We start from the raw sequence: 142,320 nt of genomic DNA on the forward strand, positions 1-142,320 counted from the left end.
CTCTAGTGGACCCCCCCATCTTGGCTTTATTTCTGGGGACATCTCTGTACCCTAGCCCGCTTCTCTCCCCTAGAACGGGAGACAGAAAGTGGGAGGCTTGTGCCCCTGACTGACAGCTATCAAACTTGACTGAGTCTTTACGTGGCTACGTTTTCTAATCCTGTGAGCCTGTTTCTCATCTCTGAAATGGGAGTAAGATGTAGCTTGTACAACTGAGGGCTGTTTTAAGGATTATGGGAGAGGATGGATGAATGAACACGTTCTTATCCTATTCCTGAGCCGTCTTATTAATTCATTCATTATATTTATTTTACTTAAATTTTTATTAATGTGTATATGAGAGGCGGAGAGAGAGAGAGAGGGAGAGAGAGAGCGCACTTGTGTCCCTAGATACATGTGTGACAGTGAGAAGACAACTGTGTGGTATCATCCACCTTTATGTGGGTTCCAGGAACCATCCTGCTAGCCCCTATTTAAATTTGGGGGGCAGGGCAGGATTTCGCTCTTTAATCCTGGATGTCCTGAAACTTGAAATTTAGACTGGCCTTGAACTCACAGAGATCCACTTGTCTCTGTCTCCTGAGGGTTGAGATGTAAAGGAGTGCACCATCATTCCTGACTTGGATTTAGTTTTGACACAGGGTCTTACCAGGTAGCCTAGTCGGCTTCAAAGTTGTGAGGCCCCTGCCTGAGACGTCTTAATCTTGATATGACATCCATAGGCTGTCCTACCCAGCTACACCCTAAATGTTTCACATATTGTGTGTACGTGCATGTAGATGTGAGTGTGCACTACTGATCGGTTGTCAGTCCCACATTTCACATAGGCCATGGAAGCACTCTATCTCAGAGCTAACCCCAATCTTTGTATCTTATATCTTTTCTTTCTTTCTTTCTTTATTTATTTATTTATTTATTGTGTATACAGTACTCTGCCTGCATGTACACCTGCAGGCCAGAAGAGGACATGAGATCACACTGTAGACCGTTGTGAGCTAGGAATTGAACTCAGGACCTCTGGAGGAGCAGTCAGTATGCTTAACCTCTGAGCCATCTCTCCAGCCCCTCTTATATCTTTTCTTAATTAGTTAATTTTATGTGGATGTGCTTGTATGGGTTTATGTGCACCGTGTGCATGCAAGATCATTCATCAAAGAAGAGGGTGCTGGGTGGCTCAGAATTGGAGTTGCCAGTGGTTGGTTGTGAGCCACCATTTGGGTACAAGGTCCTCTGTAAGTGCAACAAAGGCTTTTAACCACTGAGCCATCTTTCCAGCTCCCGTATCTTCTATTTTATCTTAAGAGCCTATGAACCTTGACTTTTCAAATAAAATAGTCAGCTAATGCATAGATTAAATAGTTTTTGTTTGATTTTTTTCAAGACAGAGTTTCTTTGTGTAGCCTTGGCTGTCTTGGACTTTGCAGATCAGGCTGGCCTTGAACTCACAGTGATGTGCCTCCTCTGCCTCCCACCCAAGTGGTTTTTGTTTTGTTTGTTTGTTTTTAAATATTTATTTATTTAAATATTTATGTATTTATAATGTGTACACTGTTCTGCCTGCATGTACGCCTGCACATCAGAAGAGGGCACCAGATCTCATTATAGATGGTTGTAAACCCTCATGTGGGTGCTGGGAATCGAACTCAGGACTTCTGGAAGAGCAGCCAATGCTCTTAACCTCTAAACCATCACTCCAGCCACTGGTTTTTGGTTTTGTTTAGTTTTCTAAAATAGAGTTTCTCTGTATAACAGCACTGACTATCCTAGAACTCTCTGTAGACCAAGCTGGCTTTGAACTCAGAGATCTGCCTTCTAAAGGGCTGAGATTAAAGACATGCAGCCACCACTACCAACCACCTGACACAAAAAGGAAGTTTTTTAAAGTAAAAATTTTAAATCTCAAAATAAATATAAAACAGACTGTCATTTAAAAAAATATGCCTTCCCAAATCTTAGACAAATTTGAGGGGTAGGGCTGGGCGTGGTGGTATACTCCTATAAGCCCAGTTCTTAGAAGAAAGATACACACCCCCACCCCCACACATGACTGGAGAGATGGCTTGGAGGTTAAGAGGTTGTTCTTCCAAAGGTCCTGAGTTCAATTCCAGAAACCACATGGTGCTTCATAACCATCTATAATGAGATCTAATGCCCTCTTCTGGCCTGGTGGCTCACATGCAAGCAGAATACTGTATAAATAATAAATAAATCTAAAAAAAAAAAAAAAAAAAAAAAAAAAAGACGGAGTCAAGAAGATCAGGAGTTCAAGGTCATTCTCAGCCACATAGCAGGTGTGAAGTCTGAAATGGCTCAGCAGTTAAAGGAGCTTGTTGCTATTACAGGGTACCATTCCCAGCACCCATGCAACCACCCCAGCTAACCCTCTGTAACTCCAGTTCCAGAACTATGGCCCAGCGGGCACTGTGAAAACACACACACACACACACACACACACACACACACACACACACACACACACACACACACAAAGTTTAACGAATGAATGTGTAATATGTTTGGGATTGCACTATCTCCTCTCTGCCTCCTTCCTGTGTGTGATGTTTGTTGATACTGCCCAGGGGCCCTGTCTAATTTTGATGTCTGTACCTTTTTCCTTACAGAATGACTGGCCTTCATGGAGTCCGTTGATGCATTCAGTATGGCTGCCAATCAAGAGTCCTCAAATCCTCCTACCTTGGGGTGGGCCCATAAATCAGGCCCAGCCATCAACACTTGCTTTCTGCTTTGCTTAGGAAGTGGACACCAGACCAAGCTAGGATGATAGGGGTCGCCTGGTGGAAGTGAGTAGATCTGGGGTTTGGGGCCTGGCAAGCTCTCCTTCCTTGAGATAACGAGCTTGACTTTCCTCCTCATCTCTCTCTCTCTCTCTCTCTCTCTCTCTCTCTCTCTCTCTCTCTCTCTCTCTCTCTCTCTCTCTCTCTCTCTCTCTCCCCTCTCTGGTGGATCAAAGGATCAAAGAAGCTCCAGCTTCCTTTCTTTGCAGCTGAGAGGAGACTCAGCTTCAGTGGGAGAAAAATAAAGCAAAGGCCAGTGAGACAGTTCCAAGGGTAAAGGTGTTTGCTGCCAAGCCTGGGTTCTATTCCCAGCACCTGCTTAGTGGAAGAAGAGAACTGAGTCCCAAGAGTTGTCTTCTGATTGCTATATGCAGGCCATGGCATGCATGCACGTGTGCACACACACACGCGCACACACTCACAAGCACACACGCATGCAACATGCACACGCGTATTCTTTCTGATTATTTGAGTCTGTCCTGGCACCATCACTGCTCATATTGGCCCTTCCTTCTCCTTTGAAGTAGGTTCCCACAATGACTCCATTCCTACTTTATATCACCTGGCTCCTGGGACATAGCAGACAAAGGGGGGTCAGGAGGTTATCGGTTACCTACCCTCTGTCATGGAGTTTTAGGCTGGAAAGGGCCTAGGGCTAATCTGTAAGGGGAAGATGGGGAGGGGAGAGGGAAAGAGAAAGAGACGGTACAGATGGATGTGTGTTGTTTTTTTTAAGATTTATTTATTTATTATTAAGCATACAGTGTTCTGTCTGCATGTACACCTGCAGGCCAGAAGAGGGCATCAGATCACGTTACAGATGGTTGTGAGCCACCATGTGGTTGCTGGGAATTGAACTCAGGATCTTTGGAAGAGCAGGCGGCACTCTTAACCACTGAGCCATCTCTCCAGCCCCTGGATGTGTGTTTTGACCAACGTACAGAGTCTGGCCTCAGGAGCCTGGAAGCTACTACATAGTGCCCGCTGGCCTCCAAGTCTCCTCTAACCTCCCACCACAGCCTCCAAGTACTAGGAGAGACGTTAGGGCTAACACGTGCTATGTAAGTACTCCATCACTGAGCTATACCCCAGCTCTCTTTCTACTTTTTACTTTGAGACAGGGTCTCACTAAATTGCTCAGGCAGGCCTCGAACTTTCCTTCTTCCATCCTCAGGTTTCTGAATAGCTGTGATTACAGGCTCATATCACCAGGCCTGGCCTATGGCCCCGATCCTTTTTTCTTTTCCTTTTTCTTTCTTTTTTTTTTTTTTTTTTTTTTTTTTTTTTGGTTTTTCAAGACAGGGTTTCTCTGTGTAGCCTTGGCTGTCCTAGACTCGCTTTGTAGACCAGGCTGGCCTCAAATTCACAGCGATCCACCTGCCTCTGCCTCCTGAGTGCTGGGATTACAGGCGTGCACCACCCTCCCTCCCCAATTTCACCATCCCAGCTTGTTCTTTTTTTCTTTCTTTCTTTCTTTTTTGTTTTTTGTTTTTTGGTTTTTCAAGACAGGGTTTCTCTGTGTAGCCTTGGTTGGTCTGGACTCTCTTAGTAGACCAGGCTGGCCTCACAGAGATCCACCTACCTCTGCCTCCCAGGTGCTGGGATTAAAGGTGTGCTCCACCACGCTCAACCCTGGCCCCCTTTTTCTAAGAGATAAAAAACTGTCTAGTTTTGAGTGGAGCCAGTTTCACTCTACCCTGTGCTGGGGATGGAGGGGAGGTAGCCAATCCCGTACTTCTCACTCACTCGGAGACTAAATACAGCCTTCCCTTCCCTGCCTTCTGCCATAGTTAGCACAGGCTCATGCACACAGTGTATACTGTGTCCCAAGAGCCCAGGACATGTATCCTGTGCTGTGTGCACACTGTGCCCGAGAGCCCACACTGTGTACACTGTGCCCAAGAGCCCACACTGTGTACACTGTGTCCGAGAGCCTACACTGGGTATATTGTGCCCCAGAGCCCATGCTGTGTATACTGTCCCTGGAGAGCCAATACTGTGTATACTGTCCTTGCAGAGCTCACGCTGTGTATATTGTCCCTGGAGAGCCCACGCTGTGTATACTGTCCCCTGAGAGCCCATGCTGTGTATACTGTCCCCTGAGAGCCCACGCTGTGTATCCTGTTCCTGGAGAGCCCACGCTGTGTATACTGTCCCTGGAGAGCCCACACTGTGTATACTGTCCCCCAAGAGCCCACGCTGTGTATTACTGTCCCTGGACAGCCCACGCTGTGTATACTGTCCCCCGAGAGCCCATGCTGTATATACTGTCCCCCGAGAGCCCACGCTGTGTATACTGTCCCTGGAGAGCCCACGCTGTGTATACTGTCCCCGGAGAGCCCATGCTGTGTATACTGTCCCTTGAGAGCCCACGCTGTGTATACTGTCCCTGGAGAGCCCACGCTGTGTATACTGTCCCCCGAGAGCCCACGCTGTGTATACTGTCCCTTGAGAGCCCACGCTGTGTATACTGTCCCTTGAGAGCCCACACTGTGTATACTGTCCCCCGAGAGCCCACGCTGTGTATACTGTCCCCCGAGAGCCCATGCTGTGTATACTGTCCCCGAGAGCCCACGCTGTGTATACTGTCCCCCGAGAGCCCACGCTGTGTATACTGTCCCCGGAGAGCCCACGCTGTGTATACTGTCCCCGGAGAGCCCATGCTGTGTATACTGTCCCTTGAGAGCCCACGCTGTGTATACTGTCCCTTGAGAGCCCACACTGTGTATACTGTCCCCTTGAGAGCCCACGCTGTGTATACTGTCCCTGGAGAGCCCACGCTGTGTATACTGTCCCCTGAAAGCACAGACATGGCCCTCAGCGGCAGCACAGAGCACAGATATCTGCATGGCCGTCAGTCACACACTGTATTTTTAATATTTTTATTACTTACCTATATGTGCAGCTTGTGCATGTGTGGGTACAGGCACACAGAGGTCAGATATGTGGGATTCCCTGGAGCTCAGTTACAGCCAGTTGTGAGCTGCCTAATATGGGTGTTGCCACCAAGGGCCTTGTCTGGGTCTGTGGTCCTACTGTGGCCAGGATCTGTGTTGACGTCCATGGCCTGTGTCACCACCGAAGGCTATTTGGAGTACGTGATCTCTCCTGCTACCTGAAGCCATGTTGATGTGCGTGGGCTATGCTGCCGCTGAGAGCCATGTTCATGTGAGTAGCCTGCTCTGCCACCTGAGGCCATGTTGATGTTCTTGGCCTGAGCTGCCGCTTGGCCCTCGGCCGCCCCTGAAAGCTATGACGGTGTCCCTGGCCCATGCGGTGGCAGAGGGCCGTGTTGATGTCTGTGGTCTGTAGTGCCACCAGAGATCATGTTGAAGTTCAAGGCACATGCTGACACTGGAGACAACATGGATGTCCGTGGTCTATGCTGTCTCCTGAATCCACACGTAAGCTCATGATCCGTGCACCCTCTGATTGTAAAGGGCAAGGAAGCTCCTTTTGCCATGGTATCGTGACTGCAGACTCACAGTTGAGAAAGAGGGCTTCTGTGACAACCCCTACTCACACCCCTTCCCTCTCCTCGTAAAAGTAACAGCCTAGACAGGAAACCATCAAAGAGAACTCTTGGAAATAGTAATAAGGATGCTTAGATGCAGCTCACTACAGACAATGGCTTCTTGCAGGGGGAAGGGAAGGACTCAGTTTTCTTTTCTTTTTTCTTTTCTTTCTTTCTTTTTTTTTTTTTTTTTTTTTTTTTTTCCAGAGCTGAGAACCGAACCCAGGGCCTTGCGCTTGCTAGGCAAGTGCTCTACCACTGAGCTAAATCCCCAACTCCAGGACTCAGTTTTCTTTGGGAGGACTAGCCACAGGGAGCTTGACCATGAGTGTATGGGGCAGTACAAATTGGACTTGTCTTTTTGTGAGGGTGGGGGAGGTTACAGGGGTAGGAGGATAGACTTGGGAAGGCTAGGAGGTGAATTGCTTAGGGTTCGTGGTGTGAAATTCCTAAATAATCAATAAAAATATTATAAGGAAAAAAAGAATTGAAAGAATTAAGTGTTTAGAATTATTTCTGGCTCATAGTAAGTACTGACTGAAGAATGATTTTATGATATACTGATGCTGGATGACCCCCCCCCCGCCCGTGTGTGTGTGTGTGTGTGTGTGTGTGTGTGTGTGTGTGTGTGTGCGTGTGTATGTGTTCAGGGCCCTCTCTGCCACACACACTTGGAGGTCCCTACGAGCAGAAACACATCTTGCTCATTTAAAAAGTAAAATAAAAAGTGGGTGTGTGAGCGTCTGCGTCTGTGTATGTGCAGTGTGCAAGCAGTACCCACAGAGGCCAGCAGAGGGCATCAGATTCCCTTGAGTTGGAGCCACTGGTGGTGGTACGCTGCCAGACAGGTACCCAGAAGAGAACCTGGGTTCTCTGCAGAAGCAGCCAGTACTCTTAACCCCTGAGCCATTTCTCCAGTCCCCACATCTTGCTTACTTTTGAAGATTGAAGTTTCAAAGTGCCAAGCATAAGAGATAAAAATGACAGAACGACCAATGCTCATGAGGCAGAAGTCTGTGAGTTTGAGCTCAGCCTTGTCCACATAGCACGTTCTCAGCCAGCTAGTATCACATAGTGAAACCCTGTCTTCTTTTTTTTCTTCTTTTTCCCCCTGCAAGATGGGATTTCTCTGTGTACCCTGGCTGTCCTGGAGCTCTCTACCTGTAGACTTGGCTGACCTTAAACTCAGTGGTCTGCCTGCCTCTACATCCAAAGTGCTAGGATTAAAGCTGTGCACCACCGTGCCTGGTGTGAAACCCTGTCCTTAAAAAAGAGAGAAAAATAATTAAAAGGACACAAATAAAGGAATAAAAGGTGTCCAGAATGCAAGTCCTGTCCTAGGGTCTTTCCCTCCTCATCCCTCACAAGTAGACATCAATGTTCTTCGCCTCTGACCCAGGGTGAGAGACCTATTCCGGCAGAGAGGTCTTGCAAAGAAAAAACAGCAAAAGCAAAGTCAGCTGACCTGTGTGCACCCTGAGCAGCAGGCACGGGCTCTGTCCCTGCACTGCACTCACCGCAAGCTTGAGGGAAATGGGCCACTCTCATCCCACTGTGCAGAGGGTTTGGACAGACAGAGTTGGCAGGGTGGCTGGACTAAGGCCAGGACCTTGTCACCTACTTGTGGAACACACACCAGAAGCCATGATGCTCTTTCTTTTGTCCCCTCCTGACCGGACCATTTAGCACGCAGCATAGAGTCTCAGTCTGTTGGGGTCTATTTCGGAGCAGAAGGGTCCAAGTCCAGATGACTGTCACCTTCCACACTGCCATCGTTTATGACTGCACCTTCCATATGTCTCGATATTTGTACAGCCCAGCTGGAGACCAGGTGAGCGCGGGGGGAGGGGGCCAGCATCCAGGAGGGAAGGTGATTCCCGGGCACAATGGCTTATTGTGGCCCCGTGGCCCCTCCCCGGCCCCACCACACCCAGCACACAGCATCCCGTTTACCTGCCCCCCAGGAGCTGGTCTCCTCTCGGGTGCCACTCCAAACAGACCCACGCACTGGCATTGCCACACACTCTGCCCGGGAGCCCCAGGCTTGGTATCTGTGCATGCCTTTCCTGGAGGACACCCCCAGCCTTTGTTTCGGAGTCAAACTCTCTCCTGCTACTAGACTCCCAGTAGATTCTCTAGCTGTGGCTGACAAGAATAAAGGCCGCACTGGTAACAGTAACAGCCTCCAGGCCCCTGGGCCTCTAGGAAGGAGTTTTGGAAGCTTCTTAAGTGCAGGTGACACCGTGAAGGAGGTGGGCTTACGGAGAAGGCTTCCTTTCCTGTCCCCTTGCCTGAGCCTGGGATGGGAAGCATGAGAATATAGAGCCCACTGCTCTCTTGGGACCGAAAAACCCACATAAGGCACTGTCTTGGTCCAGCTGGGATGCCATTCTCTCACTCTCCCAGAGGTCAGAGGTCAGAGGTCAAAGGTCGGGGCGCCAGGAAGGCCTTTTTTTTTTTTTTTTTTTTTTTTTTTTGAGACAGGCCCTCCTCTAAGAAAGCAGATGGAGAGAGCCAGCTCCTCAGGCCTGGGCTGTGTTCATGAACAAGCTGCTTGGGGTGGGGGTGGGGGTGGTGCAGGGTGCTGCTTGTCCACACACTCTCCCTCCCTGGGGAACTATGTCAGAAGATGATAAGAAAGAGGGAGGTGGAAGAGAGAAGAAAGAAAGGGCCCTCACAGGGGAAAGCCACAGACTAACAAATTAGGGAAGAACAGAAACTCCCAAGGAGAGAGGAAGGGTTCCAGCAGGGACTGGGGCTGGGGGGGGGGGGGGGGGGGGCGGGAGGGAGGGCAGTGCCAGGGAGAAGCAGGTGCATAGCCCGGAAACTGCCCAGCTCAAGGCCCAGAGGGGGAGCCCATCTTGGCCAGGGGCACACAGCAAGTCTGTTGTCACAGAACGGTGGCTCTGGGCCAGAAGAGGTTTCTTAGGTTTTTGTTGAGCTGCAAAAAAAAAAAAAAAAAAAAAAAGGGGGGGGGCAGCCTTGTTTGTCTTCCAGAGATGTATATGACACCCATTACGCAGGTGTCAGGGGAAGGCCTATAGGCCACATTCACAGCACTGTACCTGGTGTCACTTCAAGGCAAGGTTTAATGGACTTTCTATCTTTACCTAGTCCCCCCATCTCTGCCCCTTTTTAATTATGTGAATATACATGTGGATATGCACATATGAGTGCAGGTGCCCCAGAGGCCAGAAGAGGGCGTCAGATCACTTGGAATTACAGGTGGCTGTGAGGTGCCCAAGATGAGTGCTGGGAACTGAGCTGGGGTCCTCCCTTAATAATTAAAAATAATAAATCATAAAGGCATGAGCCACCAAAAGAGCCTGGTGTCCTGAGTGTGTATGAGGGTCAGTGCAGCAATGCAGGCTACGCCCCAGTGCTCTGACAGGACTCAGAGGGAGGCTGGGGTGGGCAGCTGGAGTTGGCACACGTTCCCTGCTTTGTCTCTCAGCAGGTGCTGGAAACCAGAACCCCAGCCAGGCACTCTCAGTGCTCCACACTCCCAGCAGCAGAGGAAGGTCACACAAAAGCCTCTTCCAAAGTTGAGAGTCGGTGTAGAGGTTTAGAGTATGGACAAGAGGGCAGCAAAGACTCAGGAGGCCTGAGGGGAGGTTACTGAGAAAGGAAGAAAGTCTACACGGGAGGCCGGCCCCGACTCTGGCACCAGCCCCACTGGGCCAGGGTCCCAAGGGATTCATTGACTAATCCCCAAATGATACAGTCCCACTGCTTTATTCTCCCTCCGGCTGGCACTCTCACAAGTTCCTATTGTCTCTACACTCGGCTGCTGGCCCAGTGCAGCCACCTCATGACCTCCTGCTTCTCACTCGCGTCCAGGGAACAGAAGCTCCCACCTCCTGACGCACGACCCTCCCCTGCCCTCTCCCAGCAGCCTCAAGGGTTCAGCTGCCAGATCGGCCGGCACTGCCAGGTAGGTGGCTGGCAACGCTTGGGAGGGCGGCTGAACTGACCAGGCTGGCCTCTAGGCAAGCTGCCTCGCCCTGCTCCACTGAGCCTGCGCAGGGGAGGGGGGCGTGGCCCGCGAAGAAGTGGGTGTCAGGGTGCTGAGGGACAGGGCAGAGGCAGGGATTTCACTGACCGGAGTGGGCCGTAGTGAAGAGAATTCATAAAACGTTGTTCTTCTTTACGGTCTCACCCCGCCCCCGCCCCCGCCCCGCCTTGCGAAGGCCCTGCTGCGGGAGGGAGCTAACACAGTCGGGGGAGGGGGGCGGGGGGGAGAGGGCTGGGCTGGGCCTTCCACAAGTGACACCGAATTCCCAGTCTGGACTGGGCGGGCGCTTGAAAGCAGCTAAATTAGCAAAACAGAAGTCAGCCGTGGATTGCTTCTATGGAGGATTAAGTGTGATAAATGGAGAGTTTGTTCGCTCCCCGGTCCAGATGTTGTGTCTAAGTGAGGGGTTTTTATGGTTTTTTTTTTTTTTTTTTTCATTCTTGGCCCAGATCCCATATATATTTTGGATACTGCTGGGAGTATATAATATCACTGGAAAATGATGTGGTCTGGTAACCTTTTAAATAACATTTCCGCCCTCCTCTGTTTTCTAATAGTTTGTTTTTCTTTCCATGTTTGCCTTTTATTGGGGGAAATTTTTTTTGGAAATTAATGAGGCTCAAGTTTGGAGAGAAAGAGAGAGGTACAAGGGTGTGGGATGAGTCTAGGATGGAGGTGTGTGTGTGTGTGTGTGTGTGTGTGTGTGTGTGTGTGTGTGTGTGTTTAAGCAATCTTGGCTTGCCCCCCCCCCCCCCGCCTCCTTAAATGTTCCCTGCCCTCTGTTGGGGCTACGTGGTGGCACGCACGGGCAGGGCGCCCGGGATTCAGCTTGCCTGGGCCGCGGGGTTGTGCGCCTCCTTCCTCCGGGAAGAACCTGCCATTCCCCGGGCGCAGCCCCTGCCGGGCGCGTGAGGGGGATGGGGGCGCTCCTTCCTGAGTGAAACCTACGGAATCCGGCAGGAATTCGGGCCTCCCAGATTTAAGAAAACAAACAAAGGAAAGATTGTCAGAGAGGGGCCTCCGAGAGCCGCCCCGGCCGCCGCTCTGCCCTCGACGCTCGCCCCCTGGGCTGCCAGGGCCTTCGGCGGGGGCCGAGCGCCCGGCTCCTGGCTCCCAGCTCCCACCGGTGGTCCCCAGTGGGCTTCCCTGCCCTGGGCCTCTACTAGCCGGTCATCCCCTCAATCTCTGAACCGGTGGATTACCAGTGTCTCCCCAGCACATAAGAAAGGAGGGGCCCGATTATGGGACTGCCTGGGGGAGGTGAGCAGGAGTCATTTGGGACATCCCTCTGCCTCAGAGCAGAGTCTCAGCAGCACTGTGTCCAAGGTGAATTCCAAGCTTGTGTTTAGGGGTGAAATCTCTACACTTCAGCTTGGGGGGGGGGGCGGGGACAAGGGCTTCTCCTTCACGCAGGCAGGCTAGGCCTAGGTCACTGTGTTAGAGGGCTGACTCAGTGCTAGGCCCTGAAAAAATTCGAAAGAGTGAAAATGTGGCAAGAAGGGACCAATGAACAGAAGCGAAGGACAGCTATCAAGGTCCGCCGCTGACTGCTGCCACATTGCTGTCCACCTATCCTCGTCTCTCTGGGTCATTCAGCGGATTTCTCCGTCTCTCCAGCTTTGGGTCTCTTTTTCTCTGTTTTCTGCCTCCACATGGGAGGTTTTTTGATTCTCCCTGTCTCCGTAGCTACATCTTTTTGAGGATGTCTCTGACCCTTCCTGAGTATGTCCTTGTGTTCCTGACCTTCAAATCTCTGAGCTCAATATGTGTGTGGTTATGTGTGTGTGTGTGTGTGTGTGTGTGTGTGTGTGTCCATCCATCCCGCTGTCTGCGTCTCTCTCTCCCTCTTACTCTCCCCACCCCCTCCCCCATTTTGTTCAGTCTCCCCGCCCTAGGTAGCCCGGGGGCCGGCGTCCTGCCAAGGCTGCCCGGGGCAGGGCCTTGCTGGCGCTGACAGAGCCTCGCGCCCGCGGCCCAATTAGCGCGCAGCGCGGGCGACGCGGCATCTGGAATTGCGCTGCGCTCACGGCCAAGGCCGATTGTTTAGTCTGCGCGGCGGGGCGGGCGGCCCGCGCGGTGGCCCCACATCTGGAGCCGCGGCCAGACGGGCCTGCTGGCGGCTGGCCGGGGTGCGTGTGCATTTTTAACTCTGGGATTTGCTGACAAGTTAAGAAGTCAGAAAGTCAGTGGCGGCGGCGGGAACTGGCGAGGAACTGGGAGGGAAGGGAGCGGCTGGGGCAGCTGCCCAGCTGGGGTGACTTTTTCTTCCGGGATTGCGTCCCTCCCCTGCCTTTATCTTCTCCTTCCTCTTCATTAATTAAGTGGCTGAATTATCCCCAAATCCCCACGCTCCCTAGCTAGCTGGAACTCCCTGGAGGCCAGCATCTACCGGGGAAAGCCCTGTGCACTCTGGTCTCCCACGCTTCGGGAAACACTCAGAAAGACAGAGAGAGGGCTCCTCGGCCATCTGAGAAGTGGCTCTGCAATTGAGCAGCAAAGACCAGAGGCTAGCCCTCTTGACCCCTGACGGGACTCTTGGCACAGCTCCGGGTCCTCCTTGGGGATGGGCCAAACTGAGACATTCTCACGATGTCAGCGAGCCTTCCAATCCTTGCAGACACGCTTTGGCGTTTTCACTCACTCGTGGAGTAAATATCAGTTACACATTGTGTCAAGCCTGGGGCCCAGGGCTGTATGCTTGTCCAGCACAGTTGACATTTTAGTGAAGATAAAAGATGTACAGAAACAGACCGGAAGTCGACGAACTAAAATTTACAAATTGTTGGAACCGGCAGTACAGCACAGTCGGTGTGCTTGCCTAGCCTGCTGAAAGCTCTGGGTTCAGTTCCTGCACATGGGAGGTGGGGGGAGGGGGGGGGCAGGAGAGATCAGGAGTTCAAGGTCACCTTTCTTCAGTAAGTTCCAGGCCAATCTAGAATATTTGAGACCTTGTTTCAAAAACGAAACAAAGAAAGCGTTGAAAAACTAAAACAAAGTGGCTGTTTTCTTATTTGGTGACGGATTTTTCTGTTTGTCGCAATTGTCTGGACCTTCATAATGTCCCACTGAGGTGTTCCCATGTTCACTGAATTCAGTTTTGACTACAAAGTCGGGGGTCTTTTCTTTTTAAAAAGGGAAGGGTAAGGGGGCACGCATGTGTATGTGCGTGGGTGCATGTGTATTCGAAGGCCAGAGGGCAAAGCCACCATCTTCCTCTAGTGCCTCTTTATTTTTTTTTTTAAGCTTTATTCATAGTATGTAATGTGTGTGGGTGTTTTGCCTACACTTATGTCTGGGCACCACATTCATGCCCAGTGCCAGTGGAGGTCAGGAACTAGGGTTATAGATGGTTGTGAGCAACCATGGGCTGCTGGAACCTGAGCCAGAGTTCCTCGGCAAGAGCAGCCCTACTTTATGGTTTTTGATATTGAACCTGCCAGTCACTGTTTTGGCGACACTGGCTGACTAGCAAGTCCTTGGGGATTCGTCTCTCTCCACCCTCCCCCAAACCCCCAGCTCTGGGGGTTCTAGGTGTGTGTGTGTGTGTGTGTGTGTGTGTGTGTGTGTGCTCGTGTGCTATGCCCAGCTGTTGGGGGGGGGGATGCCTGTGCAGCAAGAACCTCACCCACAGAGCTCTCTCTCTAGTCCACAATCCTGATCTCAGCTGCAAGGACTTGAAGAATGTGACAGTTGTCTAAAATTGGGTAATTGGCATCCAGTACGTATGCAATTTCCTCTCAGTAGCAAGACAGTTATCCACCGGGCCTCAGCTGCGGTGACCACTACCAGCATTTCTGTACGGCTTTTCCTTTTTTTAACTTGTATTTATTTCTATTTGTGTGTGTGTGTGTGTGTGTGTGTGTGTGTGTGTGTGTGTGTGTGTGCCTACACAGGTATGTAAAGGTCAGAGAACAACTTTGTAGAGTGGGTTCTTTTTTTCCACCTTAATGTGGGTTCCTGGAATTGAACTCAGGTTATCAAGTTTGCCTGGCGAGAATTTTTACCCCTGGCTATACGTATCAGTCATCTCTTCAATCTTTACCATGTCACAGCATGATTCTTTCTTTTTTAAAGACTGAGTCTCATGTAGTGTAGGCTGGCCTCAAACTCTCTATGTCGCCAAGGATAGCCTTGAACTCCTGATCTTTCTGCCTCTACTTGCCAGGTTCTGGGATTACAGGTGCATACCACTATGTTGGGTCTATTCAGTGCTAGAGATGAACCCATGACTTTCTGCATGCTATGAAGGCACTGTACCAACTGAGCTACATCCCCAACCCTGTAAAACATGACTTGAAAAAAAAAAACAACTTTTATTTAATTTATGTGTATTGATGTGGGGGTGTCAGATCTTGGAGTTACAAACAGTTATGAGCTGCCATGTGGGTGCTGGGAATTGAACCTGGGTCCTTTGGAAGAGCAGGCAGTGCTCTTAACCACTGAGCCATCTCTCCAGCCCTGGATTTTTTTTTTTTTTTAAGATTTATTTATTATGTATACAGTATTCTGCCCCCATGTGTGCCTGCAGGCCAGAAGAGGGCACCAGATCTCATTACAGATGGTTGTGAGGCACCATGTGGTTGCTGGGAATTGGACTCAGGACCTTTGGAAGAACAGACAGTGCTCTTAACCTCTAAGCCATCTTTCCAGCCCCCAGCCAGTGCTCTTAACTATCTGCTGAGTCATCTCTCCAGCCCCAAGACCTGGTTCTTAACTCAGGTCATAATTTGCCATGGATGTGTCTTCTGGTGAGCCAGCTTGCTTTTCTGATTGAGTAGGCAGACACACTAGCTTACCCACACAGCAGCTCACCCCCTTTCTGGATTTCAACACTTCCCCATCCTCCTCTTTTTTTCTTTTTCTTTCTTTCTTTCTTTCTTCTCCCCCCCCCCCCCCCTTTTTTTTTTTTTTTTTCCTTGAGACGGAGTCTCACTATACAGACTTGGCTGGCCTGTAACTCACTGTGTAGACCAGGCTACTCTCAAATTCAGAGATCTGCCACATCTGCCTCCCACATGTAGGTGTCAACTACCATACTCGCTCCTCTCATTTTAGATGGGAGATTAGGTGTTCAGCAGATCTCCCTGCCTCTTTTTTTGTTTTGTTTTGTTTGTTATTGTTTTGTTTTGCTTAAGACAGGGTTTCTCTGTAGATTAGGCTGGCCTCAGACTTACAGAGATCTGCCTGCCTCTGCCTCCCAAGTGCTGGGATCAAAGGTGTGTGCCACCACACCCAGCAGATCTACATTGCTTAGGTCACAGAGTCCTTTGGATTTTGTTAGATGCTCTTGGACAGGAAGGCTACTTGGGATGAACTGTTCAGGGGTTCAAGGCCACCCTGCTAAACCATCAGGGGTGAGATGTTGTAGGCCTGGGGGTGGCACAACTGGGCAGGGAGACTGACAGGCTCTGCTGAGTCCCCCAGATCACCGCTGTTCATAAACCACATGTTGTGGGCTAACAAATGTTTGAGTCAAGAACTGAGAAAACCTGGAATCTCCCTGTGGCTCAGGTTTGGGTTTTGGGTTTGTTTGCTTGCTTGCTTGCTTGTTTTGGGGGGCATTGAGACAGGGTTTCTCTGTGTTAGGCCTGACTGTCCTGAAACTCCCTCTGTAGACCAATCTCAGAGATCCAACTGCCTCAGTCTCCCAAGAGCTGGGATTAAAGGCGTGAACCACACACACCCGGGTCTTTTGGTGTTTGGTTGCTTGTTTATTTGTGTCAGATAGTCTGACCACGTCGCCTAGGCTGGCCTGGAACTTGCTGTATAGACTAGGTTAGCATTGAACTTATAGTCCTCTGCCTTGGCCACCTGGGTACTAGGACAACAAGCAGGGGTTGCCATTCCCAGATCTTGGTGCTCAGCCTTAAATTTGCTGATCCTAGGCAATACACAAAGCTACTCTGGGCCTCATCTTTGTCAGGACTTTCCATCGTCTCTGCTTGAGTCCTCATCTTATTTGTGATGACCTGAAATAAGCGTCAAAGGTCGCTCACCACAGGTGACTGCGCTAGGCAGCAGGTTCTCCTGGTGTGTTAGGGTAAAACACCAACTTGGCAAAGAAAGGGTTTATTTAACTTATTATTTCCACATCGTAGTCCATCATTGAAGGACTCTCAAGGCACCTCGAGGCCAGAGCTGACGCAGGCAGAGCCTGTGGAGGAGTGCTGCTTACTGGCTTGCTCACCTCACCGTGCTTTTTCTTATACAACCCAGGACCACTTGCCTAGGGGTGGCACCAACCCAGTAGACGGTTTCCCTTCCACTTTAATCATTAATCAAGGCAAGACCCCACAGACCTTACTACAGGCCAATCCTATGATGGCATTTTTTCCCCCAAATGACACTAGCTTGCTTTGGTTTGACAAAAACCTACTGGCACAGCCTGGCTCAGGCCTGATCTGATTAATAAAAGCCAGTGCCATGCATATGGCCATGGTGACACAATCCAGCACTCAGGAGGCTAAGTCAGGGACATTGTCACAAGCTCCAGGCTACCCAGGTATATTATGAGAATCTTTTTTTTTTTTTTTTTTGAGACAGAGTCTCTCTGTGTAGCCTTGGCTGTCCTGGACTCGCTTTGTAGACCAGGCTGGCTTCAAACTCGCAGCAATCCACCTGCCTCTGCCTCCCAAGTGCTGGGATTACAGGTGTGTGTCACCACGCCCGGCTGAGAATCTATTTTTTGAAAAATTCTAGGTGTAGTGACACACACACACAGCACTGGGGAGGCTGAGGCTGGTGGATCTCTGTGAGTTTGAGACCATCCTGGTCTACCTACTAAGTCCCTGACCATCCATCCAGGTATACATAGTGAGACTCTCAAAAGAAACAAAAAACAAAAACAAAAACAAAAAAAACTCCTCCAAACCAAATGTACAAATGTACAAAACAAACAAACAAACAACCCCTCCCAAAAAAACACATAAATGTGGGCCAGATATGGTAATGAAGCTTGGAGGCAGGAAGATCAAAAGTTTGAAGCCAGTCCTTGCGATACAGCAAGACTTTATCTCAGAAACAAAACAAAACAAGCCAAAGAAGTATGTTCCCTAGCCCTGCTGGGGTGCCATGTGTTCCTTCATATCTCATAGCGATCACTAAAATAAAGGGTCTAGCAGGGGAGAGGTGGCAGACAACTTTAATTCCAGCAGAGGCAGGATAGCCAAGCTACACAGAGAAACCCAGTCTCAAAAACTACAACTAATGACATTATGCTTTAATTTATTGAGGGGCTGGAGAGATGGCTCAGTGCTCACTCCAGGAAGTTTACAACAGCCTGTAACCCCAGCTCCAGGGGATCCAAAGTCCTCCTCTGGGTTCCCTGGGCATCCACACACGTACACATATCCACACAGACACATAAATAATTATACATAGTTGTTGATTTATAAAGCCTGTTCCTACACATGCATACACTCACATGCACACACATGATGGTCGTGGCACACGTGAAGGTCAGAGGAAACCTGCAGGGGTCATTTTCTCCTACCATGTAGGTCCTGGGACTCAAGATGTCACACTTGGAAACAAAGATTTTTACCCCTAAGCATTCCCCTGGCCTGCTTTTCCCTTTTTTATAGAGTAGGAGTTTGTCATTGACTCAGTGGCCCAGGTCCGGGTGGTGATGCTTGGCTGAGCCCAGACCTGTCGTCTCTGGCCCAGTGCTTGTTTCCCTATGCCTGTATTGTGCTCTAAGTGGCTGCTGTAATTCAAATGGCACCCAGGGAGACCCATGAAGACCAAGTGGGGAGACTTCCTAGGGACAGCTGGGGTTCAGGGATGCTTCTGAGGGATGAACAGAAAGGATGAATAGTTCCAGGAAGGGTGAAGAACTTTGAAAAGAGCCGGAAATGGGTCTACTGGCCAGAAGTGCGTGTTTTGGGGCAAGTTGAGGCCTCGCTATCGAGACTTGAGTATCAGTTGGCTGGGGTAGGGCTGGCATCTTGTCCCCTAGTTCTGCACCCAATAGACTGTATCAGATAGAACTTACCAGAAAGGCAACAGAGGAGGCTGGGGTCTGGTGAGCAGGGCTGTGCTCAGGTGTTAGGGGTGCAGGGCCCTCACCTGGCATGTTCCCCATTTCCTAGCTAGGAACCCTGGTCTCAGTTGGTTGCCCCTGCATCCAAGCAGTAAACAGATATATAAAGCAAGTGCTCCCATGTAAAGTTCTGCACCCTAGAGGGAGGAGGGCCTGCCGGCCAGCTGCGCCCTTGTTTGGCAATGTTTGTGCTTCACAACAAACCTGATAGACAGAGATTTATCACCGTTTTCATTAGCTGAGGTTGGTGTGCTCTGCTGCAGGTTTCTAACCAGGCTCTCTCCCCTTCCCCCCACATCAACACACACTGTGGAGTTCCAGATTTATGACGGGCAGGAGGGTGGGAGGTGGGGGGGGGGAGGCGGTTCAGGGAGGGAGGGACAGCAGAGCAAGGTGTGGGCTTTGGAGCAGGGTAGGAGGAAAAGCAGGCATCTAAAGGGGGTGGGGCTAGGAAGCCACCAGAGAAAGGGATCCAGAAGTTCATTAGGCTGAGTGTGTGCACAGGGCTTTTGGGAAGTGACTGAGGGGAACACCCCCGACCTGGGGAGCACCCCCCTACTCCCCCCATTTACACACAGGCACATGCATCTCAACATTATTGATGAGTCACTGTTTTGTTTTTTTAAAGATTTATTTTCATTTTAATTATGTTGAGGTAGGAAGGAGAAATCTCCCTGTGTGAATGCCGATGCAACGGTGCTGAGAATCAAACTCATGTCCTCTGCAAGTGCAGTGTGAGCTATTACCTCACTTTTCTTCTCTACCTCTTTAGTTTTTGGAGTCAGGATCTCACTATGTAGCCCTGACTGTACTGGAACTTGCTATGTAGACAACACTGGTCTTGAACTCAGAGATATCTGCATGTGTCTGCCTCTAGAGTGCTGGCATTTATTATTATTATTATTATTATTATTATTATTATTATTATTATTATTATTATTATTATTTGTGTGTGTGCATGGTGCTAAAAATGCAGCGTAGAGTTTGGAGCATCCTCAGCAAATACCCTAATGCTGAGCTACCTCTTGGTCTTACATAGCAAAAGTGCCTTAGTAATTTTTCAATGGCTGTGAAGAGACACCATGACCAAAGCAACTCTGGTAAAAGAAAACATTTACTTGGGTGGGGCTGGTTTCCAGGATCAGAGGTTTGATCCATTGTCATGGTAGGAAGCAGACAGGCATAGCACTGGGGTGGTGGGTGGTAGCTGACAGCTTTACATCCTGATCCTTAAGTACAGAGAGAGAGAGAGAGAGAATGAAAGAATGAGAGAGAGAGAGAGAGAGAATGAGAGAGAGAGAGAGAGAGAGCCACTAGGCCTGGTGTAGGCTTTTAAAACCTTAAAGCTCATTCCCAAGACACACCTCCTCCAACAAGGACACACCTCCTATTCCTTCACAAACAGTCCACCAACTGATGAGTTTGCATTCAAATAATGAGCCAGTCTCATTCAAACCATGACAGCAGGCTAGCCTAAAACTTTCTATGTAGCCAAGGCTGGTCTTTTTGTTTGTTTGTTTGTTTTTTGTTTTTTGTTTTTCGAGACAAGGTTTCTCTGCGTAATCTTGGCTGTCCTAGACTCACTCTGGAGACCAGGCTGGTCTCGAACTCACAATGATCCGCCTGCCTCTGCCTCCCAAGTGCTGGGATTAAAGGCGTGCACCACCACTGCCCAGCTCCAGGGCTGGTCTTGAACTTCTAATTCTCTTGACTTCATCCTCAAAGTGTTAGGATGTAGGTACGCGTTGTTATGTCCAGCTGTATTTGCAATATTTTGAGCTAAAGGTCCATGATGTTGCTTGGACTGGTCTTGAACTCATAATCTTCTTGCTGCTGCCTCCAGGGGGGCTGGGATTACCAGGCATGCTAGTTGGTGGGCAACCTCTGCAATCTCAGTATGCAGGAGCCAGAAGCAGGTTTTCTCCCCCTGACCAGTGTTTGGGCACAGCAGCCTGAACTACATAATGGACCCTATCTCAAAAAACCAAAACGGGGTCCTCAAGATGACTCAGTAGGTAAAAAGCACTTGTCCTTGAAACTGGTGGGGTGGTGCCCCCATAAACTCATGCGTTTGAACGCTTGGCCCAAAGGGAGTGGCACAATTGTGGTCTTACTGGAGTAGGTGTGTCTTTGTTGGAGGAAGTATGTCACTGCGGAGGTGAGCTTTAAGGTGTTATATATGTTCAAGCTACACCCAGTGTTGCACACAGTCTCCTTCTGCTGCTTGTGAATCAAGATCTCCACACGTGCACACACAGCACACACACACAAATAATAAATAAAAATAAGTAAAAACTTTAAAAGGCCAAAATAACCCAAACTCAAGGATTGAGATTACAGGTATGTGCCACCACACTCTAATGCTAAAAATAAGAGTTGATTTTCAAGGCATTGTCACAACCTGGGCCAAAGGTCAGGCACGTTGAGAACAGAATTTGGGCAGCCTCAGGGGCTGTTCTGGTCCAACAGTGTTTAACATCCATCTTGTAGCTTTCCTTGTGTGCCAGGCACTGCTATGGGCCTTCGGTTAGTCTCTTATTTTCACCTCCAAACAACCCTGTAGCGTGGGGGCTCACACATGTTACTGCAATATTTTCAAGTCCAGAGAGGACCACAAGTCTCTGGCCTGCCTGGATGCTGCTCAGATGGAAGAGTGCTTGCTTAGCATAGGTGAAGCCCTGGGTTTAATCCCAGCATCATATAAACAAGGTGTGATAACGCAGGCCGGTAGTCTTGGCACTCAGGAGGCAAAAGCAGAAGGATGTCCGCTAGGCTGTGTAGTTTGTTGGAGGCCAGCTTGGGCTGTATAAAATCCTGTTTCAAGAGTAAAGCGAGAGACGGGCTGCAGGGGTGACTCAGAGTCTAAAAGCAACTGTTGATCTTCCAGAGGACCTGAATTGGCTTCCCCAAAACCAGACTAGACTTACAACTCCAGCTGCAGGGACTGGAGGCCTTCTTTGGGCCTCAGCACTACACACATACACACACACACACACACACACACACACACACACACCCGCACGCACTCACGCACGTGCACACACACACAGAAAGAAAAAGAAAAAATCAAAAGGAAGGAAGGGAAAAGAAGAGAAGAGAGAAAAGAAGAGGAGAGAGTTCTGCCAAGGTCCCTAGAGATGACAGAACGGACCTTGAAGAAACAGACAAGTTGAGTTACCCAGGGGCCACAGATGGTCCTGGGACAGGGTGGCACCACAGTCAAGTTCTGCCATTCCCACATAATGCTAGGAACCACCCTTTAGCTGAACTTATTTTGTTTTTTGTTTTTTGTTTTTTTTTTCACTTGCTTTATTTATTTATAATATTGGTTTTCAGGACAGGATTTCCATGTGTGGCCCTACAAGTCTTGGAATTTAGTTCTACAGACCAGGCTGGACTCAAACTCAGAGATGTTCCTGCCTCTGCCTCCAGAGTGCTGGGACTAAAGGTATGGACCACCATGCCTGGCTCTTGCTGTTCAAAAGTTTTAATTAAAAAAAAAAAAAATTATGTGCAGGGGTGACCATGATGGACACATGGTGGTCAGAGGGCAAAACTTGGGACATCTTCTCCTTCCCCCTCTACGTGGAACCTTGGAAACTCAGATGTGCAGGCATTTGCAGCAATGCCTTCACCCACCGAGCCCTCTCACTGACCCAAGATTGTTTGACCCTGAGACAGGGTCTCCTGCAGCCTGCCCTTCTCTGCCCTTCTGCCTCAGCCACTCAAGTACTGAAATGACATGCTGCCCTGTCCCTTAGCTTGGTTTACATGTCCCTTCGGGGCCCTGGAAATAAAGGCTCGGTTAATAAAGGCATTTGCATCCAAACTCCACAACCTGAATTCAATCTCACAGACCCATATAGGGAAGGCAAGAAGCACATAAATAAACAAAATGTAATTTAAAAATTCAAACATTCCTTCCAAGGGGCCATTTTATGAGCCAGCACTAATCGATGCTTTCTAGAAGCCCTTGCATGCCAGACCCTGCGACTCCCCAGCTGACTAAGAGGAAGGGCAATAGGGTTACAGGCACCATCTTGATTGACAAGACACTAGGAGCTCAAGACCAGGAGAGTCTCCAGATGCTGCGCTGGCCTCCCAAGCCCTGCTGCCTTCAAGCTCCTCCTTCTCCTGGGCTTGGAGGCAGCTACCTCCCCTGCCCCAGGATACCTTTTAAAGGCCTCTGAACAGTCAGTCCAGCCTTTCCCAGGGCATACAGAGTGCATGTGCTACCGCCAGATAGCTGCTATTTGAGTCTCCTTTCGGTCTGGTGGAAATTACCCAGCAGCCCTGAGTCTGGTGACCAAGGCTGAGAAGACAAGATCCCGGGCTTCAGAAGTTTTCCACTCACCCCTGGATGGGGCAAAAGTACAAATGGGGGTTCATGTTCCATATGTCTAAATATTTAAAAGTGATAAATCACATTAACCAACTTCAATAAAACGAGGCCTGCCTCACTAGGCTGCCGCAAATCCCTTCGAAAGAGCTGAGTGGTCTACCCAGGGCTGGACAGGGAGAAGCCACCTCAGGCCCCTCCTGTGCCCAGCCACCTGCCTTTCTATCTCACCTGAAGCCCTTTTTTTGTTTTGTGACAAGGTCTTGTGCAGCCCAGGCTGGCCTCTATTGTTTTTAAAAGTACGTGTATTATCTGTAGGCCCAGCGAGCAATCAATCAAGACACAGACACTTGTTATATTTTAAGATAGCCTTAGTTTAACCTGGGGCAGGGCAGATATCAATCCTCTAAACTGCCTCCCATAGTAGGGCCTCAGGCATGGGATCCCTGCCTCAATCCCATGCCATCTGTGTTTAATAACTTTTATCAAACTATCTCTCATTTATAATCCCATATACTTGTTAATGTTCTTCATCTGGGCCGGATTCTCCATCCACGCCGCCTGCCATGTGCTTCTCCTCCTGCTAACCCCCCATGGCAGCCTTCCTCTCTTCACTTTAGGTCTCTCTCCTTCCCTTTTCTCCTGGTGGTGGTCCTTCTTCTTCCCAGATCCCTCTCTAAGCCCCACCTATCTCCTGCCCTGTCTAGGTGGGATGGGTTTTTATTAAGCAAAAGGTAAATCACAGAGACAGTAAGCAGTAATTAGCATCAAAATACACCAGACAATCCCCCAACATCTTCCCTTTTCTGTCTAAGTAAAAGAAGGCCATTGTTTTATATACAGTAGGTACAATTATGAAAAATTATAAAAACCAATGGGTAAGACTTACACACATAACTTTTAATCAAAATGTATTTGGCAACTTTGTAGAAAACATTATCTATTTTATCTTGGTAAATCTAAAGTTTTGAACCGAAATCAACATCTATTAAAGCTCAAATCTATCAACCTAAAAGTATCTATCTAGACTTAAAAGTATCTTTTTAATTTTTAAACAACTAAGCTTAATTTTAAAATTAACTGCTCTTCAACCCCATCAGAGACTTGAGAAGGAATAAATTTAATTGCCTGAGTAAAAAAGTTGCAGGTTAGCAACTTCCAAAATGAAAAAAAATGACAGTTTACTGCCTGAACAGACACCCAAAACTCTCTATAACATTGGAGCGTCATCTTCAGCCTTCTGGCCCAGTATATCGGACAGACATATTTGCGAAGCAGGAACCATTGAGAACTTGCCTACCCTGTCTTGGCAGAGTCTGGCCATCGACTCCGCCTGCATCCAAGCTTGCCCAATTTTAGGCAGCATTCTGTCTGTGGGAGAAACGAGGACATTTTTGTTGTGCCACACTCAAAGCTATCTCCACAAGGAGCTTTTTAAATGTTCATCATCTTCTGTGTTAGGCTGGGTACTGTCAGGAGTTAACTTGTCTTATTGTTAAAGAATGTTTAAAATAACAAAAATATTTTTAAATGTCATATTCTGCCGGTCTCTGAGGTTTTTGAAGACCTTATCTATTTTAGCACAAACATCTATACAATTATCTGTTAAACCTTGTATGTGTATTCTTATACTTGACATGACTATGAAGTAATCAACAATTGATTTGTATTACTTAATTATCCTAAAAAGCCTACAATAGTAATCATGTATGAATTGAGTTGTATATGTATAATACCTCGTATTAGAGTAGAAATATAATGTGTGAAGATAATATTAAATTTGAATTCTATTTCAATGTATCAAAACTAAACTTATTTTGTGTCAATATGCCGAATTCTATATCAATGAATCAAAATTAACCCTATTTGTGAGTAACAATTAAGACCTCAAGTTGAGGGGCAGATTCAATAATCTACTTTTTGTCCTATTATTCCTACATATCTCTATACTCCCCTTTCTTTTTTTTTTTTTTTTTTATGACCCCTATTTCTATACCTTTAATGACAATATATATTTATGGCCCCAAGAAAGCAACCAAAAACCTACTCAACCCCTCTTAAGGGAAAAGGACGTCTTTTTTTTTATAAGTTTCTTTAAATTGATTTGGGGCAGAAAATACTTGTAGGGGCCCAAATTAAAAAAAAAAAAAAAAAATGGTTAAACAAGCTGGGAACAGTATTTGTGGTCCAGTCTCTAAATGTTGAGAAATCCTAGGCTAAAATTAATCTTGAGTGGGACGTTCTGAAATGCTGGACCAATTTGGATCAGGAGTCTTTTTTGAAGCTGTCCTTCTCTGATGGGGAACAGCAACCAAAGCACTTGGGGCTGGAACATGAAGGATGCAGGATGTCAGTGTCTCGGCATGCTGGCGGAATGAATCCTGTCAGGTCTGATCTAGCGTTAGTGTCCGGTTTTTTTATTTTGAAAACATATAATTTTTTACAAGCATTATACAGTCTTAAAACTATGACTGTATTAGGTGTGCAGGGTGTACATGTCTCAGCCAGTCTTAGAGCTATTCCCATGTAGTGGGATTAGCAATATAAGTTAACTGCTTGTTCTGTAGTTTGAATTTATGTAAACATAAACGTTCTTAAGTTACCAGTCTCTTTTATTTAGGTCTGTTTTATTTTGACCTCTTTTAAAGACAAAATATAATGTCACCATCAACAATGAACATACAATTATCATATTGGAATCAAATAAGATTGTATAGTTTTAAATGTCCTTTTTTAAAAAAAAATTTTTTTTTAATTTACTAAGTATACAGTGTTGTTTCCCACATGTACACCTACAGGCCAGAAGAGGGCATCAGATCTCATTATAGATGGTTGTGAGCCACCATGTGGTTGCTAGGAATTGAACTCAGGACCTCCAGAGGAGCAGTTAGTGCTCTTAACCACTGAGCCATCTCTCCAGCCCCCTAAATGTCCTTTTTTAGCCTCTGTGGCACTTGTATATAAGCTAGGTCGCAACCTATTTCCCAAGAAAAATCTTTACGTTTTAGAAACAAACCGGTTGTCGTGAGTAGAGAGAAAAAAAAAAAAGGCATTAGGTTTTAAATAAATATCAGATAGATTCTTATTTTATTTTAGGGTTTATGTATAATAATAATAATAATAATAATAATAATAATAATAATAATAATAATAATAATAATAATAATCATAATAATAATAATTTTATGTATAATAATAATAATTTTTAAAAGGTATTTGAGAGATGTCTCAGCAGTAAAGAGCACATCCTGTTCTTGCGGAATGGCTCCTAACTGCCTTTAGTTCCAGCTCCAGGGGATCTGACGCCCCCTTCTGGCCTCTAAGAGCACCTGCACTCTCATGCACAAACCCCACACAAACGCAGACACAGATACATACTTAAAAATGAAATACAATAATTTAAATTAAAATATGGTTGCTGCTGGGCACAGGCGCTCACATCTGTAACCAAAGCAATCAGAAAGCAGAGGCAGGAGGATTCCAAGCTCAAAGCCTAGCCTGGGCTACATAGAGAGACCTGGTCTCAGAAAATCAAAGGCTAGTGATTTTGCTCAGTGGTACAACAATTGCTTAGCATGTTCAAAGGTATCCTGAATTCAATCTCCAACATCGGAAAACATCGTATAAAGCTGGGCCTGTGTGTGTAGCTCAGTTGCTAGAGTGCTTGCCAAGCATGCACAAAGACCTAGATTTGATCCCCAGAACCAAATAAACTGGGTGAGGTGTGCAAACACACAGACAAAAGAGCAAAGCAAACCAAAAGTAGGCAAGTTGTTGCATGCCTGTAATCCCACAGGGGGTTGAGGCCAGCCTGGAATATAGAAGCCATATCTGAAACAAAACAAAACAACTAAACATCATAAAATAAAATAAAAACATGTTTGCGTGCCATCCCCGCCCAGTGCCTCCCACTGTGTCCTGACATCTGAAAAATCCCTCCCACCCCCACCACTAGTTAAAGAGGATTTTAGATGACAGGCTTTGCCCTCAGCCAGACACTCTGGCCTGGCTGCTTCCTCCCTTCCTTCCTTCCTTCTTTCTTTCTTTCTCTCTTCCTTCCTCTCTTTCCCCAAATTTTTTATTACTTTTGTGTACTGATTTATTTGTTTCTTTGTCCAGACATGGTTTCTCGGTGTAGCCTTTGACTATCCTGGACTTGCTTTGTAGACCAGACGGACCTCGAATTCACAGAGATCCACCTGCCTCTGCCTTCCTGAGTGCTTGGATTAAGGTGTGAGCCACCATACCCAGCTGCCTAGTTACTCTCTGACTCTGAACCTGGTTGGGGACATGTCTGGTCTAACCACCCAAAGGGTTCTGGGTTTCCGTGAGAAGGGGTCTGAGGAAAGGTTAGGGGGTGGATTTCCTGATGGGAGAGCTGGATAAAGACACTGGAATTATAGTCACTTCCATCCCCCTGAGGACAACCCAGCCCCTTTGTTGGTATCCCCAGTCAACCCATGGTGGTCACTAAGGAAGGTCTGAGGCACTGTGCAGCAATGTGTCAGGGTCACCCTCCCCCTTCCCTGCCCACACAGGGCTTGACTCTAGGTCAGTTTGAGCCTCAAGTGGCTTTTAAGCAATTAGGCTGAGGGCTGAGCACTTGCAGATCTAATTGTATCAACAGCCCTCAGAGTGTTGGAGGCTCTGGGGAGCAAAGGCCAAGCTCTCCAGCTGCCCATGACAGAAATCATCCTTAGGGTACCAGCCTGCCCACTCCCCACCCCCAACCCCCGCCCCCCACTTCTCCACCTCCCTCTCTGCTGTCCATCTGCTCGGTGCTGAGATGGAGGCCTGCTGGGGCTGAGGCAACCTTAGCCCCCAGGCTCTGGGAGCTCTGTGGCCCTCCCCTGTCTTTAAGTAACTGTCCCTACTGAAGTCAGTGCACAATCAGTTCTCACCCCCAGCAGGCCGTCCACCCGTGTTAGCCACACAGGTCTCCCCAACACCCAGGAAAGGAGACCTGCAGCCTTGGAAGCAATCTTGTGCTGACTTGAGCCTACATGCTTAAGAGCCCTGAAGGCAAGTGTTGGGGGTGGGAGGGGGGCGGGGTCAAGCTGCAACAGCTGAGCAGAAATGAAGAAAGTGGTGCTGAGGAGAGAGCGGAAGGCCAACAGAAAAAGCTGGGCTGGGTGAGATGTAGGGATTGGCCCCACGGAGCGACTCGCTCTGGGATTGAGCTTAAAGACGATTGCACCCTGCAGGCCAAGTCCACAAGTATTTGGTATTTGGGGGTCAAGAAGTGCCCAATGGCCCAGGCTGACCTTGAACTCACTACGACATTTGACGTTTAACTTCTGCCCTTCGGTTCCTATTTGCTTGTTTGCTTGTTTGGTTTTTTGGTTTTTTTGACACAGGGTTTCTCTGTGTAGCCTTGACTATCCTGGACTCGCTTTGTAGACCAGGCTGGCCTCGAACTCACAGCGATCCGCCTGCCTCTGCCTCCTTCAGCAAATCCTACTGGCATGCACCACCACAACCAGCGTGGTCCCCATTTGCAAGGAGTGCATCTCTATGCCCAGTGTATGGGGTTCTGTTCATGGAACCCAGGGCCTCATGCAGACTAGACAAACACTCTACCAACTGAGCCACATACCAATCCATTGTTTTATTGTTACTGTTTTCTCCTTTTTATTTTTATTTTTTGTGTGTGGTATGCATATATGTATCTATGCTTTTTTTTTTTTTTTTTTTTGCATGTGTGTGCATGGGGGGTGGGGACAGGGCTCAAGGTGCATGTGAGGGATCCTCCCCTCATCTCCTCTACCTCATTCACTGAAGCAAGGTCTCTCAATCAAACCCAGAGCTCATTAATACAGATAGTCTTCCTGGCCAGCTGGCTCTGGGGATCCTGTTTCAGCCTTGTGAGTGTTGCATTTCAGACCCAGGCCTAGCAGCTGGAGTGCCCAAAGAGGACCTGGCCACCAGGTTCTCCCAGCATCCCTCAGTTCCTACCTGAATTCTCAGCCCTGGGGCTGGGCTTCCTCTCCCCCAGAGGCTCTTCACTGTATAATTCCGACCTTTTGGTTGGTCTCTCTCTCTCTCTCTCTCTCTCTCTCTCTCTCTCTCTCTCTCTCTCTCTCTCTCTCCCACTCCTCTCTGTCTCCTTCTGCTGCATGCTGACTTCCTCGGCCTCCTTCCTTGGGACCAGTTAACCCACCTGAGAGCTGCCCTCAAAATCCTGCCGTTAAGCCGGGCATGGTGGTGCACGCCTATAATCCCAGCACTCGGGAGGCAGAGGCAGGTGGATTGCTGTGAGTTTGAGGCCAGCCTGGTCTACAAAGCGGGTCCAGGACAGCCAAGGCTACACAGAGAAACCTTGTCTCGGAAAAAAAAAAACTTAAAAAAAAAAAAAAATCCTGCCGTTATACTTTAACTTGGCTTGACTTGGCTCATTTTTGTCAGCAGAGAAGACCTATCAATGAGGACCCAGCACAGGAGGCGGGGAGGTTCGCCATGCCTGTGCAGTACTTTAACCACGGAGACATCTGTCTCCCCAGCCCTCGGTTTCCTTTTTTTCAGATTGGGTCTCACATAGCTGAGCCTAACCTGGAACTTGTTCTGTAACTGTGAATTCCTGTCGTCCTGTCTCCTAAGTGCTGGGTCTTCATGTGCATTCAGAGAAGATCTCTCACCGAATCAGGAGAGATTGGTATTTGGAGTGGATGTAAACATGTTTTTGTTTTGATCCCAAGTGCGGGATGGGGAACAGACTTGTGAGAGATCAGGTGATCTTTATCCACTAGAAGATGAACCACCTCGTGGGGGGGGGGGGGGGGGGGAGGCGGGGCGTGGTTTTTGCCAGCTGAAACACATCCTAGTACAGACTCTGAGAGGAGATACATATATGAGCCCAAAGCAGGAGGTGGGGCTTTTGGGGTCTTGGTGTTGTTTGGCTGTTCATCGCTCCACTTCGAGACGCTCCTAGAGAGAACCGCTCCAGAGAATGCTTTGGGGTTCCAGGCTCCAACTGCTGCTCTGGGTTCCGGATGCTGTTCCAGGTTCCAGCAGCAACTTTGGTTGAATTGCTGGTCTGCTGAAATCCTGCTGACTACGCCAGGGGAATCACTCCCAGGAACTGAGTCCAAAAAGGTCTACTTCTCCTGTTCCCGTTAACCTCTTTTCTCTCCTATGTAGGGAAGGTGGGTTGGAAGGGAGGTATGAGCATTACAGAACCCCAAACAAAGCAGGTTTGGAAAAGGTTGAAGCCTACAGGTATTGGTCTACACTGGCTGGCCACGGGCTCCAGGGATCCACCCATCAGTAACTGTACCTCCCCAGCACTGGGATTATAGCCATGTGCACCAGCTTTTTTTTTTTTTTTTTTTTAAAGATTTATTTATTTAGTATGTATACAGTGCTCTGACTGCATGTACACCTACAGGCCAGAAGAGGGCATCAGATCACATTATAGATGGTTGTGAACCAGCATGTGGTTGCTGGGAATTGAACTCAGGACCTTTGGAAGAGCAGATGGTGCTCTTAACCTCTGAGCCATCTCTCCAGCCCCATGCACCAGCTTTTATATGGGTCCTGGGGGCCCAAACTCAGGTCCTCATGCTTGTTGACCCTTTCAAGAAAAGTCTTGCTCTCAGCTCTTTGTGTATTCTTTTATTTGCTCAACAATTTCCGTGGGTGCTTCTGGGGGAGACTCCATCCTACCCCTGACTGCTGTACAGTCTCTGCAGAGACATCTTCAGACTGGTAGGTCTAAGCTCTGGGGTTTATAGGTAATGATACCCTGAATCTAGCCCCTGGTTTTAAGGCAATTAGCCCTTGCTAACTAGCCTTGAACCTATGATCTTCCTCATAGCCTCTTGAATGCTGGGGTTACAAGTGTGCCTCCACTAAGCCTGGTTAATGCAGTGTTGAGAACTGAACCGGGGACTTCACATGTACAAGGCTAGCACTCTATTAACTCAGCTATATCCCTGGCCTCACCTTCTCTAACCTACTAGCCTAGATCACTGCTTGGATTCCTGGCATCATCTGATAACTCACAGGGACCCCTCCTCTGCTAAGAATAGACAGCAAGTCCAGCAAAGAGACCCTTGTGGACTTTGCACCCCTAAGTCTGATGTCCTGGATGAGTGCCTACCCAGCTTCCTAGAGAGCTCAGCTCCACCACCAAGCTGAACAGACTGGCAGCACCTGCCTCAAAGTCTGTCCTTAGACAGCCCCCCCTCCCGCTCTCAATCTAGGCAGTGTCCCCCAACTTTTTCATGTGGATGGGGTAGAACAGAATTGGGGCTGCTAGCAGCATACCTCAATGCAAATCACACACCCAGGGTATCTTTACCCACAAAGCTCAAAGCTTGGACAGTGGCTAGCCAAACAGTCTGGAGATATCCTAGCCGGGGCAGTGAGGGGTGGGGCAGCGATAGAGTCTCCCCAGGAACACCGTAGGAAACTGCTGAACACATCGAAGAATGCACAAAGGGGCCAGATGCCAAGACTCCTCCCTGGAAAGGGTCCCTTTGGAGGACGTTACTAGTCTTGTTTACCTTGGTGTGAATCACTGTATCTTACAGCAAGAGTTGCTAAGAGGAAGGAAAAGTTTCGGAAGCCGGATGTTTCTCTGTTATAAAAAAGCAGCACAAAAGGGAAAGAGAGAGGTTGGGAGGCAGGCACTCAGACAGCTCTGCCCTAACCTGGACTACCCCACCTCCACACCTCACCTTTTTTTGCTCTCTCTCTCTCTCTCTCTCTCTCTCTCTCTCTCTCTCTCTCTCTCTCTCTCTCTCTCTCTCTTCCTTCCTGGGGGCAGCACAGGTGCTGAAAGGTGCTTTCTGGGAAGGGAAAAGTATTTGGCAGGGAGCAGGAGGACTGGGGGTGGGGAATGTCAGCCTGTACTAACCTGAGGGGTGTGGCTGCAAGCCTGTCAACATGAGGAGGGAGTGGCTTCCTGCCTGAGCTCAAGCTGCTGGCAGTGGAAATTCCTACCTGGCCCTCCGCTCCAGCCTTACCTGCCACGGCAGCAACTTCACAAACAAACAAAGCCAAGGCGGAAGTCAGTGGGACACCTGCCCCAGCCTGGGCCTCTGGCCTTGAGAGGTTTCTGACAAGCTCAGTGCCCAGGAGCCCACACCACCTAAACCCTGGCTGGCCCTTTTTCCAGTCTGTGAAAGGGCATCACAAAGCAGGCAAGCCTCTGGACCTTTCTGGATTCCAGAGTCTTCTTCAATGGACACCTGAGAAGAAGAGAGATGTCAGAAATAAATACTCTGGGGGCTGGAGAGATGGCTCAGCGGTTAAGGGTACTGACTGCTCTTCTACAGGACCTGGGTTCAATTTCCAGCAATCACATGGTGGATCACAACTGTAACTCCTGTTTTATGGGATCCAGCATTCACATACATGCAGGCAAAACACCAATGTACAGAAAATGACTTAAAAAAAAAAAGAAGAAGAAGAAGTACTGTGCCACTTCCTGTAGTTCAAACCCTGCCTCGACATCACAGTGGATCTTTTTTCTTTGTTTTGTTTTTTATTTTTGGAGACAAGGTTTCTCTGTGTAGCCTTGGCTGTCCTGGAACTCGCTCTGTAGACCAGGCTGGCCTCGAACTCACAGTGATCTGCCTGCCTATGCCCCCCAACTGCTTGGGTTAGCAGTGGACCTTGGAGAGGATATAGACAGTCCATTGCTGGCCTCTGTCTCTAGCACCTTTTCCACCCACTCCCCAAGTCTCTTGTGGCTACAGGTGACCTTGAACTTCAGATCCATTTCCCAAGTGTTGGGATTATAGGTATGCACCACTACCCCAGTGTTTTGCATTGCTGGGGTTCAAACCAGAGGCTTTGCACATGCCAAGCGAGTACTCCCCATGTTAAACCATCCCTCCTGCCCCTTCTGGGTCTCTCCTCTCACCTCAGGTGCTCATGTGACTGCCGGAAGGCTTTGAAGGTGGGTATGAAATAATGAGTGCAGATTGTCCACTTACGCCCCGCTGTTATGGAAATCCATCACATAGTCTCCTTATTTGTTTTTGTTTTATGTATATGTGTGCCCCTGAGTGGGCACATGTTCCACCCGACTACAGATGCCCACGGAGGCCAAAAGAGGGCATTGAATCCCCTGATACCGGAGTTAGAGATGGTTGTGAGCTGTTATGTGAGTGCTGGGAACTAAGCTGAGGACCCTCTGCAAGAGCTGCCAGTGCTCTTAGCCACTGAGCCATCTCTCCAGCCCTATCTGTTGTTTCTTTCCATAAACCTCAAAAGCCAGCTGTGGGAGTGCACACCTTTAATTCTACCACAGAGGCAGAAGGCAAGTGGATCTCTTTGAGCTGAAAGCCAGCCTGGTCTACACAGCAAGTTCCAGGACAACCAGAGCCATATAGAGAAATATTGTAAAAAACGAAAACAATAACAAAACATAAACCCAGATTTTATCAGAGTTTAAGAGGCCATTTTACCGTCCATGCTTTTAGCAAAGCATGTGGTACATGCCTAAATCCCTGACATTTAGGATCTGACACCTCTGGCCTCCTCCTGTACCTGCCTGTCCTCATATGCACATACTCACACACAGATACGCACACATAGACATACTTAAAAATAATTAAAAAGGCCACATGTGGTGGCACACGCGAATTTCTGTGAGTTCAGAGTCAGTCTGGTCTACAGAGGGAGTTCCAGGACAGCTAGAGCCATACAGAGAAACCCTGTCTTGGGAAGGAGAGAAAAAAAAAAAGGCATCTCAACTCCATACAGAGTTTGGGGACAGCCTAGGGTACATGAGGCCCTGTCTCCACGGAACTGATGGCACTCTGGATCATCGGGAGAGCAAGAAAAACAGTGTTGCTCCCTACAACAGTTCCCTACTAGGGAAGTGTCATTTCAAGTCTGACATCCATACCTCATCTTAAGGGAGCCCAAACCTCTGGGGTGTATCCCAGTGATCTTTCTGTGCCTCTGTTTCCCCAGCTGCAAAGCCTAGCAAATTAACAAAATCTTTTCCTCGGATTTGTTGTAGAAATTAAGGCGGTGGTTCTCAACCTTCCTAATGCTGCGACCCTTTAATACAGCTCCTTACCTTGTGCTGACCCACAACCAGAAAATTATTTTTATTGCTGCTTCATAACTGTACTTTTGCCTCTGTTACGAACAGTGATGTAAAGGTCTGTGTTTCCCAATGGTCTTAGGGCACCCAGTGAAAGCCTCTACCCCTCACCTGCCCCCCCCATTCAACCGCCCCCCAGGAGGTCGCGACCCACAGGTTGAGAAACACTAAATTAAGTGAATGTTTTGTTTTGTTTTGTTTTTTGAACAAGATCAGCAGGAATGTTGAGGGACATGTTAAAAGCCCCACCGTGAGTGCTTCCAGAATTCAGGTTGAAGGCAGAGGAGGACAAACAGCCAGGACCACGTGACTGCCCTTAGGTTTCCCCCACCCCCACCCCTACTCCTGTCTAGTGCACCTGGGAGGGGCCAGCTCTGGCCTCCGAAAGGGGATGGAAGGCCAAGAAGAGGCTCACCTGCCTTCTATACAAAGTCCAGGGGGGCCCCACCCCCACAACAGAGTGGTGGGCGCTGCCACACCCCAACCTGCCACAGCCTCTTGGAGTCTTGTGACAAGAACCAAACCTTCCCCCTTCCTCCCCCCCCTCCCCGCCGCCCCGGTCCCACCCCTGCCTTCCCCTCTCCCTCCCCTTTCCCGTTTTTATTATTTTCTTTTCCATAAAGATTTACTCTCTGCTGTGCCTCTATCAAGGCCCAGAAGATAAACATGTGGCCCCGAGGCTGAGAAACGCCAGGCCTGAAGGCCCCCCAACCCCCCACCCTGCAGCATAAACCCAGGGCTTTTAAGCAAGGAATGGTTTTCAGCAAATCTTCTGCTATCAGCAGAAACCTTTGAAAGAGTTTGTTTAAAGGCCAGGGAGATAAACAGCCAGGAGAAGCGTTTGTTTAAGAGGCATGCTCTGTGCGGCGGCGGTGGCGGCCACTCTGGGGCCAGGATTTACATCTGTGGGGAGGGGAGCCCGCTAGGAGGCCCCAGGGTGGGGGGGGGCCTCTCAGGGGCACCCTTGGACTCCTGGGTGTGGATTCCAGTCCAGGTAAGCTACCTGAGTCCTGCGGGGCGGGGGAGGGGAGGGAGAAGTGGCGAGCTGTACTTATGGGTCCTCCTGGGCAAAAGGTAGTAGAGGGAAGCTAAGAGGAGCCCTTCCCGGGATGCAGCTGTTGGGAGGGAAAGTACCCAGAAGGGCTTGCGTGTGGGATGGGGCCAGAAATCCCACGTGAAGGAGCTGAGCTATGGCTCTGTCAGTAGCATGCCTGGCACACAGGCAGGAGAACAGAGCAGAGATGCCCAGAGCCCATGTCAAAAGCTTGGCCTGGGGTGAGGTGTGGAGGCAGGAAGACCACTGAAGTTGACTGGTCACCTGGCCTCTCGCCCAGCTGACAAACTTCAGCTCCACTGACAGGCCCTGTCTCAAAAAGTGAAGGTGGGGAGTTGCGGGGGGGGGGGGGGGGCGGACACCAGCAAGATGGCTCAGGGGAAAAAGATGCTCAGCACCCAGCCTGAATATCTGAGTGTAATTGCCAGGACCACCTACATGGTGGAAGAAGAGACTCTGGGAAAGTGTCCTCTCTCATACATATGCAACCGTGCACACACAGAAAGAAACAAAGAATAATAATAAGGTGGTAAATAACAACAAAGCACACCTGATGTCGATCTCCGGCATGTACAGATCATGTTAGTATATACACGCATTAGTATATACACACAAACAGTGAAACTGAAAACACAAAACCCGTCCCCAGGAGTCCATTCTGCCATTTTCAAACTTGAGAATAGGAGTAGAGTCTTGGCCCACGCCGCAGCAAACCTTACACCCCCCAACCCTGCACACACCAGAGCGAACTCTCACACAAAATTAGATCTACTTGGTCTCTGACACCCTGGCAGGCCTGTCTCGCTGCATGCTGCTAAGTATCGACCTTTCCACTGGCCAACTGTGCTGAGAATCCGCTTTCCACCACATGGGAGACGTAGGGTTCAACATGCAACTGGCTAAGGAGACCCCAGTTGAGGGATGGTTGAGGCTCCCTGAATGATGACTTTGGTAGTTGTTTCTGTAAAGGCAGAGGGACCCAGGCATGAGGACCTCCTCCCTGGGCAGATACCCAGAGGAGTGATGTGTTCTCCGCAGAACCCTGAAACGGGTCCCACGGGCAAGAAGAACCATGGTACTTTCCACACCCTTGGTGTCCTTGCTGAAGTGGGTACAGGCTGGTGAGCCTTCAGGCAGGAAGCGGGCCATTCATATACTGTCTTCCCCCAAGAATCTTCTCCCTTCCAGGCAGTAAGGACACAAGCTCTCAAGACAGGGAGACAATTCCAATGTGATGATGCCCTGGGGGGTCTAGGTGAGGAGCATCATAGCCCTTGAGGCAAGTCCTCAGGTGGGCCTGAGAATCTTTGCTTTCCTCCCAGCTCTGCCTTTCTCTAACTAGGTGACCTGGACAACTGATTTCGAAGCTTCCTGGGTCTAGTTTTCTTCTCTACTAAGTGGGACTAATCTAACCTGGGTGGGAAAATGGAAGAGTATCTGTCGTAGGGTGTTTGTGTATGGGGTATAGTAGATGCTCAGTAAACACTGGCTTTCCCAGTTGAGTCCCCTTGCATTCCCTCTTGGAAAGATGAGCTGAAAAGTAAGTGTACTAAGTCTGTGTACTAAGTTCTGGAACTGGACAAGGGGAGGAGCAGCTAAGTTGTCTGCAGGCACTGAAGGGCCCTCTCATTGGACAAAGTCCAAAGTGACTCTGGGGGACTCACAAGGAGGGTAGGAACTCCAGAATACTGGTCTTTCTGTCACCCTCAGGAGGAAAACCCAAGGGGTTGATGCTGTTGACCAGTACAAGGGACTTTGAAGCACAGAGATCCTGCGGCTGGGCAGAGGGAAGGCACAGAGATGGGGAGGAGGGCTGCCCTGAGAGGAGTTGGGACCTACCAGATCTCTGGAGCCACTTTTACATTTAGATTTGGGGTTTTTCCCACCACTCTTAACAGGGGTTCCAAAAGTCAGCCATGTCCATCTCATGAAGAAAAGTCGTCTGTTGTTTGTCCTTAGTGTCCTGCCAGCTCACATCTGAGAGATAAGCCCATGCTAAATTTGGACCAGTAGCTTGTGAGCCTTAAGCGGGCAGCACAGGTGAGGTTTGCTGGGCCTTGAACGTGTTCTCTCTGAGGTACAAGGACAACATTCCAGCACCATGTGAAGGACAGAGGGACAGATGCGTTTGGGAGGCGTGCTATATGTATTTATAAGTAATTAATATAAACATTTTATTTATATTATACATAAAATATAGGTATTATGTTTATCACACAATTCCTAGTGTTCTAAAGCTCAACCTGGGCCTCTGCTGGGATCGTAGGATTGCAGACCACGGCCCAGACATTTATAGGGCAGCATTGTTGTCCCAGCCCCTCCCCATGTGGCAGCCAGAGTGCCTGGAGACCTCCGGGTTCTTTCTCTCTGCCCTGAGGATGCCTTGCCAAGGAGAACCCTCGTGCCTGGCAGCTGGAAGCCAGCACTTTTCTTTTCAAAGCGTCTGTATCCCCTTTGCCTCCTCCTCCTTCCTCCCTCCCCCCCACTCCCCAATCCAAAAAAAGGGAGGATGCCCCTGTGTTGAGTACACAGCCTGTAATTTTGCTGTCAAACCTCAGCCAGGAGGTCAGTGTTGTGACTGGCTATGTAAGTATCTCTCCCTTAAGGGTAATTACACTAAATTCCCCTCTGAAGGACAGCTCTCTCTGGATAGAATACAAGAAAACCCCCGCGTCCCTGTTCATGGAAATGCTCGGGTCTCTGTGGCTGCCACTGGCGCTCTGGCACTGAGATACTTTGAGGATCTCTGAATCCTCTGAGTTGAGGCTGCAGGGTGACAAGACACAAGGCCACGGGAAGTATGACCAAACAGCAAGGGAGGAGGGCTCCAGAGAGCTCTGTCTCAGGGAGCTGGGGTTCTGGGTAGTCCAGAAGGGGCTTGGCTCTATGTGGAGTGTCTGCCTTAGCTGACAATACCCTGGACCAGGAAATGGAGAAGGTTCATCTCCTGATATCCAGACAGGAAGAGGAGACCCCTCCGCGCCCGCCAACCCCTCTAACAGGTTGGCCGCCAGAGCCCTGCATTGTACCAGGCACTAGAGGATCCTGCCCCAACAATGGACCAGTGAGTATGACCAGAGATGGACTGAAGATGGACCTGGATGGGGCAGTGATGCCCTTGAGAAAGAGAACTCTTAAGCGCAACAAAGCCCTCACAGGTGAACTAAAAATCCAGCACACCTGCCCATCATCAGGGGACACCACCTTCCCCCAGTTTCCTTCCACCCAGAGGACCCAAAGATGACAGGCAGGGGAAAAAAATGTTCACAACCTTTCAGGTCTAGCATTGGAGCCTCTCCTCACTGTCCCAGGGAGACCCCAGCGAGAACTGGGGAGTCACTGCACCCACAACAAACAGTTAAAAGGAAGAAAGCGGGTCCGGCGATATCAATGCACTTTGATAACAATAAACCCTGCTTTTAATTTATGCTAATGTGTAGGGCTGTGGTGACAGTAAGAACTAAATTACAGAGTGGCTTTCGAGCCAGTAATTATCCCTCCATTTTTCGCCGCTCTGGAAGATGGACACACAATTATGCTCTCTTGCTGTATATTAATACAGATTCTTGACATCTTCAGCAGACCCGGAGCTGTCATCCAGCTTTTTGTCTCCTTTAATTGAAAATTAATGGTTACTGGGTTGCCACGGAAACAGAGGCCACGGACGCCAATGGCGCTCACGTCTCACTAAGGGACTGGCGGCATCAGGAGTCCGGAATGACCTTGAAAGTTAAAAAGAAAAAAAAAAAACTTAAAAAAAAAAAGGAAGAAAGGGGAGAGGAAGGGAGAGGAGGACAGGAGGGTGGGAGACTGTGGGTCACATTTGAGAGAGTGAAGAGGAGGGAAGAATAGGGGAAGAGAGAGAAAGAGGGGGAATGAAAAATTTTAAGAGAAAATTCCACAGGATGAGTGCTGGACAGAAAGAAATTAAATTAGGGTATTTCACCTCTCAAGTTGTTTGTTTGTTTGTTGGTTGGTTTGCTGTTTTGGCTTTTGTTCTGGCTTGCGAGGATGGTCTTTAACTTTTTTTTTTTTTTTTTTTTTTTTTTTTTTTTTGGTTTTTCGTGACAGGGTCTCTCTGTGTAGCCTTGCCTGTCCTGGACTCACTTTGTAGACCATGCTGGCCTTGAACTGACAGCAATCCACCTGCCTCTGCCTCTGGGATTAAAGACATGAGCCACCAGGCCTGGCCGGTCTTGAACTTCTGATCCTATTGCCTCCACCCAACCAGTGGGTGCTGTTATTACAGGTATGTGCCATCAAGCCTGGCCTAGGCAGTGCCGGGGCTTGAACCCAGGGCATTGAGCTTGCTAGACAAGCACTCTACCAATTAAACCCCATCCTCAGCCCAATTACCTCCTCCCTCTCCCTGGAACATCAGCCTCTGCCTTGAGGGCCATTTCTCTGGTGAGGTGAAAGACAGTGTGTGAGTGGAACCAGGCCATGAGGGAGGGGCGGTGGGGGAGGGGCTTACCCCAGGAGCCAATTGGGTGGTGCAGTTAGAAACCGGATCAGAGGGGAATACCGCTGCCTGGGGAGCTGGGAAGCCATACACAGCAGGGGCCAGGTGAAAGGGCGCCTTAAAACTTAACAAAAGAGAGAGTTATGGTTGGAGGTTTGGGGGTGGGGTGGGGTTGGAAAGCCTAGGCCTGGGAGGCAAGGCTTGGGTTACCCCAGAAGATTAGCACTGGGGCAGACTGCTCAGGGAATCTGGAATCTAGAAGTACTGAGTTTAGGATTTTTTTTTTTTTTTTTTTCTGGAAGAGGTTGTGGGCTCAGCACAGGAGCAGTGAAGAAGACCCCTGAGTGCTCTAACCGGAGAGCTGTGCTCTTATCAGCCAGGCCATCTGCTCCAGGGCACGCTGCTCACTAGTTCCTAAACACCCGCAGGGAACCCCAGGGCCAAGCTAGGCCTCAGGGGTTCTGAGGACAAACCAATGCTTACCCTTCCCAAGAAAGGCCGGAAATGGAAAGTGGGGGTAGATGAACACATAAGCAAACAATTACTGGATAAGCCACACCCCTTCAAATATCTCTCTAAAGATGTCCACTGCAGTATTGTTTACCATAGTTTTTGTTTTTTTTTTTAATGCAGAAACAGTCTATATAACCAACCACTGGAGAATGAGATGAAATGCGAATAAGCCTAATAATAAAAAGCTGCCGGGCGTAGTGTCCCAGCACTCAGGAGGCAGAGGCAGGCGGATCGCTGTGAGTTCGAGGCCAGCCTGGTCTACAAAGTGAGTCCAGGACAGCCAAGGCTACACAGAGAAACCCTGTCTCGAAAAACAAAAACAAAACAAAACAAAACAAAAAATAATAAGCCAAGAGGCAGATCTTTTAAATCTTTTTAAAGGATTTATGGCCGGGCGTGGTGGCGCACACCTTTAATCCCAGCACTCGGGAGGCAGAGGCAGGCGGATCACTGTGAGTTTGAGGCCAGCCTGGTCTACAAAGTGAGTCCAGGATGGCCAAGGCTACACAGAGAAACCCTGTCTCAAAAAAAAAAAAAAAAAAAAAAAAAAAAAAAAAAAAAGAAAGATTTATGTATTTATTTTTAGTATATGAATGCCATATCTGCATGTACACCTGCCGGCCAGAAGAGGGCATCAGATCCCATTATACATGGTTGTGAGCTACCATGTGGTTGCTGGGAATTGAACTCAGGGCCTCTGGAAGAGCAGATAGTGTTTTTAACCACCGAGCCATCTTTCCAGCTCTTGAGAATTCTTCTTTTTAAAGTATTTTTTAATGCGTGTTTGTGTCTGTATGTCTGAGTGTGTGCAGTGTGTATGTATGTGTGCAGTGTGTATGTCTGAGTGTGTGCAGTGTGTATGTCTGAGTGTGTGCGGTGTGTGTGTCTGAGTGTGTGCGGTGTGTGTGTCTGAGTGTGTGCGGTGTGTATGTCTGTGTGCGGTGTGTGTGTCTGAGTGTGTGCGGTGTGTGTGGTATCTGAGTGTGTGCGGTGTGTGTGTCTGAGTGTGTGCAGTGCAGTGTGACCATGGAGGTCAGACGAGGGTGTTTGATCTCCTGAAGCTGAGTTATAAGCAGTTGTAAACCACCCCACAGATGGGGAACCAAGCTCTCTGGGGGTACTGAGCCATCTCCCCATCTTACCTAGTTTTTGAGGCAGGGATTTACTCTGTGTAGCCCAGACTAGCCTAGTCAGAACTATACAGAGAAAGGTGATGTTAATTTTTTTTTTTTAAGACTAATTATTGTATTTCATGTATATGACTGTTTTGTGGGCAGAGGTCCAAAGAGTCACATTCCCTGGAACTGGAGTTATAAATGGTTTCAGGTCACCTTGTGGGTGCTAGAAACTAAACCCAGATCCTCAGCAAGAGCAACAGGCATGACTATCCAGAGAGCCGTCTCCCCAGTCCCTAACCTTGAACTTTTGATTCTGTTGCCTCCATCTGCTGGGAAAACAGGGGTGTGCCACCACACCCAGTTTGTTGGGTGCTTCAAACTGAACCCAGGGGCTCTGAGCATACTAGGTAAATACTACCAAACTATATAGAACCTGTATGAGACTCTTTCTCAAAGAAATTATTGCATGTGTGTATTGTGTCCAGCTTCACGTCTGCAAATGAGCACATGTGTGGAAAGATCTCTAGTAGTATATACAATGTTACATGGCTACCTCTGTGCTTTTAGATCATATATGATTCTTATCTCCTTTGGTGTGTGTGTATGTGTATCTGTGTGTTGGTTTTGGTTTTTTGAGACATGGTCTCACGTAGCCCAGACTGGCCTTGAACTTGCTCTACAGGTGAGGGTGATCTTGAACTCCTGACCCTCCTGCCTCCCTGCTCCCTCTCCTAGTGATGAGATTACTGCTGTTCTCCATCATGCCCCTGTATGTTTTCTGAAATTCTATAATATGCATAACTTTGATTATGGTATTTTTGCCATTAACTCCAGGAACCAGCACCCTAGAGATTAAATTCCCAAGCAAGGCCTCCCCACGTACTTATGCTGAGATGTGGCAGCTGGCCTATGGTTTTACCATAGAAACAGACCCCTTCCCAAATTACGAAACCCCCATCCCAACCCCTCACTCAAATCCCCTCCTCACCTCAGATGGGGGAGGAGCTGAAGACTCCAGAAGAGCTGGCTACCCAATGTCCAGGTGAGTAAATAGCCATGTGTCCTAGAGGCCATAGCCACCACTTGGTTCCTGGGCAAACCTTAAAATTAGCATGGCTAGTTTTTTGTTTCTTGTTTGTTTGTTTGTTTGATTTTTAGTTTTTTTGAGATTTTTAGTTTTTCTGTGTGTAGTTTTGGCTGTCATGGACTCGATTTGTAGACCTTGAATTCACAGAAATCCGCCTGCCTCTGCCTCTTGAGTGCTGGGATTAAAGGCGTGCGCCACCACGCCTGGCTTAGCATGGCTAGTTTAACCCACATGGCTGCACATTCACGGGGATCATCAGCCCATGAGTTAGGGGAGGGTCATATTCATTAAGATTCAGTGTTGGCTGGACCTCATTGGTCACCTAGCTGATGATAAACCTTAAGTAGTCATTAACTATGCACCACTATAATTCTTCTTTGTTGTTGTTTTTCCCGAGACTGGGTCTGTCTGTGTAGCCTTGGTTGTCCTAGACTCACTTTGTAGACCAGGCTGGCCTTGAACTCAGAGAGATCATCCTGCCTCTGCCTCCCGAGTGCTGGGGCTAACGGTGTTTATTTCCACACGCAGCCCTCTTTTTTAAAAAAAAGGAAATTGATTTTATTTAATGTGTGTCTGAATAAGAGCACAATATAATATGGCTCTTCTGCATAGACATCAGAAAGCAGCTTTCAGGAGTCGGTTCTCTCTTCTATGCTGGGATCCATTGATCGATCTTAGGTCATCAAGCTTGCTTGGCAAGTGCCTGGTCTCATCCAGCCATCTGACCAGACACACACACACACACACACACACACACACACACACACACACACACAATATATATATATATATATGCACACACACATACATATTCACATATGCAGTGTGTGTGTGTGTGCATGTATATTTTGTGTGAGACAGGGGTTCATGTAGCACAGCTGGGTCTTGAATTAGCTATGTAGCACTCCTGACTACTACTCCTGAGCGCAGGCTAAGCTGTTCCTCTTTCTGAAGGTGGCTTTTGCCTTCATCCCCCTGGAGTGTCTCACAAGGGCCCTGTTCTATCTTTATGTGTCCTGCAACCATATGGAAGACTAGAGTGACAGGGCAGAAAGCTGGTTCCTCACTGCCCACAGCCTGACTAGCTGACCCGGACATTAAACCGGGCATCTGTCCCATGACACAGAGGAGGCCGCCCCTCCTCTCAGCCTCCTCCCTGCCTGTCCTTCTCCACACGTCTCCTGTCCTTGCTTCCACCTCTCCAGTCACCCCTGCCCACTTTCCCAGAGAGCAAGTACAAGAGAACAAACGAGACAGAGGCAGCGGTGGTGGCGGCAGAGAGGGAGACAGGGGAACGGGCCTTCATTCCCCGGCTTCCCTGATCCCGACCTTAATCCCTGCTCAGTATCCTGTCAGCCGGCTGTTCGGAGCTGACATTGCTGCAGGCACCTTCTCGGCAGCCCTTCCTCAGATCTGCTTCCTCTGGGGACTTTTAAAGAGGAGCCTGAGGTTTCTCTGTTACAGCCTGCTTCACTCGCTGCCCTCCAGCAAAACCTGGTTTCCCGCGGGGCTGCGGGGAGGAGGGCTTCGGAGGAGGCGGTGCCAGTTCTGATGTTTCTGAGGAGGAGTTAGAATGGAGGGGGGGGAGGGCCCCCCAGAGGGTTCTCGAGTGAGGGTCAGGCCTGGGGCAGGGGCCCAGCCAGTACTGCCTGTCTACATAGGCCGGGCAGGGATAGGGTGCTCTGGTCTTCGGGCTCAAGAAACTTAGAGTGGTGCTTGAGAAAGAATCTGGGGTTATGTATATAGGAAATCAGAATTTAGAGTGTGGTCAGCAAGATGGCCTAATGGGTAAAGCCAAGCCCCACGACAGTTTGATGGCTGAAACTCATATGGTGGGAAGAAAGAACAGACCTCTACCGTGCCCTGTGTGGGACACAACGTGTGAGCAAGTGTATGTGGGTGCACATGTGTGTGCACACACTCACTGAATAAATGAAGCAAGAAAAGGTTGTTTTAAAGAACTTGGAAATAGCTGGGTGTGGTGGCTCATACCTTTCATCCCAACAGAGGCAAGTAGATCTCTATGAGTTCAAGGCCAGCCTGGTTTACTTAGAAAGTTCCAGACAGCCAGGGCTGCATAGTAAGACTGGTTAAAAGAAAGAAGGAAAGGAACGAGAATTAAAAAAAAAAAAAATTTCTAACCAAACCCAACCAACAACAACCTTAAGAACTTGGTGTGGTTTGGAGAAGGGGTCAGCCAATGAATGTCTGCACCAAATAAAAGAAACATTTACACCTGCCAGGTGTTGCACGCCATCTCAAGGAGGGGGCAGGCTAATTCTAAAACCCATCCCTGCCATTTGCTAGCTGTGGCCCAGTTGCTTGCCTTCCTAAGCCTCCTTTCTTTCCTCTCTAAGGTTGGAAGTGGTGATAGTAACCGCTTTCTTACAGGATGGAAGGCAGAGTAGCTGGGTTTTACTGTCACTATTCAAGTCAGTATCCTCAGGGACACAAAAATCTGCAGCTTTGGGTCTTTGAGAATGGTACTGGAGCTGGGTGTGGTGGCACATGCCTTTAATCCCAGCACTGGGGAGGCAGGGGCAAGTGGGTCGCTGTGAGTTTGAGATCAGCCTGGTCTACAAAGTGAGCCCAGACAGCCAAGCCAAGGATACACAGAGAAACCCTGTCTCAAAAAAACAAACAAATGAAAATAATGGTACCGGAGTTGGGCACATGCCTTAAATCTCAGCACTTGGGAGGCAGAGGCAGGAAGATCTCTATGAGTCTAAGGCGAGCCTGGTCAACATGTTGAGTTCCTGGAGACCCAAGACTACATAGAGATCCTGTTGAAAGAAAGAAAGAAAGAAAGAAAGAAAGAAAGAAAGAAAAAGAAATTTACTGTATCCACGATTAACGCATGTTATGCAGGATCCCAGAGAAGATGTTCTCAATCCTTTTATCAGAATCAAACTCAGTCTGCAGCCTCAACTGTACAAGGCAGCATGTCCACCAGCCCAAAACATCGTACCATCTCCTGGTCCCTAATCGGTGTTGATAAAAATCTCCTCTCCTCTTTTCCATCCTTCCAAACCAATGTTGCCCTCCCTAGTCTCCAGCTGGAATCCACTCAGGGTAATTCCTGCCTCACCAGACAGAGTACTTCAATCTTGGTCTGGGCATGGTGCAGGGGGATGCCTCAGGGCCCGCCCCCCCCCCTTGGCCACTGTTGCTTCCAGTGTTCAGGAAACCACCAATGGCTAGTCTCAGTATTCCTAGGAACCAGTCCCTGCAGGCTGACCCCTGGACACCCTACGGCCAACTTGCTGAGTCCATACCCTGAGAGGGGTCCTGGGAAGCAGCCTGTAAGAAGCTCTGCTGAATCTGCCCCGCCCACCCCCCCCCCCCACCCCCCCAACCCCCCATTGCTGTTAAAGACTGCCTTCTTGCTAGATGTCCTGGCAAATGCCTGCAATCCGGACACTTGGAAGGCTGAGGCAGAAGAATCACAAGCTCTAGGCCGGCCTGGGATACAGGACACCCTGTCTCAAAAGACAAATAGGGTGAGTAAGATGGTTCAGTGGGTCAAAGTCCTGGCTACATAAGACTGTCAACCTGAGTTCAATCCTTGGGACCTACCTGGTGAAAAGAGAGAACCAATCCCTAACACACACTAAAATAAAAGGAAACTAAAATAAAGAAAACCCAGGCCAGGCATAGTGGCACATGCCTTTAATCCCAGCACTCAGGAGGCAGTGAAAAGCAGAGCTCTGTGAATTGGGGCCAACTTGTTCTACATCGTGAGTTCAAGGACAGCCCGGGCTACAAAGAGACCTTGTCTCAAAAAGGGGTGTAGGGGGAACCCACCTCTTGGTGGCTTTTCTCCCTTGCACTGGGTCACACTGTATGCTTTCTTTCTTATCTTCCCTGCCCCCTACCACCCCACCCCGAGACAGGGTTTCTCTCTACAGCCCTCCCTGGCTGTCCTGGAATTCACTCTGTAGACCAGGCTGGCCTAGAACTCAGAGATCTGCCTGCCTCTGCCTCCTGAGTGCTGGGGGAAAAGGTGTGTGCCACCACTGCCCCCCCTCAGTGTACGTTCTTATATTGTCAAGATGTAAGGTCTTTTCTTAGCTAGAACTGTGGAAGCTGCTTGCCCTAGCCAGGAGAGGACACTTTGCAAATAACTCTGAGACCTCGGCCTGGATTCTGCCCTGAAATGGCCAAACTCTTCCCATACAGCTAGTAAAAGGTGAGAGCTTCCAGATCTAGTATCCACAGTGGACCCTATCTTGCCAAGGTCCTTTGGTACCTCTGTATTCCTGCAGTAGTTGCCTGGGATATTCCTGAGGCTCCACGCCCAACAAAAGCCTTGTCACCCTGCCCTGAGAATCCAGGCTCTCTCAGGTGGTGGCCTGTGTCCTCTGGAGGCTGGCCAGCAGGCAGCTTTCTGCTGATTTCTTCCTCCGGCTTCAGTCACTGTGCCCACCTGTGGGAAGGGCCAAGGGGGTACTTCTTGGATTTCCCACAGTTCACATTTCCAGACAGCCCAACCTGTAGTATCCCATGGAAATTCCCACCGGCCTTAGTGTGAGTGAGGAAGGCCAGTCCTGCCAAGGAGGTGCTCCTGGGGTAGGGGGGCAGTGGGAAGAGGTGGCCTTTTCAGGAGCCTTGGGCCTGCATCTGAAGTCCCGACTGCCATGGCTACTTGAACAGACAGAGCAAGCCCTTCCCCATGGTCACATCTGGGAAATCCATGCTGGGGGAACCTCAGTGAGATCCCCAATACTCAAAGTGAACCAAGGTAGGAATCTCTAGTTCTTACTCTTTAAAAAAGAGACTTATTTTTACTTTTCAATCACGGTGTACGTGCCTCTGCATATGGGCATCCGCACATGTGTGCAGGTGCCCACGGAGGTCAGTGGTGTTGGATTCCATGGGGCTAGTCACAGGCAGTCGCAAACCACTCAACATGAGTGCTAGGAACCAAACTCAGATCCTGTAGAAGCACAGCAATCATTCTTACCACCAAGCCATTTCTCTGGCCCTTTATTCTCTTGAGATTTAATTCTTCTGCTTTCTCCCACCCCCCCCATCCCCCCACCCCCACCCACCAGCCCTGTGACAGGTGCAGGCTACCTGCAAAGCTTCTTTTCCAACTGGCTCTTTTTTTTTTTTTTTTTAACAGAGTCCCAGCTTTTAGCTGTCTGGCTCTTAAAGCAAGCCCATCTGTTTGGGAGGTTTCAGAGGTGGCTAGGAGGGGCCCCAAGCAGGCAATGCTCCCTCCAAATCATTGCAGTGAGACAGGCCCCTGTTATCAGACAGTCCAAAGCCAGGGTGTGATTCCAGGGTGGGAGGTAGTGCAGTGGGGGAGTTGTCAAGGAACAAGGCATCATAAGAGGATTCTGGAAGCTAGACTTTGAAACTCCCATGGGTGTGAGACCAGAAACCCAAACCCTGGCCCTCTACCCCACCCCTCAAGCCACTGTCCGGAAAAAATAAACTATTTCCTGCGAGCAACTCCGAACCAGAGTCTGTGAGTCCGCTGTGACACATGTTACATAAATAGAAGCCACAGAGGGGAAAAGCCTGTTTTCTCTTTCAGTATTTATCACTCTCTAACCATCTCCAGCTGGGTGAGTAAACAGGCGCATTGGCCCATAATGAAGAACAGACTGCTGCTGTGGGGCTGCTGGAGGGACTAAGTGTGTGTGTGTGTGTGTGTGTGTGTGTGTGTTTAGAGAGCAATTGTGTCTGCTACTCCTGATACAAGAAGGGTGGAGGAGCGAGGAAGAATTTATGAGAGAGGAAGGCTGGTGTCTAAGCAGGTACCTGCTTCTAGAAGGCAAGGGGACATCCTCTGGTGGCCCATCTAGGGTAGGACAGAGCTGCCAGGTGCAGGTCTGGTAGGAGGAGGGAAATGCTGGAGCAGGAGGGAGGGAGGAATCAGAAGGAGAAGGCTGGGGGCTGGAGAGATGGCTCAGAGGTTAAGAGCACTGGCTGTTCTTACAAAGGTCCTGAGTTCAATTCCCAGCAACCACATGGTGGCTCACAGCCATCTATAATGAGATCTGGTGCCCTTTTCTAGCTGCAGACACACATGCAGGCAGAATATTCTATAAATAAATAAATAAGAGCTGTATGATACAACCGGGTGTGCTGGTGCAGGCCTTTAATCCCAGTAGGTGGATTGCTGTGAGTTCGAGGCCAGCCTGGTCTACAAAGTGAGTCCAGGACAGCCAAGGCTACACAGAGAAACCCTGTCTTGAAAATCCAAAATAAATAAAAAAAAAAAAAAAAAAAAAAAAAGAAGGAGAAGGCTGTGTGGGTGGGAGGGCACGTGAGATCAGAAGGCTAGTCTGAGGCTGCTAATGTCTGGGGCTCTGAGCGTGACCTCCCTCAGGGTCAGGCCTCTGAGTGTGGCCATCACTGAGTGTGTGGTGGTAGAGCGTGGGCTGAGAGGACCTGTGCGTGGCTGTTTGAGGCCACTGGTAGCATATTCCAGTATGTGTGACCTTGGATGTGGGTGTGGGTACACAGATAAGTGTTATTGTGTGAGAATATTATATGCATGTAAGGTTTATGGCGACGGGTGATGTTAGAAGCTAAATTGTACTCCTCCCATCCTACTGTGTGTGTGTGTGTGTGTGTGTGTGTGTGTGTGTGTGTGTGTGTGACTTCCCAACATACAGCACCTTGGAATATGATCTAATTTGGAAACCAGATGTTAACATAAACAATAAAGAGGAATTGCAACTGGAGTTGGGCGGCCCTGTGGTGTTCTGAGTGAGTGTTCAAAACTGTTCCTATGAAGGCACCAGCATGTGAGAGAGTGCCCTGAAACTGAAGGGGGGAATTGGAGTGGTAGTGTATCTGTACGCCAAGAAGCACCCAAGGGCCCCAGAATCTGGAAGAGAAGCCCCTCTCCCACAAGCCTTAGGAGGAGCCTTTCTTTGTTTTTGTGATAGGTCTCTTGTGGCTGGCCTTGACTCAGGTCATAGGCCTGCCTGCAAGTGCCTTACCCCACTGAAACATCCATCTTGTTGCCCAAAGTGTCTGAGCACATAGACCTGCCTCCATCCACCGCAGCCAGCCCATCTGGGAACAGCCTAAGAGTCCTACCATGCCTTTAATTCCAGCACTCAGGGAGGCAGGTGGATCTCTTTGAGTCTGAGGCCAGCCTGGTCTACAAAGCAAGTCCAGGACAGCCAGGTCTACACAGAGAAGCCCTGTCTCAGGGGAGAAGAAGAAAAAAAAAAAGAGTCCTACCTTGCTGGGATCTTTTCCCCTGAGGACTCAGATCCCTTGCCCAGCCAACTTCACAGTGAGGTATCACCATGAAGGAGCCCAGTGGCCGCAGACTTGCTTTTCTTAAAAAGAAATGCCTCGGGCTGTCGGGGTGGCTCAGCGGGTAAAGTGCTCACCTCTAACCCTGGCAACTTGAGTCTGGTTGGTGCCCAGGATCTACACGGTGAAAGGAGAGAACTAACTCCGGAAAGTTCCAGAAATGAAGTGACAGACGCTGATTGTCTCTCTCACACCATAACCACAGATGACCTAGGACCTGAGCCTCCTGCATCCACTTTCCCAAATGCTAGGATGGCAGGAATGAGCCACCAGGATGGTGTGTGTGTGTGTGTGTGTGTGTGTGTGTGTGTGTGTGTGTGTGTGTGTGTGTGTGTGTGCACGCGCGCGTACACGCGTGTGTGGTGTGGTGAGTGTGAGTATGTGGTGTGCTGTGTGTATGTGTGCTGTGTGTATGTGAATGTGGAGTGTGTGTGTGGTCTGGTGTGTATATTTATGTGTGATGTGCATGTATGTGTGTGTCTATGTGTATGTGTGCGGGCAGGAGTGCATGTGTGTGTGTTTTGAGACAGAGTCTCCTGCAGCCCAGGCTGATCACCAGCTCCCTCTGTAGCTGAGGATGACCTGGAGCTTCTGGTCTTCCTTCCTCCCCTTCTGGGGTGCTAGGATTACAGATGTGCAGAATCACACTAGGGGCTTGTGGCGCTGAGCCCAAACCTTTGGCCGCTCACACGCTCTCCATCCACAGAGCTCCATCCCCAGCCCCAGACTGGCTTTAATAACAGAGGTAGTTATTTACTATCAGATTGATAATAGGGGGGGTTTTTGTTTATTTTATATTTATTTATTTATTTATTTATTTATTGGTTTTTCTAGACAGGGTTTCTCTGTGTAGCCTTGGCCTTCCTGGACTCACTTTGTAGACCAGGCTGGCCTCGAACTCACAGCGATCCGCCTGCCTCTGCCTCCCAAGTGCTGGGATTAGAGGCGTGCGCCACCACGCCCGGCTTGTTTGTTTTAATTTTTTAAGACTTTATTTTATGTATGAGCGTTCTATCTGCATGTATGCCTGCATGACAGAAGAGGCCATCAAATCCCAATATAGATGGTGGTGAGCCATCATGTGGTGCCTGGGAATTGAACTCAAGACCTCTGGAAGAGCAGTCAGTGCTCTTATCCACTGAGCCATCTCTCCAGACCCATTAATAGGGAGTTTTAACTTTGAATCCAATTATATGTTCCCTTCCTTCCTTCCTTTTTTTTTTTTTTTTTTTTTTTTTTAATAGGCCTGGAACTCCTCAAATGTAGATCACGCTGGCCCTGAAGTCACAAAGATTCACCTGTTCTGCCTTCCTAGTGATGGTATTAAAGGTGCGTGTCACTGTGTCTAGCTGTATTTGTTACTTTTGCAATTCCCAGACTACAGCTCTGTGCAGGCACAACAAGAGGGGGCATGGAGCTAAGGTGGGAGGGGCAGGGGTAGCTCATAGTTTTCAGAGAGTTCATCACAGAAGACTAGACATGGTGGAACAGCTTAGGCGGTGGTGGCAAGTATCCCTGATATCCCGGCCAACTCGGGAGCAGAGATTATGGCAGGAGCCAGGGAGGGACCAGGCACAGCCATCCAAGGCCTGCATACCCCCAGCGACCTACTTCCTCAAGCCAGGCCCCATCTCTTCAAGGTTTCTAGAACCTTCCAAAACAGCGACACCAGCTAGGGACCAAGTATTCAGCTCATGAGCCTGTGGGGCTATTTCATATTCAAACCAAATTATCAGTTAAGAGAGATGTTGGGGCTGGCAAGATGGAAAAGCAAATAAAGGCGCTTGCCACCAAGCCTGATGACCTTAGTTAGAAGCCTGGGGCTCACATGGTAGAAAGAGAAAACAGAAGTCAGACAGTGACAGTGTGCACCTTTAATCCCAGATTTAGAAGGCAGAGGCAGGCAGATCTCTGTGAATTCAAGGCCAGACTGATTTTCTAAGTCAGCAAAGACTTCATATTTCAGAGAGAGAGAGAGAGAGAGAGAGAGAGAGAGAGAGAGAGAGAGAGAGAGAGAGTAACCTTCCCCTGAATTCTATGTCTCTCGTTGATAGAACAGTACTACAAAAGAAATGACTAATTATTATTGTAATTTTAAATCAATAATGTGTATTATGAATCCTTACAGAACATCCTTAGTTTGGCCTCTTGGGCAATAAAGCCAAAAATATTTATTCTCTATTATTGTGCAAAAAAAAAAAAAAGTGTGCTGATCTTTGCTTCTACTACTTGCTCTGTCATTGTAGCATTAAGTAGCTCAGGTGATGCATAAACAGATGGGTGTGGCCATGCCTCAATGCAACTTTGCTTACAGAAAAGATGGTGCACAGGTTTTAGCCCCTGCAGCAGAACTCTGGGAGCCCTTCGCCATTTTATTTGGTTTGGTTTTTGTTTTGTTTTGTTTTGTTTTTTTTGAGACAGGGTTTCTCTGTGTAGTCTGGGCTGTCCTGGACTGGCTTTGTAGACCAGGCTGGCTGGCCTCAAACTCACAGCGATCCACCTGCCTCTGCCTCCTGAGTGCTGGGATTAAAGGCATGCGCCACCACGCTCGGCCCTGTTGTGATAGATCAAGGAAAGCCTCCATCAGGTCCAGACGAGCCAATGTTTGCTTGGACAATTCACTGGGCCAAGCTGGGCAGGGTGAGAGCCTGAAGTCAGAAATGGACGTCAGGACCTCTGAGAACAAAGCCCACTCCAGGAAAGACAGAAGTAAGCAACAGGACGGCATGCCGGTGCTCTTTTGAGCCTCAGAGCACACAGCAGCGGCAAACCTCAACGGCTGGGGCCTGCAGTTCCAGGAGCACATCTGATCCATTTCCATTGTTACTTAAGCTCCTTTGAAGTGGCTTTTCTGATGCGTGCACTGATACACAGCTCACAAAAGAAGAATGTGTAATCCAGCCTGGGGCATTCAGGGAAGACTTCCAAGAGGAGGTGCATGAAGACGGGTTCTTAGAGTCAGCAGTGAGAGCAAATGGGAGGAAGGATATTCTGGATGGAGGGCAGGGGTGAGAGGAAGCCCGGTTACACAGCACAGGTGTCAGGTGACAGAGCTGGGGGGTGGAGAGGATGGAATGGGAGGTTTGAGAAAAGCACACCCCATACCCTGTGTGTCAGGCCAGGTTGCTGAATTTAAAATATATAAGTGAAATATGTGTGTGTGTGTGTGTGTGTGTGTGTGTGTGTGTCTGTGTGTCTGTGAGTACAGGTAGTGCGTGTGTGTGTGTGTGTGTGTGTGTGTGTGTGTGTGTACAGGTGCTCGAGTGCTATGGAGTGTGTGTGGAGTGTGTGGAGGTCAGAGGACAGCTTAAGGCTTTCAGGTGTCAGTTCTCTCTTTCCGATGTGGGCTCTAGGGGTCCAACTCAGACAGTCAGGGTTATGTGGCCAGGTCTTTTACCCACTGAAATGGGTCCCAGGCGGGGCATAACAAGTTCAGTCTGCCTCTCTGGGAATTGAATTCATGGCTTCACAAAGGCAGGATAGTAAATTTACTTTTAAAAAGCACCCCCCCCCCTCCACAACTAGATTGCATATTTTTCTTGAACATATAATTCTTTTCCTTTTTTCTTTTTTCTTTCTTTTTCTTGTTTTTATACAGGATCAAATATATAGCCCAGACTGGTCTCAAACTCACCAAGGATGACCTTGAACTTCTAATCTTCTAACCTCCACTTGACTACTAGGACTACAGGTGTGTGCCATAACCCGGAGCATCACACATATAAGGCAAGCATCCTTCCAACTGGGCTATATTTTAAACCTGCTCTGTCCTCACTGCCCTTTAAGACATGGTCATGCTGTGTAGCCCAGACTGACCTCCCACTTGTGACTCATCTTCCTCAGCCTTCATCTTGCCAGGGTTACAGGTGTGGACCACAGGTCTAGCCTGGGGCTTCTTTGACCAGTATGGATGATGGATGCAATGGAGGGAGAGAGAATCAGGCTGGAAATAGGGGTCCAGTTCAGAAGCCAAACTGTTCCGAGTCATCAGCAATGAGGGTCCCAGTGGCAAGCAGAGGATGGGTGGAGAAGGAAGAATGAGTGGTTCTGGAAATGCTTTGGAAGCCGCTTGGCAGGTCAAGTGCCTAACTGGGTGTGTAGAAGGGATAGAAGAAGCCAGTGGCTCTTAGTGGACCAATGAGAGAAGCAGGGTTTTGATGAAGGCAGTGATTCCAGAGCTGGGGATGTGCCTCCAATGGTAACACAAAGTCCAGGCCTTGCTCGCCAGCAGCACGTAAAGCTGGCTTGATGGTACATACTGTAATCCAAGCCTTCAGGAGATGGAGGTAGGAGGATCCGAGATTCAATGATGATGACTTGGGCTGGAGACATTTTGTTATTGTTTTTCAAGACAAGGTTTCTCTGTGTAGCCCTGGCTGTTCTGGACTTGCTTTGTAGACCAGGCCTCGAACTTAGAGTGATTCACCTGCCTCTGCCTCTCCAGTGCTGGATTAAAAGTGTGTGCCACCACAACTGGCCTGGGGTTGGAGACATTTTGAGTGTGACAGCCCTTGAAGCTCACAGGAATAGGTGTGTGTGGGGGGAATCTAAGGCAGAATAATACAAGAAGCCACCAACATACAGCCACTAGTTAAATCCAAGAGAGTAAGGGGATAGAGAGCTGGCTCAGTGGTTAAGAGCACTTGCTGCTCTTCTAGAGGACCAGAGTTCAGTTTCCAGCACCAATGTGACAGCTCACAATCATTTGTAACTCCAGTTCCAGGAGATCTGATGCCCTCATCTGACCTCTCTCTACAGACACCAGGTAAGCATGTGGCATGCATACATACATACATACATACATACATACATACATACATAAAAGCAACACACCATACACACACACAAAAAAATAAAAATAAAAATAAGCAAATAAACCAAGACAGCAGGACTAGCTAGATGGCACAGTGGTTAAAGGTCATGTTACGCAATGACACAAACTCAATATAGCTGAGTTCAATGCCCAGAACTCACATAAAGGTGGGAGGACAGAACCGATTCCGATTCCACAAAGTTCTCTTCTGACCCCCCACATACACTATAGCACGTATGACCCCATATGCACATATAATATTGATAAGCAATAAAAAGTAACTTTTTTTTAAAAACAAAGATTTATTTATTATATATACAGTGTTCTGCCTGCATGTACACGTGCAGGGCAGAAGAGGGCACCAGATCACATGATAGATGGTTGTGAGCCACCATGTGTTTGCTGGGAATTGAATTCAGGACCTCTGGAAGAGCAGTCAGTGCTCTTAACCGCTGAGCCATCTCTCCAGCCCCAATATAAAGTAACTTTAAACCAAACTATGAGAGTAGATTGTCCAATAAGATAGTGTGAGGACAGCTTTGAGTCCAGCTCAGAAGCCTGGAAACCCTGAGCGCACAGGAGGGGACAGTGGGAAAGGGAAGAAGCCATTGAAACACACAAGAAGGGGGAGCTAAAGAGGGCAGAGAGTGGCAGGCCCTGGTACCCCTCCCTCATCCCTCAGATTTTGATTATGAACTTGAAAGGTTGGTCTCTGTCTACACCCACTCTTTGCCAGGAGGCTTGTTGTTGGTGTTGAGTTTCCTTTTTCCTTTCTGGTCAAGGAAATATTCATGGCTCCAGCTCAAGCTAACATGGAAAGACAAGACATCTGCAAGCAGGCCTGCAGCCGTGCCTGAAAGGCTTGTGGAGAAAGAGTCAGGCTCCATCTCCCTGGCCCTCTACACAGGGACTTGGGGTACATTTCACAAGGCTCCTTGGGGATGCATTTCCCCCACATTGCTGTCCTCTCTCCCTCCTCTCCACCCCACTTCCCACCAATATTTTCTGGAACTGCCTCCTGGACCAACTGCTAGGATTCTTATGGTTCTTCTCCCTGTGGGAGGATGTAAGACACAAGATTCTATCACATCTTCCCCAGGTGTAACTTAGAAGACATCATGTCATCCTGCCTGCGGTGCCCGCCTCCACACCCATCTTTATAAAAGAGGCAGACAGACAGATGTTGGGGCCAGAGAGACAGCTCAGTGATTAAAAGCACTTGTTGCTCTTGAAGAAGACCTGGACTTGGTCCCCGACATGGTACCTCACAACTGTCTATAATTCCAGTTTCCAGAGATCCCATACCTTTTTCTGATCTCCATGGGCTCTTATATGTGGTGTACACACAGATAGACACACACACACACACACACACACACACACACACACACACACACAAAATAAATAGATGTCTTTAAAAGGAGAGACTAAGCTGGGCACGGTGGCGCATGCCTTTAATCCCAGCACTTGGGGATGGCAGAGACAGGCAGATCGCTGTGAGTTCGAGGCCAGCCTGGTCTACAAAGTGGGTCCAGGACAGCCAAAGTTACATAGAGAAACCTTGTCTTAAAAAATAAAACAAACGGGGGCTGGAGAGATGGCTCAGTGGTTAAGAGCACTGTCAGCTCTTCCAGAGGTCTTGAGTTCAATTCCCAGAAACCACATGGTGGCTCACAACCATCTATGGTGAGACCTGTTTCCCTCTTCTGGTGTGCAAGTGTACATGCAGGCAGAGCACTGTATATGTAGTAAATAAATAAATCTTAAAAAAACAAAAAACAAAGGGGGCTGGAGAGATGGCTCAGTGGTTAAGAGCACTGTCTGACCTTCTAAAGGACCAGGATTCAATTCCCAGCACCCACATGGCAGCTCACAACTGTCTGTAACTCCAAGATCTGACACTCTCACACCAGTGCACATAAATTAAAATTAAATAAGATACTTTAAAAAATAAAAATAAAAAAACAACAACAAACCAAAACAAAAACAAAAGAAGCAGACTAAGGTCTCTGGTCCTAAGGTTCTCAGCATCATAGAATGAATGTGCTTCAGCAGTGAGAAGTTCTTTCCTGAACTGGGCATGTCGCACTGTGCTAGAACACTTGCCTAGCAAGGTTCTGTCCCCAGCACCACAGAGCAACAAACACCTCCCACCCCTCACCTCAGTTGCCCTTCTGTAGGAAAGAGCTTGGAAAGTGTCTTCAGCTATCATCCTTGCGTCCAGACACAGGCATCTTCTGTCCCACCCTCCAAGTGGCTCTCTTCCCGTCATTTGTCATGCCTCTAGCCTTACAAGTCTTTACTCTTTCTCAGCTTTCAGTCTAGCCAGGTTCTGATTGGAATTGTCAGCCAGTGTCAGGAAAGCACAGGAGACTCAATAGCCCGGAAATACTTTCTACATCCTGCCAGTGTCCACAGGACCTACCTGCTCCTCACCTTCCACCCTCAAGAATGCCAAGGAAGACTGAGGCATGGCTCAGAAATTATGGGTACCCACTACTTATCCACCAGACGACCCAACACCCTCTTCTGGTTTTCTTGGGCACCTGTACATAAGTGACATGTATTCTCACATAAATAAGAATTAAATCTTAAAAAACTATTTCATATTTACGTATTTGCATGTGTGTATGTCTGTGTGCATTTATACAGGAGGCCAGAAAAGCCATGGGATCCCCTGGAGCTAGAGTTACAGACGGTTGTAAACCTTCTGATGTGTGTGCTGGAACTGAACTCACGGCCTTTTCAAGAAAGTGTCCCTAGCCATTGAGCCATCTCTTTATCTGCCTTCCAAACATCATTTTAAAAATGTACTTTAATGTGTGTGTAGGTGTATTTTACTTGAATGTGTGTGCATGTACCACATGTATGCCTGGTGCCCTAAAAGGCGAGAAGAGAGCATCAGATCCCCTGGAACTGGAACTACAAACAGGAGCTACCATGTGGGTTCTAGGAATTACCCTTGAGTCATTTGCAAGTGCACTCAGTGCTCTTATCTGCCGAGCCACCCATAACTCCAGCCCCGCCCCCAGCAAAACAAAACAGAGAAATGGTCTTGAACCCAGCTCTTTGAGGGAAACACAGGGGAAGGGTGAGGAGATACACACTGTGTCAGAAGCGATGGCCTGTTCTTTGTAATCATGAGAGTGTGTTCCAGCCCCACTAACCTTCTTGCCTCATATAAAAATATAACAACTCAGGCCGGGAGTGGTGGCGCACGCCTTTAATCCCAACACTCAGGAGGCAGAGGCAGGTGGATCTCTGTGAGTTTGAGGCCAGTCTGGTCTGCAAAGAGAGCCCAGGACAGAGAAAGAAAAAAAAAAAAAAAAAAATATATATATATATATATATATATATATATATATATATATGCATATGCCCATAGAAGCAGCCTGAGAGTATGATTGCATTGCAAACATGTGACTCCAAGGAACCCAAGCAGGGGAGTAAGGAAATAAACCAGGAATGGGGAGGAAGGCAATGAGTGATGTGTTATCGGGCCAGCTACTAAGTGTGGTGCCAACTCCATCAGCAACCCCTGGGTATGTACAGTTTGTGTGCCTGAAAGTTATCTTTGTGGTGGTGTTTGTTCTACTGGGACAGGGTTTCGCTCTAGCCCAGGCTGCCCTGATATTCACACTGTAGCCCAGGCTGGCCTCAGACTCATGGTGATCCACCTCCCTCCTCCTCCCTCATGCTTAGATCGTGTGAGCCACTGTTCCCACACTTCTGTCCTTCCTTCCATTTTTTGTTTTTGTTTTATTTGTTTTGTTTTGTGTTGGGCTGGGTTTTTCGAGACAGGGTTTCTCTGTGTAGCCTTGGCTGTCCTGGACTCCCTTTGTAGACCAGGCTGGCCTCAAACTCACAGTGATCCAAATGCCTCTGCCTCCCAAGTGCTGGGATTACAGGCATGCACCACCACTGCCTGGCTCTTACTCGCTTTTAAAGTGCTGGGAATCCAACCGAAGGTTCTACACGTACTAAGCAAGCCTTCTACCAGCAAGCTGTATCTCTGATCCATACTTGAGTGGATTTTTTTTTTTTTGAGTGGGATATTTATACATCATATCCTATCTGTTATGTTAGAGGGCTCTCCTAGAAGACATTAACCCCCCACACTCATGTTCTTCCTCCCTGTGGCGGAGTGGGCTCTGACGCGTCAAAGGAACCGGCAGGGAAGGAAACCAGTCATTGGTTACGGGGAACTGAAGGGTATAAATGATCAGGGTGAGGCAAAACAAGATGGCAGCTGCATCATGCCCATAGGAGATGAGGTCCTGTGGTGCTCAGAGTGCTAAGTGCTGAGTCTGGGGTACTGGTCTGATCCGCAGAGTTCCAGCCTCACTCAACACTCCAGCTGCTGGTCTCTGGAAATCTCCAGCTACCTGACAACAGAGAGAATTGTGGGTAAGAAGGCCAGAGGCTAAGTACAGATGAGGTTGGAGGAGAGTGGATCCTAAGTGATAAGGGGAAGGCCAGAAAGAAGGGGAAAGGAAAGAATCATAAAGGGAGTCCTGCGGCTCCAGCCTGGCATAGAATATGGCTGGGGCAGTGTAAGGAAACCTCTTAGACACCACACCCAATACAAACGCATAAAGGCTCTTTTTATCTTATCTTTACTTTTCTTTTCTTTTCTTCTGTCCACCCTACATCCATTGTCTGTTTGGGATACTGCTTGCTTGGGGGTGGGGGTAGGGTGGGGTGGAGAGGCCGCTGGAGATACAGCCCAGTGATAGTGCCTTCTCATAGCATGTGTGAGGCCTTACTTTCCATCTTCTGCCCCATATGGGACAGGGTGTGAGGGTGGCGGTGGCTGGTAATGTCACATGAGTAGATGGTATGGTGGCACTCACTTGCCATCCCAGCACTAGGTAGGCAGAGGAAGGAGGACTTCCATGCTCCTGGCCTTGAGACCAACCTGAGCAAATGCAGTGCAGTGAGATTCTCTCTCTCTCTCTCTCTCTCTCTCTCTCTCTCTCTGTCTGTCTCTCTGTCTCTCACACACACACAGAGTCTCTCCACTGTCTAACTATGTAGCTCTGGCTATACTGGAACTCACTCTGTAGACCAATTTGGCCTCAAACTCACAGAGATCTGCCTGCCCTTGCCACCTGAGTGCCAGGACTAAAGGCGTGCGCTATGAGATTTTGTCTCAACGTGCCCTCCCTGTAGACTGATAGAGACATGGCTAAGGTGCCAATGATGTTCGCCTGGTTTGTGCTAGATCTTTCTCACATTTCCCACACAGAAGATCTTTTGATCCATTGATGCTACTCTCTAATTAATGGAAAACTGCTCATGGCTTGTCATCATATTGTTCACTTCCTGATCTTTAATCCAAGATTTCCCATCAATCCGTCCAAAGTCCCTGTGTCCACCACCACAGACAAAAAAAAAAAAGTCTAAGTGCCTGTGTTCTGTAAAGTAATTTCAAGGCTGCTTCAATCACCTCCCCAGGCTCTGGCACAGGTCAATACTTCCTCACCCAGGCTCGTGGGCCTCCTCCACTCTACAGTGCCAGGGATGTAGGCCCACAGCATGGTCTTCTATTCGGGCCAATATGGTAAACTGATAAGCCTCCTACAGGGGCTGGGGCTCCCTCTTAATGTAAGGGGGAGTCTACAGAGTGCCTGGAAGGATCCTGGCACAGCTCATTAAGATATCAACCCTTAATGAAATATTTCTTTGTTTAACTTGTCATTTATCTAGGGGAGCAGAGGCCCTTGTGGGAAGAAAACACTGCCCTTGCATCACTTTCCCCTCCTCCACTCAGCAGACTCTGGATTTTTCTGAAAGACTGCAAAGAGTAGATGAGGAGGGGGCAAACTTCCAGGGAGAGGGGGGCCTGGGGGTGGGGAGAGACAGGAGGAACAACTCCTCAGAAGGGAAATGGGGAGAGGTGTCACAAAAAGAAGGAAACTGCAGTGAGACCGCGGTGGGCAAACATCCCGAGTCCTTCAGCGACAGGGAAGTGGCAAAGAAACCGACACGTGTGCCATGGAATGTTGTCTGGAGAGTCTGGTGTGACACAGAGACACAGGTGCAGAGCATGCTAAACTCGAACTTGTTATGCGGACTCTGGAGCCTTCCGCCTTGGCCTCCCCGTGTGCTGGATTAAAAGGAGGATCCAGAGAGGAGGCAGCTGGGAGCACACAGCTCTCTCTGAGAAGTCAGGGCTCTGTGCCAAGCAACCAAATCAGGCGGCTCACAATCATCTGTGACTCCAGCGTCAGGGCATCTGACACCCTCTTCTGGCCTTCTCAGATCCCGAACACACTTGTATGTGTACACACGTACGTGTACACACACACACACACACACACACACACACACACACACACACACACACACACACACACACACACTCCTTTACAAAAATCTTTCAGAAATGAGTGGGGGCTGGAGAAACGCATCAGTTATTAGGAGCACCTGTTGCTATTGCAGACGACCTGGGTTTAGTTCCCAACACGCACCTTGAGGCTCACAACCATCTTTAACTCCAGTTTTAGGGGATCGGACACCCTCTTCTGGCCTCCTTGGCACTATACTCATGAGGCGCACATATATAGATGCCGGTAAAACACTCCTAATGCACACAAAAATAAAATAAATAAATCTAGAAGGATAAAGCGATTGAAAACTTTCCAGGGGAGAGAAAAAGATACGCTCCCTGGCAGTGTGATGAATTGAAACAAATTATCTGGGTCTAGCTCGGTTCAAAGTATAGAATTAAATACACTGTTTCTAAACACAAACCCACCATATTGTCCTCTCAAGCCTCCTGCTGGAAACAAGCTCCTCTAGTGGCCAGCTGGTGCTCAGAAAAGTCTGTTCCCCAGCCCAAAGACCAAGCCACCTCCTTTATTTGTTTTCTGACGCAAATCATCCCTCCCCTCTGAGCCACCTTTGCCAGTAGGATTGGGGGGGGGAGCGGGAGGGAAGAGCCATTGCAGGTGGCCCAGCACACACCAGAATTTTCTAACTGGCAGCTCTTAGGACTTGGTTACCTCTGGCCTTCTGAGCTCACCGGAAGAGAATTGGGACTCCTAAAAGAAAAGCTGAGTGTTTAAGGCAAACACTTGAGGCCATGTGACCAGGCTTTGCCCAAGCTTTCCCCATGCCCTCTTCCCAACCCCTTAAGAGGGCATCCTCCCAATTCTGTGGCTGAAGCACGGGGAGGCTAGGATCTGTCCAGGTCACACATATGTTAAGTGGCCAGGATGATGGTCAACCTAAGGCTGGCCGACTCCTCGGGCCCTTGTGGTCCTAACTTTGGCCTTCTTCCAGTCAGACCCACAGCTACCACCTGAGCTGCTTGGGTACTTGTATGCTGGATGAGAGGAGGCATGGTGACTCCCCCAGGGGGAACTTAGGGCTCCTGTGGGGGAACCCCTCCAAACTCTCACATTGGGGTTGGGGGGAAAGACTCTGGGCTGGCTACTGTGACTAAGACATGTTTGTTCTAGTACCTTCCTTCAAGAGGTCTGTTTCCTCCCCCCTGAATTGTCTCAATTAGGACAAGAAGGGGTCTTCTGACTCCCTTGGGCTTCCCACCATGACTCACAAGTCCCACCGGGGACTGAGTGGGCCCGAGAGCAGAGGGGTAAACCGAAATGCAAGAAAAACAAAAACCAAAGTTATTTTCCCAGTGTGCCCTGTGGGAGGTGGGGGAGGGGCCGCTGCAGCAAAGCAGCCTTCTGTGTGCAGCATACCCCACCTCCATGACAGAGACACCTTCCCTTCCCTATTCAGAGTCTCTTGTCCCTGCTCCACCCACTGCCTCTCCTGTGGACAGGACGGGACCTGGGCAGCGGAGCAGGGTCACCAGCCCAGCAGTCCTTGGCTCTCTGTACACCATGCCGCTCCTCAGGCTGCCTCTCCACAGAGGGTAATATGAAGATCCTCTGTTGAAAGAGCTCCAGGGTGACAAGTCACTCCTGTTGGAATGGCTCCATCGCTCATTAGCTATGTAAACTTACACATGCTGAGTGCCTTTCGTGCCTCAGTTTCCTCCTCTATAAAATAGAGCTAATGAAATATCTCATAGGCTAATTATGAAGATGAAAGGAACCACCATGCCTGGCCTGAGGCAGGATTCACATGTCAGCCATCGCCTCATTGGATTAAAAAAGATTTTTTTTAAATTAATTTATTTCATGTGTGTACGTATGTGCCGTCGTGCATGTGTGTTGTGTAGAGGTCACAGAACAACTTTCAAGAGTTAGTTCTCTGCGACTATGTGGGTCCCAGGGTCCAACTTAGGCCTATAGGTAGGTGATAGGCGGTGTCTCTACCCACTGAGCCATCTGGCCAGCACTGTTTTGGATTTCTGAAATAGGGTCTCATGTAGCTCCAGCTGGCCTGAAACCTCATCTGTAGGTGAGGATGACCTTGAACTGCTGAACCTTCTGCCTTTACCACCCAAGTGCTGGCCACAACACCTACTGTCATTTGATTCCTATTTCTACTGGAAAGGTCACTGTGATGTCCAAATAAATGAGTGAGCTGTGGGTGTGGCTAGGTGGGAGAACGTGTGTTTACTATTTATGAGGCCCAGTTTGCTCTCCAGCAGCACAAATAACTAATTAAATAAGTGGTGTAATAGCCCTTCCCAGCTTGACACCTATGTGTCTACAAGACTTCTATGCCTGTTGTGTCTGCCTGTCCATTAGGCAAACAGAGACTCTCCAAACCTGTTGTTATCACCAATTTTCAACTCCTGGCTGTAGCACTCACAGAAAAGGGGCAGAATAAGTGAGCAGAAACAGCCTAGGCGAAGCGTCATCTCTGAGACCCATTTTTAGAGTTTTCTCCAAAATATGCTATCCCCAGGAAACTAGGCCCAGTCCTTACCCAACTCATCCTCCTTGGGGCACGGGTCTGCCTGTCCTTGGCCACCTGCCTCAAGGTAACCTGAAGCCAAGAGGGCCTTCCAGGCTCACAGCTTTCCTGGGCCCATCCCATAGCAGAGGTCTGGGGAGCTGGCATCACTGGACAAAGTGGGGCAGCCATGGATGGTGCCTGAGGGGTCCCTCACCTCTTCTCACACCCAGACAGGGAAGATGTTTGGGGGTAGAGAGTGGGAGGATTTTTTTTTTTCCAGCTCTCCACCAGTCTGAGCTTGGCGCCTGCTACCCAACTTTGCCCTCCCCCCTCTCGGAACGTGGGCCTTTCCGTGCCCGGACTTCCCCCTCCCAACCCAAACACACCCACTGTCCCCACCCCACCCCCAATCCTCCCAGTCCCCGTGGGGACAAGCGGTATTCAGGGACGCCCGAGTTTTGTTTACAATCTAATTTGTTCAGATAATTGCCTCGACTTTGCTCTGTGCTTGGCCCGCGTGGATCCAGCCTGAAGCCCCGTCTTCATTGGTTCTCACAGCACTTTATAGGAAATTCCCCTTTGCAGACCGAGGCAGCGCGTGCACGCGGGGCTGGGAGAAAGACTGTTCACAAAGCTCAGAAAGAGCTCCCTAGCCCCAGCCCCAACACAGTGAGGAGTCGGAGGGAGGCAAGGCAGGGCCCTCGCCGAACGCCTGCTCCGGACTCCCCGGGCAGTGGGGGTGCTGACCACTCCCCGCGCCAGGCGCAGCCCGCCCGAAACCAGTGAACCGTGTGCCAGCAGGACTCGGCCGTACCTCCAGGCTCCTGGAAAAGGCCACAGTTAATAAAGCATCCCATAGAATGGGTCCCCAGGCCAGAGTGAGTCTCTGCGGCCTATCTACTTTGGCAGATATGTAGCCCCATGTCCCCATTTTTCCTTCCCCAAAGTTCAGTCCACGTGGTCTTCGGCTTGCCGCTGGCCGCCTCGCGGGGGGAAAAGTGGCTGCACCTGCTTTAGGCGAATTATGGTAGCACTAGAAGTTAGTCTCCCCTCCCTCCGCCGCTCGCTCGCTCGTTCGCTCCCTCCTCCCAGTCGCTCGGCGCGCTCCCTCCTTTCCTCCACCCCTCCGGTCCCCCGCCCGGTGCGCCCCGCCCGCGCGCCGATCGCTCGCAGCCACTCGCAGCCGGGGCTCAGTCGCAGCCCCTCGGAGTCCGGAGCCGGCCGCCCTTGCGGACCGGACAGTGCCACCGGCGGCCCGGACGGTGCCCCCCAGCACGCGAGCAGGGCGCGGCGCAGGCGGCCGCGGAGCGGTGGGGAGGAGCCCCGGCCGGAACCAGGGCTGGGCCGGGGGCGGGGACGCCGGGGTCCCAGAACCCCGGAGCCGGAGCGAGCTCAGGAGCGTCGCGGGAGCCCCGGGAAGGACGATCGGAAGCCGGAGAGAGCCAAGCCATCTTACAAAGTGCGATGCCCCCGAGGGGCTGAGGCGCGCGGCGTTTGGCGCTGGAAAGATCGCCCCGGAGCGGCGCGGCGCTCAGGGGCAGCCCGGCGAGTGGCGGCGGGCCCGGGCTGCGACCCGAGCGAGCCCCATGCCCCGTGCGGGCTGACGGGCCGGAGCCCGCACTGAGCGGCCGGGCGGGACAGGTAAGTGGCCGTTCCAGGGACCCGAGTGGGGGCTGGGCCGGCGACTCGTCCAACTCCGTAGCTCGCTCACTCTCTGCCTGTTCTCTGGCTCACTTTGTGTTTGCAAACTGCCCGCCCCAGGCGCGCCGGGCCCCGGGAGGAACCCGGCCCGGGGCCGGAGCACTTTGTTTCAGCTGAGCTGGCCACGGCGCACTGAGCCTGGTGAGTTGCGAGACCCTGCCCCCCGGCCCGGGCCCCTAGTGGCCCCGAGTTGTCTGGGGAACAGGTGGGGGCTGCGGCGCGGGGCTGGGGGCAGCGGGAAGCCGGCCAAGGGGGTGGCTTGGAGAGGCCACTGAGGCCCCGCCCTGCCCCAAGAATCTGGGCTCCGCCCCCTCCTGGCCTCGCTGCTGGGAATGGGGTGTTAGGGGGCGCGACCCCCCCTCCCGGAGTGAGACAAAGAATACTTCCCGGCCCGGACTTTCCTGAGCCGGGAAGGGAAGTGGCGAAGTGGGATCCCCCCCTAAGTCCAGTCTGCACGGGACTCCCCAGGATAAGCAGAAAGACTTAAGTGTGTGTGTGTGTGTGTGTGTGTGTGTGTGTGTGTGTGTGTGCGCGGGGGGGTCGACCAACAATCTCAAACACCTCGTCGCCTTGGTTTGCGGAGATCGCACCTCGGAAGTGCTGAGAACTAGTCAACCCTCTTTCCCCGCATCCCTTAATCAGATCTGAGATAGAGCGGAAAACTTCTTGGGCACTTAAGAGACTGGTAATGGCCCCTGTGATTTTTGTTCGCCGGAGCTGGTCGGTCAGGAATTGATCTGACGGATACCCTCCCCATTCGGACAGAACTCTGCAGACTAGTGAGGTTTGAGAGTAGGGGCGGGGGGGGGGGGGTAAGGTAACTGGAGGGAGGACCCAAGGCCACCAGAGATGAGGCTGCCGAAGTGACCAATCTGGACTCCATTCCCCCCAGACCGAGGATTCTGGTGATTCGCTAGACAGTCCTCTCGTTCTCCCCGGCACCCTTCTGGCTCGCCGCCACCCTCCGCGGCGCTTAAACCTTGCACTCCGCTTCAACGCAAAACTTCAACTTCTTGGGCTTCACCGGAGCAGTACCCGGTGGCACCAGAATGTGGGGTGCTCCGAGAGACCTGGGGCCGCAGTTACCTGTGTGAAGGAACGTGGGATTTCGTGGGATGCGGATTCCAAGGCAAAAGCTCTGACCATCACAGACAGATTGACTCTTTCCCTCAGCTGAAGCGGCCTCGTGAACACTCTGATAATACATCTGTAGGTTGGGACGGCAAGGATATTGGGGGGGGGGTGTCCTTTCTTTCATACAGTGCCCTTCTCTTGTGCCCTGGGCCTCTCGTGCCAACACCGCCCAGCGGGTTTCCACGTTCTCCTGCTTGGCACCTGGGATTTCCGATATCTGTAGATAACACTTGTGGTGCACCTTTGCATCGGGTCTTCCCACCTGACGGACCGCGGCTCTCAGATCCCAATTTACCCAGCTTGGAGGCCCAGAGGAACAAACTTGAGTCCGAAGCTACCGTTTGTTTGGCTTCTCAGGGTCAATCCGAGAAGATTTTTGGCTAATGCGGGATTTTTACCTTGAACTTAAAGGCGTCTTTGCCCGGTTTGCAGAGCACCCGCCTGGATTAGCAACCGACGGCTTTGGTTCTGGAATTCGGGGTTGGGAGAGTGAGCGCAGCTTCAGCGACTGTCGCTGTGGTTTGCCCGAGTGTCCCATCTCCCACGAAGAAAGGAGAAGCGGGTGGTCCACGTTGTTCCACTGCTCCCTGGAGAAGCTTTGACTTCCAATCTGCCCCCCCCCTCCGCGCCCCCGCGTTCCCGCAAACCTCAGTGGGTTGGCCCCTTGGCCTAGGTACCCTGCGGCACCGGCATTTTAAGCCTCTAGTTGACATCAACCGAGGAGCCAGGAGGAGCCTCCTGAAAGGGAGCCGTCGGCCTCAGCCGACCTCTGCCCGCCCCCGCGGAAAACCGCTGTGGGGAAGTCTGCACGCTTTTCTTTCTTTCTTTCTTTCTTTCTTTCTTTCTTTCTTTCTTTCTTTCTTTCTTTCTCCTTAAACTTAAGAAACTTTTACCTTGCCAGGGTGATTTAGGAACTGTCCCTTGGAGGCTCGAGAGTCACTTGGAGAGGCTTGCTGGCTCCGAGGTGCCCCAGAACAGCGAGTGGGCAGACTGTACAGTGCATCACCACTCTAGGCAGTTGGGCAAGGTGGCCTGGGTAAAAGGGATGTTGTGACCCCCCCCCCCAACTTCACACCTACTGCAGACCCGGTGATATCCGAACCTCAGCTTGTGGGGACGCCTAAGTGCCTGGTTGGGCTGTTGTTGTTGTGTCTTATTTTCTGGGCAAGGGTTGGAGAGACTTGAGACAGTGTCTCTTTATGTGGCCTAGGCTGGCTTCAAACTCAGTGTGCTTCTTCTGCAGTTGCCTCTGGGATGCCGGGATTACAGGTTGTGCCACATGCTACACCCCCCCCCCCCACCACCACCACCACCACGGCTCCTGCTTTATTTTGCCTTAGTCCCAACCTTGACAATAAGATGGAAGAGACCATGACTATAGTCTGACTAAGGCTAGGCCCCTGGGTTGGAGGTTGGATTTGAGGAACCTCTGAACATTGGGGTGTAGGGCTGATCAGGTCCAGCTTGCTGGGGGACCTGCTCCTGTTCCTTTCTAGATATCCCCACCCATTTCCTCTACCTTTGGCCAGAAACTTCCTTTCTGACTATCTGGCAGGTAGAGCCCTTCTTCCCAGGAATGTGCATATCCTGCTGGGTGCTGGCTCCAAACACACCTTTTCCTAGCAGGGGAGGGCCCCAAGGAGGATTGGAAGAGGGTGGCTTTCTTTGATCTGGTAATTTCCTCAGTGGTTGCTGAGAGCTCCAACCCTGTCTAGGCAGATCCCAGGCTGGGTACCAGAGTACCCTGTGGTGTGGATGGGAGTCTCCTGTGGACCTCAGATTACTGGAAGAGAAGAAACATAATGGGGGGGAGGGGGAGGGAGGTGTGTGGGGTGGCATGGGAGGGAGCTGTGTGAGAGCAGGAAGACACATTTTTGGTTTTTTGAGACAGGGTTTCTCTGTGTAGCCTCGGGGCTGTCCTAGACTCACTCAGTAGACCAAGCTGTGAAGGGAAGACACATTTTAACCCTTCATCGCCCATAGTACTTTTTGGAAGGTTCACCCTCTAGAGACAATGCGCAGCAGTTCAAACCTTTAGTCTTATTCCCTAAGCAGCACTAAATACTTTCCTTCCGTCCTCGTGGCTTCTCAGTTTCTCCCCACCCCTTTCCTTCTCTCAGTTTCCCCAGGTCCAAGGCAGCCATGGGCCTATTTTTGTCAGGATTCTGTGCCTCAGTTGGCCGAAACGCTTCCTCTGAGGTGATTCTGTGCCTCAGTTGGCCGAAACGCTTCCTCTGAGGTGGTTCCGGAGCCCTAAAAGCCAAGGCACAGAACTTGCGCCTCCCTAGGGCCAGACGTGTGTCAGAGTGAAAAGGGCTTTGGAAGTTGGCACTAAGATAGGGCTCTGGGGAACTTAATTAAGCTGCTGGAACCTCAATTTTCTTAGGTTGTAAAGTAGGTCAACAATGCCCAGAGTAGAACAGCAGCTTGGGAGTTGAATGGGAGGAAAAGTTCCACACTCCGGCAAGTGTCTGGCCAGTAGAGTGGAATGCCGGCCAGCGATGGCACTTGTTTCTTCCTTTTTTTTTTTTTTTTTTAAAATTTGCCAGCACTGCCAGGCCACTTATTGGGCTGAATATTGGAAATATTGGAGTATAAAACTTCATTTTATAGGCTGGAAAATGAAGCCAAAGGAAGGTGGCAAACTTGTGTGAGGTTTTTGCTGTTGCTCCTCTGGCACAGAGCTAGGACTAAATTGCTGGCCTCCAGAATAACCAGGGCCTGGACCCCCTGCTGTGGGACTGGCCACTCCTCTCAGCAGCGTGGCCCAGCCTCCTCTCTCCCTAGTGTGTCTGGACTGTACTTGCTTTTAGTAAGGGTCTGCAGTCCCTGACTGAACCTACCCTAGCTTGTCCTTTAAGCCTTAAGGTGGTAATAGAGACAAATGCAAATGAGATGGCCTGCTCCAGAAGGCTGAGAAGAAAAAAAAAAAAAATTACTGGAAGACTAGTATCTCTTCTTTTCAAAACGGAGATTTCCTATTGTTTGGAAATGGAGCTCTCTGTTCTTATAGGAAGCCATCAGGCAGAGAATCTCAGGCAGGTTTGGGACCTTCCACTGAATGGTCATGTCAAAGTGGCAACAACCTTTCCTGCAGGGAGCCTGAGGCTGGAAGACCTTCCCATCACCCGCCTTGAACTCTCTATGGAAATGAATACTTTTGCTTACTACCGGTTGCGCCAAGCCTGGGTCCCAGTGGGAACCCCGCTTCCTGTGGCCTCTGACTTTGTGCATGTTCTGGGCTCTCAGAGGAATTGGGGACACTCTGATGGAAAACAAGAGCACCCACATAAAAGGTACCTTTGGCATAGAACCACGGGATGAGGGATCAGGCAGTTCTCCTTGTTGTTTCGTGCTCCTTGGTTCCAGGACAGATGGACACACACCCATGCATCTTCTCCCCAACTCTATCAGGCCTGTGCTTTCAGCCTCACGCGTCTCCTCATATCCCTGCTCCCGTCCTCTGCGCCACGGCCTCAGGATGGCTGGGCTGCCTGGATGGGTGGGGCCAGGTGGACACCAAGGGGAATTTGTTTTCCCACTGGACTTGGTTCTGGTGGCCTCTGACCCCAGCCACTACTGTGTACATGAGCAGGGGGAACAAATGGTGGATTTCCTCATAGTGGGACATTGTGTAGAATTAAGAGTTCCATTTGTTTGAAGTATGGACAGGGACAGAAGTGACCCAAATCAATCAATCAGTCTATCTATCTATCCATCCATCCATCCATCTATCATGGCATAGGGCATGGCATGCCTCAGAATTCTGACTGGCAGGAAGGGGGGGGAGTGATGGCTGCCAGGTGTGAGGACGGGATTTGGGGAATAGAGATGGGGTTTCTGATATGTCCATTCTTTTAAACCATGTGCCTACTGTGTGCAGCAGACAGACACCTTGGAAGGACCCAGAGAAGAGAGGAAATAGGAGGGGCCTCTCTTGCAACTCAGAAAACCCAAATTCGAGCTAGTGGAGGGAATTTAGATCTTTGAGGTCATTGCTAGGGTTCTGAGAGTGCCTATGCTGGGCCAGAGTTCTTGCCTTACCCCTACCCCATCCCATTGTGAGGGCAAAGTGGAAGGATGGGCCGGCAAGGAGAGGGTTAAGTTTTCCTCAACCCTGCCAAGTCAGAGCTGGCTCCTGAGATACAGTTCTATCTGGGCCTGCATTTCTGGGGGGAGGATCCCCATTTCTAGTAGACCCAGGCCTAAAGATGTCACCCGCAAAGAGAGTGACTTCCTCCTTTTCTGCAGGAATTCCCTGTGTGAAGGGAAAGAAACGGCCCTGCCAGGGAGAATTTGAGGGGACTAGTGAAACATTGAGATGTGCCCAAGGTCCAGGGAGGGGCAACTGCTAGAAGTGCTGGGGGAGTGAAGCCAGAGACTAATGGCGCTCAGAGTAGTAGGTTGCCTTGAGGGTCTTGTCTTCAGTCATCTGGGAGAATCGCTCCTGGGTTCCCCTCAGAGACCACAACACCAGTGGAAGTTCTGTATGCATCTTTCTCCAGTACCAAGAGCATCAACCACCCTTGCTCCTTGGTGGAAGGTCACAGACAACTGAGACCTGAGCCTAGGGATGACGTAGTGAGTCCTCTAGATGCACTGTGTGTGGGGGTTCCTGCAAGGCACTGCTACCACTGCCTCCGCCGACACCCCCCCCCCCCCCCTCCCCCCGCCTGGCCACTGGCATGCTGTTCTCTGTGGGTATCAGGTTTCCTGTTCAGTTGGTGAATGGGCATCCTCCTCTCCCTGGTCTCACTTTGTTGAGGTTGCACTGTCTTTATCTCAGGACCGCGGTCTACTGCATCTGAAGGGGCTTCCTGAAGGGGGTGCTGTGGAACTCGGGGCAAGGGACCCTGTGACCCTGGCAAGCCTCCTCTTTGCCAATTAGACAGCCAGAGTGACTAAAAGGGTGCGACGCCCGCCTCCTCCTGCCTGATCCCCATCGACATGATTTCCCTTCATCAGAATCGCACATCCTCCAGAAATTAATTTGATGCCTCTTGTTATCAATTAATTGAATCTCGTTGGGAGAGAGCTCCGAGAGGCAGGCTGCAGCGTGGCCCTTCTGTGTTTCTGTCCCCCAACCCCCACTTAAGCAGGACAGTGTAACCCTCCCCCCAAACTCTTTCTTTCTGCTTTTAATTTCACATATTTTCTAAAAATCAACACCCTGCCGTGTTGGCTTGGATGCACACCTCCAGCTGGGGACTGGCTGGACTTACCTCAGAGTCTTCCTCGTTTTTTTTTGTTTTTTTGTTTCTCCTTAAATAAACAAAATCTCACCCTTTCAGGTTTGTCTCTGCCCCTGATCCTGTGTGCTGCCAGGGCTAGAACTTGGGAGGGGTTGGGACAGCTACATCCTAGTTAGGGAAGGAGACACACAGGATCAAAGTAGGGATCTCTCACCACCTTTTTTTTTTTTTTTAAATAATTTGTGTGTGCACACACATGAGCATGCGTCATGGCGAACCTGTAGAAGTCCGAGGACAACCAGCTTTTGGGAGTCAGTTTTCCCCTACCACATGGATTCTGGGAAATCACACTTAGGTTATCGGGCTTAGAGGCATGCACCTTTACCTGCTGAGCCATCTCACTGACCCCATCCTCCCACCAGCTTGGGCCGTCCTTTTTAGGAGTTATTTAGAAGCTGTTGCCCTTGGTGGGAGTGGACTTGTCAATTGTAGGGCTGAAGACATGGATGTGGACCCCCACCCATCCCCATCCCAGCTTCCTAACAGCCAGTATCTTTAGGAACCAGCTCTCAGCAGCATTCCCTTGAATGAAAGATGCTAGAGGAAAGTTCTATAAGATCCGCGTCCCCCCCCGCCCCCCGCCCCGCCAGATCTCCCTGGGAAGATACTTGCTTTGCAGCAGTTCTCAACCTGTGGTTGCAACCCCCCCCCCGGGGGGTTGGTTGCAAATCAGATACATTACAATCCATAACAGTAGCAAAATTATAGTTATGAAGTGGCAATAAAATAATTTTGTGGTTTGGGGGGGCAGTCACCACAACATGAGGTGGCAGCATCGAGAAGGTTGAGAACCACTAGCCAACCCCACATCCAGGCATGGTCCACAAGGTGTGACTGTCACTCTCAGGACAGAGGAGGGACGGAGGCCCAGGGAGGTGATCTGACTTAGTTGAAATCACCTGCTCGCTGGAAGTTGTCTCCTGAAATGCTTCAGTATTGCAGGGTGTGTGTGTGTGTGTGTGTGTGTGTGTGTGTGTGTGTGTGTGTGTGTGTGTGTGTGTGAGAGAGAGAGAGAGAGAGAGAGAGAGAGAGAGAGAGAGAGAGAGAGAGAGAGAGAGAGAGACCGAGACCAGTTGACTAGTTTCACCATTGATGATTTTTTTGTCAGCTTCCACCCTGTTCAGCCTACGGTAAATGTCACATAAATATCCCCACTTGGGCTTCCTTTGAACAATCAAACGCAGCCTGGATTTATGTGAAGTGAGGACATATTGAGGCTGAGTGACAGCTCTGTCTCCCCTGGCCTCGTCAGTGCCATAGTAGCTACTGAGTGCATATTACTTTACATTTTTCTTCTTTTTCTTTTCTGTACGGGTGTTTTGCCTGCATGTGTGTCGTCTGTGCACCACATGTGTGCCTGGCTCCCACAGGATCCTCTGGACGAGAGGCCAGTGCTCATAACCACCTCTCCAACCCCAGCTCTTCCTCCCTGCCTCTTTCTCCTGCCCCCAACCCCACCCACACCCCCTAAGACAGGGTTTCTCTGTGTAACCTTGGCTGTCCTAGAGACTCGCTTTGTAGACCAGACTGGCCTCAAACTCACAGTGATCCACCTGCCTCTGCCTCCCGAGTGCTGGGATTAAAGGCATGCGCCCCACCCCCTTTTGAAACAGGCTCTTACTGTGTAGCTGGACTGGCCTTAAGATCATATATAAGCTCTGTCTTTGCCTCCCAGTTTCTGGGATTATAGAAATTAAAGCTGGTTAGCATCTTTCACATAGACATTTACCTGATCCCAGTATTTTCAAAGGACACCTGGGGTGAGGGCTGGTAGAGAGAAGCTGCCTCAAAGACTCCAAAAAGCCTTTGCAGCAACAGCTCAGAGAAGATGTTTAAGGACACTCTTGTCCAAATCAAAGTCCCATGGTGCTACCTGAGACTTGATGGCGGCGTGCAGTTCTTGTTGGATTTAGGTGGTACTAGGGCTTGAAGCAGATACCATTAAACTCCATGCCTACCAAGTCTTTTCCCCTTTCTCCTTTGAAGTGAATGTTAAAGCTCATGGCTCCAGAGGCTGTGCAAGTCTGAAGGAGCCCATCCTCATCCAGGTAAGGCTCTCCGTGAAAAGCCATTGTCACCTGGTTACCTGCTCCCACTCAAGACGTATGCTCCTTGTTTGGGCAGGAGCCTGATTAGAAGAATCCTCAACCACCGCCCCCTAACCATTCCCCTCACCAGAATCTCCCATCTTTAATAATAGTAATAATAATAATAATAATAATAATAATAATAATAATAATAATAATAATAATTTGATGCCTCTTGCTATCAATTAGTTGATAGTGAAGCGCAGTCCTCTAAGTATGGGATCACAGTGCGTTCTGGCCCCACTGAGGCCTAGAGAGAACAAGACCCCTCCTGAAACCAGTCTCGATGGAGAGACAGAGAAGGGTAGGGGTGCTCAGCATTTGCATATCTGCATGTCGCTGTGTTTTAGATGCCCTTGAATTGGTGCCTGAGATCCTTCAGAAGACCATGCCTAGAAATCTTCTGCGGGGCCAGAGGGCCCAGGGCTCCTGGGTCAAGGGCCATGGAATTCCAGACCAGGTGGTTCTGCAACAGACCTACAGGAACCCCCTAGCGCCAAGGGCACCACCAGAACCAGACTCCAGACGGGCTCCAGATGGTCACTTGGGCCCTGAATGGGTTGCCCCTACCCCTGAACCGGCAGGCCCCCCACGTAAGACGTCACTATTTAATTAGCTGTGTCTGATTAACCAAACTTGGCATTAGGCTCCTCTTGCCCTCATCTTTCTCAGCTCCGAATCAATGGCTTTGATATGCTAATTAGGGAGTAATTTAATTTCAAAAGGCCGCAATTAACAAGGGTGTTGTGGACATGCTGTAGTTAAGCGGAGTAATCTAATTTGCATTAGTAACAAGCAGGGACTAATTAGAAGCTTAATTAGACACTTAGATGGCTCTTATGTTTACTTTCTTAATGAGATGGAGTGGGCTCTTTGGTTCTCTCTCAGTCTCTCTGTCTCTGCCTCTCTGTTAATTCTTCCTTTTGGTCATGGTAATAGGGAAGAGCATTGAATGAGGCGTCCTTGCCAGGGCCTGGTGGAGGCATTGTGTGACATCCTCAGTGTCTCAGGTCTGTGGATTTGTCACCACTGGGGTGGAAGGCTGGGAAAGGTCTGGGGCCAGACGACCTTGTCAAGTCGTTTGTTATCTTGGAAAACTGGTTCCTCTTTCAAAGTGAGCCACATGAGTGTGGAAAAGAGAAGAGGGTTAGGGTGTGGTGGAGGCTGTCAGGGGCCCCGAGTGAACTGGCTGTGATTGAGAAACTGGCGGGACACAATCACAGGCGGCTCAGGGGGCTGAGGCAGGACAGTCTCACATGTAAGGCCTGTCTTGATTACAGAGTGAGTTCAAAGCTAGCCTCGGGTACCTTAGGGAAACCCTGTCTCACACTTGAGGAGATAAAAAAGCATTTTGAACTGTTGATGTCATAGCTCAGTAGAAAAGCCTTTGTTTGGCATCTCTGAGGGCCTGGGCTCAGTCACCAGTACCATTCATGGTCCAGACACGCAGACCGATGCAGAAGGACTGAATAAAATACATCGAGAAATTGTGCTTTGGGGGCCTTACTGCCTTGTGACATAGCTCAGAAGTCACCTGCAGGACGCCTTTCCAGAGTACCACCCCCCCCCCTCCAGGCAGCCATTCTCCCTTTCAGTGCCCAACATAAAATTTGCAAAGTGGAGTGTGTGGATCTGCGTGCATTTTTAAGCCTCCATCACTCTGAAGAACCTTACGCACTTTTGTTTGCTTGGGATTCTTTTTTCACTCCACCAAAGCCAGGGCTGTGTTTTGGTCACCTCTGTTTGCCAAGATCCCAACCACACGCATCCAGTATCAACTGCAGGACAAGGTCCACTCTCCTCTCTCTCTGTTCCAAGGGCTTGTGCGTGCTGCAGGGGCTTAGTGTTGGGTCCTTATGTAGAGCTGATACAGTTTCCGAGGAGACGCTGTGAAGAGCAGAAGGAAATGACCCGAAAGGTTTGTGAGCCTTCAGGATGAAAGGTCAAACCAGTGCTAATCGATGGATACCAATGAAATCAGGAGCTTTAAAGATACACAGTGACGGCAGATGCCTGTAATCTGAACCACCTGGGTGGTAGAGCCAGGAGAAATCAAGAGTTCAAGGTAAACCTCAGCAAAATTGCTAGTCTGAGGTCGGTAGGGATACTACAAGACCCTGTCTCAAAAAGTATGTAATTCCAAAGTGAGGCAGTGGCTTTGTAAGTCCCAACATTCAGGAGGCCAGGAGGAACGTCAGAGGTCCAGGCCATCCTGGTCTACCTAGCAAAATTGTGTCTCAAAAAAAGCAAATAAGATGACATAAAAGAAGAAGAAATGATTGTTCCTTCCAAGCAAAATATATAGAATCTATCCTGTGTTCACGAGATAAGATAGGTAGCAGTCTAGGCCTCAGAATCTGGGGGTTAACAGGATAAACTCCAAGGGCATGAGAGATAGAACTTGTTATGTAGACCAGGCTAACCCCAAATTCCTAGTGATCCTCCTGCCTCTGCTTTCTAAGTGCTCAGATTATAGGCTTAGGAAGCCAGACCTGGGTGCTTGTTTTTTTTAAGACAGTATCTAATAACTATATAGCTCAAGCTAGCCCAAAACTGTCATCCTCCTGCCTCAGCCTCCCAAGCACTGTGATTATGGGTGTGCACTACCACACTCACCTATACATTCCCCTTCCAAAATATTTTACCAAGATGTCTGTTGCTTTTAGAATTAGAAAATTAAATTTTTTTTGTTTTTGGTTTTTTTAATTTTTGTTTTTCGAGACAGACTCTCCCTGTGTTAGCCTTGGCTGTCCTGGACTTGCTTACTAGACCAGGCTGGCCTCAAACTCACAAAGATCCACCTGCCTCTGCCTCCTCAGTGCTGGGATTAAAGGCGTGCGCCACCACGCCCAGCTTTTTTTTTTTTTTTTTTTTTTTTTAATTTAGGAGCGAACCTTCCCTAAAAAGATAGCCTGGGACAGTGCCTCAGATTCACAGTCAAGGGCTGTGTAGGAGAGGAGACCTTTAAAGTGGGCCATCCTTGCCCTGCCACTTGGATTAAACCCCTGTAGCGCTTAAGTTTTGGCTGAGAGACATTGAATGGTCCCTGGAGTTGGGGGCACTTAAGGCGCTGCACATCATTTATGGAGGATCTTTGGCTTGGTGCTTAGCCACATCTGGGCAGTGGCCTCTGACCCACAGACAGGATAGTCCCCAGGAGGATACAGTGTAATTTGTTCCCTGAGGTGAAACTCAGGGCGTTGCTCATGGTGGACAGATGCTATGCCACCCGAGCTGGGCCCTCAGCCTTTAGTGGCCTTCTAGCTGTGGGTTCTACCTTAGCGTTTCTCAATGGCTGCTGGACGAAAGGGGTCAGGTGAAAGTCTAAGTGACTGCAGGACCTTCAGGCACCCCAGGAACTGCCCTTGTCTGACCCCGTCCCTCATGCGCTATGTCTTATTGATCCCGAAGCATCCTTGGAGGGAAAGTTCATTGGTATCGGCCCCATATTAGAGATCTGGACGCTAAGGTTCAGACTGGTGACCTCACTGTTCCATGCCATGAGTCGTGCCAGGAAACGGTTAGCACCAGGATGGCTTAATGAGTGGCTGGTTGAAGTGGCTGCTGTCCTGACTGACCCCTCTCTGCTCCTGGCTGTCTGTAAGCCAGCCGTAGGTTAGAGATGCACTCACTGAGAAAGGAGGTTCCTGGGTCCTTGACTTGAGAGGTACACTCCGCTGCCTGCGGGACTGAGGTTGATGGCTCTGAACAGCTGTTTGCTTCTTGTTTCTTACTGAAGATCGGTTAGCAGGCTAGTCAGAGAGAAAGGGACAGACAAATAAGGTGGGCTCCATACTGTCGCCTGTGTCATATTCATGTGGCCTAGGAAACACCACCGTTTCAAAGACCTTTAGTCCTAGAAAGAGCTGAGCCCAGGAGGCTCTCTTTTGGTAACTGAAGGCCTTTGCATTGTGTTTTTGGAGTATGCAAGCAATAATGTGCCTGGCCAAGCTGGTTCATCCTCCATAGCTAAGGTTCAGCAAAGGAGGCCTTCCCTTTAATGGCTTCTGCATTTAAGATAGAGCCCTGAGTGTGTGGAGGGCTTTCAGATAATCAAAAGCCACAGTGGTTTGTACACATGAAATTCTCAAGAATAAAGGCATTCTAGTTTTTAAAATTAGAGTCCCATTTATTCCTTATACTCACATTAGATAGAGCCCATGTCCTCCGAGAGGCGCTGTTTATGTGGTTTATGTGTCTTTACCATTTGTCACCCCTCACGGGAATACGAGCTCGGCTACGGCAGGCTCACGCCTAGTCTCTTCACAGCCAGCGCGGTACTCTGTTGCTGCCTAAATGCTTCGCAAACTATGAGTGGATGAGGGATCATGGCTGGTGCAACAGACTCCTAGCTGGCTAACCGTGGAGGGAGAGAGAAAGGACTGCCCTTCAGGCTCTTGTGGCTAGATCTCAATTTCTAGCTTAATTGGACCCTAAGTGCTTGTTGAGTGAATACTTGGCCTTGGTGCACCATCAACTTGTTTGGGCCACAGGAAAGCTTCTAACTGAAGTTTGCTCTGCTCCTCGGAGCTCTACTGCCTCAGACAAGCGGGTCAGTGGCACTGGGGACATTTAGGCAATACAAATTACCTCCCTATTCAGACCAGTAGAATTAGCCTCTCGGATAGAGCTCAATACGAGCACGCTAAGGTTTTGGTCCGTCTCTGGGCTCCTTCTCTATTGAAATTGTGTTTTAAGCTATTTTATCGCTCGCTCCCACCCCCACCCCCCAACTGCAGTCAGCGCCCTCATCTTCCCTTGGAGTTTTAAGCAGACAACTTTCACATACTCGCCTCTAGGCATTCAGCAAGTTTGTGTGACCGACAGGGCTGCAGCTAGACACCAGTTTTCTAACCCCCCCTAAGTGTCAGGCTCTCAGCAGGACCACGTTCTGCTTCTGGGCGGGTGGGGGGGGCACCAGGACTCTGGGTACAGGTGACCTATGGCCACGCCCCCATCTGCCCCTCTTACCAGCTGCTCCCCCGGACGCGCGCCCCGAGAGCGCGCTGAAGCTGCTCGGTCTCCTCCCTCCTTCCCTCCCTCGCGGGTAAACTGCGGGCATCCATCAGTCTGTTAATTGCACTAATTAGAGATCGCGGAGGTGTTAATTGGAAAACCCTGGTATTGTGCCTGTTTGGGGGACGAAAACGTCAATAAAAATTAATTGATGAGTTGGCAGAGCGGACGGCGCGGGTTCGCGGCGAGGCGCAGGGTGTCGTGGCAAATGTTAGTCGCTCAGATTAAGCGACTTTTAATTAAAACGCGACAGTAATTAATACTCCCCACGCCATATGGGCCCGCGAAAAGGCACAAAAGGTTTGTCCACGTCTGGGACTCTGGTGTCTTCCTCTCTGCCTCCCCAAAGCACCCCAGGCCCGAAGTGCCCTTTTGGCCCCTAACTAGGTGCAACTCGTCACTTCCGGCAGGGGCGGACCCTGGCTGGCTTAGAAAAGGCGTTGCTGTCTTGGTCCCGCTGGGGTGCATCATAGAGGCAAAAGCCTCAGGGAAAGTGGGAGCCCCCAGGTGGCCACAGCGGTACCGGAAGAGGTGGCCGTGGCTTTGACCTAGCTTCCTTCAGACGACGCCTCCTGGAGCCCGGGGTTGGCCATGGCTCCTTAGTGCCCAGACTTCGCCAAGGGAAATCTGGAGAGTAGGGGACTAGGATCTACCCACATGTAGGATCAGAGCCCTCCAAATCCTGGCTCTCACCCTATCCACCTCTACACACCCTGTAAATGGTCTTCCACCACCCACGATGCGTGGTGAGAGAGTCATCTGGGAACGCTGAGGTGCCAGTGAGAAGTCTAGTGTTCGCAAATCTTAGGAAAATTTGAAAATGTTTGGTGTCCACTCCTTGGTGGCTCTCTAGGGGAGGGAAAAGCAAGGGCTGCTGGCTTCTCCCTCACTGTTCAGCTGAGGTTGGCCTTGAACTGCTGATCCTCCTGCCTACCCCTTGTGAGTGCTGACATTTCAGAAACACACTACATCTGGAACTAAGTGGTCTGATCACAGCTATGTGTGTCCTTCCCTGCTGCTGTAATGTTGAGTTATACATTGCTGTGGAAAGGGGTGACAGGCCTATACGATGAAGTCAGTAAGAGTCCAGTGTAAGAATGAAGGGGTGCCCAGAGCAGCCAACTGGGGTGCATGTTGAATGGAGCTTTTGGGATAAAGGACTACAGCTGTGACTCTAGTGGCCTCCTGGTGACTCCCAGAAACACCCAAAGACTGTGGCTTCATGTCCACCAACTACCCTAGGGAGTTTTGCCGCAACCCCTCCCCCGCCGCCCCATATGAACTCCTGAAACAAACTCCTTTCTCCTGGAGAGAAGGCAAACGCTAGCTTTCGGCTGACTTGTGACCCAACATAGGCTGCCTTCTCTCCTGGCCAGGGTCATAAGGCCCACCACTCCCTCTCGGTTACCAGGCACTGACAGCAAAATGTACTCCCACAACACCCCCATCCCACCCAGGCTCTCAGCGCCTGCTCACCCACAGTACAGGGAACACCCCATCTTCATTACAGCACCCTGCAGAGAGGTGGGTAGTAGTCCTGAGGCTGTTGGCAAGCCTAGCCTTAGAGGGCAGGTTTCCCAGGGCAGAGGTGAGGCTTCCCAGAGGGCCTGGAAGTTTGAGGGGCTGGTGGTGGTGGTGGGCGGGAGCCTGGAAGAAGGCGTATGGGTGTGTATCAGTGGGCAAAGGCGCCAGGAGAGGGCAGAGTGCTGCACCAGGGAATGGCCCTGCAGAAATGACTTTTCAAATGCATATAATCTCAAGCATGCAAATGAGAGGTTTGCTTCACCCTGTTCAATGTGAGTGATCGGCCCTTGAATGGCTACTATTACAAAGCACATGGCCTCAATTATGTAGTTCACTTGGTTTTTGCTATAGCCCCGCTCCCAGCCCCCCCACCCCAAAGAGATGGGACAGGAAGGGACACCTCTATTGGCACCGTCCTTCATTACATTCTCCTTGTTCCAAACTTGCTGTCAGAGCCACAACTTTGCTGTGCTCCTGTGAATGTTGGAAGAGGACCACTTTTCCCCTCCCGGGGGGGTGGGGGTGGTGGTGAAGTAGCTGCCAGATTCTCTTTGCTTTCTCTTGCGCGTGCTTACACCCCTGAGGCGCTCGGCTTTGTCCCCTGGGGCCCAGGAGTTCTCAGATCTCAGAGCAGCTAAGTCTGGGATTCTGAGCCGGCAGCTGCTCTCTACCCTAGCACGGCTGGAATTGGAGGAGAGGGAGAGCTGAGTGGGCCGTGTGCTCCTGCGCGCCCCTGCCGTCTTCCTATTCCCTCACCCCCAGCTGAGACCCAGGCCCGAGTGGGGGAAGTTGCTCCCCGTAGTTTGCAGGGTGGGTGGTTTCAGGGGAGAGGGCTAAAGCCCTGTGCCGCGGTGGGTGGAGGCCAGAGCCCACCCCATCCATCATTTGGCAGCCACTAGCCCTGGGGCTGACATGGCCATTAAAGGCTTGGAACTGAGTGCTTAATCTCTTCCAAACCGTCGCCCCCACACCTTACCCCTGCCCTAGCCCCTCTCAAAGCTTGCGGGTGGGAGCCACTGATGAGAGAGGACACAGTGGGACTGAGGCCACTTCAGCAGTACCTGGACACTTAGGATCCCTTTCCCCAACCTTACAGGAGACAACCCAGAGTCAAACACAGAGAAAGCCTCCAGAGTGGTGTTGTGGCCCCTCTGCACCCCAATACCCTGTCACTCCTCCTGCTCGGCTTCCAGCGGGGATAAAGGCTGAACAAGTAGTCCAGGGGAGAGAGGGCAATGCTTAGATGTTGGGGGAGGGAGAGAGATGCTACTGGGAGCCTCCACCTTAGGGAGAGGAGCAATTTAGCCACTTCTTCCTGTTTCCCTAATCTGTTACCTGGAGGGCCTCATCCTATTGGCCGAGAGAGTCACGTGGGACCTGGCTGGTTTCTCCACTCCCTGCTGGATACTCCACGGGCTTGATCCCTGTGTGACGTCAGGCAGGTTTTTAACCACTCCTCACCGCTGCCCTCGCAGTTAGATGGAGAAGGGCTGTCAGGGCTTCCTTAGACAGGTCCCTTGTCTTGAAGGAACTCTAAGAGGTGGGGGCTACTTTGACAGACAAGGAAACTGAGGTCTAGGGGGTATGCGACATACTTTAAACAACAATCCATGGTGGGTACCAACTGTTCTCTTTAGGGTGATTGGATATTCATGAGGTAATAGAATCTAGAATTTGAAAAGAGCTGTGTGTGTGTGTGTGTGTGTGTGTGTGTGTGTGTGTGTCCCCTACTGAATGCTGAGGGGCAGGGCTGAGGCAGGGACTTACTGTGGAGCTCAGGCTAGTCATGAACTTGTGATCTCTCTGCCTCAGAGTCCCAGGATTGTAGACGTGTACCCCGGGGTCAAAGGCGTACACCAGCCCTCCTAGCTTCAGAATAGCTTTTTTTTTTTGTACTAAATGTCCCCTCCTGAGGGCCTCATGTCAAGCCAGTGGGAGGTTGGGCTTCTACAACTAAGGGAAGGGAACTCAGGCCTGGTGTGGTGGCGCAAGCCTTTAATCCCAGCACTCGGGAGGCAGAGGCAGGCTCGCTGTGAGTTCGAGGCCAGCCTGGTCTACAAAAGTGAGTCAAGGACAACCAGGACTGTTACACAGAGAAACCCTGTTTCGAAAAACCAAAAAAAAAAAAAAAAAAAAGGAACGGAACTCAGCCACTCCTCTCTCTCCCTGCTCTTCACTGATCCAGATGCAGCCTTTCTCTGGAGAATTTACAGGGGACCCATGTTTAAGGAGGAGCGATTCAGGCCTTGTCCCTTGTTCTTTGAATAAGACACCTTACTCTTGGTTTTTTCAAGACAGGGTTTCTCTGTGTAACAAAAGCCTTGGCTGTCCTGGAACTCTCTTTGTAGACCAGGCTGGCCTCAAACTCACAGAAATCCCAAGTGCTGGAATTAGAGGTGTGCGCCACCACCACCTGGCAAAGCATCTGACTTTTAATTAATTGTTCATTTGTTGTCAGTTTTTCCCCCCTCAGATTGTGTGTGTGTGTGTGTGTGTGTGTGTGTGTGTGTGTGTGTGTGTGTGCACGTGCATACAGACACACGCTTATGCGGGTGTCCGAGGAGGTCAGAAGGGGGTGTCAGATCTCTTGACGGCGGAATTACAGGCAGTTGTTAGCATTCCTGTGTGGGTGCTGGGAACTGACAGCAAGTGCTGTTAACCTCGGAGCCATCTTTCCAGCCCTGTGATTTTGAGTCAGGTTCTCCTGGAGTTCAGGCTGGCCTGCAACTCCTCCTATCATATAGCCCTCCCAAACTGAAAATTTAAGCGTGACAGGTTTTTTCTTTCTTACTTAACTCACACACTCCCTGCACCCCCATTTACTTAGTGTTTGTGTGGGGTCAGGGTGGGGGCAGGAAGCCAAAGTACCACCTGCCAAACACACTCTGTCCTTGAGTGTATTAACTGCCCTATTTTCGGGATGGGGCTTGCTAGGGCTTGGACCTGTGAAATCCAACATGCTAAGCCTTTACTTTACCTAAGCCTATACTCCTTGCCTCTGTTTTCCCATCAGTGAAATGGGTCTTGAATACATATCTCACTGCTTTGGTGAGGAAGGTCTCCTGGGTTGTGGGTAGTAATAAAAAAAGCAAAATAGCCTGGCTGACGACTTGGTAGGGGGCCCAGGATGCCTTCTGTAGATGAGGGCTAGGACTCAGGGCGGCTAGTTTCCTGTGTTGATTAGGGCCTTCTGTGTCCTGGGGAAAAGCAGCTCCTGCCCGGAGGCAACTCCATATCTTTATGGGAACAAAGGCAAAGGCTATTACTGGTGGAAGGGAAAGAGATGTGGTAGGTCCCAGCTATAAGGAAAAAAACAAAACAGGTTTAGGACCCCGGGGGAGAGGCAGGGGCTCATCTCCTACCCTCCCCCCATCTAGTTTACTGGAAGGACGAAATGGGAGCTTGCAGAGTAGGTCGCCTCTGCTTCGATATGCTCGCTGCCCCTTACCCACGACCCTAAGGAAGAGGCGACACTGAGAGGGTCGCCTGAGGGGCTTCTGGGAAGTTAAGGAAGAGACACCCCAGAACGAAGAGTGGGTGGATGAGGCGGGTGGATGGGAGCAGCTTTCAGTTGCAGTCCCAGGTAGAACCTGCCCTGCCCATCTGTCCTTGAGCCTCAGCCCCTCCCCCATGTCTCTTCTCCAGGTCCCTATAGAGCGACATGATGGTGGAATCTGCATCGGAGACAATCAGGTCGGCTCCGTCTGGTCAGAACGGCGTGGGCAGCCTCTCTGGGCAGGCTGATGGCGGCGGCGGGGCTGGGACCGCAGGCACGGCCCCGGTGGCTGCGGGTAGGGACGGCTCAGGCAGGGACGCCGCCGCCAGCGGAGCTGACAGCAATGGCGAGATGAGTCCCGCGGAGCTTCTGCACTTCCAACAGCAACAGGTAGGAGCAGGCTGACTTCCCCAGGCCTTTATCCCACCCCCTCTGGGTCACCGGTATCACTGTTTCTCTGCCTAGCAACCTGGCTTTTAGATCTGTGAGAAGAGCCAGCCTGCAGGGACTTCTGTGTACCTCCTGTTCTGGTGGCTAGTCTGAGCCTGAGGAGCTAGCTCTAAGTGGTTCCTGGGGGCCCAAGTTTATGGAGTTTGAAATAGTCCCAGCAAAGCCATAAGGACCGAAAGCCGCCTGGGCAGCAGGCTTTGAAAGTCTGTTTTGAGTGGCTGGGTGTCTTGGCTCTTAACAGGCACGTGTCCTGGAAGCTAGCTATATCCACAGGGCTGGCTGGGGTGGGGTGCTGTACACACAGGAGTGTCTTTATTTTGTACTGTGAACCATCCGTCATCCCAAGGCTGCCGAGGTTTGCTGATCTGGGCTATGAAGAGGTTAAACTTATAGGTACCAATGGCCAAAGCTTCTGGAAAGAGGCCCAGGAAGAGGAGGGAAAAGCAGTCACAAACATATACACATTTTTATTATTATTATTATTATTATTATTATTATTATTATTATTATTATTATTATTATTACTGTTGTTATTAGTGTTATTATTAATTAAGATTTGTTTGTATATTTTTAATTATGTGCATGTCTGCATTCTGCATACAGTATGTGTTTATGCGTTCAGGCGCCTGCAGAGGCTCCCAAGTGTCAGGTACAGAGGAGCTGGAGTTACATAGACTGTTATGAGCCACCTGATACGGGTACTGGGAGTTGAACTCAGGTGCTCTGGATGAACAGCAAATATTCTTTTTTTCTTTGTTTTTGTTTGTTTTGTTTTTGAGACAGGGTTTCTCTGTGTAGTCCTGGCTGTCCTGGACTCACTTTGTAGACCAGGCTGGCCTCGAACTCACAGTGATCCGTCTACCTCTGTCTCCCAAGTGCTGGGATTAATGGCGTACGCCACCACCTCCAGGCTGAACAGCAAATACTCTTAACAGCTGAGCCATCTCTGCAGCCCAGGCTTATGTTTTAAAGGCTCACACCAGGAACCTGTGGGTTTTCTCTTTTATGCTTATAATCTCCACCCTGAAGTACAGGGCTTCAAGAGTTCAAGACTGGCCTCTGAAGATCCGGGGACACTGAGTGGAGGACATAGGTTATATAAGGGCTGGACTCCCTATGTCCCAGCTCCACCCAGTGGGTGGGGTGGAGGGGACCATGATCAACGGGTACAGAAGAGCCAGCCCAGCCAGCCCTGATCTTGGGAGTCTTCCTTTGACTTTGCCTCTTAAACCATTTGCTGGTGGCCTAGAAAAGTAGAACAAGAGAACCCTGCATGTGCCCCAGGCCTCCATGCCTCCTCCAGACACTGCTGCCACTAGGCTCCTCCTACACCACACCACCCAAGGCTGTAGGGTTGCACTCACTGGTGCTTCAAGGGGGGTCAGTGTGCTTCAAAGAGGGACAAAAGGTTCCCGAGTCTTAGCCAGTGCTGTATCAGCCTTATAACCCTGGCCACTAAAATCCTGAGTTGTTAGGCCCAGAAGCAGTCGGGTGTGACAGTCCCACACACTTGTTCAAGTAGGCATGCACAAGTAAAGAACTTAAAGTTTCTCTGTGAGTTTGCATATGTGTGATCTTGTGTATAGAGGTCAGAGATGGTTCTAGGGTGCCTTCCTAAAACACTCTCCATCTCTGTGGGTTTTGTTGGTTTGTTGGTTTTGTTTTGAGACAAGATCTTACTGTGTAGCAATGGCTGGTCTGGAACTTGCTAATGTAGACCAGGCTGGCCTGGAACTCAACAGAGATCCACCTACCTGCTTCTGCTGAGATCAAAGGAGTGCGCCATCACACCTGGCAGCTTATTTCTTATATTACATTTTGCGTGCGTGTTTGCATGCGTGCGTGTGTGTCTGTGTGTGTGTATGTGTGTGTGTGTGTGTTCATGTTCACACATGTTTGGGTAGTGTCCATATGCCACATGGGCTGGAAAGGTGACCCAGCCGTTAGGAACACTTGTTGCTCTTGCAGAGGATTTAGGATTGATTCACAGCACCCACATTGGCAGGTCAACCATCTGCAACCCCAAACTCGGGATTTGATGCCCTCTTCTGGTCTCTGTAGGCAACTGCACTCATAATCGAAAATATACATAATTAAAAATAAACCTTAAGAGATATATATATCTCCTAGGCCACATGTTTTGTATGGCTGCTTTGGACCCTACTGGATCTCTTTGCAAGGAGATGCAAATTTTCAAATGTGGCAGGACGTTGGAGAAGCTGCCTAAACTTGAAACTTTAATATAAAACAAAAACAAACAAACAAAAAAGCCTGGGGCCAGCAAAATGGCTCAGGGGCTTGCCATCAAACCTGGCAGCTTGAGTTCGAACCCCAGGACTTCAAAGGTGGAATAAAAGAACGGACTCCAACAAGTTGTCTCCTGACCGCCACATATGCCCTGTGGCTCCTGTACACACATGTGTACCCACAAAGTAATAAATAAACCCTAATTTTCAAAAGCAAAATAGAAAGCTTGTCATGAGGCATGAACACAAGCCTCTGGGTAGCTGGGGCGATGTTTGGGTGGGATATACAGAATTGCCTGTTCTGATCAAGTTTCTGGGCTCCGCCCTGTACATGGGCTATGACTTACCACCTCAATTCCACGGTCCAGTTGTTCCTGTTTGTTTTCAGGACCGTCCCAAAGTCCTGGAAAATCCTGTATCAGCTTCACAAATAAAGTGGGATGTAGATTTGGAGGCAGGCAGAGGGCCGGTTTATCCATTTGGACTCACGGTGGGCAAAGTGCCCAGACCCAAGGAAAATATGTGAGACTTAAAAAAAAAAAAAAGGTTTCATTGGCTCCAAACTGTGAAAATAACCTGCAAAATTAAGATTATGAAATTTTCAATTAAAGGGAAACTTAGTCTGTGGGTCCTTCTTCCACTTCCAACAGATGAATTGAGGCTTTGGGGGAGAACACCCAGCAATTCTTGGTCCTCCAAAACCAGATGTTATTACTGGTGGGCTAAGCAAAATGGAGAAAGAGAAGTTGATCTGTTGGCTCCACCCGCCTTTCAGCCACAAGCAGGAAGTCTGCGGGAGACAGCATTTGGATTCACTGTGCCATTAAATGTCACTAAGCCTTACCCTCCCTGGGGAGGGGGCAATGTCATTCCCCCCTCAGAGAGGAGGCAGCCCTGACAGCTTCCGGGTGCCACTGTCAGGATCGGCCTTCTCTCTTGTCGGTCCCACTGCAGGCCCACGGTGATAGAGAAGGAAGAACTGCTCACACACAGTAGGTGCTAAATACATGTGTCGGTACCTGATGAGTGATAATGCTTCTTGCCTGACTATAAAGGTCTCTTAAAACCAGAAGGAGGGGGGAAAAAAAAAGGCAAGACCCACGAGATGATGGACCGTTGGGTAGAAATACTCACGGAACCTAAAGGTTGAAGAAGAAGAAAAGCATGACATATAATAATAATAATAATAATAATAATAATAATAATAATAGTAATAATAATAGTAATAGTAATAATACACTTATACCATGCACTCTAATAGTAAAAAAATTAATAAGAATGCAGAAAACAAAAGCAAACTTAAAGCCAAGTATAGGAGCACATGCCTATAATCCCAGCACTCAGGAAGCTGAGGCAGGAGGATCTCAACTTTAAGAACAGTCTGGGCTAGTTGATGAGACTTAATCCAAACATCAGCACTCCTGAGACTCTGGTGACAGCTGAGTGGAAAGACTGCTTGTGTGCAAGTGCGGGGACCTGAGTTTGGACCCCTAGCACCCACATAAAGTTGGGTGTGGGAGGGCAAACCTGTGATCCCAGTGCAGTGTGTTGGGGTGAGGGGGAGACAGAGGATCTGGTTGGCCATTTAGTGTAGTTGAAACTATAGGGGCTGGAGAGATGGCTCAGAGGTTAAGAGTCCTTTCTGCTCTTCCAAAGGTCCTGAGTTCAATTCCCAGAAACCATATGGTTTCCTCTTCTGGTGTGCAGACAGAACACTGTATACAAAATAAATAAATCTAAAAAAAAAAAAAAAAGAAAGAAACTATAAGCCCCAGGCTCAGTGAGAGACACTTGAAGAACAGATAGATCAAATTTCAAAACGTAAGGTGGCAAAGCGATTGAGGAAGACATCCCAGGGCCAACTGCTGACCTCTACACCTGCACCTGCACAGGTGAGCAGACTGGCACACACATGTGAATACACACACAGAGGTGTACAAGCATACCCTTTGAGCACTGTGGTACATGACAGTACTTAGGAGGCGGAGGCAGGATGCTGAGAAATTCAAGGTCATCCTCAGGTACATAGAGTTGGAGGCTAATCTACATGAATCCATGTGTTTAAAAAAAGGGGGGGGGCAGAGGGAAGGAGGACTCTGCCCACTGGCCTAAGTGGTCACTCTGGTGCCTGCTTAGAGACAGGTTTGACATTCTGTCACCCTGCCCTTCTAGAGTCTTCCAGCCCCGATCCCTTTGTCTGTGGGCCCCTGTCTCTTTGCTGAGGGTAAACAAGGTCTGGAAATACAGGCCTGGCCTTTAGAGTAATGAGCTGAGTGACAGCCAGACAGGGCAAGTCAGAAGTCAGGACTTGAGGCTGGAGCAAACAGTGCTGAAGAGGCTAGCCACGTCACTTTCAGAAAGAGAGCTGGTGTCCTGTTTCCATGCAACAGCAGGCTGGGACCTTGTTTAGACAGAGGTGAGGGGGCGACCCAGCTTAGCTGCCAGGCCAGTTGGCTGCGCGGAGTCTCTTGCTAGCTGCCCCATTTCAGTGTTTCCAGAGCCTTTATTAGTAACACAGCCACTGGAGTACCGAGCTCCATTGCCCGTCCATCCTCCACCCCCCAGGGGCTTTCCCCACATCTACTGTCATAGTCTCTGTGGGGACTGTCCTGTGAAGATGTGTGGGAGCACCTTTCAGATCCACTTGCTAGCAGAAACACTAGGGCAGGGACGGGGTGCAGCTCGGTTGGTGGAGCGCTTGCCCTACATACATCATGCCCTGGGTTCGATTCCCCAGCACAAACTGGGCATGATGCCACGTGCCTGTAGTACCAGTACTTGAAAAGTGGAGACAGGAATGGAAGAAGTTCAAGGTCATTTGCTACCACATTGAGTTGTAGGTCAGCCTGGGCAAGGAAGGCACACTTGAACCTCATTCTGCCTCTACTGCTGAAACTGCTGTAGAGACCTACAAACACCCGTTGGGCTTGGGCTGTGGGAGGTGCGCCCCTGGTTTTGGAAGGACTTAGGGACTGGTCTGGCTTGCTGGCAGACAGCTGGACTTGGAGCCGGGTAGAGCTGAACTGGCAGGGTGGAGGTAGGCAGAGCCTCTGGCCACTGAGCTGAAAGGCGTCCTGGGCCCCTAACGCCAGCATTCCCATTGTCCTTTGGGTTGCAGGGGTGACAGGTCAGAGAGGGTCACCAGAGGGTTGCCTAGCGTCTGGGAACTCCCACTGCAGTTGCCATGGCAACCGGGCCAAATCCCACCCTGGTCACATCCTGTGAGGAGATTCAAAAGAGTTGGGGGGCTCAGCACAGTAATGGGCTTTTAACTCACCCCCCCCTCCAAAGAGACTGGGGGGTGGGGGAGGTCAGGGAGTTGGGGGAGGGGAGATGAAGAATGGAAAGAACCTTTCCTCCATCTGGCCCTCTTCTGCCCAAGCTACTTAGAAGGATCTGGGAGCTTCCAGAGGGGATCTGCCCCGCCCCACTGCACACAGGCTGCCAACAGTCGTCTGAAGGCTCCCTGCTGGTCAAGGGGCCCATGTCCTCAGTACTCCAGCCTCAGTGCCCTGGAGTCCACCACTTCAGCTCTGTAACTAACTTCTCTTTGTCCATTTGGAGACAGAGTCCCTCCCCAGAGGAGCTGGAGTGTACAGAGCAAAACTGCCGGGGAGTGGGGGGTGCGGTGGGGAGGTTGGGGGATGGGGTCGGGGGGTTGGGAGAGCGCTTCAGAACCATACCTCGGCCACAAAAATAGATGGGGGAAGACTGACGGAGAAGTGATAGGACTGGAGGGCATGAGGGGCATGGCTGCTCTCCATTTCCCAAGTTATTGAGCCAAAGGCCACCCTATTTGCCAAGAGGTAGCTCCTTTAGGAGAGAGGAAAGGGCCCCAAGGCGGGGATGGGGGGAAGGGGGATGGGGGACGACCCCTGGCTTTCCTCCTGGAGAGGATGCTGAGCTTCCCAACTCTGGCTTCTGGGCCATCACCTCCTCCTCATGGTCACGGATTAGTCCTCTCTGCCAAGGACTGTGGGACTGGAGGAGGATTTAGGGGGATCTCTTCCTCCTGAGGGCAAAGGGCTTAGGGGGAGGTCCCCAGTCACCTATCGGACTCCCCTAGAACCTGCAGCAGGGGCTGGCGTTGCTTTGAAATGCCCTAATGGGAGGCTTGGGGAAGGGTCTGTCAGTCTAAACCCAGCCCTCTGTAGATCTAGGTGGGTTCAGGCAGTGTGGCATGTTAGACCCACATGTAGAGAATCCTACAGCTAAGAAGCTGGTGGGCCTGACTGTACACCACCCCGTCCACCCCTGCACTCCCTCCTTGTCAGTGGCTGGATACCATCACCTCAAACAATGGGACCCCAGCCACAGCTGGCTTTGGCTGTCACTGGGAGCTCACCTGTGCTGGCACCTACAGGGGCAGGATGGAGAAGCCTTTCCAGGACAAAGTCCTCTCCCTGGTCTGCACCTGCTGAGGCCAGCCTCTTGTGAAGAGGGAACCGTCTGCAGAGTTGGCAGGGAGGGCCCTGATACGGCGGTCGCTGCGGCCGACTGTACAGGGATGTCTCCCACCCGCCAGGGCCTGTCTGCCTGTGCTTCGCTGGTTTTCATTTTAATGATTCTAATTTGAGAATGTGCCGATGTCATTTTTACGAGGTTGGTGTAAAAAAAATTTACAGCCTTTTCCAAAAAGCTTTAAAAAAAAAAAAAAAGATCCAAGGGAAGCAAAGTAGCATCACTTCGGAGGGGGTTTTATAGCCTTCCCCACCACACACTCTTTGCCACCCCCTTTGCTGTGTAATTTCATCTTCATGTCTCGTCACTAGAGGACAAAGCTTTACTGCTCAAGAACCATGTCTTCTCCCTAGGCTAGTTCCTTACATGGTGGTTGCCACTGGCCTCAGGCCTCTGACCCCTGTCCATCCCCTCCCCCATCTGCCAGAAAGGAGTTTTGAGGAGTGGGTGTGTATGGAAGGAGCACTTATTAGACACCTGCTGTTTACCAGCCCGAGAGTTAGGAATCACTCTCTGCTTTAAGTCTTTCAGAGGACCGTCCCCCTTACCAGGTGTTGAATGAGGTGACCTTGGTCCGGCTTGCCTGGCCTGCGAGAGAACACCTGTAATACAAGTGCTTGAGATGCTGAGCAGGAAAGTCATGCGCTTGAAGCTAGGCCACAAATAGCAAGACTTTGTCTTTAAAAAATAGAAACAGGGCTGGAGAGATGGCTCAGAGGTTAAGAGCACTGGCTGTTCTTCAGGGGTTCCTGAGTTCAATTCGCAGCAACTACATTGTGGGTCACAGCCATCTATAATGTGATCTGTGCCCTCTTCTGGCCTGCAGGTGTACATGCAGGCAGAGCACTGTATACATAATAAATAAATACATACATAAATCTTTTTTTAAAAAAAGGAAACAGATGGGGCTATAGAGATGGCTCAGTGGTTTAAGAGCACTGACTTTGGACTCAATGACTAGGGTTCGATTGCCAGCACTCACATGGTGACTCACAACTGTCTGTATTCTGATGCCCTCTTCTGGTCTCTGTGGGCATCAGGCACATAAGTGCTACACAGACATGATGCAGGCAAAACAAACAAACAAACAAACAAACAAACACAAAAGACCATACACACAATAAAAGAAAAGAATTATTAAAAACAAAAAAACCCTCAACGGATTAGGGATGTGAGTCAGTCTGGTAAAAGAGCTTGGCATACAAGCATGAAAACTTGAGTTCTAGTCCCTGTGCCCATTTTAAAAGCCTGAGCTCTCAACGCTGGAAAGGCATAGGCAGAAGCAGGCAGTGTGTTGGCCAGCCAACTCAGCCAAATCCGCAAACTTGAGACCCTGTCTCAAAAAATAAAGGGAGCGCTATTGAGGAAGATAGCCGGTGTTGACCACTGGTCTCCACATGTGAGACAGACCTCCCTCCTGCTTTGCTTTTTTTCTACCTCAGGGCCTTTGCACCACCTGCTTTTCAGCCTTGAATACTCACTCTCCCTGGGAAGAATTGGCAGCCTGTGTGGTGAGGAGCCTCCTCAGGAGCCTCCCTTGGCGTGCTCTGTGCAGCTTGCCTTCCTCAGCATAAGGCTTAGCAGTGTCAGGATTTGCCTGTGTATTTGTCTGGTGGTCATTCGGCCCAGTAACTAGGCAGCTCAGGCAGTTAAGAGCTGTTGCTCCTTGAACTCAACAGTGGCTCCTGGGACAATAGGTCAGTGACTGAGCTGTCCTGGGCCTGAAGCTGACAGCCTAAGAGTGCTTCTCAGATGTGCGACTCTGGGATGGGCAGGTGGAAGTAGGATTCCCAGGAGCCTTCTGGTCTCCCCTTCACCTAAATCCAGCCTGCACTCAGCCCACACTATTGATCAACACAGGACCAGTAAGGTGGCTCGGGGGCTAAAGGTGCTTGCCCCGCCTGCTTGGTGATCTGAGTTTGATCCCTGACATTCACGAAACTGTCAACATACTATGGATGGGACTGAGTTCCGGTTTTTGTCAAACATTTCCAGAGGCAGACAAGAAAGTGTGGTTACTGTCGAGGGCTGCTCTCAGCACACATGTGAACGTGGGTTACAGGTGTGGAGTCTTCCATCACTCGTGGCCGGCTCTCGTTCCTTTTCCCTGCAGAGACCAGCTTTAGTTCTCTGGCTGTGCTTGTGTCTCAGGTGAGCCCTTGACCCCTTTCTGGATCTCCATGTCCCTTGTTTTAAGACAGGGTTTCTCTTTGTAGCCTTGGCTGTCCCAGACTCACTTTGTAGACCAGCTTGGCCTCAAACTCATAGAGATCTGCCTGCCTCTGCCTCTCTGAGTACTGGGATTAAAGGCGTGTGCCACAGCATCCAGCTGAGACTTATTTTTTTAATTAATGTATTTATTATGTCTACAGGGCTCTGCCTGCATGTACACCTGCCAGTCAGAAGAGGGCATCAGATCTCATTATAGATGGGTATGAGCCACTATGTGGTTGCTGAGAATTGAATTCAGGACTCCCCCAGAAACGCAGACAGTGCTCTTAACCTCTGAGCCATCTCTCCAGCCCCGAGACTTGTTCTTTTTAACACAGCTCTCATCCCTGTTCTCACAGCTCGCAGCTTCAGCCTCCCTTCTAGACCGGCTGGATGCTTTCTGATGCCATTCATCTGCCATAAGACACTTCTTCCTAATTGTGGAGATCTTGCTGATGACTTGGGGGTGCAGGAGGGGAGTTCAGCTCCCGTTAAAGAGACTCGAGTTTCTCAAGGTTAAGAAGGCACAGGGGCGTGAGAAGGGTGTGAGCCAGGTGAAGTGAAGTGGGCAAACCCTTCATTCAGGTGACACTGTGCAGTAAGCGTGACTACCCGGTGAAAAAGTTCAGTGACAGTGATAATACTTAAAGTCTGAGTGCCAGGCACTGAGCTAAGTCCTCGGGTGTATGCTGTCCCCTGTATTTCTACACAGGATCCACATGAAGGGAGTTGGAGCTCGGCTTTTCAGAGAAACAGACTGAGGGTCCGGCTTTGCTAAGGTCTCCCAGCATAGAGGAGGAAGGAAGAGATCTCTGTCTCACCCCTTTCGCCGGGGTCTGAATTTGTTGCAGTTTTGGTTTTAGCTGTACTGGAATTCCCTCTGTGGACTAGGATCTGTCTGCCTCTGCCTCCCGAGTGCTAGGATTAGAGATGTGTACCTCCTGAGCTGGGATTACAGGTACATGCCACCTAGCCTGGCTTTCTGTGATGCTGGGGATGAAACAGGTTTCATCCTGTTTCATGACAAGAGCTTTAGGCACACAAGTCAAGCACACTCTACTACCTCATCCGCTTAGCTGCATCTCCAGCCTGTGTTTGCTTTTCAGTTTGAGGACTGGGAGGAGAAAAAGGAGACTGATGGGGTGGGAGTGGGAGGGCTCCCTAATTTTTAATCTCATCCGCTCCTCTCTCTTTCCTTTCTTATCCTTCAAGATTTCCCTGATGACACAAGGTGAGGCACACACACCTTTTAATCCAGCACTCAGGAGGCAGAGGCAGCTGGCTGAGTTTCAGGACAGCCTGGTCTACAGAGAGAGTTTCAGGGCAACCAAGACTTCATAGTAAGACCCCTGTCTCAAAAACAAAAAGATTTCCCTTGTCCCACGTCTGGGCATCTAAACACCTTTTCTTCTCAGGGGCCATGCTTAAGAAACTCTGGGACGTGCTGGGTGTGGTGGAGCACGCCTATAATCCCATCCCAGCACTCGGGAGGCAGAGGCAGGTGGATCTCTGTGAGTTCGAGGCCAGCCTGGTCTACAAAGTGAGTCTAGGACAGCCAAGGCTACACAGAGAAACCCTGTCTCCAAAAAACCAAAAAACCAAAAAAAAAAAAAAAAAAAAAAAAGAAAAGAAAGAAAGAAAGAAACTCTAGGACGCTTACTTGCCAGGCGTCCTCATTAGAGTGATGCCATCTTTAAACCCTGTGTAGCAATCCCTAACGCACTACCACCATAATGCGCAGAGAAGACAGGGCAAACTGGAAGTCCAACTACTTCCTTAAGATCATCCAACTTTTGAATGATCACCCAAAATGCTTCACTGTGGGAGCAGATAATGTGGGCTTGCAGCAGATCCGCATGTCCCTGCAAGGGAAGGCCGTGGTGCTGACGAGCAAGAACACCATGATGCCCAGGGCCATCAGGAGCCACCTGGAAAACAACCCCGCTCTGGAGAAGCTGCTGCCTCACATCTGGGGGAATGTGGGCTTTGAGTTCACCAAGGAGGACCTCACCAAGAATAGGGACATGCTGCTGGCCAATAAAGTGCTGGCTGCTGCTCACACACAGGTGCCATCATACCCTGTGAGGTCACTGTGCCAGCTCAGAACACGCGTCTGGGGCCTGAGAAAACCTTGTTCTTCCAGGCTTTGGGCATCACCACTAGAATCTCAAAGGCACCATTGAAATTCTGAATGATGTGCAGCTGATAAAAACTGGAGACAAAGTGGGAGCCAGCGAGGTCACACTGCTGAGCATCCTGAGGATCTCGCTCTTCTCCTTTGGGCTGATCATCCAGCGGGTGCTTGCCAACTGCAGCATTTATAACCCTGAAGTGCTTGACATTGCCGCGCAGACCAGACTCTGCACTCTCGCCTCCTACAGGTTGTCCGACATGTTGCCAGCCTCTGTCTGTTGATTGGTTACCTGACTGTTGCCTGGGTGCCACACTCTATCAACAGTGGGTACAAGAGGGTCCTGGCTTGGTCTGTGGAGACTGACTACACCTTCCCTCTTGCTGAGAAGGTCAAGGCCTTTTTGGCTGATCCATCTGCGTTTGTGGCTGCTGCCCCTGCTGTTGCCACCGCAGCAGCCAGGGCTGATGCCAAGGAAGAGTTGAGGAATCAGATGAGGATGTGGGATTTGGTCTCATTGACCAATCACTTCTCAAAGCAACCAATTAAGCCAGCTTAATTTGAGAAACACAGAAACAAAGGCTTACTTCTCCTTAAAAAAGAGAGAGAGAAAAAGAAAAGAAGAAAGTCTGGGACATCCCTGGTCTCCTGCTCTGCCTCAACCTGCTTTACCTCCCAAGTACTGGAAGCTTAGACTGGAGAGTAAAATACACACACTTCAGGTTTTGCTGACAGCCCTGGGGCCTTTTCGTGAGGCCCTTGGCCTTGGGCCTAGTTCGTTGTCTATAAAGGGAACATAGTCAGCCTGCTCGGCCTAGCTTATTGCAGGCATGCTCCCAGACATTTCTGGAAGTGTCCACAGAAGGGCTCTGGTTCTGGCTCTGGTGCTGTAGGCCTCTCTGCCACCCCGACACTCTGCACAAGCGCTTTGGATTCTGCCAGATTCGCCTTCGAACTTGGCATCAGCCTACTGTGTGCTGGGGTGGGATGCTCACAGCTGCATTTGACAACATTCATGCTCTTAAGGGGTTCCTGGTCCAGTGAGATGACTTAGTAAAGTACTAGCTGTGTAAACTTGACCTCTTGGGGTTCAGTCAATCCCCAGAACCCATTTAAAGGGAAAAGGGGAAAACAGACTGCGAAATTACCCTCTGATCCCCACACATGCACCCATGGGCATGTGCACACACAATGGGTGGTTCCGTTCTGGTCAGCATCATTAAAGGTGAGCTGGGCTATGTGAGGTCAGGGCCTGCTGCTTCCATGTAGGTCTAGTAGTTTATTTAACCCTCAGTGGCAGGAGAAGAAAAGACATTGGCACTTGGTCCTTTACATTGAAGAGTGAAACTCAGATGAAGCTTCAACGTCCTAAACTTGCCTGATCCATCAGGCAAACAGTCTACAAAAGAGCAGCCCAGGTTGGATGCCCAGGGCTCACAGCGCTGTCCTCAGCCAGGGTCTGGGTGTCTGAACAGGGAAGCCCATGACATCAGGTGGAGCCCAGGACAGCAGTTACTGCCCGCTGAGCAGTGTGTGACCTTGGCCATCCAAGGAGCAGAACACAGTCCTGGGTCTGTCCACACCCATCATTTTGCACCTACAGTAGATTCTTGAGGTGGTTTTAGGTTCCAGCTGAGTCAAGGCTGGCTCTAGGCAAGTATGAGGAAGGAATTTGCTTTGTCGACCATCGGCTTCCTGTCACCAGGCCTGTGTGTGGTGAGAAGTCAGTGAGTGAGTGACTGACTGACTGAATGACTGAATGAATGAATGTGTGAGTGAGTAACTGAATGAATGAATGGGTGAATGTGTGAGTGACTGACTGACTGCGAGTGACTGAGTGAGTGGGTAAGTGACTGAGTGGATGACTGAATGAATGTGAGTGACTGACTATGCAAGTGAGCGACTGACTGACTGAGTGAATGAATTAATGAGTGAGTGCTTGAGGTGCCTGGAGACCCCAGGGCCCTGTGTGTTCTTCTCCAGTCTTTCCTTTTACCTCCCCAGCACAGTTCAGTTTCCTGCCTGCCTTGGGAGTTACTTCAGGTCCCCTCTGCCTCTGACACATCTCACTTCAGGTGTGCTGTCACACTGTAGGAACACCTCTCTTCCTCCTCCTTGTCCCCTTGATGAGCTGGCCCTTCAGGACTCACTCAGTGCCTTCTGGGAGGCCTGCTCAGAGCTCCACAGCCCGTGAGGTCCTTCCATGTGCCTACGTTCTCCTCAGTCTCTGTGGAGACCACCTGCTCCCAGCACCTGGGGACAGGACCAGCACACAGTAGGTTCTTCCTTCATGCTAATGAAGGTGGGAGAGAGAGGGAGGGGACAAGGAACAGACTAGCGCATGGGGGGGGGGGCAGCCTTACCTGACTCAGCTGGCCTAAGGGGGAGATCCCTAGGGCAGGGTGGAGGGAGGGAAGGACTGCTTCTGAGGTGGGAAGTGGAGGGCCTGTTGCCTCCAGGAATGATCCGCTGGGCCCTGTCATTGTCCCCACACTGTAAATCTTGTAATCACATGCTCTAGGGAACCACAAAGTAAGAGAGTTGGTGAAAAATGAACTCAACTCCTCAGGCTATACTCTGCTACCCTGGAGGCTGGCCAGGCACTCTTCCCCCATTTCCCCAGAAATCCCTCTGCTGTTGTCCCCCACATCTGGGGTTTGCCCCCTTCCCATTGAGGGCAGCTCTGGGGTCAGCCCCCACTCTCACCTCTTACCACCTAGTCTCTGACCCTGGCTTCCCCCTTCTGTGCTGTCTTCACCTTTAGAGGGCAGGTCGCATTCTGTATGGTTAGGCCTGGAGGCCAGGAAAATCTAGGCACCTCGGCCACCTACCTCCTGTCCTCACATCAACCTTTCTTCCTATAGTCTCAACAGTCTCTTGACCCAGGAAGGTCCTGTTTCTGCTTTCTACAGAAAACCCTTCAGAAGAAGCAGCATTCTGACTCCGCCTGAAAGTCTGGAACATTTAGGGCGGGGAGGTGCTGGGGTGGTCAGGGTCTAGGGCTGCCAAGGAGCACACACGTTCCCATAGATACACCACTGCGTATTTAGATAGTGTCCTAAGGTAAACTAGACTGGAGGCCAAGGAAGCTGTGCCAGTCAACATTAGGAAGGGCCACGCAGGTGGATTGTATATATAGTCGCACTGGGTACACAGTGGCTGCTCAGAGGGTGTTTGCTGAGCTATGGGTGTCCACCATGCGCATCCATGGTACCGCTGGAGATGGAGGCGGGGGGGGGGGGGGGGGGGGGGGGGCCGGGTGGCCCACTGCTAGAGTGCTTGCCTAAGGATGTGTAGGGCCCTGGGCTTGATCAGTGGGAAAGCCCTGGGAAAAGGAAAGGAAAGCGGTTCACCTTAACCGATTCTGGAGTAGGAGGATGGGGATGCACTTGAGAAGGAAACAGGTTGTGCGTGCCAGTGTTGAGAGCCAGCCACAAGTTGGGCCCTTTTATCTAACAAGTGTGGGCCAATGGGAATTAGAGAGCCACCTGGGAATTACTGAGAAGAAAAGGGCATACGCTTCCCGAATGCCAACGAAGCGACAAGCATTGGTCTTTTAATCCCCTCCGCGTGATTCTGAAGTGGGTAGCGTCCCAGTTTTACGGGTAAGGAGACATAACTATTGAGAGACGGAATGACTTACCCAAGGTCACAGCTGCTGAGCTCCAGAGCTGGGATTGCAGCCCAAAGCTGCCTGGTGCCAGAGCTCTGCCTCCAGGTCCCCCCTCCTCGCCCCACCCCCAACTCCAATACACTGATACAGCTCTCTAGGGGGCCTTTGAGGTGCCTGGAGCTGACTGGACAGGTCCCCACTGTCACCGCCTTCACCTCTAGGTCTTAGGGACCAGGTCTTCACTGGGCCCAGAGGAGCCAATTCCTGGGTCTCCTTGACCCTTCAATCTCCTGCCAGACTTAGCACTGCCCACCCGTTCCCTGGCAGCACCCTTCCCCCTCCACTGCCCATTCTGTTCCTAAGATTCCCCTTGGCTCAGTCCTGACACCCATGTGACACTCTTTTGTTTGTTTGTTTTTGTTTTTGTTTTTCACCTTGGCTATCCTGGTCTCGCTTTGTAGATCAGGCTGGCCTCGAACTCACAGCTATCTGCGTGCCTCTGCTTCCCGAGTGCTGGAATAAAAGGCGTGCGCCACCACGCCCGGCTTTCCATGTGTCTCTTGATCATTTAGTCACAGCCTTCATAATCCAAAAAGCTTCCTCTGGGCCGATGACCCTTCTCCGCCCTGCCCCACCTCCACCTGACCCTTCCCCTCCACCCAACCCAACCCCCACCTGTGTGCCTAACAGTGCTCCCTTAGCTTCTTGAGTGACACCCACCTCCCGCCCTGCTTCTTCAACCAGACTTCGTGGGCTGGTCAGTTGGTCTGTTGCTTTACTTGACCGAGGGACTTGGCTGCCTCATCTGGAAGAGGAGGCTGCTAAGTTGCCTCACAGCTTTATATAAAGGAAGATCAAGAGCTTGTCTGTAGCCTTGGGGATTCTGCCCCAGTCTGCCTAGCAACCTGTGACATCATGGCCTACCTGCCACTGGGTGTCCCCCTGCTCAGGAGTATATAAAAGGACAACCCCCACCTACCTCTCTCTTTTTCTTGTTTCTCTTCCTCTGTTCCTCCCCCCTCTCTGCCCCCCTTTCTTCCCTCCCCAAGCTCATAAACTTCTCCATATTATATCTGTTATGTGATACATATTTCATATCTCATATGTCATTGGTATTTAAAACTGAGTGAGGACAGAGGATCTCTGAGTTCAAGGCCAGCCTGGTCTCGAACATAGTGAGCTCCAGTGCAGCCATGGCCTGTCCAGTGGATTCCCTGATCCAGGCATGAGTCCTTGAAGACTGTATGTGGTCCCTATGATGGTTCTCAGGGACTACTACCTCCATCCCGAGCCTCCCTCACTACCTTCTATGTTACTGGATCCACAACCACCCCACCCCCACCCTCTTTCCCTGTACCCATCGCTGAGCCCAGCCAGTTCTGAGGGCATTGCTGGGGCCTCACACACTGACTCAGCCCCTGTCTTACAGGCTCTCCAGGTGGCCCGGCAGTTCCTGTTGCAGCAAGCCTCCAGCCTGAACTCCCCGGGGAATAATGACAGCAAACAGTCGGCCTCTGCAGTGCAGGTGAGAAGGGAGGGGTGTCACCCACCAATACTAGGCAGGACTGGGATGGAGGACAGGGCCTGGGGTGGGGGGTATTCTTGGCACAGGGGGAGATCAAAGACTCCTTAGAGCCAACCAGTCTTCCCCAGCTCTGTGCTCCTGAAAGAAGTGCAGTCCTTGCAGGGTGGGGCAGAGACAGTGACACCTTGCCGATCTCCACCTGGTCAGCCAGGCCAGGGGCTGCCTAGCTTCTTTGTCTGCACCTCTCTCAGGCCCTGACTCACTGGAGTTCCTCCCACTGTCTCTCAAACGGTCCTCCTTCCTCCTCACGTGTTACCCAGCCCCTAAATTGAGTCTTGGCCCCTCCCAGATTTCTCAGTTGAAGAATCACTAAGTCTCCCTCCCTGTCTCTCCCCGTTTCCTGTCTCTTGACATCTCTCTGTCTCTTCTGTTTTCCTTTGCACAATCTGCCCTTTTTTTCCCTTCTCCCCTCCCCCCCCCCCAGCCTGTCGGCCCATCTGGCTGGCTGGAGGAGGAGGGGGAGTGGGAGGGGGTGGGGACGCCTGGCCTTCTGTTTACCTTTTGTGTCACAAAGAACTTGGGAGAATCGCAGTCTGGGTCCCAGTGGGTCACTCACTACTCTGGCAAACCGCCTCCCTCCCAGCCATCCGAGCCCCCCCCCCCCGCCCCTGCTGTGGGGGTGGGGAGTGGGGGATGGGGGGTGGGGACGGAGGGGAAGATTAAAACTGAAAGGAAGTTTATGTAAGGAGGAAAGGGGTGAGTATTGTGCTGAGTTGATCCTGAGCCCTCCCGCGCCCTAGGGGACCTGGAGGACTTTGGAGAACAGGGATATTATGTAGGTTCAGGGTGCTCTTATGCCAGACCGAATGTGGTTGTGGGAGAGGTCCAGTGCTCACAGACAAGTTGTCCGGGTTTTTTTTAAGCCCGTATTTGGAAAGGGCTTTTAAAAAGTTAACGATGCCAGACAGCTGTGCAACCATGACTGTCGGTGGCCTGTGGGCAATCTAAACCATCTAAGAGGTCTTCCAAGAGCTGGCAAAGGGGTGTGGCTGAGGTGGGGGCGAGGCAAAGCCTGGAAAAGCACCAGAGGGAGGGAGAGGGGGAGATCTCAAGAGGAGACAGTTCTCACGGGCTGTCAGACTAGGTCTCACTGGATAAGGAACCTCCCTGTGGGTCTTCTAGAGCAGCCCCGCCCCATGCCGGCCTGGATTAAGTGAGAGCTGTGAAACAGGAGGAGACCTCCTACCACCCCCCACCACCCTGCAATTGGAAAGCGGCTTGTGAACCCCAGCAGGACAGGAGTTGGGTGGCTTTGAGAGGAGAAGCAGCATCAGGGGGGGACTTTCCAGCTGGGTGCTGGAATGATGACCTGAAGGTCACTTCCTTAGCATGCTTTCCCCTGCCAGAGAGAGAGAGAGAGAGAGACAGACAGACAGAGTTCAGCAGTTACCAAGGACTGCTCTTTCCCTCTCATGTGTAGGCACAGGTGTGCGTGTTTGCATGCAAGTCTGTGTAGATACAGGTGAAGGCCAGAGGATAATCTCACATGTCATCCCCCAAATATCCTCAGAATCTTCACCTCCTCTTTGAGGTGGTCTCTCCAGGGCCTGGTGCCCACCAGTTAGGTAACAGTAACACTGGTTGGCCGGCAGGTCCTAGGGGTGGTTGTTGAAGATCAGACTTCGTGTCTTCCCAAGCGGTTACCAGGTGAGCCACTGCCCTCTCCCATCCCCCCCTCACCAACCTGGATGCAGAGCCGCCTATCCAAGGCTGGCCCTCTTACCTACCCAGGGGACAGCTGCTATTATTAATCCATTTGCAAATGAGGAAGGCAAGGCTCAAAGAGGGTGTCTAAGTAGTCCAAAGTCACTCTGTGCCCTAATTTCTGTTGCTGTGATAAAATGCCCTGACCCAAAAAAACAAAAAACAAAAAACCAACCCCCCCCCAAGCTTAGTAGCGGGGGTGGGTTTATTTGGTTGACAAGTCAAGGTTACCTGCTGCCATTGCAGGGATGTGAAGGCAGGAACCCAAGGCAGCTAGGCGCATCTCTTCCAGGACCAGACAGAACGAATGCATGTGTGCCCAGTGTCAGTTTGCCTCCTCTGCCCTTACATGGTCCAGGAATGGTACTGACATGCCGCTCTTTTTCAGGCTAGGTCCCATCCCACACCTGTCAATCAGTGTAATCAAGACAATCCCCTAAGGCCATTCCCACAGGCCAAGCTGATCTAGACAGTCCCTCACTGAGATGCTCTTCTCAAGTGATTCCAGGTTGTATCAAATGGACAGTCGAAAACCATCGCACCTGGGCTGGAAGAATGGCTCGGAGGTTAAGAGCGCTGGTTGCTCCTCCAAAGGTCCTGAGTTCAATTCCCAGTAGCCACATGGTGGCTCACAACCGTCTATCCTGAGTTGTGCCTTCTTCTGGCCTGCAGGCAGAATACTGTCTACGTAATAATAACTTTTAAAAAAATCTTAAAACAAAACCTGTCACACCCTACAAAGAAAGGCAGAGACTAGACTGAGCCCAAAGAGCTGGCTTCACATCTCTGTTCCATGTGATACCTCAGAGAAGCACCAATGCCATTCAAGCTCCTGGGACCCCAGGGACTTTGAGGGGTCCTTGGGACTGGCTGGAGTGGAGCTCTCCCTGCCCCCACCCCACATTCCTGTTTTCCCTGTAACCTAATTTGCTTCATTCCCCACCCCATCTTCACTATCTCTAAGGAGGGATTGTGGGAACTCTGTCTTCATGTCCCCAGGGCCTGGGAGCCTAGAAATAGCTTTTCTGTGGGCTCTGTGCTGGTGGGGGAAATGGGAGGACTAAGGCTGGGCCCCTTCCCACAAAGTCTGTGCTGTGGATTTGAGACTTGAGTGGCACAGGTGACAAAAGGAAGTCGTTTGGGGACCCATAGGCACATTCTGCACTTGCCCCTCCTCTCAAGCCTCAGTTACCATCCTCCTGCTGACATCGCCATAGGCAGATGGAGACCAGCTGCAGGAGGCTGAGCAGGCAGCCGGGAAATTCAAGGGGGCAGCCAGAGCCAGCCAGGTTCACTGGTTTGTCAGCTCCGCAATTCTGGAAGCCATTCCTTTTCTCTTCGGCTTTGTGTTTTATGGAGTTTTATTTTGCTTTGTTTTGTTTAACGTAGGGTCTCAGCCAGGCGGTGGTGGTGTATGCCTTTAATCCCAGCACTTGAGAGGCAGACCCGGGCCTGGCTGACCAGGTGGAGACCAGGAAGGTGTTAGTATCGGGCGCTGTCTCGTTCCTTCTAAATCAGGGTACCTTACCCAGTACCCTGCATTCGAAGTGAGTGGAGGGATAGTCCTGAGTATTGTAGGCATTCAGCCAGCCTCCCTGCTATGGCACTGTTATTGACCATTTAATTGCCTAGGCTGGTCTACAGAGGGACTCAGAGCCGTTGAGCCTCCTCGCTCGCTGACCAGTGGCCCATATTGACGCATCCCATCCCAGAGTCTGCGGGGACACCATGAGAGAAGCCCCACCTCACTTCTTAGGACCCCATGTGGGGCATAGTGATAGTTGGGCCAAGCCATCTCATTGCCTCTTTATTGGCTCCACTGGGCCGGCCGCCCAGAGATCAGAACTCACGGTGAGGTCTGTCCAAGTCTTCCGCAGCCGGCTGCTCAGCCCACTAACAGGAGGCACGAGGGCCAGAAATGCCTTCTAAGGTCATCTCTTCCATTCCCCTGCCCCCAAGTCAGAAAGCCCCAAGGAAGAATAGGCCATATGTGCTTTGCTGGTTTCTACTGTCAAGTCATTCACTTCCTGGTATGTCTGTCCTCCCTCTCTCCCGCTTCTTGGTCGGTTCTTGCCGTAGTGAGAACTGGCGAGTTTTCCCAACACCCTTTATCCCCCACTCTGCTGCTGTCGTTTTGGTGGTCGGGGCACACTGTGTGACCTCCACTGTCTGTCCAAGTGGAGATGATGCACACTATGCAGTGGCTGCCGGGGCCATTCAGGGAACTAAGGCTTGTTAAAGGGCTCAGCCACCTGCCTGGCACCTGCTCAGTCAGCTGTATTTTTCTCCTTCGTGAGGCCGAGAGGAGACGTTCAAATCCCAGGGGCCAGATGGGAAGAAGGATGCTTAGTGATTTCAAAGAGTAGTGATGAGGGCCAGTGAGAGGCTCAGTGGGTAAAGGTGGCTGTCACACAAGCCTGAGTTCCAGCCCCCAGAACCCGTGGTGGGGAGAAAAGCCAGCTTGTGAAAGTGGGACAGACAGACAGACGGACAGACGGACAGACGGACAGACACACACACCACTAATAATACTGATAAAATAAGATGAAACTACATTTTTAAAAGAAAAAAAGAATAAACCAGGCAGTGGTGGTGCATGCCTTTAAGCTCAGCACTTAAAGAGGCAAAAACAGACAGGTCTCTGAGTTCAAGGCTAAGGAACTGGTTTACAGAGCCAGTTCCAGGACAGCCTGGACTACACAGAGAACCCCTGTCTTGAGAAACCAGAAGAGGAGGAGGAAACTGCACAGCAGAAAGGATCTCTCTAAGGTCGAGGCTGCCAAGGTGTTGACCTGCAGGCTGAGGGGGCCTCAGGCCATGTCCTGTGCCTGCTGATAGGTGCCAAAAGGCAGGTGGGCAGCAGCGCAGGGAAGTCAGACTGGAAGTACCCCAACACTGAGCATGTCCTATGGATGACCTTACCTTCTTCTTCTCATGGGGAGCCCCAGCTGAGAGGCTGACAAGCCTCAAGCCCCAAGTTCCTGAGTCAGGTGACCTAGATTCCTAGTCCTGATGGTAACTGCCCATTCCCACTTTCTCTCTCTCTCTCTCTCTCTCTCTCTCTCTCTCTCTCTCTCTCTCTCTCTCTCTCTCTCTTTGTTTTTTTTTTTTTTTTTTTTTTTTTGGTTTTTCAAGACAGGGTCTCTCTGTTTTACCCTTGGTTGTCCTGGACTTGCTTTGTAGACCAGGCTGGCCTCGAACTCACAGTAGTCGGCCTGCCTCTGCCTCCTGAGTGCTGGGCTTAAAGGCGTGCGCCACCACACCCAGCCCTCCATTTTCTTGTATCTATCTATCTATCTATCTATGAGTTTTTTTTTTCCAAGACAGGCTCTCTCTGTGTAGCCTTGGCTGTCCCAGAACTCACTCTATAGACCAGGCTGTCCTCAGACTTAGAGATCTTTCTGCCTCTGCCTCCTGAGTGATGGGATTAAAGGTGCATGCCGCCACCACCCAGCTTATTTTTGGTTTTTCAAGATAGGGCTTCTCTGGGTAGCCCTGGCTGTCCTAGAACTTGCTTTGTAGAAACCAGGCCAGCCACAAACTCAAAGAAGTCCTCCTGTTTCTGCCTCCTAAGTACTGGGATTAAAGGCATGGGCCACCTGGCTGAGTTGATGATGATGATTACTACTATTACAATGTGAATCAGTGTCTCGTGCATCCCAAGCTGTCTTCAAACACAATATGTAGTTGAAGATAACCTTGAACTCGTGACTCTCCTGCCCCCGCTTGCCTAATGCTTGGCATTACAGGCGTGTGCCAGCACACCTGGTCTTACACAGTTGCTGGGCTTTACCCCGCCCCCCCCCCCCCCCCCCCCCCAGGGCTTTTGGCACCGCTGTTTCTATCAAGAGTCCCACATCCTGAGCCTTGGGGTTAAAACTTCAAAGAAGGCACTCACCCCGAGATCTCAGCCTCATGGCCCCTTCAAGTTAGACTTAGCCAGTCCCTATCTGCCACCCTTACACCTCTAGGCCTGCCTGTGGTGGGACCCCTGCCCTTTGTGGACAAGAATTCAAATCCCAGCGCTGTCATAGCCACATGACCTGTCTGATTCACTTCCGGGTTTAAAAAAAAAGGGGGGGACCTGAAAATACAAGCCTTGCTGTCCCCCCACCCTACCCCTGAGCCCGAGACTAAAAGCTGGATTGTCACCCTTCCTGGGGGTTTAGTACAGATCTGGGCGGAAGTCCTGGGGGAAGCTCAGGAGTAAAGCCCAGGCACTGGTTATGGATAGGGAGAAGAATAATTAGGAGGCCTGAGATTTCCAGGGGTGGTGGCCACCCCTGAATCTACCGCAGCTCCCCGCTTGCTCCTCTTGCTTGGCAAGTTTTCAGTCCCTGGTTAGCTCAGAGCTGAGGCCTGAGACTGGCAAGGGAAGAAACTCCTCCTCCCCCTGCTCCACAGGCCAGGCTGGGGTTGGGGAGGGGTCCCCTAGACAACTAAACCCATCTCCAGCCTGGACCTGCTTGCTGACCTTGCCCCTTCCCCTCCCTCTGGGTCCTAGGGCCTACAAAGAAACTTCTGGTCAGTTGGGGAAGGCATTTCAGTTTAGGGAGTTTAGTTGAGCACCTGTTGTGTGCCAGGTCCTCTTCCATCAGGGGATGGGGAGTGAGAAATTAGTTATGTGTGTGCAGGGCTCTCAGAGTGGTGGGGTGTGCGTGTGGGGGACAGACAGTCTTATCAGAGCACCTGTCTGCCACTCTGGGACTGTATTACTTAAACTGCCTCACTGTGACTGAGGGAGCTCAGGGAAGGCAGAGTTGTGGAAAAACATGATGTCATTGTTTTTCCTCCAGACCATTTTTACTGTAGGTGAGGCCTCTGCAGTTCCTAACACAGTGCTAACAAGACCAGGAGACAGGCAGCTACTCTGCCTAGGCTTCAAGAATCCTGAGTTCGTTTCTTGTAGCCCAACTCTTATGTTGGAGGTTTGAGGCCAGTGACATCCTGGAGAGGGCAAGTGACTCTAAGCCTGCTGGCCTACTATGCTTTCCGCTCCACCGTAGATATGAGCTCACTCAATGCACGGTCCCAGCAGCGTGTGCTCTCTGGGCTTCTGCTCCGGATCACCACGTGCACCGTGAACACTTGTGTTCTGACAGGGACCAGGTGGCCTCACACCACAGTGTGAGCACAAGTGTGCGCACTGCACTCTGTAGCTCTGGCTGGCCTGGACTCAGTTGTGTCCGCCAGGCTGGGATGTCAAATTCATGAGGTCTGCCTACGTGCTGGGGTTACAGACAGTCACCACCGTGTCCAACACATGGGCAAGCTTTGGTCCTGTCTCTCAGCTGCTCTCCTAAGCAGGCTCGCCTTGGCTGGGAGTCTCAAACATACTAAGAGCTGGAAGTGGCCCAGTGGCCTGTTCTGGTGCCAATCTCCCACATCTGGAACCACGTGTCCCACGATCACAGCCAAGCTTATAGGCTTATAGCCTCTGACTACTGTTGTTAATCCGCTAGTAGCCTGAAGAGGTCGACACTTTTGCTAGTTACCTTTTATCTGAGCATAGAGTAAATCGTGTCCAGAGACAGTCCTCTGCTGTGCCGTGGTGTGCTGTGGTGCGGTGGCTCATTCTATAATCGCAGCACTCGGAAGGCTGGGGCAAGAGGAGTTCAAGCCTGGGCTGTAGAGTGAGAATGTCTTCAAATAAAACAACTGAGTTACAGAGGCACAGGCCTGTGATCCCAGCACTTGGGAAATAGGCCAACTTGGGGCATATGATGAGACCCTGTCTCATCATCCTCTGTCAATAATAATAATAATAGTAATAATAATAATAAGTAGTAAACAATAATAAATATATTTAAAACAAGGAGTCAAAAGAGACAGAGCCCCGTAGCAGGTGGCGGAGCCGGAATACAAACGCAGGCAGGTGCACTGGAGGCCACCCTGCCATGCTGTGGGCGGGGCTCAGGGGTACCTCCTCTGACTCATGGGGTGAATCCCACAGGTGCCTGTGTCTGTGGCCATGATGTCGCAGCAGATGCTTACTCCCCAGCAGATGCAGCAGATCCTGTCGCCCCCTCAGCTGCAGGCCTTGCTGCAGCAGCAACAGGCTCTCATGCTCCAGCAGGTGAGTCTAGCCCCAGGGTAGCATCCTTCACTTCCTCCTCGAGCCTCACGGACAGAGGCAGAAACCAGAGAGACTGCCCAGGCCAGACGGATCTGCATTCCTTCTGGGCTGCTTAGCTAGTAGTCTCCAGCTCCTAGCTCCTTCCCACCCTCCCTTCCCAGGTGCTGGCCCCTCACTTCTGTCTTTAGAATTCTGGGGGAGGGGGACGGGAAACAGGATGAAAAGTCCTGGACCGCCAGGCCACCCAACCCCCCCACACTCTGTGACCCGCTGAAGAGATCAGATCTCTCTCCCTGCCTGGCCCTCCCTGTTGATGGAACTCCCCTGCCGTGCCTGCAAGAGGAGCCTTGGCAAGGCAGGGCTGGCTTTGCATCTAGCAGCTCCTGGCAACTGCCTCCCCCACCCCATCTTTTTCCCTCAGCTGCAGGAATATTACAAGAAGCAGCAAGAGCAACTCCACCTGCAGCTCCTCACCCAGCAGCAGCCTGGGAAACAGCAGCCCAAAGAGGTGAGTGGCTGCGGAGCCCAGCCCAGTACAGTGATGCCACCACCACCACCCCCACCCCCACCCCCACCCCCACCCCCCCGAACTCCAGTTCCAACACCTACAGCCTTCTCTTTCCAATCTAATAAAAAAGAATGGCCTTGTGGGAATAGTCTGAAGCCAGGAGAAAGTAGGGAGGAGAGGGTTCAAGAGAAGAAGTCAGGGGCGAGCACTCACATGTCTCCAACCTTTTACCCCATACCCATTCTTTCCTTCCTTGCCTCAAATTGTATTGCACATGTATGTAGAAGTATGTCATGTGCAAGTCATCGGCTGCGCCTGGTGGCCTTTGCTTATGTGAGCCAGCTGTCCCGTCCTGAGGACCCTCAGCAGTGTACCTCCCGCGCCTTCGCCTGCCCTAGCCTCTGTCCCGCCTCGTGATGCCTTGTGGAACCCTCACCAATTTACTCCCCTAACTCCCCAGGCTTCTGCCACAGTGCCTCCTAGGAGGTTCCCTCAAGTCCCGGGTGGCCCAGACATGTCTCCTTCCTGATCAGACTGCAGGACCACTTCCTGGTAGCCCCTTCCCAGAAAAGCTGCTCTGATGTAGCCAGGCACTCCCCAGCCAGCCAGCCAGCTTCCCAGTATGCTTCCAGCCGTTAGGGATCCGCTTTTGTTCTCTCTTGCCTCCCCTAATTGCCGCCCCTAATATGCACCAGCCCACCCTCCAAGGTAGACAGGCAGAGATAGCCTTGCACCCCAAACAACCAGGACATGCTTGCCTCTCTCGGCTCAGGAAACTTGCTGAAAGCCTGACTTGTCAGGGCCTGTGTGAAGAACTGAATGAGGAGGGCTGGGGGGGGGGGTCAGGAGGGGAACGAGGGGGGGGGGACACGGCTATGCGCGGGCTTGTGTCTGGGCAGTAGTGATGATGTCAGTTTTCCGGGACCCAGCACTGTATCTAAAACGCAAACTAGGATGGGGTGGGAGGGGCATGGGGGGGGGGGAGAGTCTTCCCCACCCCAGAGGAAGGGGGCCCAGGGCATGTGGGAAGGGTCTCCTCCTGGTGGGAGTGGCCCCCAGATCTGACAGGCTCATCCATCACTGCGATGAGAGCTCCCACCCCCACCCCCCACCCCAACCCAACCACGCGCACACAACACACACACACAGCTGCGGTGTGCATAGCAGAAGCTGCCGCCGAGGAGGAGGGAGGAGGGAGGGCGTCGTGCTGCGTGTCTGGGTCTGGCTGTGTGTGTTTGCGCGTGTGCGTGTGCGTGCGTGCGTGCATGCGTGTGTTTACTGCGAGGAGGCATGCAGCCCTATGGAAGCTGGGCCGGGAGCAGAGAAGCTGCAGCTGCAGACGCTACCACGACAGCTCCAGGGGCTGACAGGCCCTGGGAGGGGGTGGCGGCAGCGTGGGGGCCAGATGGCACGGCTGAGGCCAACAGCACCCCTCTCTGCCCACCCTCTCGGGCTCCCTCCCAGGCTCTGGGGAACAAACAGCTGGCCTTCCAGCAGCAGCTCCTGCAGATGCAACAGTTGCAGCAACAGCACTTGCTCAATCTGCAGAGGCAGGGGCTGGTCAGCCTGCAGCCTAGCCAAGCCTCGGGGCCCCTCCAGGCCCTCCCGCAAGGTGAGCGATGCCCCCACCCCACCCCCAACCCCACAGCTCTCACCAAGCCCTGCAGAAGGAAGGCGCAGCAGGCCCAATGCCTGCCGTGCTCCCAGCCAGCCACCTTCTCTCTCCCGCAGCAGCCGTGTGCCCTACAGACCTGCCTCAGCTGTGGAAAGGCGAGAGTGCCCCAGGGCAGCCTGCTGAGGACAGCGTCAGGCAGGAGGGGCTGGACCTCCCCAGCACAGCTGCCACTGCTACCTCGTTCGCCAGCCCCCCTAAGGTCTCCCCACCCCTCTCCCACCACCCCCTACCCAACGGACAGCCCACTGTGCTCACATCTCGGAGAGACAGGTATGGATGGCCCTAGTGGGTAGCACGGTAGCACGTGGCAAAGCCCTGCTCTGGGTGGTACCGGGATCCTCAAGGGAGGGAGGGAGGGAGGGAGGGAGGGGCTGGAGTTGAGGGACCCAGGAGTTCACCTCCTCTCCCAGGGTGTACAGAATGGGAAACCAGTAATAGAGACAAAAGCGGGGCCCAGGGCTGTTAAAAGAGAGGATCCCTGGGGCTCTGACCACGGCCTCTTTCCTCCCCTTTCCAGCTCCTCCCACGAGGAGACCCCCAGTTCCCACCCCCTTTATGGACATGGAGAATGCAAGTGGCCAGGCTGTGAGACCCTGTGTGAAGACCTGGGCCAGTTTATCAAGTAGGTGTCACCTCTTCCCTCCAGCCTCCTCTTGGCACCTGGGGTCCTAATGTCAGAGCTGAACTGAGCTGGAAGGCAGCCTAGCTCTTCCCTTGCTTTCTCTATTCCCCGCCCCCCCATATTCCTGCTGGCAGCTTCCTCCACCCTAACACCCTCCCACTCCAGAATGGGGTGTCAGAGGAGGAACCCTATCTCTCCACACATCCTGGAGAGTGATGGCCTAAGACGGGGCCCAGCCCGCCTCTGAGGACAGGCAGGGTGGGAGGCAGACAGGCGGCTGGCAGCAGGCAGCCAGCTGCCACCACAGTGCCAAGCTCTGTCAGTGACTGATTAACTCCGCTGTCTCCCGGACCCTTGCAGCATCAGGGTCAAACAAATTGTTTTCACGCTTCGTCAGAGGTTTACTTAATTAGTTCATTTGCAATTAGATCTCTCTGTAGCCCGGTTTTAGCTAAGACATCAAAGGAGGCTGAGGCGAAAGCATCCTCAGTTGCCACCCCCCCACACACACCTTTTGTTCCACCCATCTCTCTTTGTATCTCTTGTTCTGTCTGCTTTTCTGTCTAAGGGCTGGCTGACAGACTTGGGGTTGGAGAATGGGTTGGAGAGGTGAAGTAGGAAAACCTGGGGCCTCACTCTCTCTCTTCCCTGCTCTCCTCCTCTCTAAGACACCTCAACACAGAGCACGCTTTGGATGACCGGAGCACGGCCCAATGCCGCGTGCAGATGCAGGTGGTCCAACAACTGGAGATCCAGGTGTGACCTGAGGGTGTGCAGGGAGGGGGCACACAGGGGACTCAGCCTTGCCCAGCATGGCACAGAGGGTCCTGGGAGGGTCCTATGGTCAGAGCCAACATCTTATGCTCTCTCCATCTTAATCACCATAGTGTAAGGTGACAACTGCTGGGTTTGCGGCCATGTATGCAGATGCAGAGAGGGGTTTTTATATGTTACGTGAAAACAAGAGTCATGTGAATGGCTAATGTACAGGCCTGCTGTGTGGCGTGCTTCCTTGGTCATCTAGGTAGCTCAAGGAGTCCTCAGAAAAGTCTGCCTGCATGAAAGCATCTTCATGTGACACAGACATGAGGGGCCTGAATAACTTTCAAGAGCCACTCAGTTCAAGGAGGGACTGGGATTAGAACTGAATACCCTGGCTCCTGCACCAAGTCCTTAAGAGAGTCACACTCAGTCAGCCATCCATGTTTAACCACCTCTGGCTCCCAACAGGGCTCCCTGTGGAGAGAGGGCAGCTGTAAAAAGATGCATCAAATTTATGAATGGAGGAAGTGAATCATTCATCCATTCCCACATAGCTCTTCCGTAGTGAACCAGGCGGGTACTGGGGTGTTGTGCAGCCTCAGATTCTGCCTTCCATGGTGATAAAAAGGCACATTGATGTTTGGATGAAGGCTGCCCATGTGTAAGGTGGTAAAGAGAGCCTAGGACACACATGGAGAAAGAGTTTTATAGCCTGATCCTGAGGGTGTGGAAGGCCAGAGGGGCAAAGAATGGCCGAGGCCTTCAGGAAGTTTTCAGAAGTGAGGCGCAGATGGAACAGGGAGGGGTGTGTGTGTGTGTGTGTGTGTGTGTATGTGTAGAAGAGGAGGGGAGAGGGCTTTCTTCTGAGGAGAACTGGGAAGAATGGCCTGTAGGGGATAAGAGTCCGTTGCTTCCCCCCTCACTGTGCCCCTCCTCTGCCTGTGCCTTTTCACAGCTCGCCAAGGAGAGTGAGCGGCTGCAGGCCATGATGGCACATCTGCACATGCGGCCTTCTGAGCCTAAGCCCTTCAGCCAGCCAGTGAGTGCTTCCGTGTGTGCCCCCCCCCCCCCCCCCCGCCCCGCACAACCCGCTTCACTGCATAGCTCTGGCCTTTGAGGACAGCCCCTTCCCCATTGCTCACAGCTGAACCCATTACCTGGCTCCTCCTCCAAGGTGACCGTCTCTGCAGACCCATTCCCAGATGGCCTGGTGCACCCCCCAACTTCAGCCGCTGCCCCGGTCACACCCCTGCGACCCCCTGGCCTGGGCTCTGCCTCTTTACACGGTGGGGGCCCTGCCCGCAGGAGAAGCAACGACAAGTTCTGCTCCCCCATCTCCTCAGGTGAGGCTACTGTGGGAGGGGTGTCCCACCCCCACCCCCAATCCCCAGGCAGGTTCCCGATCTGGTTGCCTCACCTTCTGCCTGTCCCCCTCAGAGCTGGCGCAGAATCACGAGTTCTACAAGAACGCTGACGTCAGGCCCCCCTTCACCTATGCCTCCCTTATCCGCCAGGTAAGCATGGAAGGTAGGAAGCAAGCTGCACCCAAGCTTCCTGATACTTGACCACGAGTGTCCTGGGTCCCTCTCATCTGGTCTTCCTCCTGCAGGCCGTGGCTTAGTTTGCCTGCAGCTCACTGGGTGTGTTCCCACCGACTCCTCCTGTCTATCCAAGGCCACGCCCACTTCTGCATACACACATTTAGCCTTCACACTCTTCTGTTCCTCCTCCCCTGTCCACAATCCTCATGTTCTTCACGCTCACACAATATTCATATGGACACACATGGACAGAGTCGTACACATGTGTCTACTCTGTGGTACTTCCTACAGGTGTGCACTCTCACACTCTTGGGGTGCACTTTGCCCAAATAAGGACAAATTCCAACCCCCCCTCAACAACAGTGCCTCTTCCATTCCTCCAGATAGGGCCCATGAAGCCCTGTTTCCCGCCCTCTCCCCCTCCCCCTCTCCCCCCTCCCCAAACCAGATGAAGCCCCAGTGTCCCTTCTGTGCATGCGCAGCCTCTGGAGGCCGGGCTCCCGATAACCTCAGCTCCTGTTAGCTGGAACACCCAGTCTTGCTGTCCATCTTATCTGGTCCACCCACATTGCAATGGGTCCCCTGTCCTTCCGGGTGGGCCAGGGGCCGTGAGCCCTCTGGCTCTGGGCTAAGGGTCTCTCTTTCCTCTCCTTGCCTGCAGGCCATACTGGAGACCCCAGATAGGCAGCTGACTCTAAATGAAATCTATAACTGGTTCACCAGGATGTTCGCCTACTTCCGAAGAAACACTGCCACCTGGAAGGTGAGGCCTGCCCCTACCTCCCCTCATCCTGGCTTTCTTTAAATCTCCACGTCCCATTGAGACCAAGGCTGCCTAGCAGGTTCTCTCCCACAATTCTGTGGAAATAGCCCACCCACCAGGGCCACAGGCAGCCCCCCCCCCACCTCCCCAAGCAGGAACTTGCACAGTGTGCATAGCTTTGTTTTGTAGATCAGGGACTTGCCATATTGCCCAGGCTGGTCTTAAAACCCTGCGTTTGGATGATCACATGGAACCCAGCCCTGTGTGTGCTAGGCATGTCCATGTCCAGCCTGTGCCACATCTTTAATGAGAAGAAATTACTGTTCTCTTGTATGGTACAAAGAATCGAGTGGGTGCTCAGCTTAGCGGCAGGTCCTGGGGTGAATCCACAGGTATTTCGTGGGCCTAGATTTCATCGGGGAAGGCTGGTATGAAATCCAGGAGGAGGTCGCAGGAGGCCCATGGACCATTCCCAGGAACACAAATGAGCACTCACGCGCCACACAGCTCACCAGTGGCGGGGAGATAAGTGCCTCTATCCAATTAGTCACTTAACACTTTCAGCCATAAGCATTTTCCTAGGAGACCAGAGGAATGCAAGACCCTAGGAAAATGGGACACAGTGATGTGGGCTGGGACACTAAACCATTCTATAGTCAAGATAGGGCCGTGTGTGTGTGTGTGTGTGTGTGTGTGTGTGTGTGTGTGTGTGTGTGTGTGTGTGTGTGTGTGTCTTGCACTATGCAGCAAGGTGGGAAGGTGGTATATAAATGGAGGAGGAGGAGGAGGAGGAGGAGATGCAATGGCCCCTTTAGGAAGTCTAGACACAGGCGAGGGGTGTCCCTAAGAACCCTAATTGTTATCTCTGGCTCTCGGGTCCCCCTGCTGGCCAGTGAAAAACCTGCAGTTAAAAAAAAACCAAAACCAAACAACAAACCACCACCTCCTGCCGTCTGCCGAGACCAAAGGCCTGGGGGAGGAGGGGGCCAGGGTACCGCCAAGCACTGGGTGGGGTCTACAGTTGCCTAGCCGTCTCCACCTTGGTAACGTACAAAAGGCCTATCACATCATCCTCTCTTTCCTATGCCTAGCTCCCAAAGCTTAGAGACTATGTGGCAGCCGCTCTGATTGGTTATGAGTGATGTCACTTCCTGGCAACCATAGTCCTGCCCTCTTTTTGAGCCTGCAAAGCGGTCTAGCCACCCACCCCTCTTTCTGGTCCAGCCTCCACTTCCAGGCCCGGTCCGATGGCAAACTTTACAAACGATACAGTCCAGTCACCTGAAGTTTAATGTAACACAGAACCTGGTTTCTATGGGGACCTAGTTTAGGACGCTTTCTTAGTGTCTCAGTGGCCTTACTAAAACAAATCATCTGGTCACTCTGCCTCCATCCCTGTTTCATTTCCGCCCCCCCCCCCAATCTGGTCCAGATAGTGTGGCTTGTTGCTACCTGCAGCACCCAGAGGTGCCACGCTGCCCTATCAGGTCACACTATCTTGGTGTGGGATCCACACTGACTTTCAGAGTGTTTTTTTTCAGCCAGTCAATTTCATTTATGCTGCTGGGGCAAAGTGTAGCCTGTGGTTTCTTCTGTTTTTGTCCCATATATTTTGTACCTCCTCAGGGCCATCTCCCTCGACTTTATTTAGGGTCTCTTAATCCCTAACCCACAACCCGTCTGGTCCCCATCTACTTTAGACCCAGGGCATCCAGGCTTGGGAGTGGGTGTGGGCCAAGCCAGCTGCCATTTCTTGGGGACAGAGCTACCATCTGGCAAGTCAGTGGTCCTCACCGGCCCTCCCGTGTCCATCTCTTCCTAGGGCCTGTGTTGTGGGCCCATCCTTTTGTTTATGCAGCCCCCCGCCAGACCCCTTAAATTGCCGTTAATGTTTCAGCGTAACGAATTAGTCTCTCATCACGACTCAGGCTTCGAAACGAGGGGGAAAAAAAGCCCCGGCGAGGCCACCCTCGGAAATTGGGGTCATTCTCATTTGCAAAGCGGAGGATCGGAGCCCCCGTAATGCGGGCAAATTTATTCCGAGGCAGGAGCCCCGGCGTGATTAGGCCCTTTGTAATTATCGCTCCGTGAGATTCCACTCCAGCCGCCCGCCTCCCTCGTGGATTAGCAAGCGAGTCGGAAAAATACACAGGATTTAATTAGAGGCAAATTAAAATTGGTAATGAAATCGGGCCAGTTGCAAGAGGCACGAGTTGGTTGGGAGAGAGGGAGAGGGGCTCTCCAGGGGCATCCACTGCCCGCCCTGCCCGCTTTCTTCCCCGTTTAGAAATGTAAAGAGGAGATAGGGATGAGGCGGATTGGCGGAGGCCAATGGGGGGGGGACAGGTAATGGGGACAGGGCTGGGGCTCTGAGAGACAGAAAAACTGACAGCAGAAAAATATAGAAGTGGGACCAAGGGACCTGGGGACAGGAGATGGTGGGTCAGGGCCCTCACCCAGGCTTCCAAAGGGAATAGTTGGGCCCAGCAACCCCCACCCATGTGTCCTACCAACCAGGTGACCTCAATTTCTGAAATTCTCTCGCCAGGAGGACGCGGTAGTGACAAGATGACTTAACCTCTCTCTTGTCTCACAGCCGTACGTTTAGGCTGTCTTTCCAAGTCAGCAGTTGCTTTCCACATGTATTAGGCTCCACTGTATACGTGTGCTCCCAAGAAGCTGTCTGTTCAGAGCCACAGCTCAAAGCCTTGCTCCCCAGACCCCTAGGGGTTCAGTAAAGGGGCATGATAGAGTTGCAGAAGCTATTTGAAAGCTTAGAGCCCCTTGTGTGCCTGAGGCACAGTGTCCCAGCCTCTCTAAGCCACCAGGGCCCATTTACATCTTAAAATCAGAAAGCCAGGAATGACCGATGTCAGTATGTAGGTCAGTGAGGATGGGAAAAGGAACACATTCATTTCTCTAGTAGCAGCAGTTTCTTTCCTTGAGACAGGGCCTCTTTCTGTAGTCCTCGATGGCCTATACAACTCCCTATGTTGACTGGGTTGGCCTCTACCTCTCAAGTGCTCGGATTAAAGGCATGTGCCTCCACACCCAATCCGAGATGGTGTTTTCTAAGATGAGGCAGAAGGAGGAAGCTCCTGGCAGCAAAGGCAGTGAGGGCCTTCCCTCTCGCTGTCCCTGTCCCGGGACATGAGATGTGGGACCACGAGGGGATTTTCTATGCATGTTCATGGCAACGGAGGTAAACCCCCGTTCACTGCATCCCCAGAATGCCGTGCGCCACAACCTCAGCCTGCACAAGTGCTTCGTCCGAGTGGAGAATGTCAAGGGGGCCGTGTGGACCGTGGATGAGCGGGAGTATCAGAAACGGAGACCACCAAAGATGACAGGGTATGTGGGACCTAGCTGAGTGACCTGTACCCATCCTGGCCTGAGCCAGCTTGGCTTCTGCTTCTCAAGGAGACCCTGGGCTCCGTATGCCTGCCACCCTGAGAAGGCGGTGAGGGTGGGGGAGACCGGCAATCGGCACGGACATGATGGGCAATCCGGAGATGGGCGCTGGCATCTTCTGTTCTCATTTCTAAAAGAAGAATCGAAGGGCACAGGGTACCAGTGAGTTTGACTCCACAGTAGTCATGGCCAGAGCTGGGATGTGGGCTGAGGTGACCGCTTCTATCCTACACCCCACCCTGTCATAGGACAAGAGCCCTGGGCCCCACGTATTCCTTTCACAGTGGAAGAGTTGAGTGGGCAGAGCAAGGGGCTGGCAGAAAGCCACACAGCAGGTTGATGGCAGAGCTGGGTCTAGAACCAGGCCTCACATCGGGGTTATGGTCTGTTTGGCCACACGTTAGGTCAGATTGTCCCACCAGCACCTACTTTCTCGTCCTCACACACTGGCCACCAGCCCCCAGCTCAGGGGAGACCTGAAGTAGGTTAAGATGCCTTTAGCACTCAGTATTTCTTTTCCTCAAGCCTTGCTGGGCAAGTGCAGGTGAGACTGCTAAATGCCCTACCATGTGCCCACACCTTAGCCTCCACACTTGGTAGTGCCATCTCATGGCCAACTTGGATCCTGTTGCACCCTACTGTGTGACCTCTGAGAGGCTCTGTGGGAGGGCGATAGCACCTCGAGCCCCCAGCACCTCGAGCTTCTGTGGCAGAAGAGACTGTTAGATACATGATACTCCAGGGGGCAGGTCTGAGCATATGGCTGACCTGCCCAAGTTCAAGTCAGTCAGGTTTTCAAGCCCTGGTTATCCAGAAACTCACTCTGTAGACCAGGCTGGCTTTGAACTCAGAGATCCACCTGCCTCTGCCTCCCAAGTGATGGGATTAAAGGCATGTGCCTGGTGGGGAGACTATGAGAGAATATGATCAGAGAGAGAAACTGCTGGCCATGCCCTGTGAAAAGGGAATTCTGGGAGTCCTGGTCCTGTGAGTCTCTCAGCCCCTGAGTGCGCTGCTAAGGCCAAGGCCGGGGTCCCTGCTCCCTGCAGGGCTGCGAGCTTTAAGAACAGCGCAGAGGGGCTGGAGAGATGGCTCAGAGGTTAAGAGCACTGCCTGCTCCTCCAAAGGTCCTGAGTTCAATTCCCAGTAACCATATGGTGGCTCACAACCATCTATAATGAGATCTGGTGCCATCTTCTGGCACGCAGGCAAAACACTGTATGCTTAATAAATCTTTAAAAACAAAAAAACAGCCGAGAGAGCAGAATGGATCAAGCTGCAGCCTCCCCCGCAGCAATGGGAGAGCGCGGTGCATCTCTTCATGTTGGCTTTGAGTCAGGGGAAGGTCGTGCATGGATGCGTGAGTTACGATTGCCCTCTCTCCCCTCAGGAGTCCCACTCTGGTGAAGAACATGATCTCAGGCCTCAGTTATGGGGCACTTAATGCCAGCTACCAGGTGACTGAGCTGATCTGCTCCCCTCTGCCCTGTCCCTCCCCCCCCCACTCCCTGCCCCCCTGCTACCCCCGCTTTGCTTAGCCTCCTCCCCCAGAGGAGAGGAGTAGGTGGGAAGGAGGGTAAAGACTGCTCCCCACTTTTAGCCTCAGCCCACAGCCTTATTCCAAGTCTGTAACCGGTGGGCATAGCACAGGCAGCCTGGTACAGCCATCAGACTCCCGCCCCTCAGCCATCAGACTAGGGTCCTCTGACCCCAGGCAGGAATAAGAGGGCCACTGATGGGCCAGGCCAGCTTTCCAGCCTCTGATATCTCCACCCTGTGCGCTTCAGGCTGCCCTGGCAGAGAGCAGCTTCCCTCTCCTCAGCAACCCCGGCATGCTGAACCCTGGCTCAGCCAGCAGCCTTCTGCCCCTCGGCCAGGATGACATGGGTGCCCCTGGGGAACCACTGCCCAGCAACGGGAGCAGCAGCCCCCCTCGCCTCTCCCCTCCTCAGTATAGGTGAGTACACATAAGCCCCTCAGTCCGTCGCATGTCTCTATGCAAAGGACAAGTGAGCTCTTCTATCTCCACAATTCTCTCTCCCTCCCTCCCTTCTGTTTCCCTCCCTCTCATCTTTATATTCTCTTCCCCGTCACTCCCCCCCCCCCCTTCTGCCTCTCTCATCTCTCTAAAAAGAACCTGGGGAGAGGTTAGACTTCAAATGATGGGATGCTAGCAGGGTTCTGGGCTTCTGGATTAGTGGGGAGGCCCTGGCACCCACATATCCACATCACTCTTTCCATGCAGCCACCAGGTGCAAGTAAAAGAGGAGCCTGCTGAGGCAGAGGAAGATAGGCGGCCGGGGCCTCCTCTGGGCACCCCAAACCCCAGCACTGTGGGGCCTCCGGAAGACAGGGACCTGGAGGAGGACCTGCCAGGAGAGGACATGTCCTAAGGGCTGGGTGGACAGGCAGGGCTGGGTGGACAGGCAGGGCAGTCCAAAACCCTGCCGCCCAGTCCGGACGGACCCCGGCCCACCCATCCCACTCTACAGCCCCTCCAACCTCAAGGCACTTCGGGGGACTCAGACGGGGGAGATCTGGGCCAGCAGCTGCCCACACCACCTGACTGACAGACGCCTGGAGGCAGGCATGCCCCTGCCCCCGAGAGAACACAGAACCCTTGGCCTGGGTCCCACAGAGAACATGGAGGGCCCAGACCCTCTCAGACCCTCCCTGTATCCCTAACCACCACCACCAGCAGCAGGGCCCTCCTTCCCCACCAGCGCTCCCCTCCAGGGCCCCTTAGCACAGGGGAGACCCGCAGGCGGGGCTGAGCCACCCTCATACCCCTGACCTTTACCCCCTCTGTCCTGGCTGTAGCAGAGGTTTCTGGTCAGAGGACCCTTCCTGGTTCCGTCTTCCCTAGACATTCTTTTCCCAACTGTGAAAATTAGTTCTCCGGCCCCAGCTCCCAGCTCACTGGGGCAAACCGACTGGGAGTGCAACTGTAGACCAGCCCCTCAGCTGCTGGGGTGGAGCAAGTTCTGCCCTGCCCTGCCCTCCCCAACCCCCACCCCGGCCTGAGTGAGACAGGACCCAGACTAAGCAGACTTCCACCCCACCCTGTCTGGGTGCTCCTGTGGCACCGCAACTTGAGGAAGCACTGAGGGACCCCCATGCTGGGCACCTTCAGAGCTGTGTGCATTGGTGGCCTCTGTGGCCTGAGCATCAGCACAAAGCCAGGTTAGAACCATCCTCACCCCCCAGCCTATGGGTCCCCACACTGGAGTCCTCTCGTCCCCTCAGCATCTCTTCCTGTTCCCTCTCCCCTCTTCCCCCATCCCACAACTCCCCCCAGTTAAACGGATGACCAAAGACCTTTCTTATGCCGGAAGCAAAAACCAAAACTTTTTGTTGGCTTCTTCCTTTGTCGCCTCCTGAACACCCTGCCCTCCCATCCCTGCGCCCTGGCCCCAGGCTGGAAGCTCTCCCTCCACTTAAGTTATTGTTTTAAACCAAAGTTTACAGTGTCTGTTGGTGGCAAGGCCCTCTCCTTCCCTCCCTGCCCCCTCCCCAAGGGTCCAGGGGTCCTTCCCACTTCCTCTCTGCTCTTTACCTGCCAAAAGAGAAGGGGATGGGCAGAATCCTGCCCGCACCCCCAGGCTGCTTCCTGGGGACCCTTCAGACTGCTCCATAGGACCAAGCCCCCATCATTGTTGGGAGAGTGGATTCTAGCAGAAGAGCTGGAAAAGTTAAGGCCCCCACAGACCCCCTATGGGGGACCCACAATTCAAGGCCACGGACTGGGTGCAAGGGATGCCCAGAGCGCCCTGACGAGGCCCCTTCCCTGAGAAAGACTCCCTGGATGTTTCCCAGGAGCACCCCACATTCCCCACCAACCCCTGTCCCCACCCCATACAAGCTGCCCTCCTGAGAGGCAAGGGCCCCACCCCTACCCCAGCCTTCCCCATGTATCCCCACCTGTGTTCCGTTTGACCAGCACAGAAATATTAAAGTCCTCTATTTACTGGGCCCTGTGTGTGTCACCAAGGCGAGAAAGGGGAGGGCCCTTGGAGCCGGAGGGCTTGCTGGAGACAGGAGCATTGGGGCGAGCCAGGCCTGTGAACCTGTACCAGGCACAGAGGTGATCCTCTGGCCCCCTCCTCTCCCTGCTGGCACCATGACAGGCTTCTGAGTCCCAAGTGCCAGGCCCTAGGATTGCAGCTGGGGTTGCTGATTGGTCCTCGGCCAGGGCGGGGCACTCTTGTTTCGTCTGGGAGCTTAGTCATACACCTAGTTACCTTGGGCGCTGTCATTGTGGCCAAGTGTGTGCTGCCCACGCGTGGTGCCCAGGTAAGCCATCATGTCACCTGGGTGGGCACATGTGTATCCTGACACTACAGAATTGGTTACCTATTTGCCCTGTAGTGCATGTGTCTGCAGTGGCATAGTGCACGTGGCTCTGGTTGGGAAAAGAACGGTCTGGCCCGTTCGAGGAAATCTTGCGTAGTGAGGAGGAACAGGAAGGCGAGAAGTGGCCCGACTATTAGTCCCAAGGTGAGTTCTGTCCCAGTGAGTGATGTCCTCTCTGAATGCTGCCCCCTGGGGCACGCACTAGGGCCTCGGCTGCAGGTCCTCTCTCTTATACCAGTGTCACCTTGCAGGAGCTTGGAAAGCTGGTGGGCTGGCAAGAGTGGGACGGGGTGCAGGGCAAGTGCAATCACCCTGCAAGCTGCTGGGACTTTCTGATGACTGGCTGTGGAATGGACGGCCTGCTGACCTCTGCCCTCTCGTTTGCTTCTAACCTTGGCTCACTGACCCCTCCCCCCAACCTTAGCAAGAGTCTGAGATGAACTCCTCATGTCTGTACACACACACACACACACACACACACACATCATTGAGACAGGAACAGGCTCCGCTTGGAGACACAGACAGGCAGATAGACACAGATAGATAGACAGACAGACAGACACACAATCAAGAGGAACAAGATCCGCTTGGAGACACAGACGGACAGACAGACACTGCTCACCCTGACAGGCAGCACACTGCTGATGCCCTCTCTGCCCTCCGAGGAGGCTATGTGCTGCCTGGACAGCGCCGGCAGAGCAGTCTAACGACACAACTGCCTAACACCTTAGCTTCCTTTCCCCTCTCCCAGACCCCAGGAGACACTAAGGGTGTTAGCTGCCAAGTAGCTAACTAACTCCCTTACCCTATCCCTGCAGAAAGAGGGTCTGTTCCGATAACTGTTCCCAGAGGGCAGCCTGCTTACTCAGACCTGTCAAGGGCAAGAAGGCAACCTTTCCCCTCACCACCAGCTTTGTGCTCAGGACAGTTCTCCCTGCAGTCTAACTTTGGTTTCTCCCGCTTCAGCTAGAACCCTCGTGGGTCTTGTGTCTCCCCATTCCTCCATACATTGGTGGAAATGCTCGTGTGTATCTACAGAGTACTGCACAGGGAGTTGCTAGGATCCTTGAGCCTAGAAACACCTCTCTTTTCCTTTTTGTTTCCGAGTCAGGATCTTCTTTCAGAGCCTTGGCTGTCCTGGACCCAGTATGGAGACCAGGATGAACTCAGCAGGGCCGCCTGCCTCTGCCGCCCCAGTGCTAAGATTGCAGATTTGTATCACAATGCTGCCAGCACTTACCTTGCCTCTCCGTCACTTTCCCATCAGGAAGCCCTCCATGCTGTAGATCTTGCCTTCCTACTGGTTTTTTTGTTTGTTTAATGACGTCTCTGGTTATTTAAGTTTTTGTTTTTTGTTTTGTTTTTTGAGACAGGGTTTCTCTGTGTGGCCTTGGCTGTCCTGGACTCACTTTGTAGACCAGGCTGGCCTCGAACTCATAGCGATCCGCCTGCCTCTGCCTCCTGAGTGGCTAGGATTAAAGGTGTGCGCGTCCGGCTCCTATTTATTTATTTTTAAAGATTATTTTATGTATCTGAATATCTTGCCTGCACGTATGTGAGTGCATCACGGAAGTGCCTGGAACTGGAGTTAGAGATGGGTTGGGGCCACCAAGTGTGTGCTGGGAACCAAACTCCAGCCCTCTGCAAGAGCAGCAAGTACTCCTAACTGCTGAGCTTTTCCCCAGCCCATGTATTTGTCTGTCTGCCTCCAATCCCCGCCACTGCGACTAGCAGCTTGTCCTGATCTTAGCATTTCTGCCCTGGTGGAGAAACTCTTTAAAATCTGACCCTGGTTGCACACCCTAGGCCGGCTTTGCCCCCTGCCAGAACTCACCTCTCTATCCCAGGACCTGTTGCCCGCGGCCGGCAGAGGGCGCTTCAGACAAAGCGGACCCACCGCACTGGACGCTGCTGCGTGCTCTGGGAGGGTGGAGCCAACTCTTCGAGGACCCCCTTGCCCAGGCCAGGGTTCCTTTCGCTGTTTGTGTTGGGGCTTTCCAGATAGTTCCAACTTGTACATTCTACAGCAAATCGGAAGGAAGGAGGAAGAATGTGGGGACCCGAAGCAGAGACCTCCACAGCTGCTCACTCCAGTCACAGGAAAGGATGACGCCAGTTCTAACAGGAATACATATTAATATTTACCCTGGTGTGGTGGCCTATACCTGAAATCCCAGCACCCGAGAAGCAGGGGGATCTGGGGTCTAAGTGCATTCTAGTTCATATAGTCCTAGGCCAGTCTGGACTACGAGACCTTGTCTCAAAAATCTTCCTCAAAAAAGCATTAAGATTTAATGAGACTTTACTGTCTGCCAGATGCTTCTAGAAGTTTTGTCTTTCATTCTCCACAACTCTGGGTTAGATACTGTATCCCCACTTCTCAGAAGAGGAAGCTGAGGATTGGTCTAATTAGCTAACTTGGTGGCTTGTGCCTGTAATCTCAGCATTCAGGAGGCTGAGCTCTGGGAAGACCAACATTGAGTTCAAGGCTAGCCTGGGCTACGGTGTAAGGAGGAGGTAGGGGCCGAATTTCCCCCCTGGGAAAAGGAGAGACACTTGGTACCTACCGGAGATATTCAGGAGGGAACTGAGGTACAGAGAGCCTCAGAAGCGAGATTTAGACAGTGGCTTTCTGAGCCCCAGCTCTAGGCAGAATGTGGAAAAGCCGGGCTTGCAGCAAGGCTGAACCGCCCTAAGGAAACAATCACACACAGGGCCCTTCTGCAGCACCTCCGGGCAGAGCAGACAAAGAGAGCCTTGTCTGAAGTGGGAGCTGGCAGCCCCCACATGTGCACGCACACACGTCATTGATTGGTTTACACCCAGAGGCCCCTTCCATGGGTCATCCCACCACTTGGGCCTGGCCCTCTCCCCTGGTCTCAGGATCAAACGTTTAGGAAAACAGGGCGGACAAGCTGTCTCGTGGGGTAAGGACACTTGCTACCAAGCCTGGCAACCCAAGTTCAGTCCCCAGACACCCAAAAGGTGGAAGAAGAGAGGACTTTTCTTTGACGTGCACACTGAAGTCCTCCCCACACATAAAATAAATAAATGATGTAAAAAAAAAAAAAAAGTTTAGAAAGATGGCCTGTCCCTGTGTCCGCCTAGCCTGAAAGGTGCATTATCCTAGTGGGAGGGTCCAGGCAGGCACAAGGCTGGCCACCCCTGGTAGACGAGCTAACTGGCAGTGGCAAAGTGGGATGGGTGTGTCCTCCCACCAGCACCACCCCCCTTCCTGGGACCTGGGTTGACCCCAGGGTATGCCAGGGGCCACTCCCTCACCCCTGCTCTGCAGAAGCTGGGCAAGCAGGACTGTCACAAAGACATCTGTCAGGATAGAGCTACTCCTGTGACCCAGAGATGAGCAAAAAGTCATGCCCGTTGGGGCAATACACTGGGTAGTGCTAAGTGTTGGTCCAAAAGAGGGGGGAACCTCAAGTGTGCTACAGTGAAATAGTCTACAGCAAAGAAAAAGAATAAGGTCCCAGCAGCAAGACCAATGTGAGAGTAATGGGTGAAACACATCAGACTCACATTTGGCTATGGAGCAAGAGGCGTGGCTAAAGTCTCAAAAGACAGACCCGGAAGAGAAGGTGAGCTTAGGCCAAAGCAGAGGCCTGGTGATGACAACTTAGGCTCCTAGCACCCCAAGAAGAGCTCCCCCCACCCCCAAGGACAGAAGACAGTGTCGGGGAGGGGAAGTGTAGGGCTGAGACTTGCTTCCAGAGATTTTAGTCATAATGGGAGAGAGCACACCCTCAGGGAAGGGGACATGGCCTCTGACAGAGGTCCTAGAATGACTCTCATGATGGCTTCGAGTAGAGGACAGAACAGAATTCCAAGCTTGCGTGGGCCAGATTTCCTCTTGTTTGAACCATCTTTTACCCTACCCCCACCCCCGCCACCTTTCCACCCCCCCCCCCACACACACACAATAAGAAAGCTCTGCTCAGAATTCAGCTCAATATAAAATGCTCAGGAAAGAGGGGTGGGGCCCTGGGATGGCCTGGAAACCATCACCAGGCTGAGTTAGGCAGGGAGGAAACAGGGAGGGAGTCCCTTCCACCAACAAAGGCTGGAGCCCAGTGGGTGCCCTGGATAAGACGCTCGCTCTCTGACAGTTGGGGCTCCCGTGAGCAAAGAGGTAGGACCAAGCAAGTGTCAGGAGGACAGGCACTCAGCACCTGAGAATGACGAAGGTCCCTAAGTGCCCCCCCTCAGGATCTGTCCACTTCTCTGCAGCTCTTTTCTACAGCCCTCCCCCTACACACACACACATACACACACACTTACACTTGTCGCTAAGAGAAGCTGGTGTCACTGTGTCTCCAGAAGGCTCGTCCAAGAGGCCATCCTGTTGCTAAGCTGCCACAGGTGTGCCACCAACTGAGGCCTGATTTTGCTCCTGTGTCAGAGAGGACCCCAGGCTGGTTCAAGTGTCTTCGCCCTACCCACAGAGCACACAGAAAGCTTATCAACATTAACTGGGCCTCTAGTTTACATCCAGGCTGGTCCTGGGGAACCTCGGGGCAGATGTGTGTGCGTGTGTCACAGAACACATGGCTAAACAATCACCACTGTGTAATAAAGCAAACTATTAGGACCTGAATTTGAGCCCCAGAATCCAGGTTACATTTAAAATATTTTTTTTAAACATTTAAGGCAGGCATGGCACGTACTTCCCATCCCTGGAAAGGCAGAGACAGGAATCCTCCCCTCTTGGCGCTTCCAACGGGGAGTGTAGCTTACTCAGGGGAGCCCCAGACTAGAAAGACCTTGTCTAAAGAACTAATTGGACAGGTCTGTGAGAATATCAGCTGACACACAAGTGTGCATACACACACACGTGCAAAACTTAAAAGACTTCTCCAAAGAGCCTACTCCAACTGGTTGTGGTGGCCCACAGGAGGCAGAGGCGGATTGATTACTCAGTGTTCTGGGCTAGCCTGGCCTACACAGTGACATCCTCCTTCCCCATCCCCACCAAAGGACAGAACTTACGCCAACTCCTTCTGCTGTATGCAGCTTTCCATGGGGAGAGGGTCCTTCTTGACACGTCCAAGCACCTCAATTATTTAAAAGGCCTCCAATAAAGAGTATTATTAATATATGACAGTGAAGGCAGCCACACAGCAGCAGCATAGATAAGTAATGAAATGTAACGGGCCAGTCACTCACACATTCAAAATTTATTGAGGCTGTTCCGCACACAAGACACTGATGAGATCTTAAAGTACAGAATGGGTTAGCCAGTCTCTCTCTCTCCTCAAAGAGCCAGGGAGCCAGATGATAAGCAGACACAGGAGAAAGGGGACGTAGAAAAGGCTGGCTCTGTAACTCTCCCAGGCATTGGAGTGGTGGGCGGGAGCTAGGCAGAGGGAAGCATTGGGAAGGATAGACTCCTGAAAAGGCTTGGGAGGCTTCGGCCTGGAGAAATGGTGGCAGCTGCTGCTAAGCTCAGAAACTTGCACTTCTGCTCTGGACAATGTCAAATATGTCCGAGCAAAGGGCTGGGAATGTAGGCCAGCTCGGGTATGGTGGCTGCAAGCAACCTCTCTCTCCCTTCTCTGCTTTTTATTATTGTTGTTGCTGCTGCTGCTATGGGGTGTGTGTGTGATGTGTGTCCACCACGGCACACACGTGGAGATCAGAGACTCCCACTTGTAGAGGCGGGGTCTCCCTTGCTTCTGAGGTAGTGCCATTTATGTATTCCGAGCTGTCCCTGTCCAGCCCTCGGGCTCTTGGCCTTTGGTCCTGACTCCGCCTCCCTCTGCCGCAGAAGTGCTGGGGTGACAGATGTTAATCAGCATCTAGTTTTCTGTGTATCTCAGCAACTGGACTCAGGGCATCGCCAAGCACGGCAAGTGTTCTTACTGGCTAAACCTTTTGTCTGTCTTGTTGTTTGTGTTTGTTGCTGTTGTTTTGTTTGTGAAACAGACTCTGGTCAACTTGGCCTCTAGGATAACCTTGAAGTCTGGGTCCTGCTGCCTCTACCTCCCAAGCCCTGAGGTTACAGGCACCAAGCACTACACTCAGCTCCTCCTCTTCTAGTTTTGTAGTCCTGGCTGGCCTAGAACTCATTATGTAGACCAGGCTAGCCTTGAACTCACAGTGATCTACCTGGCTCTGCCTTCCCCAGCCCCCAAGTGCTGGAATTAAAGGCATGTGTCACCATGACTTTTTTTTTTTTTTTTTTTTTTAAATATGTGTGGGTGTTTTGCCTATGCATATGCCTGCACATCGAATGAGTGCAGTGCCTGGGGAGACCACAAGAGGGAGTTAAATCCTCAGGACCTGCAGCTACAGATGGTTGTGCGCCACCATGTGGATGGGCGGAATCAAAACAGATCGTCTGGAAGAGCAGCCAGTGTTTTTATTCTGTTCTGTTTTGCTTTTTGAGACAGGGTTTCTCTGTGCAGCCTTGGCTATCCTGGATTCACTTTATAGCCCAGGCTGGCCTCGAATTCAGAGATCCTCCTGTCTCTGCCTCCTGAGCGTTGGGATTAAAGGTGTGCTCTTAGCCAGTGTTCTTAATCACTAAGCCATCTCTCTAGCACCCCGGAGTTTTTTTGTTTTTTTGTTTTTTGTTTTTTAATTCTTTATTTTATTTTGAAATTATGAGGATGTTTTCGGGGAGGGGTTGTGTGCGTTTGAGTGCAGGTGTTGAGGAGGCCAGAGGCCTGGGATCTCCGGAAGCTGGAGTTACAGGCCGTTTCAAGCTGCCCAATGTGGGTGCTAGGAATTGAATGTGGGCCCTCAAAAAGAGCAGCACACGCTTTTAAGCCCTGAGCCAGCTCTCCCGCCCCCCTTTCTTCTTTTTTAAAATGGACTTGTTAAGGAAGCAGAGGTGGAAGGCATTGTGAATTTGAGGCCAATCTGAGCTACATAGCCAGACCCTGCCTGAAACTACAAAACAACAAAGCCTAAACACAAACCAAAGAAAACTAAAACCAGGCGGGCATTGTCATTTTGTAGATCAGCTGTGAGGGCAAAGCCTTTCATTCCTGCCCCAGCTGTGAGAAGACGGATCTGGGGATCTGGGCGGCAGCTGTAAAGAGAGAGGAATGGGAGTGGGAGGGAGCCACGAGGAAGGAGAAAAGGGTGACCTTGTTCCACAAATAGGAGGCAAGGAAAACAAAGATACAAAAAAGGGACGCTATGGTTTTCAGGCTTAGGTAGCGGTGGTAGCGGTGGGTGGCGGGAACCAGGGGCAGGAAGAAGGGTACGGGGGAGGGGGAGATGGGGTGGGGGGGGGCTCATTTTGTGGTGGAAGATGAAGGCCTGACTCTGAGTCCAGCAGAATTTGAGGTGACAACAGAAACCCCAACTGGAGCAACTCCTAATTAAAGATGGAGGACACAGACCATGTACCTCCCCTTCAGCCTCCTGAATCCGGAGACGCTCCAGGGAGATCGATTTCTTTTAAGGAATGGACTCCCGGAAGATGAATTCAAGACAAGACGCCAGGCTGGGAGAGTGAGTGGAAAAGGAGGGTGGTTGAGGCAGGCAAGTCCTCAGCCCACAAGGGGGGCCCAGATGCAGCCTTCCCTTCATGGTGGACTCACACTGGGGCCTCAGCTCGCTGCCACCTGCACACACATGCAGGTACACACACACGTAAATCTGAAATAAACTTTTTCTTTTTTGAGACAGGGTAGTTCTTTTTCTCTGTATACCTCTGGCTTTTCCTAGGACATTCTATGTGGACCAAGGTGGCCTTGAATTCACAGATTCAACTGCTTTGGCTTCCCAAGCCCTAGAATTAAAAGTGTATGCCACTATGCCTGACTAAAGTACTTTTTAAAATCACTCCCCCCCCCTTTTTTTTTTTTTAAATTCAGGCTCTCACTATGCAGTCCTGGTCTAGAACTATGTTGACCAGGCTGGCCTCAAATTCACAGAGATCCACCTGCCTCTGCCTCCTGACTGCTGGGATTAAAGGCGTGCACTACCATGCCTGGCCTAAAATGATCACTTATTCTCAGATACCATGCTACATTCATGAAATAAAAGCCATATAATATAAAAATGAGCACTTGTAGAACAAAATGAGGTCTTTAGAAATTAAAAAAAATATATATGACAGAAGATATGAAAACAAAAGCCATGAAGACTGGAAGTTAAGACAGGGCCAGGCTAGGCATGGTGGTACAAACCTGTGGTCTGGAAGAAGGCTGCCACAGGAGGGTTGCCAAGGACCCCAGGCCAGCCTGGGCTGCAGAGCAGGACCATGTCTTTAAAAAGAAGGAACGAATGAACCAGGGCCAGGGATGCAGCTCAGTCAGTACAGGGTTTGCCTAGGATGCACAGGGGCCTAGACTTCCTGTCCAATACTGCATAAGCCAGGCATAGTGACATGCAGGCTTCATGCCAGGGACCAGGATGTAGAGGGAGGCAGGGCTATTAGGACCTCAAGGCCAACTTCTGCTACAGCCTGGGATATGTGAGGCCTTATCTCAAAACAAGACAAAGTAGGGGCTAGAGAGATGGCTCAGCAGCTAAGAACACACCGGGCTCTGCCATTGAACCTTTGGTTTCCAGCACCCACACATTGGCTTGCAACCATCTATAAGTCCAGTTCTGTGGGGGAAGCCAATGCCACCTTCTGGCTTTGATTAGCACTGCACACTTGTATTGAACATATGTACATACAGGCAAATGCTCATATACATAGAATAAAAAGAAATTAATCTTTAAGGAAAAGTAAATATTCTAAAACCAGAGATAAGTTAAGTCATTACTTATTAAAGTATTACAATTAATAATACCATATAAAGGCCATACTAAAAGGACACACACACCATAAAAATGGAGAAGACACTGTGGTACCAGCTACTATGGAGGAGGCCAAGGCAGGTAGCAAGCCTTAGCCCAGGACTTCAAGTCCAGCTCAGGGAATATTGATGACTTCCCAAAAGAGATAGGTGGGGGTTAGTTGGAGAGAAAAGGAGGAAGGGGAAAAAAATAAGCCATTAAGAGTTTTTCAACTTGAAATTCCAGGCTGTGTGAGGCAAAGAGCAAGTAAAAACTTATTCCCCAGGGGTACTGCCACAGAGTTTCAGAACGCTGACAGAAAGAGCAGGTCTCATGGACTCGCGGAGACGCATCAAAAAACAGAGACTCAAAGTAGCTCTTGATTGTTCAACCGCACCATTGGGGGGGGGGGGAGGATAGAGGGAGGAGAGGGAGGAAGGGAGGGAGAGGGGGAGAGGAAGCACACGCATTGCCTTTGACAATCTGAGGGGAAGCTATCCCCAACCTGAAACTCACCCTCCCTGCCTATTAATTAAGCACAAGGGAGAAACATGTGGAGACATGAAAACTCCCCAAACCAAACTCCTATTCACCACTTATAGCGACTAAGTGATCTGTGGCTGCCACACACAAGGAGCACCCAGGGTCAACCTCAGCACTGTGGAGACACCAAGCCAGAGCAGAGAGGTCCAAGGCTCCCAACAAGAGTTCTTCCAGAAGGCTCTGCCTGGCATGTTGGTACCTACCTTTCAATGGGGTCTACACTGCAGGTTCAGGGGTCAAGAAAACCACCACAGAACAGGAGAAGGGAGTCCCCCCCAAAAAGGGAAATGTCTGAAGGAGAGCCAAGGTAAGATAGTCTGATTGTAAATTATGCTTAGGCTTAGCCCTGATGATGACGGCACCTTCCGCGGGTTAACCAGGGGCTGGCTCACGCTGGAGAAGAGAGACAGGGGCTCTGAGAGCAGTCGCCATGTGAGGAGTGGATGAGAAAATGTCACGTGTGTTTTTCAGAGTAGGATTTTAATTGATAGCTAAAGAGGAAGGGTGAAAAAGTCACAAAGTCAGTCTCTCTTTAAAGAATTTTTAACTCTCCCTCTCTCTCTCTCTGTCTCTCTCTCTCTCTCTCTCTGTCTGTCTCTCTCTCTCTCTGTGTGTGTCTGTCTGTCTGTCTGTCTGTTTGCACATGTGAGTACAGTACCAGATGAAGGTGTCAGACCCCCCCGGAGCTGGAGTTTCGGGTGGTTGTGAGCCACCCAACATGGGTGCTGAGAACCAAACTCAGGTCCTCTGCAAGAGCCGCAAATGATCTTAATCAGTGAGCCACCTCTCCATCTTCCAAAGCAAGCTCTTTAAAAACAAACAAACAAACATGCACACATGCATGTACATGAGCCAGAGGAGAATGTGCAGAAGTTCCTTCTCTCCTTCCACTATGTGGGCCCTGGAGACTGAACTCAGGTTGCCAGGTTTCGAAGCAAGCGTCTCAGCCCACTTAGCTATGGCACCAGCCCCTCCATCTTGTTTCTAAAGGTCTCTCGCTGAACCTGGAACTTACCGACTCAGCTGGATCTTCCGGGGATCCTCCAGCGTCTGCCTTCACAGCGTCAGGATTCCAGGACAAGGTGCCTGGCTTTTTATATGGGTGTTGAACATCTATAGTCAGGTCCTCATGGTGTGTATTGGCAAACACTTTACCAACTCAGCCATGCCCTCAACCCCACCAACCTCCCCTTCACAGATGGGTACTAAAAGTCAGAAAGTCCGCTCAAAGAATTGGGTTGTGTTTGGGGTGGGCAGGAGGGGGCGTCCAAGAGGAGGGGGGTTCCTCCTTATCTAACAGGCTTAGTAAAGCAGATGACATTCCAGGTGCAGGAGAGCACTGAGCGCCTCCTTGTTGGCCACGAGAGGGTCAAGACCAAGGCTGGAGAGATGGCTCAGCAGTTTAGAGCACTGAAGTCCTGAGTTCAATTCCCAGCAACCACATGGTGGCTCACAGCCATCTATGCTGGGGTCTGATGCCCTCTCCTGGCCTGCAGGTGTACATGCAGGCAGAGCACTCATGTAAAATAAGTAAACAGAGGGGCAAGACCACACAGCCGTAGAGCAGTCCCATTCACCATGTTGTTCTAGCACCCAGCCCAGGACCTGTCAGGCAGCAGGCCCCCAGTTACATGACGACGGAGTGAGCCGCTGGAAGTTCCAGAGGGCAGGCAGCTTCTGCTTTGCCATATCACTGGATGGACTAGGAACCAGGCCTCTGAAGGAATGAGTGGCAGTTTCAGGGCTACAGTGTCAGACTCTTGACTCTCTTCCTGGAGCCCCATGGCAAGCAGATAGGTGATAGTTATAAGAGGAAAACACCTATTTTTTATTTGTTACACACACACACACACACACACACACACACACACACACACACTTATATATGTCAATGCCAGAGGCACACATGGCATTATGAAGGTTAGAATACAAACTCTGCCATCAGTTCTCATCTTCCACCTTGCTTGAGCTAGGTCTCTTGTTATATTTCCTGTTGTGTATGCCAGGCAAGCTGGACTGCAACCCTCCAAGATTCTCCTGTTGTAATCCCCTCAACCCTGGGAGAGAGGAGGACACATTAAGAGGCGAAGAAGGAGGAGGAAGAAAAAGAGGAAAAATAAGGAAAAGGAGGGGGAGGAGAAGGGGAAGAATGAGGAAGAGGAGGAGGAGCAGGAGGAAGAAGAGCAGGAAGAGGAGGAGGAAGAGGAAAAAGAGGAGGAGGAAGAGAAGGAGGAAGAGGAGGGGCAGGAAGAGGAGGAGGAAGAGAAGGGGCAGCAAGAGGAAGAAGAGCAGGAACAGGAGCAGGAAGAGGAATGGAAGAGGAGGAGCAGAAGGAGGAAGAGGAGGAGCAGGAGGAGGAAGAGGAGGAGCAGGAGGAGGAAGAGGAGGAGCAGGAGGAAGAGGAGCAGGAGGAGGAGCAGCAGGAGGAAGAGAAGCAGTAGGAACAGGAGGAGGAAGAGGAGGAGCAGGAGGAGGAAGATGAGGAGAAGGAAGAAGCAGTAGGAACAGGAGGAGCAGCAGGAGGAGGAAGAGGAGGAGGAGCAGGAGGAAGAGGAGCAGGAGGAAGAGGAGCAGGAGGAGGAGCAGCAGGAGGAAGAGAAGCAGTAGGAACAGGAGGAGGAGGATCAGGAGGAGGAAGAGGAGGAGCAGGAGGAAGAGGAGCAGGAGGAGCAGGAGGAACAGGAGGAGGAGCAGGAGAAAGAGGAGCAGGAGGAGGAAGATGAGGAGAAGGAAGAAGCAGTAGGAACAGGAGGAGCAGCAGGAGCAGGAGGAGGAAGAGAAGGAGCAGGAGGAGGGGGAGGGGGAGGGGGAAGAGGAGACTGCTGCCATTCCGAATGTCTTATGAGAAGAGGCCTATGTGGTTCTTACCAGAATTGTGTCATGCTGTCAAAGCTGAAAGAATGGCCATTCACTGAAGAGGTGGTGGCAGCAGGGACCTTCTTATTCTGAGGCCATACAGAAGAGTCCTCGGGCATGGCCAGTGAGACAGTTCAATGAGCAAAAGGTTCTCTCCGGCAAGATTGGCAACCTGAGTTCAATCTGTGAGAACCGCATGGTGGAAGAGAACAGACTCCTTCAAACTGTTCAAATTGTCCTCTAACTCTCACACACACACACACTCACACACACACTCACACACACACTCACACACACACACACACACACACTCACACACACACTCACACACACACTCACACACACACACACACACTCACACACACATACACACACACTCACACACACTCACACACTCACACACACACTCACACACACTCACACACACATACACACACTCACACACACACTCACACACACATACACACACTCACACACACACACACTCACACACACACTCACACACACACTCACACACACACACTCACACACACTCACACACACACTCACACATACACACTCACACACACTCACACACACACTCACACACACACTCACACACACACTCACACACACTCACACACACATACACACACACTCACACACACACTCACACAGCACTCACTCACACACTCACACACACACTCACACTCACACACACGATTGATGATTGATAGATAGATAGACGGACAGACTGATTTAAAATCCAACAGCATACTCCAGGCTTCCATCAAGGATCAGGAAGCTACACAACAGACCCCACTCTCCACTCAGTCGCTTCCAAAATAGTCTCACTTTGCTCTTAGCTCAGCTGTGACAACCTCTGAAGCTGACTGACTTTCCCACCTGTGACCCCCCCACGCACACACCCCTCTCTTCTCCAACAATTGCACCAAAAAAATTCCTTTTTCCTCCCAAGTTCCCAAAGAAATAAATGTTGGCTGCCTGTTGTGACACCCTTGCAAGCAGGGCCCTGGAGGGGCTCCTGGCCAACCAATTCTGCAGAGCTTGACCTGGGCGTGCGCAGCAGGATCTCTAGCCTCACACGCTCACAGGTGGATAGCGTTGTTAGCAGGCCACCTTGTTCTTCCTGCCTTGTCCATCAGAAAAGAGTCCAGCTACCCCAGGGGAACAAATGTCTCAAGGTTGGAGCCATGAGGAGAACTTTAGGCAGGATGTCACAGGCTGACTGGGAGAACGAGAGCACAGAGAGTCCACAGAAAGGGACAAGGGTGAAGAGATTTGGAAAGAGTCTTGGGTGACCCCCGGCTCAGGGACTCTCCATATACCAAGAGGACGATCTGTGCAGGTGGCCTTGTGACAGCCATTTTCTAGATCCACACAGCAGGAGGCTGGTCACACAGGGCAGCAGGCTGATGAATTGGCTGAGCCAGGGGACCTGTGAGGAAATAGTACTCAAGCAGCACCCTGTGACACCAAGACGTATGTCACACAAAACAAGGGGTAAGGAGGGCAAGCGTGCTGTCCCAGTCAGCTTGGATCAGGAAGCCTCTGGCCATGGAGAGCCTGGTCACCACCCTCTGAGCTTCAGTTTTGTCACCTGAAAACAGATCTAAGAACCCTCAAGGATCCAATCAGGATTGAATGGCCTAGAAGCCTCTCACCAGAGCTCCAAATGTCTATCCCATATAAACTCCACCACCCCAAGGTTGAACACGTTATGCGTGCTTTGAGCCCAGCACTCGGGAGGCCAGCCTGATCTACATAGCAGGTCCCAGGCCAGCCAGGACTACTACATGTTTCGACGGTGTCTAAACAACAGGAAAAACCACTCCAAACCTTCCGAGCCTTAACACTACTTATTGCTACACTTGTGACTTAGGAGTAAAGCTGGGCAAGCCTGTTCCTCATCTGGCTGCATTCTGATGGGGTGCTTGCAATTCCTGCAGGCTGGCTGGACTTCTGCCCAGCAACTTGCCCAGAGTCCAGGGAACCCAGCCTGAAGCACCCAGGCTGGGCTGGAGAGCTAAGGATGGGGGTTGGGTACCTATAATCCTACCCATAGGAAGCTGAGGCAAGAGGATGAAGAGATTAAGGCTGGCCTGGGCTTCATAGCAGAATAAACAAAAACAACCAAAGCCTGGACTGGCAATGACCTGGGTGTCACTTGTGGAATTTAATCTCTGTTTTTCAGAGTGAGACCATAACTGATGTCTTAAAGGGACAGGGCACTGGGATGAGAGTGATTGTCAGGGACCTTGGGCACAATAAGAAGTGACCTCACATTTGATTTTGTTGTTGTTGTTTGGTTTTTGGTTTTTGGTTTTTTCGAGACAGAGTCTCTCTGTGTAGCCTTGGCTGTCCTAGACTCACTTTGTAGACCAGGCTGGCCTTGAACTCACAGCGATCCTCCAGCCTCTACCTTAGAAGCCACCACACCTGGCTGATTTTTTTTTTTTTTTTTTTTAAAAGACGGGATTTTCTGTGCCCCAGGCTGGCCACACACTCAAAGTTCTTCTTGCACACACCACCCAAATGCTGTTGTAAAAAGGAGTATATACCACCGCACTTGGTGTGCTAGGCGAGCACCCTCTCAATTGAGCCACGTACCCAAGCCTTGAATTCTTTTGATTCCATCAGATCATAATTTTTTTTTTTAATTCATAAGGATCTTGGCTTAATGTGGCCAGCCAGGAACCCCTCCCCTCTGCAATTCTAGCCAGTCTCTGGCTCTAACCCAGCCATGTCTCTATCTTTGTCTGGCCTACGTTTATTTTTAGGACTGCCAAGTGGCATTGGCTTCTATTCCCAGGGTGACAAGGAGCTAGCTGAGTAAAGAGTCCATCTTAAAAAAAAAAAAAAAAAAAAAAAGGAGGGGGGGGCCTCAGAACCCATGTCTCAGCTGCAAGCTTCACCCTCTCTCCCTACTGACATTTCTTTCAACGAGTCTGTTGTCCCCAGGGGCGAAAAATCAATGCCCCTAGCACTTCTACTGTCATTAATCTGTGTTCACTCCCAGCCTATCAAACCTGTCCTCTACAACACTCTTCCTTCTCCATAGAGGTTCCATGGCATCTTTATAAGAAGCCTCTTCCAGAACTGTCTCCACCACGGTCTGCTCTTTCTGCCCCACCCCCATCCTCTCCTCCCAGGCAATGCAGAGAGAAGCAGCTGGCTTCTGAGTGTGCACCCAGGCACAGCCACACTCCAGAGCACACCGGCAAAGGAGTCCTCAGACATCTACGTTGTCATAAAAGTTATCGCAGTCCATTCTGGAAAATACAGGCTCAGCTAGTACGGGGAAATGCATGTTCCCAGGACAGACACCGGCCACCAGCAGACTGGCTGTCAAGGGCTCTCTGCCACTTTCCTGCCTGGTCACTTAAGAGACTAGGGAAGGCAAGACCAACCCTGTCCTCAGCTTGGCTTTCAGCAGGGCAGAGTGGGTACCCGTCAGGGGATGCAGGACTTTGTAGGCTTCGACCTTTTCCAAACCTGCTTTGTTTGGGGTTCTGTAATGCTTATACCTCCCTTCCAACCCACCTTCCCTAGATAGGAGAGAAAAGAGGTTAATGGAAAGAGAAGAAGTAGACCTTTTTGGATTCAGTTCCTGGGAGCGATTCCCCTGGCGTAGTTGGCAGGATTTCAGCAGACCAGCAAGTCAACCAAAGTTGCTGCTGGAACCCAGAACTCCAAAGCATTCTCTGGAGGGCTCTCTCTAAAAGCATCTCGAAATGGAGCGATGAACAGCCAAACAATACCGAGACCCCAAAAAACCCCTGCCTCCTGTTTCGGACTTATATATATAAATATCTCCTCCCAGCGTCTGTACTAAGATGTGTTTCAGCTGGCAAAAACCAAACCCCCCACACGAGGCGGTTCATCTTCTAGTGGATAAACATCACCTGATCTCTCACAAGTCTGTTCCCCATCCCGCACTTGGGATCAAAACAAAAACATGTTTACACCCACTACAGGACTTACTATCTATCAGCAAGTTGTAGGTGAATGTGGGCTTCAGACTTCATTTTTCTTCTGTAAGACAAGGAAAATATTTATTCAACTTTATTTTTGGTTTTTTTGAAAATGGGGTTTTATCATAAGCTCTGTAGCCCAGAGTGTGAACCAACACACCTGACATGAGAAAGACACATTCTCTCTCTCTCTCTCTCTCTCTCTCTCTGTGTGTGTGTGTGTGTGTGTGTGTGTGTGTGTCTGTCTCTCTGTCTGCGTGTGTGTGTGTGTGTGTGTGTGTGTGTGTGTGTGTGTGTTTAGACATTCTTATACCTTAGTCCAGGCTGGTCCATAAGTCACTATTAACACAGAAAGACAGAAAATAAAAACAAAATCTTTAAAAATTTTTTTACTGGGGCTGGAGAGATGGCTCAGTGGTTAAGAGCACTGACTGCTCTTCCAGAGGTCCTGAGTTCAATTCCCAGCAACCACATGGTGGCTCACAACCATCTATAATGTGATCTGATGCCCTCCTCTGGCCTGCAGATGTACCTGCAGGCAGAGCACTGTATATGCAATAAAATAAATATTTTATAAAATATTTATTTATTTTTGAGATAAGGTCTCACTATGTAGCCATAGCTAGCTTATGACTCTGTGTAGATCAGGCTGGCCTTGAACTCACAGAGATCTTCCTGCCTCTGCCTCCTTAGTGCTGGGATTAGGAAACGTGTGTTGTCATGACTATACCTGTTTACTATCTATCTATCTATCTATCTATCTATCTATCTATCATCTACCTACCTACCTACCTATCTAGTTATTTTAGGTATGTTCTCCTATAGCTCAAGCTAACACAAAATCCCTATGTGGCTGAGGATGACCCTGAACTTTGGATCTCCCACTCCCACCTTAGTGCTGGGTTAAAGGCAATCCCTGCCACACTGTTCTTCCAACAAAGGCTCTCTATGCTGAAGAGGCAGGGTGCTGGGTGCTGGTCCTTTCTCTTCTTTAAATTAGATTTTAAGTGGTTTTCAAATGTGAAAGACAATTGTAGATGGCTTTTCCTTGGCCAAATGAAAATTTTAATACATATATTATGGTAGTTTAAATCCATATGGCCCCCACAGACACATGTGTTTGAATGTTTAGCCACAGGAAATGGCACTATTAGGAGGCATAGCCTTATTCAGAGCAAGTGTGTCACTGTGGAGGAGGGCTTTGAGGTTGTACACACTACATCCAGTCTGGCACACAGTCTCCTTCTGCTGCCTGCCAATCAAGATGAAGAGCTCTCAGCTCCATCTCCAGTGGCTGCCTGCACGCTGCCCTTCTTCCCACCATGATGATAACAGACTAAGCCTTCGAAACCACCAGCCAGTTAAATGTTTTCCTTTATAAGAGCTGCTGTGGTCATGATGTCTCTTCACAGCAGTAAAACCATAACTAAGGGGCTGGAGAGATGGCTCAGTGGTTAAGAGCACCACCTGTTCTTCCAAAGGAACTGAGTTCAATTCCCAGCAACCAACCACATGGTGGCTCACACCATCTATAATGTAACCTGATGCCCTCTTCTGCCCTGCAGGAGTGCAAGCAGAAAGCACTGTATACATAATAATAAATAAATCTTTTTTTAAAACCATAACTAAGATGTTTTTTCTTATAACAACAACAACAAAAAAAAAAAAAACAAAAAACAAAAACCAAAAAACTTGGGTTCCTCTACATCCATTTTTTTAAAGTGGTGAAAGGAAAGGTAGGTAATATTAAATATCTGAACTGAGTGTGGTGACGCACACCTTTAATCCCAGCGCTCAGGAGGCAGAGGCAGGTGGGTCACTGTGAGTTCAAGGCCAGCCTGGTCTACAAAGTGAGTCCAGAACAGCCAAGGCTATAACGCAGAGAGACCCTGTCTCAAAAAATGAAACAAAAACAAAAACAAACAAACAAAAATATCTGAAAGTTGATTGAAGGGCTGGCATCAATATTTGGTTTAATAATTACTTAAAAATCAATAACTCACACATTTTTGAATGTGTATTTTGCAAAAGCCTCTTCTTTATGCTCTAATTTTAGTAAATATCACCAGTCACAATTTTCTTTTTCAAAAAATTTTATTCTTATTTATGTACATGTGTGCATAGGCACATGAGGTGCTCATAGAGGCCAGAAGAGGGCATTAGATCCCTTGGAACTGGAGTTAGAGGCGGTTGTTAACCATACAGTGTGGTAAACTTAACTTTGGTCCCCTGCAAGAGCAGCAAGCGCTCTTAACCTCCAAGCCGTCTTTCTGGCCCCAGTTAGAGTCTTTTTTTTTTTTTTAAGATTTATTTATTTATTTATTTATTTATTTATTTATACAGTGTTCTGCCTGCATGCACACCCCAGGCCAGAAGAGGGCATCACATGACATTACAGGTGGTTGTGAACCACCATCACCATGTGGTTGCTGGGAATTGAACTCACGACCTTTGGAAGAGCAGGTGGTGCTCTTAACCACTGAGCCATCTCTCCAGGCCCAGTTAGAGTCTTACAATCAAGATTTTCATGCAATAATTCTATTGGTAGCAACGACATGAAAGACTAAAATAAAATGTAATCTGAATAGGATGACTCATGCCTGTGATCCTGAAAGTTGATTAGTAGGGAGACTGAGGCAGGAGGAGGATCACGGGTTCGAGGCCAGCCTGAGTCACCAAATGAGTTTAAGGATGTCTGGGAAAGTTAGTAAAATCCTGTCTCAAAATAAAAGTGGCCCGGGGATGCAGGTCAGTGGTAGAGAATTTGCCCAGCATAGTGAGGTCCTGAGTTCAGTCCCTGGGAGGCAGTGGGGGGGGGGGGGCTGGGGGAGGAAAGGGAGATGGAAGTCATTGGTAAAGCACCTGTGTAACATGTCCAAGGCCCTGGATTCAATCCCTAGCACTGAAAAACAACAGTGAATGAATAGATCAATGGATGAGTAAAATAAATAAAAACGGAAGGGCTGAGAAGGTTGCTCAGTGGGTCAGAGCGTTCGATGCACACGCCTGAGGACCTGCATTTGAATCTGAGAACTCACATAAAAGGTTGTGAGTTCCTGTAACCCTGAGCACTGTGTCAGGTAGACACTGAGGGTCACTGTGGCGTGCAGGTCACCAGCCTAGCTCCAGTATCACCAGAGCAGGACACGCAGCATACTCCTTTGGCCTCTGCCTGTGACAACTCAGCTGGTCAGGCTTGGCAGCAAGCCTCCTTTACCTGCTGAGCCGTATCGCCAACCCACACATAAAATGAATTTTTACCCCCTCACTCAATCTGGGCCTCCAACTGTGCATTAAATTGCTTTCTTTCTTGCTTGTTTGCTTTCTTTCTTTTCCTGGACTTGCTTTGTAGACCAGGCTGGCCTCGAACTCACAGCGATCCGCCTGCCTCTGCCTCCCGAGTGCTGGGATTGAAGGCGTGAGCCACCACGCCTGGCTTAGATTGCTTTCTATACGCCTCAGTGTTGCTGGTGTTTTGTTTATTCTCCCGCCCTGGTTTCCCTATGTGCCTTTTAGGTGTGTTTCACCCTTCACTTTCTTCAATGGTATCAAATGGCTTTCTCCAGCCCAGTGTGTCTTCTATTTAAGATACTTTGTTTCATTTCTTGAAACCACATTTTAGTTTTGTTGATGAATTTTAGCAATTAGTATTCATTCATATATTAGCGAAGCCTCATTACTCCTCAACCAGTAATTTCCCCAAAAACATACACATTGAGACTATGATTTATTTTTAAGCTGTAGGCAATATGCCAGGCAGATTCTGAGCTATTCTAATCCTAGTACCTTTAAAACCCGTATAAAAGAGCCGGGCGCGGTGGCACACGCCTTTAATCCCAGCACTCAGGAGGCAGAGGCAGGTGGATCCCTGGGAGTTCGAGGCCAGCCTGGTCTACATAGTGAGTCCAGGACAGCCAAGGCTACACAGAGAAACCCTGTCTCGAAAAACCAAAAAAAAAAAAGCAAACAAACAAACAACCCACATAAAAGGCAACCACCAGCCAATCCGATGACTCCCGGTGGCTTCTGTTCCACCAGTCTGTCCTCATGGCCACACACTCACCGTCCATCTCGCCTCTTGGCTGCTCCTTTCCTCCCTCCAGCTTCCTCTCCTCCTGCCCTCCCTTCTGCTCCCCCTCCCAGCCTCATGGGAACCTAAACTCCTCCCACCTCTCTCCTGCCCAGTCACAGACTTCAGCAGCATCTTTATTAGCCAACCAGACATAGGTGGGTACAGGAGATGGTTCAACACTCATAGCAATGGCTGTGGCAGGGTGATAACCAGATCTCAGGACATTGCCCCGTTGTGTGAGTTCCCACACACTGCAAGAAGCTTCTCTGATGAGGGCTGAGTGAAGCACTGACCTATGAATATAGCAATATGTTGTTATGCTATTTTATTGCTATGCCCTCTAGCAGAATAATAGTGTTAGGCTTTCCCTTAGGCCTGTGAGACAGGGCTTCACTTTGTAGCTTTGGCTGCCCTGGAACTAGCTAGATAGTCCAGGATGGCCTCAAATTCATTGAGACCCATCGGCCTCTGCCTTCCAAGTGCCAAGACTAAAGACAAGTGTCACCACGCCCCGTTAGCATGTCTGGTTTTTTAAGTGGATGGTTGTGATTTAAACTCAGGTCCTCACCAGGCAGTGGTGGTGCACGACTTTAATCCCAGCGCTTGGGAGGCAGAGGCAGGTGGATCTCTGTGAGTTCAAGGCCAGCCTGGTCTACAAAGCAAGTCCAGGACAGCCAAGGCTACACAGAGAAGCCCTGTCTTGAAAAACAAACAAACAAACTCAGGTACCCATTCTTGCCCATAAAGCACTTCACTGACTGAGCCATCTTTCTACCACTCCCCCTTTTATTGAGGTAGCGTCTCTTACATCCAAGGATGACCTTGAACTACCCGTGTAGCTGAAGGTGACCTTAAACTTTCCTTCCTGTTCTCTGCCTC

General features: G+C 50.7%; 1 protein-coding gene and 1 pseudogene across 3 annotated transcripts; both read left to right on the plus strand.

Moving 5' to 3' along the window:
* Positions 1–64,081: 64,081 nt before the first annotated feature.
* On the plus strand, positions 64,082–119,298 carry Foxp4 (forkhead box P4). Of its 3 annotated transcripts, none has more exons than XM_051152829.1 (17): positions 64,082–64,561; positions 83,280–83,520; positions 99,672–99,767; positions 107,536–107,607; positions 108,029–108,115; positions 109,580–109,727; positions 109,847–110,060; positions 110,308–110,412; positions 111,081–111,168; positions 112,130–112,213; positions 112,349–112,517; positions 112,612–112,688; positions 113,377–113,478; positions 116,708–116,829; positions 118,280–118,346; positions 118,677–118,846; positions 119,135–119,298. In XM_051152829.1, the coding sequence occupies exons 2-17, from the start codon at positions 83,296–83,298 to the stop codon at positions 119,280–119,282; spliced, it is 1,974 nt and encodes a 657-aa protein (XP_051008786.1). In that variant the 5' UTR covers positions 64,082–64,561; positions 83,280–83,295; the 3' UTR covers positions 119,283–119,298. The 3 variants fall into 3 exon arrangements, with proteins under 3 accessions (XP_051008786.1, XP_051008784.1, XP_051008785.1); XM_051152827.1 differs by having other exon boundaries at positions 64,083–64,561; positions 107,485–107,607; XM_051152828.1 differs by having other exon boundaries at positions 64,083–64,561; positions 107,485–107,607; positions 109,850–110,060.
* Positions 94,232–95,178, plus strand: LOC127195245 (60S acidic ribosomal protein P0-like; annotated as a pseudogene).
* Positions 119,299–142,320: the final 23,022 nt, after the last annotated feature.

This window comes from Acomys russatus, chromosome 11, assembly GCF_903995435.1.
Source record: "Acomys russatus chromosome 11, mAcoRus1.1, whole genome shotgun sequence".
NCBI classification, from domain to species: domain Eukaryota; kingdom Metazoa; phylum Chordata; class Mammalia; order Rodentia; family Muridae; genus Acomys; species Acomys russatus.

Excerpts from the sequence above, each read along its gene's own strand:
- Foxp4 (XM_051152827.1), top strand. The coding sequence starts at position 83,296 with ATGATGGTGGAATCTGCATCGGAGACAATCAGGTCGGCTCCGTCTGGT. Across the intron at positions 108,116-109,579 it reads GGAAACAGCAGCCCAAAGAG|GCTCTGGGGAACAAACAGCT; the intron begins GTGAGTGGCTGC and ends GCTCCCTCCCAG. Across the intron at positions 113,479-116,707 it reads GAAACACTGCCACCTGGAAG|AATGCCGTGCGCCACAACCT; the intron begins GTGAGGCCTGCC and ends CTGCATCCCCAG.